This window comes from Martes martes (genome assembly GCF_963455335.1).
Source record: "Martes martes genome assembly, chromosome: 13".
NCBI lineage: Eukaryota > Metazoa > Chordata > Mammalia > Carnivora > Mustelidae > Martes > Martes martes.
Genome location: NC_137901.1, coordinates 70,838,487 through 70,960,382, shown reverse-complemented (window position 1 = coordinate 70,960,382; position 121,896 = coordinate 70,838,487). Strand labels below are relative to the sequence as shown.

The 121,896-nt window shown below is 47.5% G+C and overlaps 3 protein-coding genes and 1 pseudogene across 9 annotated transcripts in view; 3 read left to right on the top strand and 1 right to left on the bottom strand.

Annotated features, from left to right (window-relative positions):
• Positions 1 to 323: 323 nt before the first annotated feature.
• LOC308354293 (uncharacterized protein C22orf31) lies at positions 324 to 9,801 on the bottom strand (the record flags this gene model as incomplete). Its single annotated transcript, XM_080821623.1, has 3 exons — positions 324 to 758; positions 1,654 to 2,103; positions 9,646 to 9,801. The coding sequence occupies 3 exons, from the start codon at positions 9,799 to 9,801 to the stop codon at positions 324 to 326; spliced, it is 1,041 nt and encodes a 346-aa protein (XP_080677749.1).
• A 334-nt stretch (positions 9,802 to 10,135) lies between these two features.
• KREMEN1 (kringle containing transmembrane protein 1) lies at positions 10,136 to 77,314 on the top strand (the record flags this gene model as incomplete). The annotated part of the gene is made up of 11 exons (XM_080822078.1): positions 10,136 to 10,232; positions 29,802 to 29,964; positions 34,542 to 34,633; positions 52,631 to 52,755; positions 58,691 to 58,844; positions 68,892 to 69,224; positions 70,318 to 70,476; positions 71,498 to 71,582; positions 73,139 to 73,295; positions 75,087 to 75,129; positions 77,003 to 77,314. 11 exons carry the CDS (start codon positions 10,136 to 10,138, stop codon positions 77,188 to 77,190), a joined length of 1,596 nt encoding a protein of 531 aa, XP_080678204.1. The 3' UTR covers positions 77,191 to 77,314.
• On the top strand, positions 39,997 to 42,938 carry LOC308354325 (heterogeneous nuclear ribonucleoprotein A3-like; annotated as a pseudogene). Its single transcript has one exon. The product of its transcript is annotated as a heterogeneous nuclear ribonucleoprotein A3-like (transcript).
• A 41,613-nt stretch (positions 77,315 to 118,927) lies between the features above and the next one.
• The window catches only part of EMID1 (EMI domain containing 1), a gene marked incomplete at its 5' end in the record, with an annotated part of 43,955 nt that continues 40,986 nt past the window's right edge, over positions 118,928 to 121,896 (top strand). For all 6 annotated transcript variants that reach the window (XM_080820990.1, XM_080820991.1, XM_080820987.1 and 3 more), the window contains one exon: positions 118,928 to 119,028. In XM_080820990.1, coding sequence (XP_080677116.1) covers positions 118,928 to 119,028 — 101 coding nt within the window. The remainder of the gene's footprint in view (positions 119,029 to 121,896) is intronic.

The following is a 121,896-nucleotide window of genomic DNA, read 5'->3' as shown; positions in this document are numbered from 1 at the left end:
AGCCCTATGTGGAAGCAGTGAGGGAAATGATAGTCCACTTTCAAAACTAAGGAACATGGGCTGTGGACTTCATCTGCCTCGCCTTTTCCTACCTCGGAAGGCCAAGAGACCCCCAAGCACTGAGCCCTCGACATGACCTAGTTATGAGAGTGGAGAAGGGCCATTAGTATGAAATGAATCTTGTACCCATTTGTCTTACCTCCGAGGGCGGGAGTTACTAATTTGTAAAGCACTCTGAGATTATGTGGAAGGTGCAAAGTGGTGTTTATTTTTCAGACATCTAGCAGAGAATAGCAATATCCTAAGCCCGTGAGCTCCTGTTCCTATTTCTCTCTCTTGAATTTGGGCCACTTGGGCACAGGCTCCTTGTGGACCCCCAGCTGCTTCCGGCCAGGCAGCGGGCCCTGAGCCCCTGGAGGAGTGGCAGCCTGGCTGTACAGAGCCTCCCAGAGCTTTTGTTTGATGGCCTTGCCCAGCTCCAAGCTGTACCTCTTGGGGGTCCCGGAAGGATTCCACAGCATCGGCTCGACCACCGAGTGGTACAGAGCCCTGTAACCCTCTGCGGGGAGGCCATGGATGGTTAGCTTGTCCTCCGACAACTGCTGTCTCTCTCTGGTTTCGGGAAGCAACGCCTGGCCCTTCCAGGCGGCTGTCCCAGTGTCCCCGGGCTGTGCTTGGGTGACAGCCACATGTTCAGCATATCTGCTCTCAAGATCTTGGCGAGCGGTTACTTTTTTCTCCTTTGAACTTTCTTTACTCTAGCCAGGAAGAAAGCAGAGAAGTCAAAGCTAAAACTTGAGAAGGGAGCTCAGAATAATTATCTGGGATTTGTGTCCCCGAGTCTTGGTTCTAGCCACCACCAACATTTGTCTAGCGTGTTCTGGTTTCCCGAATTCCTTCATGTACGCCACTGCATGCATTGCCCATAACCCCATAAGGTCAGCAGGAGACCATTCTAAAGGCAAGGAAACTGAAATTGGTTCGCCGAAGCTGGCACGGTGAGAAGGTTCCTAACCACAGTGTCCTTTGCTGAATGCCACGCAGGATATTAGGCATTTACTCTGTGCCAGGCTCCTTTCAAAAAACTTTGTGCATTATTATATTAGCTCAATCCTCATGATTGAGGGAGGGGATGTTTTCTACATTTTGTAGGTGACAGAGACCAAAGAGGTTAAACCCACAGTTGTCCTCAATTACAGTTAGAGCCGGGATTTGAGTGGGGGACGGCCTCTCTCTGAGGTGCCCTCTGAGCTCTGCTGGTCCCGTGGAGTGATGGGCCTCTCTGGACACCAGGTTCCCCAGGTGGAAGTTCATGGCAAGATCTATTGCTCACCTCCAGTGTTTGGGTGTGTGTACCTAAGGGCACCACCCATCTCCGGGCCTTTCCCTCCCTTATTTTCCCTTCGTGTCAAGTGTTTACGAAAGCCACACCATCCTCCTGTAGAACTAGGCAGAGCCTAAAAGGCAGAAGCCCAGATCTGGTACTCTCTCCACTGTCCCGTGCCACTGCCCCCAGCCCCACCTCCACAGTCCTGTCTTCTAGGATATCCTTCCCCCGGGATAAATCATGTAAGCATTAAGCACTGCCTCACTTGCATTTCCCTGTTCCCAGGCCATCAGTTTCTGTCCACCCCCAGCCATCCTAACAGGTACCTTGTTGATGCCTCCTGCTGGCTTCCTGAGCCTTGAGGAGCCGGGACGCTGCCCTACTGGCCGCCTGCCCTTGGAACCGATGGAGTGTCTTATTCTGCCCCGCGGCGTGGCTCTTACTGCCGAATTGTCCTTGGACTTTAATCTCCTTGAAGGCTTTGCTTCTCCAAACCTACTTGGTCCTGAGCAACATGTATCCTTCAGTTGTCGCCTAAGCACCAACTTAATCAGGGAGAAGGAGCTGGCCACCAAGGGAGTCTTTACAACTTCCCAAGAGGAGGTGGTCCCGGCTGCTGGGGTATTGATGTTCTGCTTTGCACACATTCTGGCCGTCCAGATGTTGGTGAGGGCCGGTGAGTCCACATAGCAGTCCTGAAGCCTGGTGTTCAGTAGGATAGACTGACGGAGCCCATAGGCAGGGATCCCGGGGTCTCGTCTCACATAGATGGGATGCTAGAATCGTAAGGGGAGAGAAAGGAATAAGAAAAAGGACCAGTTTTCAAGCACAGACTAGCAGGCCTAATATGAACCGCATTTTACACATGGTTCCTTCTACACAGCTCTCAGAAATCTATCCATCGGGTCTCCTGCTCACCAGAGCCTTTTGTACCAAGTAGGGAAACCAGGCTCTCAAAGAACATGGCAATGCTTGGGCTGGAAGCAGAGGTTTGGGGAGCATTTACAAGGAATCAAAGACAATTCCTGTCTGCTACAAGGCTTAGGGAACGGTAGCAGGAAAGGAATGGGGATGGGATCACTTGAGATTCCTATAGGAGCTGCAGTCACCCCTCGACCAGGCTGCAAGACAGAAATGACACCACGTGAAAGTTCTGCCAAGCCCTGAACACACTTCCTAACCAGACCACCATGAGCCAAGAAAGGCTGCTCCACGGGGAAGTACTGGGATCCTTAAAGGCAAAAGTCCAACGTAAGTGATACGGACCTCCGATTCCTGGGAGCAGCAGAGAACAAGAGAACAATTTGGACAGAATTAGAATCACACCCTTAAAGAGACCTGGCCTTCTAAGAAATGTCATCTATAAAAAAAATAAAATTACCTTACCATATTTCAGTTGCCTTAAATTTTATTTTAGCTAGCTTAGTAGGGGGAAGAAATATGTATTTTCTTTTCCCTTTTTCTCTTTTGCTTTTTTTGGTTGTTGCTGTTGTTTTGCTTTTTTTTTTTTTTTTTTTAAATATTTCTAGTCACCTGTCTTTCTCTGCCTCAGTCATGTATGAGCAAATTGCAGTTTGTTTGGATTTTTGGCTCACAGGGAGGCAGTTTTGAACCATGGTCTCTAGTATTTGTGATGTCACTTTGGTTTGTGATGTGGGGGTGGGTGGGTGTTACATCATCAGATTTTATAGTTAAATTAGGCCGGAAGAAGTTCTATTTTGTGGTGCTTGCAGCCTCAGGAGCTGGTGAAGCGCTCATTCCCCCCCAGAAGGGCTTGGGTGAATTAGGAAGGTCCTAACGTTCTTAAGAAGCATTGCTTTGCACGCAAGGGGAGTCAAAGACCAAGACTGTATTTGTGGATACAGGTAGTGAGATAGATCCTTACATGTGCAAAAGTGGCCTTCTCCGTGCACATAAAGAAGGTACTGTTACATTCTCAGAAGAGCTGCCAAGGTTAGGGACCAGAAATGAAAGAACACGTTCCTGCCGCCCTGGGCACCTCTCTCTCCATGTCTCTCCCCGGGAGAACTACATGGTTTCTGGAATGCGGTTTTATTTTACATCCCATGGCAAATTCAGTAATTAGAGCTGTTAGCAGTGTCAAGGGCTTGAAACAGGAACAAAGACACTTCTTCCTGGTAACTCTTGGGCAATGCCTTGCTCCTTATCAGGGGCTTTGGTCCTGTTGGTGGTTTTGAGTTTTTAGACACAAAATGCCAAAGGAGGCTCCCTCCTGAGGGGGAGGAGAGGGAAGGGATGGAAAAACAGAGTATGAGTCTGGCAGGAGCTCCTGGAATCGTATGTGTTGCCTGTTTGATTTTTTTCTGAGTGTTGTCCCAGGAGTGAATCAAAGTCTGCAGGCCGACCGCACGGCAGGCCACGGTGGAACCACCTCCAGGCCAAAGGCATCTGGACCCACAGACGCTCGGGAGGACAATGGGGCCCATTCAGTGGGGGAGCCCGGGCCTCACCTCCTGAGAGGTGGGTCGATTTTAGAGCAGGGTGTTGGAAAAGGGTTTGTCTCTGGGAAGACTTTGTTAATGTCTGGAGACGGGGCAGGCAAGCATCCTTTCAAAGCTGGTGAATCCCGGAGAGGTGGCACCAGGCTCTTGGGCCACTGTCTGCCTTGGCTCTTCAGGCGCAGGGACAGAAGGGAACTGTCGGGCAAGAAAGGAATTCTGGGAGTAGCTCTTTGGTTTCTCTTCTCTCCTTCCCTGTCTCAAGGTTGGCCTTCCCACACCTCCTCTTTCCAGATACTCATTTGTTGTATTTACTTTCCTAGGCCTTTACTCAATGCCTGGCCAGGTGACCCTCAGACTCGGAGGAACGTGCTGCCTCTCCCTCTCCTGGCTACAGTTCACCCTCTAACTTCAATCAAAATCTGCCTCCTCTCCTTGCAGGGTAACTCACACCCAGTAGGTAACCCTCATGCTCCTTGGAACTAACCCAAGGATAACATGGCTTGTGCTATTATTCCTCGTACATTGGTAAAATTTGTATTTATCGGATGTTTGCCATAGGCTAGGCGCTGTCCCAGGCACTTCTCAAGCATCATCTCATGAAATGCCACCAACAGTCATGAGTTTGGGCACCGTTGCCAGCCCTACTTTATAGATGAAGAAACTGAGGCACAAGCTGCTCGAGAACCATGCCCCAGATCCCAAAGCCAGTAAACCAACAAAGGCCGGTCTCAACCAAGGTCTACACCACCACTCAGAGCTATCTGATGCTTTGCTTGTTATCAGGTCAGCCCATCCCCATACCATCCATGGGTCCAGTTCTAGTCCTACCCTTGACATGAGACCTTCTCTGGGTGCACAAGTTGATCAGCCCGAGGTGATATCCCAGATCCATCTCTCGACGGGCAAGTGAATTCACGTATCTGAACCTTACTCTCCTCATCTGTGAAATGGGGATAATAACCGTGACTTCCCCAGGATCTGTGAGGACAAAATAGGACAGAGCATGGGAGGCACTTGGTATGGCTCCTGGCACATAGGAAGCACTCAATAAATAATGTTCTTATTAATATTATTATTACTGTGGCCCATTCAATCATCTGACCCTTTCTTTTTTTTTTTTTTAAAGATTTATTTATTTACTTGACAGACAGAGATCACAAGTAGGCAGAGAGAGAGGAAGAAGCAGGCTCCCCGCTGAGCAGAGAGCTCGATGTGGGGCTCGATCCCAGGACACCAGGATCACGACCTGAGCCGAAGGCAGAGGCTTTAACCCACTGAGCCATCCAGGCGCCCCCATCTGACCCTTTCTTGAACCCTTATTGCCCACAGTCTGAGTGACGTAACTCAACATTTGGTATGAGCTTTGTCTCAGGTCTTTCATGAGGCCAAGCAAGGAGACTCTTGAAGCAGGGAATGATTCCGGTCTGACTTGGGGAGCATGACATTTCTTTTCCCAGGATCCACCTCCTCTAAACATATGTCAGGTTCCTCGATCTCACAGAACTGCTCTATTTACAGGAGCCAAATTTCCCCGTGGTCATGGGAGTTGCCCAGAATATCTCGCACTTTCTGAGATGGCAAGGAAAGAGGGTACCTGAGGGTAGACTAAGGAAAGTGACTGGTCTTGGACAGAGATTGTTCAGAATTATAAAGTCAAGATGGAAAGACTCCTTGGTCCAGGGTCCTGAAACTATGGCAAGAGTTCCCACCATTGGTGTGAACACCTGGTCCAGAGCACCTGGGGTTGATGCCGTAGAGCTTCTGTGTAGTGGAAAGTCCTATTCGTCCATTGGATTCTCCAATGAGCCTTTTTATTCTGCTGAGCTCAGTCTACATAGCCTTTATTTTCCACCGATCCTTTGGAGCCATACTTCCTGACATATCTAAACCACCACATCTGCCCTTCTTTGATGCTTGGCCAAGCTCTCCTCACCATATTTTTAGCTCCTATAATCTTTCTTCTTTCTTTCTTTCCTTGACTACTGCCTTTCTTCTCTTTGATTCCTCTTTGCTCCCATCCTCTTTCTGGAAGGTCCGTTGATAAAAAGGAAATTGAGTCAATTCATAATCATTCTCGTCTTCCCCCTTCATGCCCCGCCCCCAAATCTAGTGGCATATAGTTGTTTTTAATTTCCTCGGAAGATGTTTTTATTTTAACACCCAAGCAGCAAACTGCCACGCCCAGATAGGAACATATCTGAGGTTCGTGATGTAGAAGGTTTAGGAAAGAAGAGAAAAACTTTGGATGAGAGAATTTGAGAAGATTCCTGAACCATGATGCAAACTCAGAGGACCAGTGATTTAAACCACATGTGCTGGACGCGGACCTATCATGGGCCAAGTATGCAAAATAAGGGTGCCCTGCCCACACCGGAACCCCGTCCCCACCCCAGACTCAGTTCTCAGACGGGGCCACTTGGATGCCCCACAGACACCTCTAATACCTTACGTTCAAAGCCAGATTGCTTCGTTCCCCTTATCCCCATCAGAACAAGCCAAACCACTACTTCTCCTGAGTTTCCCGTCACTAGCTTTTGGACTCAGAAATCTGAACAGGATTGGTAACAGTACAGTGTTGAGCCGAGCCAGAGGCTGGAGATCCTCTTTTCATTTAAAATTTTGATATTTCGTGCAATGTGAATTTTGGGGGACATGCCTTTATCTTCTTAAAGCTATTACACTGAGGGGCACCTGGATGGCTCTGTTGTTTAAGCCTGTGCCTTCCACTCCGGTCATGATCCCAGGGTGCTGGGATTGAGCCCCTCATCCAGCTCCCTGCTCAGCAGGAAGCCTGCTTCTCCCTCTCCCTCTGCCCCTCCCCCTGCTTGTGTTCCCTCTCTCTCTGCCTCGCTCCCTGTCAAAAAAAGAAAAAAAAAAAGCTATTGCATTGAAATAATGTTTATGAAATATGTTTAATATATTTTTACAATGTATTTAAATAATATTTGTTTCTTTATCTTGATTACCGAGTTTTTTGGCCTAAAGTCGTGTGCCTGACATGAATGTCTCGCTTGCCTCACCCTAATTGTGCCCCTGGACCACTCGGTGAGTATTTGTTGCCAGAACCCCAGAAGGACAGGCAGGCAATTCACCTACCTAAGGTAGGTGTTTTCCACCTAAGGTGTAATTCCACCTAGGTAGGCGGAATTGCACCTAAGGTAGGAATCTAGTCCTGGAGTCCAACTGCCTGGGTTCAAAGCCCAGCTCTACCACTGGGCCACGTTTGGGCAAGCCATTCAACCTCTCTGTCTGAGGTGGGTAGTGAGGGTGCCTGTCTCACAGCGCTACTGGAAACATCGTGTGAAGTGTGATGGCAAACACCTGACCCTGCCTAGAGTTTAGGAAAGTCCTTGTAAATGTTTGCTTTCGTTGTTATTAGAATCGGGCTTCTTATCTAGGGCTCTCTCCACAACATGGTGCCTTCTGAGCACAAATTATTCCAACTGGAGTTTCAAAGGTACCAGGAGCCCCTCAACTCCACCCGCTGAGCTCTCCCAGCTTCTTGGCAATTAATTCCTGCTGTCCTCAGAGGAATTGAAGGGCTTGACTGCAGAGCATAAGCAGGCAAATAGGCAGACACCAACATTTTCCTGGAGGCCCAGGGACTGTAGTCAATGTCCTCACTCTTTCCATGAAATAAATCCGCTAAGCGACTGAGGCATGTGAAGCATTGAAATGTGTATCTTAGGCTTCTTCTTGCCAGGGGCTGGGACCACGTAACTGAGCAAAAGACCTTGAGCTGTTAAGTGCCCTGACCTAGACCCGCTGGGCTGTATTTTTAGCCTCTGTGCACTGTTTCCATCACCTGTGCTAGGCTTTAAGCTAAAAGAGAGGGGAGGGAGGCCTAGGGAAGGCTCTAGAGGGATGTTTCTCATAGCAGCCAGTGGGGGCGGGGGCTTGCACACTCTATCTGAGTTCTGTTGTACAAGCCAGCTTCATGGGGTGCGTCAATTGTGTAGTGTCCCCAAACTTAGAAGGGCCCCACACTTGGTTTAACGCTCTCTCATAGCCACCTTGACCAAGGGGCCCCACAGCTTCGCTTCTCACTGGGCCCTGCGAATTACATAGCCCATTCTGGTTGTACACAGGGCGGAGAGAACCAACCCAAGGAAGGGGCTGGCACCCACTCAGCAGGAGTGATTTCCTGCAGCGGAGCCCAGCAGGCTGAGGCTACTATCATGAGGCCCAAATCCCCAGACTTGGCCACATAAACCCTGTTTTGAACCTCTTGTCTGCGCCTTCTTATCTCCTCCTCAGAAACCAGGATGAGATGCCAAAGGACCTTGTAAACTGTAGAGATGTGTCCTGCTTTGCAAAAATGTTTCCCTGCACTCTATTTTAAAACAGTTCATAGACCATTCTCTGCGAACACCATTTCTCGTCTCTGTAGAACTTTTTGCTCTCTGAAATTCACATTATTTCTAGGAGGAAAGGACCAGCTTGTCTTGTTGGTGCTCTGGGAATATTCCTCACTGAATATTTGTTGAATGGAGGAAGTTTTGCCTTTATTGAGTACCTGCTTTGGGCTGATGGTTTCACCTGCTGTTCTCATGTCATTCTCCTTCAAGATGCTCCTGCTGCCTCCATCTTCAAGGACCCATGTTACAGGTGAGGAGTTCATGGGTCCTACTGGAAGAAGCTGGTTTTGGAGATGGGAAGGGTCCTGGATGGTGGAGAGGAAAGGATAAATTGGAGACACTGGGTGAGATGTGGAGGATTGGGGGGAGGGTGGGCACTGGGTGAGGGGTGTCCTCTTGAACCAATAAGGCGCCCAGAGGATCCCTGAACTCGGGAAAGACTGAAAACAATGAGAGAACAAGATTCTTCTTGCCGCGGCTCTGGGTCGTGTGGGTGGAGAGGGACCAAGATTGGGAGGCCTCGTGGGAGGTATCTGCACCTTTGGGGCCTGGCCCTGGAAACAGCTGGGGAGCAGGTTGTGCAGAGGCAGACCTTGGGAGTGGGCGAGGGGGCGCAAGGGCCGGCTTACCTAAGGCGGGCCCCGGAGCCTGCCATGGGGAGGAGGGACCGCCCCAGCCCCGCTCTGGGCGCGGCGAGTCTGCACACGAGGGCAGAAGCTCCCGCCGCCACGCAGGGCACAGGCCCACACTTGCAAGCCCGGGACCCGGGACTTGAAAGCGGCCGGCGCGCCGCCCAGACCTGCCCTGAGGGGCGTCACCGCGGCGCTTTAGGCGGGAGCAGAAGGAAAATCTCCTCCGCCTGGGGGAGTGCGGGGGAGGAAGGAGGCCCGGGACAGACCCAGAGTGCAGCCAGGGAAGATCTTGGGGGCGGGGGCAAAAGACCTGCCACGCGGGGGCCCGAGAGTTTCAGTCACGCGCGCTCTGAGCCTCGGTATCCCAGTCTGCAAGAAAGCATCATTGCCCGGTCCACCTCGGGCTCTATGTTGGGCGCTTTACTTTCTTCTATCTCATCTAATCGTGACGGCCTTGTATTAATTCCCATTTTGCAGATGACTGAGGCTCAGGCAGAGCAGGACACTTGCCCCAGTTGACAAAGGATGTGCGACAGGATTCGGAACCAGGGTTCAGTATGCTGCCTTTGTGGGTGCCAGAACTGGGATGGTGGAAGGAACTCAACATTTGCTAAGCTCCTACTGTGCCCGTGTAAAAGTTTTCATGCATTGCCTCATTTAGTACAACAGTTTTGGGAGTATGCTATCAACGCTCCCATTTAACAGATGAAGAAACTGAGGTAAGAGAGCTATTTTTTCTTAGACCTGCTCAAGGTCTTGCAGGTGACTGAACCCAGACATTCTGATTCCAGAGCGCCCTTTTTTAAAACTGCTACGTTGATCAAAGCAGGGAAAAGCGGTTTGCAAACTGCTGTTTTGATTATTACCGCTGCGTCTGAGCCCGCCTTGTGGGTCACGACCTGAGTGAAGGTGGAGCAAGAGTCATTGGGGCGCCCGGCGGGCTCCAACGTAGCCAAAGCACTGCGGGGGAACTCGGAGGCGGAGCCCCGGACCCCACCCATCACCTGCTGGCCCCGCCCCATCGCTCGGACCAATAACGTGCCCCGTGGGGGCGGGCCCAGGTGAGGAAGGGGATGTGGGCGGAGTCTAGAGCGTGAGTGGCAGACGCGGCGCGCGCACCAGGAGGGGAGGGCGTGCGCAGTCGGCTCCGCCCCTCGGGTCTAGTGGGCGGAGCCGGGCGGGCCCCGCACGGCCGGGGCGGTGGCAGCGCTGAGGAGGGCGGGCCGGGGCGGGGCGGCCGGGCGGCCGGGGCGGGGCCACGCCCGAGCCCCGCGTCCCGCTCCCATGGCCGCCCCCGGCTCCCCGCGCTGCCCCCTCTCCCCCGGGCCGCGCCCCGGGGCCCCGCACTGACGGCCCATGGCGCCGCCCGCCGCCCGCCTCGCCCTGCTCTCCGCCGCCGCGTTCACCCTGGCAGCCCGGCCCGCGCCCAGCCCCGGCCTCGGCCCGGGACCCGGTGAGTGAGCGAGCCCCCGCGCCCGCCCTGCGCCGAGCTTGCCCGAGGGGCAGCGCGGGCCGGCCCGCCTGGAGGGGGGCCCAACCCCCTAGCTCCTATTTCCCGGGACTCTCTCCCAGCCCCTCAGCGACACCCCCGGCCGGGGCAATCCCCCGCCTCAGAACCTGGGGCTTCCCCCCACCCCCGGCCCCCAGTGACGCCCCCCGGGCGCCCTCTTTGCCTCAGGACCTACTCCAGGGATCCCTTAGCCAAGCTTCTCAGCGATGCTTCCTGGGCTAGGACGTCTCCTCCGCCTCAGGACCCAGGACCCCGGACCCCCTGCTCAAGTTCCTCAGCGACTCTCCCTGGGCCGGGATGCCCCCTCTGCCCCAGCACCTCCCGGGATCCTGTCCTGTCTCTCAGCGACGCACCCCGTCTCGAGACGCTACACCCCCTCCCCAAGCCCCTCAGCGACTCTCCCCGGCCAGGATCCCCTCAGCAAGCCCCGCGGCGACGCCCCCGCGCCCTCCGGCTCAGGAGCGGGTGCGGAGGCGAGCGCAGCGGGCGCCCAGCCTCTCTGCCGGGTTCCCGGCTGCGCCTGCTTGCAATTTCTGCCTCGTGATGAGTCGAGTTGACTAGCCCGCCCTGCACGAGGCAGGTCCGGGTCGCGGGACGACCCTCTGTACCCAGCCGGGACTCCCCGTCTTTACCTCCGGGGCCGTTTTGAGCCTCCCAAAACTCAGGTGCGGGCCTAGCTTGGAGAGAGGAAGGAAGGGGTGATGGAAAACCTCCCCTACAGATCTTAGGGTGCTTATCCCGAAGGTGGAATGCAGAGCCCCATTTCCCAGGTAATCCCACCCTTTAAACAGGGTCACCCACTCCCCAGCTCCCTGGCCAAGGCCAGGTCTTCCCGAGGTGGAGCCCGGGACTAGGATGGAAGCTGGGATTTTGCTTAGCTTCCACACACACCCTTCTTTGCAGCAGAACTTTTTTCCAAGTTGAAGAGCAGGCACGAGGGCGTTGTCTGGCCCAGTTACATTTCTCTGCAGGTTGTTTGGGTGTTGAGAATTGGGCGTTCGTGAAAGGGACGGGAAGGGTTCATTACCGGTTTGCCAGAGTAGGAAAACTGGCTGAGGGTTCTCCACCCAAAGTCTCAGATGTGATGTTGGAAGGACAGGATTTTGTTGCCGAAAGAAAACTTTGTTGCTTTGTTTACTGACCAGCTTGGATGAGTGAAAAAGATAGGATTGGGTGTTGTCACTTACTGTGTGATTTTTGGACCATGACTCAGCTGTCTAAGCCTCAGTTTCCTCATCTGTAAAGGAGGGATAATGAGAACCCCCTTGGCCTGGTGTTGGTAAAGATAAAATGATATACTGCAGGTAACGCCCACATATAGAAGGCAGTCAATAAACATATTTTAATAATACTTTTTATAGTGCTTCACAGTTCACCAAGTGCTGGACACCTCATTTGCCCTGAGAATGCTATGAGCTTCCAGTCTGATTAAGCCCTATAAAAGGCAAAGCTTGGCTTTAGATCAGTAGAAGGGGGTCTCCAAGTCCTATAAACCTTAGACTCAGGAAGTGGTTTCTGAGAGATCAGCAGCTTTCAAGGGGACTTCTGCAAAAACTGCTACAGAAGTTTGATCACTTGTGCTATTTGCTGTATGTGAGGAATGAAGGAGAAACTTTCTGAGAGCCAGGATATGTCAACATAACTGTAACCTAGTAACCCCTCAGCTCCACTTTGCCATCTGTGTGGTCAGGATTTAATGTCCTCTACGGGGAGAGAGAGGTATGGGTGGAAATAAACTGGTTCCCCTTCTGGAAAGGGCAGAGTAGTAGTCAAGTGCGCCAGCTCTGCTTATGTTTGTTAGAAGGTGGCATCCTCTCCTCAGGCACCTTTGCTTTGCTAGGAGGGGTCAAATACAGCAGCTCTTAGGCAATTTGAACCTCAAACCTTGGTACACTTTTATTTAGGAGTCTGAGTTAGGGACAAATAAATAACCATTGTGAGGTGATTTGTGGTAAGTGGCCCAAGTTCCTGCCTCAGTAAGCCTCACCAGCAGTTTTTCCTACCATCCAGGTACACCAGGGCTTTCCTTGGCTTTTCCTTTTTAGTTCCAGAAGCAGTTTTAGGGAGATACCACATGGTCTGAAGCATCACATCCTGTCCCAAGACTGTCTACTAGTTTTTTAAATCCTTGAAGATATGCCAAACTTGCCGTTTTATATTTTTTGATACTGTAATTTTCTCTAAAATTTTGTGGATGGAAAAATTTATTTCAATACTTGTATTCTGCACAATTTTGTAATATTTAAATAACTGGTGGTTTGCATTTTTGAATGCTGACTTTATAAAAACAGTTAGCTCATTCCCCATCAATGCTAGTTCTAATTACACTGTATAACTGACCCCAAATGATCTCCCTTCTCCTCTCCATTCTTCCTTTGAGATTCTCTCTCTTCCTTCACAGCTGATAAGGAGGAAGACAGAGGTTGATGGTGGAATCTAGACTCCCTTTTCAAGGAGGAAGGCAGCCAGGGCCATAGGGCTGATGGGCTCCCATCTGGAATTTACTGACCTGGAGGGGAGAGCCTAGAGGTAGAAAGAGCAGGGAAGGTTGGGTAGAATTGTGCTATTTGAGTTTTGCTCCTGAGGCAAGCTCCCTGCTTGGGTGTTTCTCTACATTAGGGGGCTGTCAGGTGTGCATCTACAGAGCTTCTCGATTCAGGTTAGATTTGCTGTGAACACCTTTTTTGATACTCATTCTCCTCTAAACCCTCATCTAGTGTTCATCCTCTTAGCCAGTAGTATGTCTTGCCATGAAATCCATGAGTTCAGTGAACAGTGAGAGCTTCATACTGTATAGAGCACTGATCCTCTTAGAGATATCATTAACGGTTTACCTGAATGCAACACAGGGGCTGATAGGAGTAAAGTGGACGGACATGCTTCTGTACTTTTATGTGGACCCATTATTTTTATGCTCTGAGTATTTTAAGAAACACAAAACTTTCAAAACTGACCTGATAACCAGAGAACTCTGATGTTTTTAATGAAGATTTGTTTTGGTCTCTAGACAAATCTGTTTAAATGTTTGAGATATGCAATGAGAACTTTTATAAATCTGAAAGCAAAAAAGAAGTTCCAGGGACGCCTGGGTGGCTCAGTTGGTTAAGGCCTCTGTCTTCAACTCAAGTCATGATCCCAGGGTCCTGGGATCGAGCTCCGCATCGGGCTCTCTGCTCAGCGGGGAGCCTGCTCCCCCCCACCCCCCCACCTGCCTCTCTGCCTACTTGTGTCTACTCTCTCTGTCAAATAAATAAATAAAATCTTAAAAAAAAAAAAAAGTTCCATTTAGGCTCCCTCCTAATAAATAGCAAGTTGGCATACTTAATATAGATATTATTGATAATATCACTATTTAGCATAGTTAAAGCAGCAGCAATAAATGATGAAGATAAAATGTATTGCTTTAAATACCTTCACAATATGCAGATTAGGGATTTTTGGTGATGGGCACTATAACATCTTTAGTTTAGAATTTGGGGTCCTGGAGTGAGGCTCTAGGTCAGGTGTTGGCAGACATTTTTTGTAAAGGGCTAGACAGTAAATAATTTCGGCTTTGTAGGCTCTGTACTGTCTCTGTTGTAGTTATTCCACTCTGACTTTGTAGGGCAAAAGCAGCCAGAGACAAATATAAATGAATGGGCGTGGCTGTGTTCTAATAAAACTTTATGGACACTGAAATTTTAAAATTTCATAAAATTTTCCTAGGTCACAAAATATTATTCTTTTGATTGTTTTCAGTCATTTAAACTTTTAAAAACTAATGCTAGCTCAGGAGCTATACAAAATCAGGGAGTGGACCAGATTGGGCCCGAGGTGTACTTTGCCAAGTCATGCTTTAAGTTCCTGTGTATTGCTTTCTTTCTAGTGCTCAGTGGTCTGGAAAGGTGAAAAGGAGACTTGATTTTGGTGACTAAATGAACCCTTCACATTTTATTATTAACTATTTTTAAGAGACATATAGGAAAAATGGTTAAAATGGTGAATTTTGGGGCGCCTGGGTGGCTCAGTGGGTTAAGCCTCTGCCTTCGGCTCAGGTCACGATCTCAGGGTCCTGGGATTGAGTCCCATATCGGGCTCTCCGCTCAGCGGGGAGCCTGCTTCCTCCTCTCTCTCTCTGCCTGCCTCTCTGCCTACTTGTGATCTCTCTCTGTCAAATGAATAAATAAAATCTTTAAAAAAAAAAAATGGTGAATTTTATGTGTATTTTACCATAATTTTTTTTTAAAGATACATGAGGGGAAGTTCATGCACATATATTTGGATCTTTAATAATACTTTTAAAAATGCCTTTAAAAAAATTCAGTATGGTTCAGTTTGTACTACAAACAGAAAGTAGTGTCTGCCTTGGAACTGGCCCATGGTTTGTTCAACTATGCAGATGTTGCTTGGAGCAAACGGTTGAGAGATCTGTTTCTCAGAGGAAAGCCCAGGCAGCAGGTGGCACCAGCCTGAGACACAGAAAATCAGCCCGGTGGGGGGGGGGGGTGCGGAGAAGAAAACAAATTTCTATCATTTTACTAAACAGTTCAATTTTATTTCCATGGTACTGTCGTCATTTTTAAAGTGGCCTTTAAAAAACAACAATGTGCTTAGCACGGCTGATTATTTTGTTTTAATTAAAACATTTTTGAAAAAACAAAATGAAACATTCAAACATACCAAGTTGATTGTGTTTGTACTGTGGAACAGTTAATGCAAAACACTTGAGAGAGGCCGGAAGTTTGGATCTGTAGTCTTTGCCTGAGTTTTTGCCTCCTGAAGGACAGCAGAGGAAGATACGAATGTGTCCTTTAGAAAACTACCTGTGGAGTTTTTAAGATGAGGTCTCAAGCCCCCTGATGCCATTTGGCAGGTTGGTTTCTTACCGTCTCACTGTGCAGCCCCTCAATGGGGCAGAACAATGACTGACATTCCTTCCATATTCAGTTTGACCTGGAGAGTCTGGCTGGAACCCAAAAGTATTAGACCCATAGGAGCAGCCCTAGTTCACTCTGTTTTTCCCCCTCTCCCTGTTGTCTTCAGTGTCTTCCTCTCAAGATGGCAGTGGCTTCTTCCCCAGACCTCAACTCTGAGACATTATTCTGGGTTCAGACTGAACAGAGAAAGGAAAGAGGCCATTGTGGATAGGTCAAAAGGGTGCCCATACTTCCCCAAAATAACCACTCTACAGAAATTTGCCTTCTCCTGTAAGGAAATTCCCTGCTCCCTGAACTCTACCCACCCCACCCTACCCCCTTTTGGTCTTCTTTCTAGGGAAATACCTCCCTAGCCTGGACTTGCAACAGTTGCTTTTTCTTTCTTTTTTCTTTTTTAATTTTATTTTTTATGATTTTATTTTTAAGAAATCTCTACACCCAGTGTGGGGCTTGAACTTACACCTCCAAGATCAAGAGTTGCATGCTCCACCTACTGAGCCAGCCAGGCACCCCAGACTTGCAACAGTTTGAAGAGAAATGAAGTGAGGTGCTACGAAGCACCTGGCAGACAGAAGATTTTTGGCCACCTAACATGCAAGGTTGCCTTTATTCCTCCCCATTATAACAGGACCCTCTAGGGGCTGCCCCTCTGCTAGGCCCGGCTTCTAGTTTCTCTTGCCACTGATTTAATCCTTGGCAAGTCGCCAAAGCATTAAACTTTTATTGTTCAATTTACCACAAGGGCGGGCCCTGCTTCTAGTGGGCTGAGGAGGCTGCAGCCGCTTCCAAACCCGAGTGTCACACCACATTAGCAACTTTAGACTTTGAGGGCTGGATTTCTTTCAGTTTGGTTAGATTCTTGGTTAGAACCAGAACAGTATACTCAACACTCAAAGTTTGGAAGCTAGGAAAAAGTAAAAACAGCATAAGCAACTTTTAAAGATGATTCAAAATGGTTGCAGCATCAGCATGTAGGACTCATTCTACATGATTTCTTTGTGCCTTCCGAACAGATATGTTAAATGGCTGTCCATGTTCCTTGGTGGCCTAAAGTTGCCTGAAAACATGGCGACCAAGTGGTCCTCTTCCACAATGGTAGTGGTCATTAACCAGTGCCATCACAGTATGTAAATTGCTTGCTGCTGTTCAATCTATAAAAATTCATCTTCAAAGAAGATTATTGGGCTGGTGAAAATATTTTTAATAATGACCACAGAAGCCATATTTGTTTTTCTTTGATGTTCTTCCGAAGACTCTTCTGGTTTTAATCAGATTGTTCCCACATAAAATACAGTGGAAATCTACAATAATAAAATCCCTATTCCTATGTCTATGGGGAAATAAACAGGATGGGGACTGTCCTTTTAAGGGGCTTTCCCCTTCCCTTGCCCCAGACTCAAAGCCTCTATTACTGGTGGGTGTTTTGGCATCAGTTAAGGGCCTTCAATCCTTCCCTCCCTCCATGTTTTGCTCTTTCATTAAAGTGTTTCTGTTGTCTAATTATATCCTTTCAATCAAATTAGAGACTGCAGCATCTGGTGAGGGCCGTAACTGCCGCCATCTGCACCTCGTATATACAGGCCTTTTCAGCTGAGAATCACTCAACTTCCAAATGGCAGGAAGAGATTTGGAAAAAGTTTAGTTGGAAGGGAGGTTAACTTAAAAGCAACGTCTTCAAAGGCTGGATACGACGCCCTGCTTGCTGTGATGTGTGCGTAGCCATGCAGAGCTCCATTGGCTTGGCTCACCAAAGATTCTTCTCTAGCACTTGTGGCAGATGAAGGGTTTTTGATTGTCTTAGCTGAAATGACTAGGCCTCTCGTCCTTATTATGGGCTTAAGGGGGCCCAGGGAGAGCTGAGACTTTCTCCCTTGAGAAGAATCTTTTGTTATGTGACCACTGGTTAATAGATATGACACTTTCTGTTTATTTGACCATTTCATCTCTTTAGTGGTTTCAACTGGAGGAGATTTTGCCCCCAGGGGACATTTGGCAATATCTGGAAACTTCCCCCCCCCCTTTTTTTTAAAGAGAGAGAGAGCAAGGGAGAGCCAGAGGGAGACAGAATCTTGAGCAGGCTCCACACCCAGCATGGAGCCCGACTCGGAGCTCAGTCTCACGGCCCTGAGAACTTGACCTGAGCTGAAATCAAGAGTCAGATGCTTAACCAACCAAGCCACCCAAGCTCCCCTAAAGATTTATTTTACTTGAGAGAGAGAGTGCACATAAGAGAAATCATGAGTCGGGGGAGAGAGAGAATCCCAAGCAGACTCCCCACTGAGTGCAGAGCCTGAGGCAAAATCATGAGTGGGACACTTAACCAACTGAACCACCCAGGTGCCTCTTATTATCTGGAAACATTTTTGATAGTCACAACTCAGAGTGGGGTGGGGTGGGGTGGGGTGGGGTGGGGTGGGGTGGGGTGGGGTGGGGTGGGGTAGGGTAGGATATGCTCCTGGCATCTAGTGGGTAGAGGCCAGGAATGCTGCTAAACATCTTTCAGTATGCAGGACAGTCCCCCCACCAAGGACCTGTTTGACTCCAAACGTTAATAGTGCTAGGGTTGAGCAACCCCATTCCTAACTGTATTATTCTTTTGTCCCTCCTTTCACTGTGACCTAGGAAAAGGCATCTCTGATCAACATCTTGTTTCACTCTTAAGAAAGTAGATTCTTCATTATCCATATCTGAGTTCTCAAGTAAGCATTTCTGTGGATGGTGATTTGGAAACCTAAGTGGCTTAAGGACATTTGAGATTCAACGTGTTTCTGCTCTCCCTGGAGTATGATTGCCAGAGTAAATACCAGATAGTCGGTTAAATTCAAATGTCAGATAATGAGTAATTTTTGTGTGTGTGAGTCTGTCTTATATAGTATTTAGGAATACTTACCTTAAAAAAGTATTTGTCGTTTATCTGACATTCAAATTTAACTGACATCCTATATTTTCATTTGCTAAACCTGGCAACCTTGCTCTAGATCTGGGAAAGTTTATACCTTTGACTCTGAAATCAATCTGTTGGTCACCATCTACCCTTATTGCCCTGGCTGGCTAGACATGACAGCTTCTGCTTGTTTTTGTTTATAAGTTAGTACTACACTGAGTCTTTCCTTCCGCCCAAAACTGTCTCCCTGGCCAGAACTTCTGAAACTTGTCACTTGAATCATGTTTTTTATCTTGGGACCAAGTAACAAGTGCCTATCACATGCCTACTGTATGCCCAGCATCCCTGACTAGGACTCGTCCTTGTGCCAATTCATAAAAGACTACAACTTTGTTGCTTTAGGTTTTACCTTAAAGATGTGCTCTAGGGATATGCTGTTGACCTACTAGTCAGCTCCCATCTCAAGAATTCTTATTCTTGGGACGCCTGGGTGGCTCAGTTGGTTGAGCCGCTGCTTTCGGCTCAGGTCATGATCCCAGGGTCCTGGGATCGAGTCCCGCATCGGGCTCCTTGCTCGGCAGGGAGCCTGCTTCTCTCACTGCCTCTGCCTGCCTCTCTGCCTGCTTGTGTGTACTCTCTGTCTCTCTCTCTCTCTCTGGCAAATAAATAAAATCTTTAAAAAAAAAAAAGAATTCTTATTCTTATTCTTATTTGGCCATCCCATGTTGACCAAGGGAAGCTAAATAGCCCACAGCCCGGCTTCCATGGAGTGTTGGCTGCCCTCCAAGGCTCCATTGTATGGGAACTTTCTTGCTATCTGAAATTAACAACAGGGCACAGGCAATACTGATGAAACTTGTCCAGAAGCTGGATTATATAGAAGTTTGTTGTATCTCCTTTTATGCTGACTGAGAGCTTCAGACAGTGTGAAATAGGGTTGGTCAAGAAATGGTGAGGCAAAGTACAGATTTGTGCTTAAAGCAAACTCACAATAAGAAATGTATATTTTCATTATAAAGGAGGTTGATTATTCCCTATTACAAATGGCTTCACCATAAATTTCCTTTTAATAGCGGTTGCTCTGGTTTAAATAGCAAGCATTTGATTTTCAAGTATGTGATTTACCAATTTCTGGAACTTCTCATATTCTCATAGGTCATTCCTAGGTAAGTCATGATTGCTAGCCTAGAGGCATCAATTGGTGAGGAAACCAGGGCACTCTGAATATGTCTGTAGCACATTTTCACCTCAGTTCCCCCATATACCTACTTCCCTCGTCTGGCTAACATTTGCCAGTCACGTTCTGAGTGGCCTGTGCTTGGTGCAGATACGAAGATGAGAGAGATGCTCAAGAAACTCATGGGCTAGGGGCGCCTGGGTGGCTCAGTGGGGTAAAGCCTCTGCCTTCGGCTCAGGTCATGGTCCTAGGGTCCTGGGATCGAGGCCCACATCGGGCTCTCTGCTCAGCGGGGAGCCTGCTTCCTCCTCTCTCTCTCTCTTCCTGCCTCTCTGCCTACTTGTGATCTCTTTCTCTCACTGTCAAATAAATAAATAAACTCTTAAAAAAAAAAACAAATATTATATCAAGACAGGTACCATCACCAAAGTGTGATGGAATATGTTCTGGTGGCATTGGCAGTAAAATCCATGGTTAATTCACAAAACTAGAGTTCTTCTGAGCTGGTGACCTCTGTCTGAGTGTGTCCATTCTTTCACTGAAGATTGGCCTCGTCTCCCTGTATATGTTGTAGAGCTAGGTTCTTTCTCAGAAGCTATCTCTTGGTCTTCAATTTGATGATTGTATGTTTTTTTAATATCCTAAAGCACTACTGCATATTTGACTTAAATTCCTCAAGCACTACTGTGTATTCATGGTGACTGTTCTGGCAGAAACACATGTCCTCCACAGAGGCAACCATGGTGTGTTTTCCAGTGGGTCCTGCCTGGGGAGGAGTGGAGCATATTCAGGATGAGACCCAGATGGGAAAAGAGTGGTTGGGACCCAAGCAGCACTGCATTCTGGGTTGTTTTTATATAACAAATAATAAGGAATCCTCTCTGAAGTGTTTTCACGGGTCTTCTGAACTGAAACCTCTGGTCTTATGCTTACAGTAGGTTCCGTTTTCTTGGGATAGTGTTTTAAGTAATTAAAAATATTATCTATCAATAGAGACAAATTAAAAAAAATGGAGATTCAAACAGAAGACCTCAAGCTCCCTTCTAAAAGTATAAACTCTTTAGTTAAAATAACTTTGAGAGGTGCATCCTGTTCTTTCATTACTATTTTTAAGGATGCTGTTTCCTTGAATAAAAAGAAAGACCTAAAATATTTTTTTAAAAGATTTTATTTATTTATTTGAGAGACAGCATGAGAGGGGAGAAGGTCAGAGGGTGAAGCAGACTCCCCGTGGAGCTGGAGCCCGATGTGGGACTCGATCCCGGGACCCTGGGATCGTGACCCGAGCCGAAGGCAGTCGCTCAACCAACTGAGCCACCCAGGTGCCCCCTAAAAGATTTTTTTAATTAAAAAACTGAGATGGGCGCCTGGGTGGCTCAGTGGGTTGGGCCGCTGCCTTCGGCTCCGGTCATTATCTCAGGGTCCTGGGATCGAGTCCTGCGTTGGGCTCTCTGCTCAGCGGGGAGCCTGCTTCCCTCTCTCTCTCTCTCTGCCTGCCTCTCTGCCTACTTGTGATCTCTCTCTGTCAAATAAATAAATAAAATCTTTAAAAAAAAAACACCAAAAAACTGAGAATTAAAAAAAAAAACTTAGAGTGATTCTTTTTATGGTAATTCTACTTTGGGCAAAAATACAGCTTGTTCTATGGTCATTTCAACTGTTAATACCTAGCCCAAGAACATGATATGTGAATATCTATCTGGAATTTAGATGACAGAATTTGCAACTGATTGAGTTTGTTTATAGTTTTTGAAAAGAAACTTAGGTAAATTAATTATAAAACAACATGTTTTCAGGGTATCCTTTAACACATTTTTATTATGGGAAATTTAGAATACATGCAAAAATAGAAGAACGTAAGGAAGTCCCATGTATCCATCTCCCAGCTTCCATGATTATCAACCAAGGCCAATATTATTTCATTTGTAGCTGCTTCATCTCCCCAACTAGATTATTTTGTAACAGATCTCAGATAAATCATCTCATCTATAAGTATTTCAGTATCTCTCTCTAAATGTTAAGAACTCTTCTCAAATGCATAGTCACAGTATCATTACCATTAACACACTTAGCAAAACTAACAATAATTCCCTAATGTTATCAAATATCCAATCAGTAATCAGTGTTCAGATTCTCCATGTTGACTCATGGGTTCTTTCACAGTTTAATTCAGGATGTAAGCAAGGTACATTTAGAGGATGTGACAAGAGTCTCTATTAACCTATAGGAGCCCCCTTTTTTCTTTTTTCTTTGTAATTTATTTGTTGAAGATGTGGTTTCTTCTAAGGAAAAAGAGGGCTTAAGTACCTCTTTGATGGGTTCAGGGTCCACATCGGAGGTGAGGCTTTTGTTTTGTTTTGTTTTGTTTTAACCATAGAACTGTCACTTCCATTAGAGAGACATGTAGAATTAGAGAATTTTATTTTATTTTATTTTTATAAGATTTTATTTTTAAATGATCTCTACACTCATCATGGGGCTTGAACTCACAACCACAAAATCAAAAGTCACATGCTCCACCATCTGAGCCAGCCAGGTGCCCCAGAATTAGAGAATTTTAAGCTTGGAAGAGATTTTGAGCCATCAGTGCTCTCCAATCACATAGACTTTTGAACTTCAGTTCCATTATGATAGAATCTTGAAATTTGAGTTTAGAGTGAAGGGACATTGAGACCATCTGTCTCAAACCTCATTCATTGTTTCACAGGTGAAGAAGAGGGCCCCAAGTGTCCAGGTGATTTTCTCAAACCACACAGTGTCAGCTGGTTATCTGGTATCCTTTCCTCTTTATTCCAGTGATTTCCTATACTTACTGTGTATACTGAGGGCCCCTTTCCCCAAATTATCCACTCTCTAGTCTAGATCCGATAACCTCAGTCTAAATGATCGTGGGAATCACTCCTCTTACCTCAGCTGTGTTGGGCTAGGAAAACATTGGGAACCACTGCCTTCCCACGGTCATGTGTCTCTTTACTCTTTACTTCAGGGTTCCACATAACTGAAATGAGCATTCCTGTAGTGTGTTTGAGTGCCTGTGTCCAAAAGGCAGTTTTTCCCAGGAGCATGAGCTTTGAAGATGTACCCGCAAGTTCCCACTGGACACCAGTCTGTACCAGAAACCCAGCAGAGGAGTAGGTGTGTTGAGCAGACATTTAACAACACTATTGGGTCATCCTCTAAATGTTAAAAGGAACTTTTTTCACCTAAGCCTTGTATTTCTATAATTTACCCATTTACCAAATTTTAGAGACATCTTTAAAGGAACAGAAGATATTCCCATTGAAAAATGGTTTCTGCTGTCTTATTTTAAGATGCCATAATTGAGTTTAGTGTCTGTTGATTCATGTTGATTCCAAACTGGATCAAAACCAGGTAAATTCATCCAACATAGAATCACAAGAGATGCTGAGTGGTCCTACATGAGACATTTGACTTTGATAGATTAAAAACAGTGACTCTCACAGACATTGTGGATAGAGATCCAACTAGTAATTCCACCAGAAAACTAGGAATATTCTCGACTCGGTATGAGAAAATTTTTCTGTTTCTCAATAGTATGGTTTCAGACAAGTAGTGTAATTAGGAATGACCTAGTTATAGAGCCTCATTGAGAACATACTCTTCAACTTTATTAAATCTTGTCAAGGAATAGAATGTCTTTTCAATAAACTGCTGCTTTCCTACTGCTGTCTCATATATGTTAAGTTTTAATTATTTTAAGAGAATGTCTCATTAATAGTTTTAAACATGAACTTTAAAAATGCTGTGCATGTTTATTTTGAGAGAGAGTGCTTGCACATGTGAGCAGGGGAAGGAGTAGAGGGAGAGAGAATCTCCAGCAGACTCCACACTGAGCATGGAGCCCAACTGGGGGCTCGATCTCATGACCCTGAGATCATGACTTGAGCCAAAACCAGGATTGGACACCCAACTGACTTGGGGCTATCCAGGCGCCCCAAGTACAGATATGATTCATTAGAACATGTAAACTTTAAACACACTTAGAGTTGAAATTATGATTAAGAAAAAATCTATTTGCTCCATTATACCTTTTTTTCTTACCTTTTATTCATTAAATGCTTGGATTCAGCACAGGACTCACATCATATATATTTTCTATCCTGATGGTAGCCTGATAACTTTATTTTTTAAAAGATTTTATTTATCTATTTGACAGACAGACATCACAAGTAGGCAGAAAGGCAGGCAGAGAGAGAGAGAGGAAGAAGCAGGCTCCCCGTGGAACAGAGAGCCCGATGCGGGGCTCGATCCCAGGACCCTGGGATCATGACCTGACCCAAAGGCAGAGGCTTTAACCCACTGAGCCGCCCAGGCGCCCCTGGTAGCCTGATAACTTTATTGTTTTTGTTTGTTTTTAAGGATTTTACTTATTTATTTGACAGAGATCACAAGTAGGCAGAGAGAGAGGAAGGGAAGCAGGCTCCCTGCTGAGCAGAGAGCCCGATGCGGGGCTTGATCCCAGGACCCTGAGATCATGACCTGAGCTGAAGGCAGAGGCTTTAACCCACTGAGCCACCCAGGCACCCCAGCCTGATAACTTTAAACAGAATTATAAGGATGGCTGGGTGGCTCAGCCGGTTAAGCCTCTGCCTGCTGCTCAGGTCATGATCCCAGGATCCTGGGATAGAGTCCCATGTCATACTCCCTGCTCAGCGTAGAGTCTGCCTCTGCCTGCCATTCTCTCTATTTCTCTGACCAATAAATAAATAATCATAAAAAATATATATGATTAAAACAGGATGATATGCCTATCTACTCATGTTATATTGCCTTTCATAGATAACTGTTTTTATGGACCAGAATGAAATATATGATCATGATAATCTCAAATTTATAATAAATTTGATTATTTAAGAAACTTTATAATTATATAGTAATAGTTTATTGGGGACCTACTGTGTGCTAGGGCATTTTACTTGCACATCCTCCAATTCTTCCAGTTGCCCTGAGCTGTAGTTAACCTAACCCCCATTTTACAAGTGAGGAAACAGGCTCAAAGAGGTTAGCTGAGTGCCTATTGCTTGTAAACCACAGGCCAAGCCTGAGTCCAGCTCCTAACTGTATTTTCCATGCTCTACCACATTGCTGCTAGAAGCTTTTCAGGCAGAACAGTATTCAATTTAAACTATTTCATAACCCTTGAGATTAAATATTCACTCCTATACATTTCTCTGTGTGTGTGTGTGTGTGTGTGTGTATCTGTGTGTATTCTGTAGATATCACTCATTTAGGGGACCCTTAGGCTAAATGGATCTTGGGGCTGCAGAGAAGGGTTTAAGGGGTTCCATGAGCACTTCTGAAATTGTAACTGTTGTGTATGTGGTATTTGTCTGGGGAGCAGGTCCCTATTTTTCAAGTGATTCTCCAAGAAGTAGACTGACTTTGAGAATTGTAATGTGGGAAATATTTTTTGGAAGTATTTCTAGGTCCTCTACAGCTCATGCCTCTAAATTACTGAAATCTTCAAATACTTTTACATATAGCATGTGAATATGTGAGATCCTCCGGATTTGAAGGCATAAATATTGAAGTTTAGAATATAGCATCAGGGCTTTTCTTTATACCCAACCCTTCAAAATTCTAAGCATAACGAACAATCACAGCTTTATGAGAGAAAGCTCCAGCTAGCTTTTCTTAAGATGAAAGTACCGAGCTTTCACCCAAAGGCGGAGTCTACCTGCGTATCTTACTACCGCAGAAATGACTGCCAGGCCTTCATGGGGTACCGGTTTCCTACAGAAAATAGTTGGTGGGCACAAAACCATTTCCTCAAGATTCTCAACCAGGGATTTGATTTACCCTAATGTGATTCCACTTATCGGCAAAGGAATTTCAATAAAATTAGCATCTCCAATTTTGAAAATAAATGTCATATGCCATACTTTGGAGGATTTTGGTGGCAGGGGAAAAGATAAGGAATTATCAACTTAGAAGGGTGGAATTAGTGCTCTCGGTGCTTTGATGCCAGCTTCATTGAGTAAATTTTCTGCTGCATTACTAAATTTCTGTCAGGCTTATGTTTAACGCAAGGGCTGTTTTCATTAAGTCCCCACAACAAAACATTTGGAGTTTTCCGATGGAGAGATGGGTCAGACAGATGACTTCTATGAGGTAATTGGGATCGGGTCAGAGAAAATGAGGAAATGAAGTTTCCTTGGTGTTCACAGTTTATTATTCCTTCCTGCTCAGGACACCTTCTCCCTTGACTTCCAAGATGCACACACTTTCTTAGCTTTTCTCCCACCTCCCAGGGCACACTTTCTCACTCATCAGTGGTAGGCCCTCCTTGCCTGAAATGTTGCAGGGCCCCGGACTCAGGCCCAGATGTCTTCTTTCTCCACCCGCGGTAACCCTGTTCTCTCTACGCATCTGTGCCGTTCCTGCCACACTTCTAGCTCCAGCCTCACTCGGCCCCTTTCCTCAGCTCCAGGCTCATCAAGCCATCTGCTTCCTGTGTATCTCCACCCACTGTTCTGAAAGGTGTCTCAGACTTAACCGATCCACAGCCAAAGCCTGGTTCCACCCAACGTACTCTGCCCCTCTTGGGGCCTCCCCATTGTAGTAAATGGAGTCTCCCCTCAGGCCCATGTCCTTGGAGTGGGCCTCGACTCCTCTTCCTCTCAGCAAATACTTTTGGCTCTGCCTTCAAAGCATATCCAGAATGTGGCTACTTCTCACCACCTTTCGGCTGCCAGCCTGGTCCAGGGCATCTTTTCTAGCTCATCTTTCTGCTGTAACCACCTGACTGATGTCCCCGATGAGTTCCTGCCTCTCCAGAAATCTTTCTCCACCCAGCAGCTGGACAGTTGTTTTTGTTTTTGTTGTTTGTTTGGCTTTTTTTTTTATAGACAGTGGTTTTAAAAGATAAGTCAGATCATGTCATTTCTCTGCTCAGAACCCTCGACTGGCTTCCCCTTACACTCAGAACAAAAGCCAAAATCTGATTTATGTAATGCTCTAGACCCTGTGTGTCCTTGGCCTTGCCTCTCTCCTCGCCCTCCTCTTCGCTCCTCACCCACTCCTGCTTAGAGGAGCTGCCTTTTAGTTCCCCAGACCTGCCAAGCACACTGGGGCCCGCAGGGGTCTCCTCTTCACTGTATCCATTGCCAATACTGCTCTCCCCACGTGTTTAAGATGGTTTTGTTTCTTCCCTTTGACCATATCTCTGCTCAAATGCCCCCTCCCCTCTGGGCCTTTTCTGGCCCACCCCCTCTAAAAAAGAACCCCAACCATTCAGTCTCCATCCCCTTACTCCGTTTTTCCTTTCAGCACTCCTCACTACCTGACGTGAATTTGATTGGTTTGTTATGAGCGTGGCCCCCCGTTACTATGTAAGCTCCGTGACTGCCGAGGGTTCACCAGTGTAGCCCCAGTGCTGTGAACAGTGCCAGACACATAGTATGTACTGAATAAATATTTGTTGAATGGGTTAATTAAGAATATGCTAGACATGAGATCTATCACCTTTGCTCATTCCCTTTCACTGAATGCCTAAATATACAGCTGGCCATGTGATATTTTATTTCTTATTGGTTTAAGCCATTTCTTGTTTATCTAGCCAAAGCTTACATCAGTTTTTTAGCAGTAGACAATAAGGGAGAAGGGGTCCTCGTTACCCGCCGTGGTCTTCTGATGAAATCAAGATGCTCATGTCACTTTAATCCAGAATGTTCAAGTTTGTTTTTCTTGTTTTTGTCCATAATTGATATGCACTGGGCAAATCCATTAAAAAAAAATCATAAAATGTGGTACGCTGCCTCAGTTTCCCTAATGCAATGAGAATAAGATTTGGGTCTAGGAGAAACAGACTGAAGCAAAGAAGCCTGCATTTTGCCGTTCGCTCTCTCAGATGCCTCCTCATCCCCATTCACGAGGACTGACAGGTGTGGATGGCCACCACATTCTTTTGTGTTACAAATCAAGTCATCTGAGCCTCTGGGAACACTGACCCCACTGTCCTGCAAATTGCTGTTTATGGCTAAGGCTTCCATTGGTTGGCCGGCATTTCTGGCTCCTGGACCATTCCCCAACCACTTGTGGTAGGAGGAAAAGATGTATCAGCACACAGCAATTAAAATTCTAGCAATCGGCAAAAGGTTGGCTTGATGCTCTTAGAATCATCTAGTCTAGTGGTTCCCAAGACAGATTACTTAACAGAAGCACTGAGGCAGATTTTTAGAAATACAGTTTCCAGGTCCCATTCTAACCCTTGAGTCAGGATGGGGTTTGATAAACACACACACACACACACACACACACGCACGCGCACACAGAACCCTCTCTCTCTCCCTCCCTCTGTCTAGCAGATCATATATATTTCTAGTGATAATAAATGCTATGAAGCAAACAGACTAAAGGCAGAAAACTAGGAGTGGAGATGGTAGGGATAGGTTTTCTGAGGAGTGAACATTTAGTCTGCACTGGGAGGTATTAGAGGAAGAATATTTTGGGCAGGAAATAGCATGGTGTGTTTATGGAATTAGAAGCAGGCCAGTGTGGCAGGAGCACTGGTGAGTGACTATGAGAAGAGCTCAGGGTGCGGTGAGAGGGAAGGCCTGGGGCTTAGCAGGCAAGGATGAAGGGTTTGGGTTTTGTACCCAGCACTCATATTTTCCTGGGAACTTTGAGCACCGTGCAGAGAATGAGTTGCAAGAGGACGGAAGTGAGGCTGTGAATCCTGAACGAGGCTGAACTGTCCTCTGAATGTGAATGGGACTAAAGTGGGGGCAGCCAAGATGAAGAGGAGAGGGCAGTTTTGGGGTATATATTTTAAGAAAGTCAACAGGACTTGCTGATGAGGGTGAAGTGTGGTGAGGGAGGTGACAGGGAAAGCAAGGATGATCTGAAGAGGTCCTCCAGGGGCACTGAAAGGTGGTTGAGTGACCCAGTGGCCACATTTGTAAAATGGGATACTGAGGCCTCCGCTTCAGGTTGGTGGGGAGTTGATATTTGTGAAGCATTTAGAGCAGAGCTTGGCATAAGGTGAAATACTATGTCAGTGTTAGTGGTGCCGTGGGTGACGGTGACTCGTCCAAGGTCGCACAGCTGGCCCACAGCAGGTCCAGGATAAGAAACCAGAGCTTAGCCTCTCCGTTCAGTGTATTTTATGTTACGCTGAGCTGCCTCCTTGAATGACCTTTAACGTTTTGTATTTATGCACACTCTGGGCAGAGGGGTTGCTTCAGTACCTGATGAGTCATACTGGCTGTGGCATATGGATGTCACACCAAACATGATGAGTCACTGTGATGTTCTGTGCAGCCTGGAATTCCAGGTTATTTTGGCCGTCCATAAAACCATGCTCTTCCAGGCAAAGAAAAGCCCAGATAGTGGGAGGAAGGGGGTATAGGAAGCGAGATGGTCTGTGGGTAGATTTTAAATATTAGAAGAGGTAGCTCCTAGAATGTAGATGCGCTTATGTTCGCATGCATAGGCTGGAACAGGCACATGCCTTGCAACAGGAGACAGCGCTGAGAGTCCTTCATACCGGAAGTTAGAGGTCAGTGCGTGCCAGGGGCAGGGGAGCAAGCAGGCCGAGAATGTCAGCGTAACTCCCCCAGATCATCAGGTTCCAAGGGATACATCTTAAAGAAGTGTTTGAAGTACTTCTATCTGTCAGTTTCAACTAAGCTAATTTTTAAAAATTGCTCTTTGTACTGTGCCTTTCTCATGAACCTCTGTGAATTTAATGCATGCAATATGTGGGGGGAAATCCCATCAGCCTCGGTTCCCATCCCCCCAAAGTCTGAGAAGCAGATTTTAGAAGCACATTGTTGCACCTGCAAGGATTTTGTCATTTTATTAAGTGGACCTGAGACGACGTTCAGTATATCTTGTAGGGAGGAATTTCGGAAAGAAGTGAGACAAAATGCCAACTTGGCCCCCGCTCCCTCCTGTTGATTGTCTGTTCCATTGCATCTCTATCTCAAACAGCATGGGGAGGACTGTTCTTCATTACCAGGGAATGTGAGTCATTCCCAGACTTGTGTGATTGGGATTCCAAAGCGTTGCTGTATCCGATGGGCTTATTAAATCCAAGTGTCAGTGCAGCCTTTCAGACTGTAGGGGAGAACTCACGTACAGCTGGTGACCTGGTTCTAGTTACCACACAGAGACACTGGTGAGACCAGTGACCCCCTCCGAGCACCCAGAATTCCTTGTGATGGCTGTTACCGACCGTTCCCAGATTTGGGGGTTTCCCGGTTCACTTCATGGGCTTCAGTACATTTCAGCTCCCTGTTTATATCCGAGTTGGGATCTGTATACTCTAGGGGAAAAGTATCTGTAAAGTGTCTGTAGGCAAGCTAGTGCCAAGACTAGCCTTGCATTTGAAGGGGACTGCGTTTCAGATTTACTCAGCCCAAGCAATGTTAACTTCGCGGTGTCCAGGATCTAGCAAGACACTATCCATTTCCAGCTGGGTCCAAACAAAACAAATAAAACATCAACCAGAGAGGGAGGAGACTATCGATGTTGCCAGAAAATTAGTTTGCTCTGTCTTTTCTTTCTCCTAGAATGTTTCACGGCCAATGGTGCAGATTATAGGGGAACGCAGAACTGGACGGCACTACAAGGCGGGAAGCCATGCCTGTTCTGGAATGAGACTTTCCAGCATCCATACAACACTCTGAAATACCCCAATGGGGAGGGGGGCCTCGGCGAGCATAACTACTGCAGGTAAGATGGGGCCACACAGTGCTTAAAAAAAAAAAAAAAAAATCTCTGGCCTTCTTTTTCAGTCCCTTACAGCCTTGCTCACAACTATGGAAAGCTTCTTTGTCTCCTTTTAACCAACTCAGAAGGCCTTTCTTGTTACTATTTTAAAAATCTTCCTCCCACACCTTGCTTGTGTGTGTGGCGTGCGCGTGCACGCACGTACACGCACACACACGCGCGCGCGCACACACACACACACACACACACATTCTACCACTCCTTTTTCAACTCTGGTTGCTTTGATGCAGGTTTTCAGAGCTCTGCTTTCCTGTCTGATCACTTACACATCTCTTGGGAAGGGCTTCCTTAGTTGGCCCTGCCACCAGTGGACAATACACAGATGGCAAAGCTTTTTAAGCTCCTGTGAATGTGGTGGTCAAACAGAGCACTGCCTGTGGCCCAAGCCTCCCTCTGCTTCTGAGTAAAGGAAGCTATTCTACATTATCCCACCTCCCGCCAGCCCAGGAGAGCCTTGCCCCAGGAGCAGCTGCAACCATCAGATTTGTGCTGTTTCCTTCCTCTCTGTAGAATAAGGTGTTTCTTTGGTGTTTACCTCCTGTCTGACTCTGACAGGGGCTCTTCACCCGAGATCCAAGACGCTTCAGCTAGAGATTTTCCACAGAGATGATCCATAACTTTAATCAGAGTCGCAAAGTTATCAGTGATCCAAAGCAAGTTAAGACGCTGGTCTATAGGGACAAGAGCAAAGGAAGTTTCTAAGCACTTTTGGTGATAGCTACATTTAAGCTATTTATACTCAAGATCCTGATAATGTGACTCATGGTTCAGCACTGTGTCGAATTAATTAGTATTAAGGACAGGTGCAAAGGCAGCCTCTTGAGCCATCAGGACAGGGAGAAATGTTCACCAAGCTGCTCTTTGAGTCTCACGCTGTGTCCCTGGTTCTACCAGATGTTGGAATCTCAGCTGTGGCATTGTCAACCCTGCTGAGCCAACATATTCATACCTGCCTTGCATGGACCACACGGTTTACCTTCTGCTCTCCCTACATAACTTTCCTGACATTCCAGGACACTTTTGGGTGTCTTGAAGTCCCAGGCCTGTCGTCCAGGTTATCCCTGTGCCTACAGCTCTTTCCTTCACCTCTGCTCTAATTTGTTCCAACTGGCTATACCCCTGCAGTCACCGTTGCATTATTTTTTAGTTGTTATTATAAAAATGTTAAAAGCTTTTCCAAAATCTCAAAAACTACAGATAAACATTGCTTAAATAAGGTCATCTTTTGACATCTTTTCCCCTAAAATCCTCAGCAAGCCCCAGTTCCCAGAGGTAACAATTTGTGTTACTACACATTTTGCTATCTGTTGCATTTTATTGTTAAAGTTACAAATGCTCATGAAGTCATTCTTTTACATTTTGTTTTCAGAGGCTTCCATATTCATTAAGATCTTTTTTGCATGATTAAAGAAATTAACACCACTCCATTTCTGGTTTATTTCCTTCTTTTTTGCTACTCATAGAAAGAGTTGGGTTGGGAAGAATATTTAGGAAGAGAAACCAGGGTTTGGAGGTTTTTTTGTTTGTTTTTACAATAGTTACTTATAGTCTTGTTCCAAAGCACCTCTTGATAGAGGGCTACTAGTTTATGCTATTATTCTGTTGCTTTCTCTCAAGCATGGCTTCTCAGAAGAGCTCCTAGTTTAAGTCTGACTTTAAGGTAAATTTTAAATTTCCAAAGAGGTTTAATTTATATGAAAAAGAAAGTCTTTTCTCATACATGGATTAGCGCCCAGCCCTACACAGGCTCCCACAAGTGCACATGGTTCTTCACTGGGAGAGCAGCGGGGATTGGGGGGTGGGACACAACGTGACTGCCTTCCTCCTCAGCCCTGGCCAGAGGCAGCCTCTCCTTTGACTTGATGGAATGTACCAGACCTGAACTACCAGTTTTTACTTCAGAAAAAAGGGAGGCTGAAATGTTGATTATCATCACATCAGCGGGCTTAGGCCTTTTGTTTTAGCCTGGCAGCGAAATCCAAGATGAATTTGCTTATTCTTTATTAAGCTATATGGATGCTTTTCAGAATGGTTTTGACATTGATAATAAACAGTTGTTTTCTAACGTCTTCACCAAATACTACATCAAAGCTGGACAGTGAATAGAGGGAGGAAGATGACAGTGAAATTCTGTTTAAAGAAGGGCTTTGTACAAGTTCTCCTGCTTTGATTTCTCAGCTGACATCCGACACCATGTTTGTCTTGTGCTCGGGTGCCAGACCCATCGCAGTGGAGATGTCTGTGAGATGGCGAGTGATGGGAATGCACTTCTCTGGGCTCGACGGATCTGGATTAGAGGCAAAGGCAGACGGACAGGGAAGAGCAGAGTTGGCGCTGGCACCTGCCTTTGGGCACAGAAAATGAAAGGACCCTTTGTGCTTTGGGGCGGCTTATCTTCTGGGCCCCACAATAGGCTTATCCCTCTCGGGCCTGATAGGGGTGGCTCCAGAGCTCCCGCTGCAGGGTCTTTATGCCCATTTCCGGCCTAACCGGCGTGTCGGGTTTCCAGTGTTCTGAGTCGAAAGAAAGGGAGCTTGGAGGCAAGGCTTTTCTGTGTGTATGTGCATGTGTGGTAACCCTTGCCATTTGGGGTCTGTTACAGTAGGATGGTCCATTATTGTCATGGTGCCCTTGAGTTGAAAAGACCTTCAAGGGCATTTTAGAAATGTGAAATAAGTCTTTAAAAAATATTAGTGCTGCATCAGAAGTTGGTACCAGGATCACAGGATTGCATGTTCTGACTGAAACTCGGGCTTAGCTTTCCTCAGAAATTTCTGAGAAGTTAGCATTTTGAGGGAGGAATAGGACCCATTTCTGTCAAACATGTGCCAACTAGCCTGATGGTGAAAGCTTGTCAGTGGACTCTGTAGCACGTGAATTTTATTTTATTGTTTAAAAATTACACAGTGTTCATTGTAGAAGAAATAGAAAAATAAAGAGAATCAGAAAAGAAAAAAAGAATTTAATTACTGATAGTCCCATTCTCCAGAGATACTTTCAGGGGTTTGATGTGTATCCTTTCCTGAATACCTCTTTTCAAATGATGGGACTGTGTCACCCACCATGTTTTCAAACTACCTTTAAAAAAACCTAACAAGGGGCGCCTAGGTGGCTTAGTGGGTTAAAGCCTCTGCCTTCGGCTCAGGTCATGATCCCAGGGTCCTGGGATCGAGCCCCGCATCGGGCTCTCTGCTCAGCGGGAAGCCTGCTTCCCCCCTCTCTCTGCTTGCCTCTCTGCCTACTTGTGATCTCTGTCTGTCAAATAAATAAAATCTTAAAAAAAAACACAAAACAACCTAACAAGACATGTGGATGTCTTTTTATATTAATAAGTGTGTCTCTATACCGCATTTTTACTAGCTGCTCAGCATTCCCTTATATGGATATAACATTTAACCAATCCTTAAGTGTTGTTTCTAACTTGTTTGTATTATAAAACTGCTACGATGAACATCTTTGTAAGTAGAGATTTACTTAGAGTACTAAAGGAGAAATTGCCTGGTAAAGAGGCTTTGCATGTGTTTTGGGCCTTTGGCTTTAATTGCCAAATTGCCATCCTGATCATGGGTGTCCATTCGCATTCTTTTTTTTTTTTTTTAAGATTTTATTTATTTATTTGACAGACAGAGATCACAAGTAGTCAGAGAGGCAGGCAGAGAGAGAGGAAGAAGCAGGCTCCCCGCTGAGCAGAGAGCCCGATACGGGGCTCGATCCCAGGACCCTGAGGTCAGGGGATCACTACCTTAGCCAAAGTCGGACGCTTAACTGACTGAGCCATCCAGGCGCCCCTGGACTCACTTACATTCTTTTTTTTTTTTTTTTTAAGATTTTTATTTATTTATTTGACAGAGAGAAATCACAACTAGGCAGAGAGAGAGAGGAGGAAGCAGGCTCCCTGCTGAGCAGAGAGCCCAATGTGGGGCTCAATCCCAGGACCCTGAGATCATGACCTGAGCCAAAGGCAGAGGCTTTAACCCACTGAGCCACCCAGGCATCCCCACATTCTTATCCACAGTATTGAAAGCACCTGTGCACTCCGCCGTGGGCGTCACTGTGTGCACACTTAAGGTGCCAGTGCTGCTTGGCATGATTTGTTCTGTGGTCGGTTGCCCTGGTTACACTATCATGAATCTTTGTAAAATTATATAACCTTTGCTCACCACACACAGCCCCCACCCCCAAATTCTGAATTGTATGTCAAAGTGCATGAGTTTATTCTTGTAGCTTTACCATTCTTCTCTTCCTCTTTTTTTTTTTTTTTTTTTTAAATAATCTCTACACCCAATGTGGGGCTTGAACTCATGACCGTGAGATCCAGAGCCACATGCTCTTCAGTCTGAGCCAGCCAGGCACACCCCCTCACTGCATTTTTCTCTTTGTAAGAAACAGCACATACCAATATCAATACATACCAATTATTAGAAATAACACAGACGCTGATGCATTCCTTTTTGGTAAACCTGAAAAGCGAGTTGACTTAACATGACAGAAATGTTACTTGTGTGTCCTTTCCCCGACAGAAATCCAGATGGAGATGTGAGCCCCTGGTGCTATGTGGCAGAGCACGAGGACGGAGTCTACTGGAAGTACTGCGAGATTCCCGCTTGTCAGAGTAAGGCTCTAACGCGCCCGGTGAAGGTTTCAGGACACTAGCACTGAGGGTACAGAGTGGAATACCACTGCCAGAGGGCAGGTTGTTCAGGCAGGAGGATTTCATGAAACAGGTGAAAGGAGAAGCCATCCTGGGCTGGCGATTTTCCCTCTTATTGAGACTTTTCAGAAATAGAGGGCCTGGTTGCCTCAGGACCCCCATTCCCTTGATGGATAAGCCCACCCAGATGATATCTACTTGTACTTAATTTCCTTGTGCTGATTCGTTCATGGATAGAGAGATGGCAAGAGCTCAGTAGCAGGCCTGGGAAACAAAACTCCCTCACGGTTTTGGGAAAGAATTGTCTAGAGCGAATGATGAGTCCCTTTATAGACAGTGAAACTTAACTATGACATTACTTATTATTTGCATTTGATGCGCTGTCTCTCCTGAAAAATGGTATTCAGGAAACACCTCACTGATCCCCTCCAAAGCCAATGTGATTGTCCTTTTCCTCATATCAGCATAAAGATGTTCTGTTGTTTTTTGTAATAACTCATACCTTATCCTTCTCTACTACCGAAAAACCCGGTTTCTTCAGCCTTTTACTCCAAGGCCTGTTTTGTAGCTGTTTTCTCCATTCATTTCTATATTCATTCAGTGTTTATTATATGCAAGACACAGAGGCAGAAGGATACCCTGACCCTCAGGGAACATGCAGTGTGCTAGGGACTCTTAGGAAGACACTTGAAAACAAGGTAGAATATATTGTAGTTTTAAAGTACAGAAGCCCAGGGTCACTTGGGTGGCTCAGTGGGTTAAAGCCTCTGCCTTCAGCTCAGGTCATGATCCCAGTGTCCTGGGATCGAGCCCCCCATCGGGCTCTCTGCTCCTCGGGGAGCCTGCTTTCTCCCCTCTCTGCCTGCCTCTCTGACTACTTGTGATCTCTGTCTGTCAAATAAATAAATAAAATCTTAAAAAAAAAAAAATTTAAAGTACTGAAGCCCAAATGAGAATGGCCCTGGAAGACGGGTACTAATGTAGTGTTCGTCTGATCTTTTCTTCTTTCTTTTTTTGAGAGAGAAGGGTGGGAGGGGCAGAGGGAGAGAAACTTAAGCAGGCTCCCACCTGACGCAGGGCTCTATCTACCCACCCTGAGATCATGACCTGAGCCAAAATCAAGAATCAGACACTTAACCGACAGCTACCTAGGTGCCCCATAATATCTTTTTAAATATGCCAAGGGAGCAGGTTTTCTCAGTTATTAGAGCTGAGGAAAAGGACAGCTCATTCATAATAATTCTACCTGGGTTGTTTTTTACCATCCTCTTTCCCCTTACTCCTTACCCTGCCACCTTCCTCACACCTCAGCCCCGGAGGCTGTGTATATAGAGTGATATGGAGGTTTGTGGGGGACCTGGGACCTCTCACTCATGCCCACCACAGCAGTCTGAATTCTGCTGCCTCATGGGGAAGGGGTGCTGCAGGCCCCACCTCTCACCTTCCAAAAGTTACAAATTTCCAAATGAGACCATTGCCTGGCAGTGAGGCCCTGGCTTCACTCTCCTTCCAACCCGAGTATGCCTTGATTCAGTCCCAAAATTGAGAAGACAGTAAAGACCAGCAGAATGGGCTTTTGCTCAGTCTGCTTAATCAAATTTTTAAAATGAAAAACATCTCATTTGGCTCTAGTTATGTAAAGAAGAAAGGGGCAGGGGGAGAGGAAAGCAGATTTTCCTCGGTCCATTTGTTCTACACAAAGATAGTCTTTTAGTACTAGCCTGTGTCATTCTCTCAGGAATGGCGAGGAGGGGATTTCAATCTGGCCGCTTTTATTTGGAAAGATAATCCTCAACTTGCATTTGTAAAATATAATTTGGGCCAAAGGGAGCAGACTCATGTGGTCACTGAAACTAAGTTCCAGAAGAGAGAATTACCAAAAAATGATTCAACCCATGTAGTACCCCTCTCAGTCCTAATATTTGCAGGATGTGCCTCGCTCTTCCAAAAAAGGAAAATTAAATATCATTTCCTTTTTTTATGGCCCTTTAGTAGCCTTCTTGAAACTTCTAAAGTTGGCCTTGAAATGGTCCGGGCAGGGAGGCATACAAAGGTTGGGAATGAGAGCTGGGGAGTACCTGATTTAGGGGGGTGCTGGGGAGGGAACAGTATCTGGTTTTGGTTCTTTAGAAAACCCTTCCGTTCACCCTGTGGGCACCGGGGCTCCCCATCTAGCTGAGCCTCAGACTTTGAGAGTCTGGCAGAACATTGTGCTCCTTGAGTGTCTGATTAATGTAGTTGAGAAAAACTCCTGTGCTAGTTGAAGGAAGAGGCCTTGGTAATTGCCTAGTGGACTTGACGGAGATACAACCAGCCTATTTTAGGCCAGTTTTGCCCTATTTCTGGATGTGGAGTCATAATTTTCATGAATAATACTAACCCTCTGTGCGAAGCCCACTATTCATGATTAGCATTGAACTTGTCATACAGGAAAAGGCCTGTGACATGATCAGATTCCTGGAAAGTTCATATCTGAATATAACAGACCCAGCAGGAGCCGGGGGAGTGGATGTTTAGGGACAAAACAGAATGTGGTTGAATGGCAGGCCATTGTGTGGCGACCGGAATCTCTGCCTGGCGGCATGTTTCGGACAGAGCTAAGACAAGCAGGGAGGCAGTGATGAAGTCTGATTCACACAGGGGAAAAGAGAAACTTTAACTGTGCTCTTGACCTGTGGAGCATGGATCAGAACATAACCATTATTTTTTTTAATTTATTTTTTATTTTTTTAAGATTTTATTTTTATTTTTTCAGTGTTCAAAATTCATTGTTTATGCACCACACCCAGTGCTCCATGCAATACGTGCCCTCCTTAATACCCGCCACCAGACTCACCCCACCCCCGACCCAGAACATAACTGTTAAAAAGAGAACAATTCTGAGGTAATTGGATATGCTCTTCAAACCACATGGGCCAGTATATTTCTCAGAAACCCCAAGTTTCTATTGTGGGCAGAAGAAATACAGATCATTAAAAGCAAATTTCCTTAAAAAGTCCTCAAGGTTCCCATCCCTCTAGATCCCATCCTCTACAACTCAGTCCTGTTGGTTTGGCTACTGAGGCGGAAACCATTTGGCTTAGTATCTGTTCTTTACATATCTTTTTCTTGTTAAATAATCATCCTCTCCATTCTAATTCCCATTTATATCATTGCTTACTAAGGATGTGATGGGCCTCAGTGTGACTTTTGATTTGTTCTGTTTTACCTAGATTCTTTTTAAAAATTTGGGACAGTTTTGTGAAAGTTTAAGTAATCTAGTTGTGAGGTAGAGGGGAACCTGCAAATGGCATTTAAAGGCAAACATAATTTCCTCCACATAGCCGACTTGGGCCTGAAACCATGGGCATGAGAAATATACTTTATCATTGCTGAGAGCCATTCTTTGTTTGCTATAAAACATTCACCTGGGGGCGCCTGGGTGGCTCAGTGGGTTGAGCCGCTGCCTTCGGCTCAGGTCATGATCTCGGGGTCCTGGGATCGAGTCCCACATCGGGCTCTCTGCTCAGCAGGGAGCCTGCTTCCCTCTCTCTCTCTCTGCCTGCCTCTCTGTCTACTGTGATCTCTCTCTGTCAAATAAATAAATAAAATCTTTAAAAAAAAAAAAAAAAAAAAAAAAAAAAAAAAAAAAACATTCACCTGATTTCTACAAACTCAACTATACAAATTCATCTTTTTTTTTTTAAGATTTTATTTATTTATTTGACAGAGATCACAAGTAGGCAGAGAGGCAGGCAGAGAGAGAAGAAAAAGCAGGCTCCCCACTGAGCAGAGAGCCTGATGTGGGGCTTGATCCCAGGACCCTGGGATCACGACCTGAGTCGAAGGCAGAGGCTCTAACCCACTGAGCCACCCAGGCGCCCCCAAATTCATCTTTGAAATAGGGAAATTGGAACACAGACTATTAGATTATATTAAGAAACCACTGTTAATTTTATTCGGTACAATAATGGCATGGTGGAGATATAAAATAATTGTTTAAGTCATTTGAAATTATAGATACATACTGAAATATTTGTGGTTGAAATCGATAATATGTCTGGAATTTATTTTAAAATGACCTCATCTCCCAAAGAGTGAATGGGTCAGATGAGTGAAATAGATGAAACTAGAATGGTTTAAAAAAAAAGTAGATATTTTTTGATGCTGCATGACAATGGCCTCATTATTCCTTCCTGCTTTTTTGTATGTTTGAAAGTTTCCATTATAAAAAGTTAATTCTGTGATATCTTAAAATTGTATAATATTTTAAATATTTCAAAACAAATATATAAATACAACATTCAAAGTATCTGGGTTCAGATGTATAACATGATTAACCTAATTAACCTGAATTGAGATAATTTGCATATAGCTCACAAGTATCTAAGTTAGTTATTAAAGTTAGTGATAAGGGACACCTGGGTGGTTCAGTTACTTAAGTGTCCAAATCTTGATTTCAGCTCAGGTCATGATCTCAGGGTTGTGAGATTGAGCTTTGCGCTGGGCATGGAGCCCTCTTGGGATTCTCTCTCCCTTTCTCTCACCCCCTCCCTCTCTAAAAAAATAAATAAAAATAAAGTTAGTGGTTAAAATTTTAGTTATTAAACTTTATAAACTTCTAGTTATTTAAAGTTATTATTATTAAAGTTAAAGTTAGTTATAAAAGTTATTTAAAGTTGGTTATTAAAGTTGAGAATCACAAGGAGTTTATTACTAGCTGTGACAAGTGTCATTTTTTAAGCTCCAGTCATATGCCATACTTTGTACAGCACAGGGGACACAAGGATGGTGTGGTCTGTGGGGACCCCCTAGTCTAGAGCAAAAGACAGACAGACAGATAAGCATATACAAGATACTCTGTAATAAATGAGATGAGCAAAAGTTTAGGAGCACTGAAGGAGGGGCATCTTCCTGGCAGGGTGGGAGGCAGGGGCTACTGGTTATCAAGGAGGGCTTTTGGAAGAGGTGGGATCTTGGCAACAGGGCTTCTCCAACTTTAAGTTTCCTCATGAAAATATAGTAGTAATACAGTCATGGGGATTTTATTAAAATGCAGATTCTGATTCAGTAGGTCTAGGGCAGGCTAGAGACTCTGCAGTTCTAACCAGACCCTGGGATGTGGAGTTGTAGGATCACACTTGAAGCAGCCAGGTTCTAGATGTTAGGGTTGGGTGGAGTAGGGAGGGCAGCGGGGGTAGAAGGAATAGTGTGCATGCACTCACACACTAGTGAATTCCCAGGCAAAATCAATGTTGCTGAGATAGAAATATAAGAAGGAAAGGCACCTCTTCCTCTCGGTCCCATATTGAAGTTGAGTTGGAAGAGGTGAGTCCTGTCGTAAAATGGAGGTAAAACCGCTACCCAGTCACACCCAGCCCAACTCCAGCCACCGCCACTGGGGGGAGGAGGGCTGTGATCCAAAGGAACCAGAGCAGTTGAGAAAACTGTTCATTGGTGGTTTGAGCTTTGGAACTACAGATGATGGTTTAAGAGAACATTTTGAAAAATGGGGTGCACTTACAGATTGTGTGGAGATGAGAGACCCCCAAACAAAACATTCCAGGGGTTTTGGTTTTGTGACTTACTCTTGTGTTGAAGAGGTGGATGCAGCAATGTGTGCCCGATCGCACAAGGCTGATGGGCATGTAGTGGAACCAAAGAGAGCTGTTTCTAGAAAGGATTCTGTAAAGCCTGGTGCCCATCTAACAGTGAAGAGAATTTTTGTTGGTGATATTAAAGGAGATACAAAAGAATATAATTTGAGAGAGTACTTTGAAAAGTATGGCAAGATTGAAACCATAGAAGTTATGGAAGACAGACGGAGTGGAAAAAAGAGAAGATTTGCTTTTGTAACTTTTGATGATCATGATACAGTTATTAAAATTGTTGTTCAGAAATACCACACTATTAATGGGCATAATTGTCAAGTGAAAAAGGCCCTTTCTAAAGAAGAAATGCAGTCTGCTGGCTCACAAAGAGGTCGTGGAGGAAACTTTGAAGGTGGTGGAAACTTTGGTGGAGGTTGTGGTGGTGGAGGTGGCGGCAGCAGAGGTAGTTATGGAGGAGGTGATGGTGGATATAATGGATTTGGAGGTGATGGTGGCAACTATGGTGGTGGTCCTGGTTATAGGAGTAGAGGAGGCTATGGGGGTGGTGGACCAGGATATGAAAACCAAGGAGGTGGATATGGAGGTGGTGGTAGAGATATGGTGGTTACAATGAAGGAGGAAATTTTGGAGCTAACTATGGTGGTGGGAACTATAATGATTGTGGAAATTACAGTGGATGACAGCAATCCAATTATGGACCCATGAAGGGGGGCAGTTTTGGTGGAAGAAGCTCGGGCAGTCCCTATGGTGGTGGTTGTGGATCTGGTGGTGGAAGTGGTGGATATGGTAGCAGGAGGTTCTAAAAAATTTTCAGAAGAAAGGGGCTGCAGTTCTTAGCAGGAAAGAGAGCAAGGAGTTGTCAGGAAAGTTGCAGGTTACTTTGAGACAGTCCGAAATGCATTAGAGGAACGGTAAAAATCTGCCACAGAAGGAACAAGGATCCGTAGTCAGAAAAGTTACTGCAGCTTAAAGAGGAAAGCCTTCTTGCTCAGGACTGTCATAGCCACAGTTTACAACACAGTGCAGCTACTGGTTAATGCAATGTAGTGTCAATCGGATGTACATTCCTGCGGTCTTTTATCTGTTGTAGCTTTGTCTGTCTTTTTCTTTCATTACGTCAGGCATATTGCCCTGTAAATTGTGGTAGTACAGGAATAAAAAATTAAGGAATTTTTAACTTTAAAAAAAAAAAAAGAAGGCAGGGCAAGAGATGAGGTCTGAGAAGAATGAGGTGGGGCCGGATAATGGACGACTGTCTTGTGGGCATGGAGCTTGGAGCTTGGACTTGACCTGGGAAGATGGTGATGAGGCTGAAGAGTGTGGAGTGTCAGAAGATGTTTCTCCATAGCTTCTGTGTTAGGGATTTGGGGTGAAGTGTCCCCCTCTTAATTCGTGAGAAGTTCTCCAGAGATTGCATCATGCGCACAGAGGAGTCCTAAGGGGAGGCCAGCCATGGCATCTCTGCAAAATGGGGCCTTTGGTGACTTCACTGGCTCAAGTTCCTTTTAATTAAATGACACCCTGGCCTTGTTAAAACAGATTTGTTCTTCCTTACAAATATACTTCCAAGCATGACCCCTAGTAAGAGTTTTTAAAGCTATGTTCAGAGCTTGAATAAAAAGCCAAGGGCACGTTGGCAGGGGTGGTCAAGGCAGTCTCTGAATTACAGAAAATGTTTTGTCTCTGTTAGTACTTTTTGCATTTTAATGTCATCACTGATGTTTAGTATGTTTCAGCTTTTATTTCAACTATTATTGAGTACCGACTGTGTATAAAACACTTCTATTCATTCACATTACCTCGTTTAACCTTTCCCACAGCATTATGAAGCGGGTGTTGTGTCCACTCCCCACCCCCTATTGTTTAGATGAGACAATGAGCCTAGAGTAGTGAGGTGACCTGATGAGGATTATACCCTGAGCCAAATTGGATTTGAATCTAGGGCTCCTCGTGGCAAGACCAGTGCCCTTTCCCTCCAGTTCTTGAGAACAGCTCCATTTCCTTTATTTCCTTGAAAACAGGGGCCCTGGGATGGATCCAGGCTACTATTGAGGTCATTCTTGAGAATTTTCTTGGTGGATTGTTTGGGAATTAAGAGTTTGAAATTCTGATAGTATGCCGAATTATTAAGAGTGCCTTTTTGACATTGTGGAAACCAAAGGATTAAGTCAGTGGCGACAGAGGGTCTGCAGTTCAAGCTCTTAGCTCTAAGTCATTTTCTTGTCTTCTTTGAGTTTGGGAAATCCCAAGCCCCAGGAGGACAGCAGGCTGCGATGGTATCCAGGAAGCATTCGCCGCACAGCAGAATCGCTCTGTAGGATGTTGGGCCGTCTCCGCGGGTGTTCCCTGCCCAGCTGTTCTCAGCTGGGAAGGGGCTCCCCGGACTTGGACGCTTGGCATGAAACACTACATCAGCAGCCTTGTAAAGGCCTTGGAGGGGGGTGGTTCTCCCAACACCGAATCTTCACTGCATGGTTTGAACTTCACCTCAAAAAGGGCACATCTGGGGCACCTGGGTAGCTCAGCCGTTAAGTGTCTGTCCGCCTTCAGCTCAGTATCCTGGGATTGAGCCCCACATTGGGCTCCCTGCTCAGCAGGGAGCCTGCTTCTCCCTCTCCAGCTCCCCCATGCTGCGTTCCCTCTCGCACTCTCTCTCTCTGTCATAAATAAATAAAATCTTTAAAAAAAAAAAAAAAAAGACACATCTGGGAGCATCATTCGCACTTCACAGCTAAAAGGAAACCCGAAACTTTAGCTGACAGCCAAAACAATATTGAAATGAACAGTAATAATATAAATGATGCAGACTCGTTTTTTGCACCTCCTCCCTCTGGCCATTACAGTTACTTAACGTTTTTGTTTCATCGACCCCTTTTAGGTTAGCATTAAATTAGCATATGTCAGAATCCTGCTTCGTAGTGTTCATTCTTGCTTCATGGGAGCAGTTTTGTTTTCCCATTCAGACTAAGCCGTTCAAAGACAGGAGCAGGGGAAGCTCTGGAATTTCTGTGAAGGAGAGGCTTAAGGTGGAACGGGGGACTCCTCTGGAAGCTGCATTTGCCAAGCACATGCTCTCTTTTTACATGGGTGGTATGTTGATTTGTGGAGGGTGCTGATGGAATCTGGGGGGACTTCTCGTCCCCCCAAGCCATGTATTGTGACAGTCTCCCCCAACACCTAGCACAGGGCAGGCCATAACGGTGCTCATTAAATATTCCTGATAATGTGTTATCATGTCGCTTCCAGTAAGAAAGACAACACAAATTAGTGGAAAGAATGTAGATGTCAGAGTCACATGGCCTTAGGTTTGAATCTTAATCGTTTAGTAGCTTTCGGCAGAATGACTCTGCTCTGAGCCCTGGTCTCCTCATTTGTGCCTTCTAGGGTTCTTTTGAAGATCCAATGCATAAAGTACACACAACCCTAAGTCCAGGGCCCAGCACGTGGTGGGCATGGAAGTTCTAGCAGGTGCTATGGTGGCCTGTGCTTTCCCCAGGGAATGGACTGCTTGCTGTTGGCATGTTCCCGCCATACAATTCCTAAATAGGTTATTCCTAACCTATGTGTTATTTCTGCCCATTCCTTCTTTATCTGACTAGCCACGGGGCTCAGTGGCGTGCCTCAGCTGCTATGGGGGCCGCTCCCCTGGGGCCTGGAGTGGCGCTGCAGTCAGAGAACACAAGAGGCCCTGCGTTCGTTCTCACAGCGCAGTTTTATGGTCTCAGATCTGGCGGATACTCGATTGTTCTTAGTTTTTGGCAATAGGTATTATTTAATTTTCCATGAGGGAAAAAAAAGGACTTTCTGAACCAAATGGCTATTTTCCTCAATGACAGATATATTCTGTATTTCCAAAGTGTTCTGAAGCACAGTTGGGCAAGTCATACTACTAACTTAAAAATGGAAAATCATGGGGCACCTGGGTGGCTCAGTGGGTTAAAGCCTCTGCCTTCAGCTCAGGTCATGATCCCAGGGTTCTGGGATCGAGCCCCGCATCGGACTCTCTGCTCAGCAGGGAGTCTGCTTTGCCCCCGCTCTCTGCCTGCCTTTCTGCCTACTTGTGATCTCTGTCAAATAAATAAATAAAATCTTAAAAAAAAACAAACTGGAAAATCATTCAGGTCAACACAGTTGAGTTTACTGAACACCTTTACAGTAGCGCTTGCCTAGGAGGAATATACATAAACATAAGAGAGAGTCCCTACCGTCAATCTTAAAACGTAATTAGGAATCGGAGTTTTCAACATGGGAGGAAATTGGAGACCAGCCCACCAGGTACATAAATACGATTGAATTAGGAGGTGGAGAGCTGTGAGTTTTTGCAGATGAGAGGGCTCTCGGTACAGTTGTGCAGGTTGGAGTCATTACAGAGAGAGGCAGATGGGGCTGGATGGATCAGAGCATACCAGGTCAGGTAACAGCCCTACAGGGACTTGGAGGAAGGGCCTGGGGTTGTTGTGTGCGTGGGCTGGGGACCACATTGCCCAAGTAGAGGAGTGGACAAGGAAGGACCAGATGAGGCCTCGAAACCTCGAAAGCCAGAGTTAGCCAGATGGGGACTAACATACTGAAAGCCCTAGTTTAGGAAGATGAACCCAGGGCCCACTTACAGAATGGGTCCAAGGAAGGAAGTCCAGGGGGAGAGGATGGGTGCAGATTTCTAAATCCAGCGGATCAGGGTCTGAGCTGTGATGGCAGCAATGAGATAAGACAAGAAGGGTTAAATCCAAGATACGTTTAGGAAGAAGACAGAACTTGATGACAAGCAGAATATATAAGGGATGAAACAGCGGGAAGAGTCAAAGACGACTCTGTGGTTCCTTGCCTGGGATATTTGTGGTGTCCCTGAAAAACAAAAGTTCAAGTCAATAAACTGAGCTCTTCTTCCCAGAGACCCAGCTGTATCATTCCTCCTGAACTTGGACTGACCTTTTGTTGAGTAAGGTGTTTCAGTCCTCTGTTGCTGTATAACAAGCCACCCCAAACCCTTGTGGCCTAAGGCAACAACAGCTTACCGTTTCTCCTACTCCTGTGGGTTGGCTAAGGTTCAGCTCAGCGGTTCTTCTGCTGCTCTCATCAGGGCTCAGTCAGGTGGCTGCATTCCCCTGGGGGTTCTGCGGGGGCTAGGACATCCAACACGGCTTCAGGCCTCTACTTGGGTAACTGCTCTTTCTAACAGTGTACTCAGGCCACTCACATAGTGGCTGGCTGGCTTCCAAGAGAGAGGAAGCAGAAGCTGCCAGTCCTCTGAAGGCACGAACTCAGAAGTCCACCACGTTCTGTTGATCAAAGCAAGTCACAAGGCCAGCCCAGATTCAAGGGCAAAGGAAATTGATGCCAACTCTTAGAGTAGGTGGCGGTCCACATGTATGGGGAGGGGCAAGATTATTAGAGCCTCCTTTGGAGACTAACACATTAAATCACCAGAAATTAAGTTTCAGAGAAGGAACTCCCACCAAGAGAAAACTACCACTGTGATACATCAGGGCCGTACAGGGGTCAGGATCCTTAGGAACTCTTACTACCGTCCCCTAAAGGTAAAATTTCACAGGGGAAGAAAAGTCTGTGTTCACTTATTTATGTGGACGAGCTCATAGGGGATTCAGACATGAGTAGTGCTGCTTGTAGAATTAGTGTGACTGACAAAGGAAAGCCGATGTTTAGAAATAAAGTTAAAGAAGTATGGTGGGGCCATGTTGGGATAGGACTTGGACCAAGATGGCAGCTGCCAATCTGGAATGGAAGTTGTAGGTGGCTAGGACAGAGGGCAATGTGCTTGTGGTCACAGCTCGTGGCTGAGAGAATAGATGAGTCTACACTTAACCCATTGATTCTCTGAAGGACACATTTGAAATTATTGGTCTTCTGGTAGGACACCAGCGGCATCATCTCAGGTGAGCTCTGTTCTTGCTCCCATGGAGGGAAGAAATCAGCTACTGAGACACCAGCTTGAGGTCCCAGGGGCAGAAGATGGTCTCCACGCAAGGTTAAATGACTTAAAACAAGCAGAGTTACTGCATTTCATTTCTTCATGTCTGAAGAAGCAGATTTTACTTATAAGACAAAGTAAAAGGAGTCCTGCAGAGCCAGGGAAGTTTTCCAAAATGCAAGATAAGAACTTTGCTTCTTGTTTCTTAAACAGATATCCCAGATCTGGTCAGAGCACTGGAACAGAAAACATAGTAACAGTCAGGACTTCTTAAATAAATTGCCATCTGAAGATTTGTATTCAAATTGAGCTTTTGCCATAATGGTCATGCTTTCTATCTTTGTCAGGAGTTGTCTGATTGCCAGGAATGGAATTCACTCAAATTAACTTGAATGAAAAGAATTTATTGAAAGGGCATTAGGACTATATTGCAGAACATCCCGTTCCTATGTCCCAAGAACCTGGGAAGAAAGTACCTACTCTTGCCATCTCTCTCTGGGAACACATGGTCTCCCACCTCTGCCTCTGTCTCAGGATGGCATCCATTCTTCTTCCTCTTTGTGGAGCAGAAGAATCAGCTCACTTCTCAATTCAGGTGGCCCAAATATGGCTGGTTGCCTTAACCCCCACTTGACAAGACCCCTGTAAGTCCAGCAGTCACAATTCATTAACTGAAGTGCCAGTTCCAGCTTCCTGGGAGAGAGAATCTCATGGGCCTCACAGAAGTCAGTCAGAGGATGGAGTCCTTTGCCTGTTCCCAACCAGTAGTTGATGCTCTGAGAAGGTGGTGGCCCTTAGAAAAGGATTATTGGCCATGGGGGCTCCTATGGAGGTATACACAGCACCTTCACAGTAAACCACAGGTTTGTCCAAATGTAAAGGGTGGCTAGTCAGCTGCCTGGATGCTTCCCAGCTGTTCCTTGTGATGCAAAAGAACAGTAGTTCCCAGATTAATCTGAATAGAGGACCATCTCCCCTCAGCCACCTCTGAAACTTTTATCTCTGGCAAGACCTCTGAACATCTGAAGAATGTTGCTGATTAACTGTCACACATCTTAAAGCACCAACTATGATAAACAAGGGGTCTCCTTGTATTTTAAGAGGATTTTTAAAGATTTGAAAGTGATGAAGCCTCTTTGGTAAGAGGAAAAATGCATAACCAAGCCACAGGACTTTAAAGTGGTCTTGAAAGTAAAAAGGAATTTGAGAACAAATATCCTTTTTCAAATTGACTCTTCCTCCCCGCTTCTGGGAAGAGCGAAGGGTGGGACACGGTCTGGAAATGCACTCAGTTGGCCAGTAACGCTTTTGAAGACTGCATGACGTGTCTTCTCCGGCGAGACTTCGAGCCACACTTTCCAGCGGGAGTCAGAGGGCAGTGGCACCCCTCAGAGGCTGGCTACTGTCTCAGGGGCTGGCCTCGTGGCACACCGAGTGTGGACGGGCTGATGAGTTTGAGAAGTCAGTCTTTAATCTGACTTCCATTCAGTTCACCAGACCGGCCCCGTGAGCAAAAGGAACAAAACCACAGAGAGAGTCTCTACCATCCTAGAGCTTGCTCGTGCCCTCTGGTTCCATCTTCTCTGCCCGCACGGAAGGCCCACAACTTCACCAGTCCGTGATTTCTTCTCTGTCACATAGAATAACCCCGTCCATACCGCCTCCCTCAGAGGGCTTTGATTTCCACATGAGATGCTTATGGGAAAGTGTACTGTGTGCTCACCAGCTGTAAGAGATCTATGTTTTCATATCTGGAATGAAACCCAGTTTGTTGAGGTGGCTGCCTTTGATTTTGCCTTTTAACTCAATGCTATTTTAGTTTTCTGTTACTGAGCAAGTGGTTTCTGTTTGTGTGGTGAACGATGAAAGCCCTATTTATATATACACTTGGCCCTTCAACAACGCAGGGGTTAGGGGCACTGACCCCCTGCCCAGTCAGACATCCGCATGTAACTGTTGACTCTCCAAGAACTTAACTGCTAAGAGGCTGGTGTCGACCAGAAGCCTTACTGATCACATGAGCGTTCAGTTAACTCAGACTTTGTACGTTACGTGTATTATATACTGTATTCTTACAATAGAGTAAGCTGGAAAAAAGACAGTGTTATTACAAAAATCGTAAGGAAGAGGAAATACATGCACAGTCCTATCCTGTTAAAAAATCCACACATAGGGGCGCCTGGGTGGCTCAGTGGGTTAAAGCCTCTGCCTTCGGCTCAGGTCATGATCCCAGGGTCCTGGGATCGAGCCCCGCATCGGGCTCTCTGCTCAGCAGGGAGTCTGCTTCCTCCTCTCTCTCTGCCTGCTTCTCTGCCTCCTATGATCTCTGTCTGTCAAATAAATAAATAAAATCTTTAAAAAAAAAAAATCCACACATAAATAGGCACATGAGTTTCAAACCCACGTTGTTCAAGGGTCAACTGTAATGAGAATAAACACTGTTTATTCGGCACATGTTATCCTTCCAGGCCTCGTGGTCTTTACTTTATTTACATTATCTTATTTCAATTCTCCAAAGAATGCTTTGGGGCCCTGTCGCTCCTTGTTCCACTGTTGATGAAGCCAGGGCCAGAACTCACACTGCGGTCTGTCAGACTCGGGAGTGCACGTTCAGGGCTGCTGTAGGGCGCTCGCTGTTTCTGAACCGATGGCAGTAGTGCCCGCACCCGTCCGTGAAGCACCATGTCCTGGGATGGGAGCGTGCAAAACAACTCTTGAGCTGTGGCATGATTGGCGGAAAGTGGGGAGCCTAGATCTCCCCCTTTAGAAACTGCTTCTGTTTTTCACACAACTCTAATAAGCGTGGCAGTATTGTTGTAAGCCCAAGCAGCAGCAAATAAAGACGAGGGTACACACACAGACAGAAGCACAAAGTAGAGGTTCCCTGAGACTCCTTCCAGTTCCGATGTTCTGAGCGGTCAGCAGCCTTGGCGGTAACCAAGGAGACAGACTTGACTATTGAAGCCAGACACGAGCACGCAAAAAAAGCACACCAGCTTGGGTGAAGGACATTTGACAACCTCAAGCCACCAAGAGAAATGTAAAGTAGGTTAAACTGAGGGATGTGTGGGTGGCTCAGTCAGTTAAGTGTTGGCCTTCAGCTCAGGTCATGATCCCGGGTCCTGGGATCGAGCCCCATATCGGGCTGCCTGCTCAGCAGGGAGTCTGTTTCTCCCTCCCTCTCTCTCAAATAAATAAATGAAATCTTTTTTAAAAATTAAAAAATAAAGTAGGTTAAACTGAGTTAAGTTTTTTAAAAAAAAGAAATAGCTAATATGTTTTAGAAAGGTTCTGTCCTAAATGATGAGGATAAAACTTTAAGTTTTCAAGTTAACCTTTCTGGAAAACTCAGTTATCCTGAGTGGTGATTCGAAGAGTCAGAGAGGACAGTGTGCAGGCAGGAGTCAGACCCTGCGCTCGCTGGCGTTAAGTGGGTGTTGTCACGCAGGTCAGCTCTGCCTTTTACTTCCCCCCACCGGCTCTGTTCCTTCACTGCTGCTGAAGAATTACCTTCACCCACTCACTCCGTGATTCCAGCAGGTGGTGCAGAACAGGCCTGGGCATCTGGGATTCAGTTTTAAGGCACTGGCTCTGTGACTGGGACCGTACCAGGCCCTGGGAATACAACAGTGTGTGGAAGATACAGTCTTACCCTTAAGTCATACGTGGTTCATTGGGGAGAGAGACACATGAGCAGGTGTTTAGAATTGAGGCTGCTACAGGCCCACAACAGGGGCATATGACTTATTGGGGGGGGGGTGCTTCCCCAGGGGAATTAGTGCTTAAGCAACAATGTTAAGCAGAGAGAGTATTCCAAGCAAAGGAAAGAGTATGTGCAGAAGTCCGGAGAGCAACGTGCCATGGGGAAACTCGCAAATACACTATCACTTAATTTGGCTTTCACCTAGAACATGAGCTGAGCTATAGAGAGAGAGGTCATGCTGAAGGGGGAGGGGAAGTGGAGCGAGCAGCACAGATCAGGCAGGGCCCTGTGTACCATGTGAGAGAGTTGGGACTTCATCTTGAGGGACTTGGAAGGTTGCAAGCAGGGCCCCTGCCTACCCCTCCAGCTCCTATTACTTTCCCCTCTCTCTGTTATTGGTTATCCTCACTTCTTTTTGTTCCTTCAAAGGCCAACCTCATTTCAGCCTTGGGCCTTTTCCCTTGCCCTTCCCTCTGCCTGGAATATACAGTAAAGATTATTCTGGTTGCAGTATGCTAACTAGATTAGGATAGTGTGCACCTGGAACTAGGGAGATGGACTAGCAGACCAGGGCAGTAGTCTCAGTGGGAAGGGACATGGCAGTGTGGAGACAGAGACACGGACAAACATCTGCAGTATCTTGGGAGGTAGACTCGATGGTGTCTGGCAAGCAACTGACTCAGGCCAGACAGGCATGATACCTCAGGCCATTGATATCAGATGGATGGAGCTGCAACGTCAGAGGGGCTGACTTCCAGAGATCTGCCCCACTACCCCACTGGAACATGAGCTGCCTGGATTTGCTCACCAAATTGTGAATAACGCTTATAAGTTCCAGCTGCATTAGTACAACCCATAACCTTGTTGATATCTAATCTTAACATTTATGATTATGTGCCCTGGGCTCTCTGTAAACTAATCCACAATAACATGCTTACTTCTGATCACAATAGGATAAATGAGACAAAAATCAGAGTAAATGACCAGGGTGATGATGATCAAGTAGTTCTCATTAAGAACCATTGTTGTATGCATGGTTCGGGTTTCCATGCGAAAGGCCCCTTTAACAAACTCAGCTTGTGGGATGTGCCCTGACTAGAGATGCTTAACTCACTGCATTTGTTTAAACTCTAAAACCCAGCCATTCCCAAGCCAGGCTCCCACTGAACACCAGCCTCCTACTGCCTAGAGTTTTTCTGTTTACATTCGCCACTATAGAGATCTGGTTTGTTTCCAAAAGATGCATTTTAACATTTGTGTGGTGAGCCACATTTGTTATATTTGAACCATGTGTGACGCAAGGGAGAAGGGTAACCACTTGGCTGGAGGGGGAAGGGTGACTCTTTGGGTTAGCCGTGGTACTTCCTGCTGGTTTAACAGGAACTGGTTAGATGTTAGATGGTAGCAGCAATTACACACAGAGACACACATATATTTTTACCTGCCAACAGGCTAATGTGGATGTAAAGTTTGTTAAATTGGACCATGCTGTTTTCTAGTCTTCTTTTTTAAAATTTTATTTTTAAGTAATCACTATACCCAGTGTGGGGCTCGAACTCCCAACCCTGAGATCAAGAGTCACACATTCAACTGACCGAGCCAGCCAGGCACCCCTGTTTCCCAGGGTTTTTTTTTGTTGTTGTTGTTTTTTAAGATTTTATTCATTTATTTGAGACAGAGAGTGAGCAAATGAGAGAGAGAGACCACAAGCTGGGGGAGAGGCAGATGGAGAGAGAGAAGCAGGCTCCCCACTGAGCAGGGAGCCTAAAGCCGGTCTGAATCCCAGAACCCTGGGATCATGACCCAAGCTGAAGGCAGACGCTTAACCCAACTGAGCCACCTGGTGCCTCTCTGTTTTCTAGTCTTAAACACAAAGAAGAAATGCTTTCTGGGGGTCTGTATGGCTCACTTGGAATTGAATAACGTATAATTCTTAGCTGACCTAGAAGTGCTTCTAGGAAAAGACTCATTCATGTCTTATTAATAATATCTTCAGTTACATAAACTGTGAGGAGCCAAACAGATAAAGTAGGGGAAAGGGCTTCATCTGATAGTGAAGTAATTCATAAATGAATAACAGAGATGGAAAACTAAGGTCCAGAGAGGTTGATTTGTCCATGGCCTACAATCAGCTCATTCCTTCCTTCAACATGTATATAGTATGTATTATGTAGATGTAGTAATTCTCCATTACTGTACCGCAAATCTCCCTAGAACTTAGTTACTTAAAATGACACCCACTTACTATCTTATTACATATACGTCTCCCTCTCCCTTTGCCCCTCCCACCACTCACACACTCTCTCCCCCTCGTTTTCTCTAAAATAAATAAATAAATCTTAAAAACAATAACAACTAGTGGGGGGGCCCACAAGGCATGGGATGAAAGGCTTCCTAGGGCTTTTCCTGCCCTCCAGCAACTCTGAAACATAATTTACATATTGCAGCTTCTCTATTTTGAGGAAATTATTCCTAGTTCTCTTCAATGCTCAATTCTATCAATACTGAACAGATTAGTTAAAGGTGGACCTTGGGCCACACATACTCTTCAGAAGAAAACAAATATGGCATTTGCCAGAGGACTTCCATTTTTAAAGCTTGTTGCTTGTCATTGATGTGTACCTTAAGAGTAGAAATATTAGCTGAGATGAAAGTACCTGGCACAAATCACTGTTTCTTCTTGGTGTTTCACAGCCAGATGTTGTGAAATTCTTTTGTTTTTCTTTTTCCTTCAGTGCCTGGAAACCTTGGCTGCTACAAGGATCATGGAAACCCACCTCCTCTAACGGGCGCCAGTAAAACGTCTAACAAACTTACCATACAAACCTGCATCAGTTTTTGTCGGAGTCAGAGGTTCAAGGTAATGATTCTATGGCTCTGTCTATATCTATAGGAAAGCATGAAGATGTAAATGCAATCTGCCGAGATAACTTAGAAATATATATACTTTTTTTAAACCTGTCAAACCATGGAACTGTTTTTCTGCCAAGGAGGAACTGGAAGAAGAGCAGGGCTTGGCATTCAGGAGTTTGAGGCAGCGTTCTTATCTAAAGACGGGGAGAGAAAAGAGGAAAATCCCTCAATATCTGTATCCCTATTTGACCTCTGACAGAATTATGTATTTCCTTGTGCCCTTGAACGTTATGAGCAGGGACATGTCTGGCTTCCCAGGGGATCTGGGAGTAGGCCAAGGCAGTGGATATTTCCTTACTACATTAGGGGCCCTAGCCTGGACAAAATACTTTCTTTTCTTTCTGTCCTTTCCTCTATTTGCAATTTACTCCTTGGTTATTAAGGTTCAATAATCCTATTGTTTGCTCTATCCTTCCTTCCTTCCCTCCTTCCTTTTTCCTTCCTTTCTTTTGTCCTTCCTTAAAATTAAGTGAAAAAGCCATTAATCAGGCCCAAGAAAGGAGAGTAGCCTGCAAGGTCAGGGGCTTTGTGAGGCTGGTGGCCCAACCCGATGGACTGATTGGTTGCTTGCAGAGCATATAAGTAAATATACTGAGGATAATGGGAGCCAGATTTCTCACTGTTGGAGAAATGAAGCCTATAGTATCAGGCAGGGATTGAAGTTATTAGTATAGTATATGGTTTTGGTATATAGAGAGACAGATACGGAAATAAGTATAAACATGTTTGTAGGTCCGTGGGTGTGTTTGTATATAAATATATATTTCTTATCTCTGTCCACTGAGAGGACCTGGGAACAGTGACACAGTGGTTCCACAGAGCACACTTAGTGCTCAGATCTTGGTTTCTAGGTATTGTTCTTTTTTTACCTTTTTTGTTAAGATTGTATTTGTTTATTTGACAGAGAGAGACAGTGAGAGAGAGAACACAAGCAAGGGAAGGGGCAGAGGGAGAGGGAGAAGCAGGCTCCTTGCCCGGCGAGGGAGGGAACCTGACGCTGGACTCGATCCCAGGACCCTGGGATCATGACCTGAGCTGAAGGCAGACACCTAACTGACTGAGCCCCCCAGGTACCCCTAGATATTATTCTTCATTAAATAAGAATTAGGGCTCCGTCCTAAGAAAGTGCAAGAAGAGCCTGAAGCATGTTGTACAATAAAGTAAGGAATGGTGAGGGCTGTCAAAAGGACACAGGAACCAACTGGAAGGGTCTCCACTGTCCAACTCTAACATAATTTGAGCTTTAAAACAAAAAATGGTAGCAATAGGGGCACCTGGGTGGCTCAGATGGTTAAGTGTCCCCCTTTGGCTCAGGTCATGGTCCCAGAGTCCTGAGATGGAGCTCAAAAGGGAGCCTTCTTCTCCCTTCCCCTCTACCCCTCCCCACTGCTCATATACGCACCTGCGTGGGATTCCGTCTGTCTCCCTCTGTCCCTCTCCCCCTCTAAAACAAACAAAATAAATCTTTAAAAAGAAAGAGCAGCTATCAAAAAATCTAAAGCTAATGCCATATTCGATAGTGGAAAGTTCAGTTCTTTCTGCTTAAAATTAGGCACAAACAATGATGCCCAATCTCACCTCTTCTATTCAGCACTGTACTTGAGATCCTCGCTAATGAAATAAAGCAAGAAAAAGAAAGGCATGTAGGTTGGGAAGGAGGAAATTTTTTTCTTAATTTATGGACAACATGGTCAGGTATGTAGACAGTTCTACATAAAAGCTATTAAAAATAATAAGTAAATTTATCAGGGTTGCATGTTATAAGGTCATATACAAAATCAGTTGCATTTCTACGTACTAGCAGTGAACAATTGGAAAATAAAATTTTAAAATTCCATTTACAGCAGCATAAATAATCTCAGAATTAACAAAGGATATTAAAGACCTATATCCCAAATAGTGTATAACATTGCAAGAGAAAATTAAGATCTAAATAAATAGAAATACAGACATTGTGGGGTGCCTGGGTGGCTCAGTCAGTTAAGTGTCCAACTCTTGATTTCGGTTCAGGTCATGATCTCGGGGTCATCTGGCTCCTCACTCAGCAGGCAGTCTGCTGGAGATTTTCTCTCTCTCTCTCTCTCTCTGTCCCTCCTCACCACTCTCTCTCTCTCTCTTTCACTTTCAAATAAATAAATCTTTTTTTAAAATGCAGACATGGGGAACCTGGGTGGCTCAGTGGGTTAAAGCCTCTGCTTTCAGCTCAGGTCATGATCCCGGGGTCCTGGGATCGAGTCCCGCATCAGGCTCTCTGCTCAACAGGGAGCCTGCTTCCTCCTCTCTCTCTGCCTGCCTCTCTGCCTACTTGTGATCTCTGTCTGTCAAATAAATAAATAAAATCTTTAAAAAAAAAATGCAGACATGTTCATGGATTGGAAGACTTAATATTGTTAAAATGTCAGCTTTTCCCAGATTGATGTATGGATTCAATGCAATCCCAATCAAAAATGATAGTTTTTTTTTTTAATTGTTAAGCTGATCCTTAAATGTTACATGGAAAAGCAGAGAACCTAGAATAACCAAAATAATTCTGAAAAAGATCAACTTTGGAGGACTCATCCTGCCTGATCTCAAGACTTTCCATAAAGCTATAGTAATCAAGAGAGTGGTATTGGCATAAGAATAATTGCATATGTCAGGGTTAGCAAACAGTGGTACGTGGGCCAAAACTTACTACCCGTCAACCCAGTAAATAAATTTCCAACTTTTGTGTGTCAGGGACACTATGAAGAAAATGAAAAAAAAACCTCACAGAATAGGAGAAAATATTTATGAATCCTATATCTGAATAAGGATTTAATGTCCAGAATCTATAAAGTTCTCTTACAACTTGACAATAAAAGGACAACTGAATTAAAAAATAGGCAAATGGGTTGAATAGACATTTCTCTGTAGAAGACATACAAATGGCCAATAAGCACATGGAAATATGCTCATATTATTAGTCTTTTTTTTTTTTAAAGACTTTATTTATTTATTTGACAGATCACAAGTAGGCAGAGAGGCAGGCAGAGAGAGAGGGGGAAGCAGGCTCCTGGCTGAGCAGAGAGCCCGATGCAGGGCTCGATCCCAGGACCCCGGGATCACGACCTGAGCTGAAAGCAGAGGCTTTAACCCACTGAGCCACCCAGGCACCCCCATATTATTAGTCTTCAGGGAAATGCAAATCAAAACCATAATGAGATATTGCAACAATAAATAACCCATGGCTATAGGTTAAAAAAAAATTTTTTTAAAGATAAAACAAGCATCAGTGAAGATGTGGAGAAATTGGAATCCTCATACTTTGCTGGTGGAAATGTAAAATAGTGCTATGGAGCAGCTAAGTCAGCTGCCGTGGAAAACAGTTTGGCATTTCTCAAAAAGTTAAACATAACCTTTTAAACCAGCAATTCCACTCTTGCGTATATACCTAAGAGAGTTGAAAATGTATGTTCACACAAAAACGTATGTGTATGTGTTCATAGCAGCATTATTCAGAATAGTCCCAAACTGTAAATAACTCAGTGTCCATTAACTGATGAAAAAATAAATACATTGTGCTATAGCCGTGCTTTTTTTTTTTTTCTAAGATTTTATTTATTTATTTGACAGAGAGAGAGAGTGCAAGCACAAGCAGGGGTTGCTGGAGAGGGAGAAGCAGACTCCCGCTGAGCAGGGAGCCTGATGTGGGGCTCGAGCCCAGGACCCCAGGATCATGACCTGAGCTGAAGCCACCCAGGTGCCCCACATCCATACTTTTGAACACAACTCAGCAACAGAAAGAAGATACAGTAAAACGTACTGATACAACAACATGGATGAATGGCCAAAACATTATGCTAATTGGAAGAAATCAAACACAAAAGACTACACACACAACCCAAAATGGATCTTGGGTCTAACTAGAATGTAAAACTATAAAAGGGAGAAGGGAGAAAATCTTCGTGACCAAGGTTTACCTGGGTTTACATAGAAAGTACTTAGGTGTAAGTAATATCAAAAGCATGATCCGTAAAAGAAATAATTGGTAAATGAACTTCACCGAAATTTAAAACTTTTGCTCTGTGAAAGACATTTTTTAAAGAATGAAAAGACAGGCCATAGCCTAGAAGAGGATATTTGCAAATCGCATATGCAGCAAAGGACTTACATGCAGATTGCATACAAAAACTAAAAACTCAATAGTTAAAAAAAAATTTTTTTTCCTGGGTGGATCAGTTGGTTAAGTGACTGCCTTCAGCTCAGGTCATGATCCCAGAGTCCCCGATCAAGTCCGCATCAGGCTTCCAGCTCTGCAGGGAGTCTGTTTCTCCCCTCTCACGCTCTCTCTCACTCTCTCTCTAATAAACATATACTCTTTTAAAAAATACCCCTAAAATTTTAAGAAATGGGCAAATGACTTGATACTTCACCAAAGAGGTTATACAGATGACAAATAAGCACATGAGAAGACATTCGGTATCATTAACCACTAGGGTAATGCAAATGAAACCCATCATGAGATACCACTACATACCTCTTAGAATGGCTAAAATAAAATATACTGACAATAATGTGTGTTGACAAGGATATGGAACAACTGGGACTCATACGTTGTTTTGAATGTAAAATGGTACAGTCACTAGAAAACAGTTTGGTGGTTTCTTATAACCATAAACTTACCTTATAACCCAGCATCCCCATTCCCAGTTATTTACTCTGGAGAAATGAAAGCTTATGTACACACAAAACTATACACAGATGTTTATAACAACTCTTTCCATAATCATAAATAACTTTCAGAAACAACCCCATGGATTAACAAACAGTGGTATATCTGTGCAATGGACTTACTACTCAGCCATAAAAAGGAGTGAACTATTGATCTATGCACAACTTTGGATAAATCTCAAAGACATTGCGCTAAGTGGAAAGCCAGTCTCAAAAGCTTACATACTATATCATTCCATTTATATGATGCCTTCGTCCATTCTGCCTGCAGTAACAAAATTACCATAGATTGGGTCAATAAACGTTTATTTCTCACAGTTCTGGAGGCTAGAAGTATAAGATCAAGGTTGTTGGCAGATTGGGTGTTTAATGAGAGCATGTCTCCTAGTTCATAGATGGCCATCTTGCTGTGTCCTCACGTGACAGAAGGGCCCAGGGAGCTCCCTGGGGTCTCCTCTATAAGAGCTCTAATCCCACTCATGAGGGCTCTGTTCTCGTGCGCTAATTCACCAGAGGCTCCACATCCACATGCCCTCATACTGGGAGTTAAGATTTCAACATACGGCTTTTGAGGGAACATAAACATTCAGTCTCAGCATGTGATATTTTTGCAAAAACAAAACCATAGTAACAGCAAACCGATAGGTAGTTGCAAAGGTTTATTTATGGAGGGGGAACTGTAAAGCGGGTTCAGGATAGGAAGGTTATTGGGGCCATGTGCCTGTGCTGCATGCTGATCGTAGGGGTGGTTGTCAACATGGGTTGAAGTGCATAGAACTATATACCATATAAATAGTTCTACCGTATGGTAATAAATAAAATGAAAAGTTTTAACAGGGCCTGTAATGAGTTTGTGGTGGGGACTAGCCATAAAGCACCTACTGCCTGGAACACAGTAAACATTTAATAAAATGCGGAGCTGCTGTTATTAATGTTTCAAGTTAGTGGGTTTCCCCCCAGTGCCTGCCTTCAAACTCACTTAAACACAGTAGAGGTGCAGGCAGTAAAAGGGATGCTCGCCCGAAGGGGAAACATGGTTACTGATAGTGTGTAACGAGCGTCCAGGGAGGGGAGCAAGGGAGAGATCCCAGGAAGAGGGACCCAGCTGGGGACTGACCCTGCCAAGCTCCTTCAGGGCAGCTAACACCCCAGACTGACACTTACCCAGTGCTGTTTCTCTGCTATGACAGTTTGCTGGGATGGAGTCGGGCTATGCTTGCTTCTGTGGAAATAATCCTGATTACTGGAAGTACGGGGAGGCAGCCAGCACCGAGTGCAACAGCGTCTGCTTCGGGGATCACACCCAGCCCTGTGGTGGCGACGGCAGGATCATTCTCTTTGACAGTGAGTATGCCCTGTGCCCATTGCTGCCGAAGACCCAGGAACGCTTGTGCCAGAGAAACAACCGGACCAGCCTTCCTCTCTTCCATTCATTCATTCATGTAGCAATACTTATCAAGCACCTCCTGCAGGCCAGGCCCTGACCAGACCCTGGGGATGCAACACTGACCTAGCAGATTTGGCCCCTGTCCTGCAGAAGGAAGTACAGACGTTTAGTTGAAGAGATGAGGCCTATCACAGGATACTTAGGCAGCCTAGAAAAGACGGCCTTTGTAGCTTAACACAGACACTGGTATAGCTCTTCAGTATTAGCCTTAAGGTCCTCTTGTTTTAATTGCCTTCCAAGCCCTTTAATGTTTTCCTTGGCATTTGGTGTTGCAGCAGTTTTGCAGCTGAGAAGAGAGCATACACTTCCAGCCTCCTCTCTGACCCACCATATCTGTGAGATGCTGGCTAGGGGCAGGGTGCACTGCAGATGGGGTATGGATCTGGGGCCTTGACCTCTCCTGCACCGTGTTCTTATCACTGGCCTTCCTAATCCCTCCTCATAACTACCACCCCCTGCATCCCACTCAGTGACGGTAAGACTTTGGGAGAGCCATAGTACCAGTATAGCACCAGATTTTGGTAGAAAGGGTAGAAAGTAGATTGTCGCAAGTGAGACAGACAAAAAGAAAGACTTGAGGTTACTAAGTTATACTACAGAGTCCATAGGTCTTTGTTAGTCACTGGGATACAGTAGATATACTCTTGACATCTCAACCTGACCGAGTGGCCCAGTTTCAAGCAGAAGTGTCATATGCTCTGTTAGTTTCCTAGGGCTCTCATAACAAATGATCACAAGCCAGGAGCATTAAAGCAACAGAAATGTATTCTGTCGTAGTTTGGGAGGCTAGAAGTTCAAAATCAAGGTGTTGTCAGTGCTCCGTTGAAGCATCCATCCATGCTCCTTCTGAAGGCCCCAGGGAAGAATCCTTTGCTTCTTTCGAGCCTCTGGCCATTGCTGGCAGTCCTTGGCATTCCTTGGCTTGGAGTTTCATCACTGCTATCTCTGCCTCCTCCTTCACATGGCCATTGTCCCTCTGTCCATCAGTGCCTCTGTGTCTCTCTGTATCTTCTTGTAAGGACTCTAGTCATTAGATTTAGGGCCCACTCTCATCTAGTGTGGCCTCATTTAACTTGATCACATCTATAAAGACACTATTTCTAAATAAGGTCACATTTACAACTACCAGGCATGGAACATGTCTCCTTTGGAGGACACACTTCAGCTACTACACAGGGTGGCTGTAAAGCCTAAGCCTTTCGCAGGTTATGGCTTAGACATCGTCAGTAGTGTGTGTTTGGGCAGAGGACAGGGGAAGGATTGGCAAGCAGAACTCATGTGGTCAACTGTTGGTCTTTTTAGGTGAGTGTGCCCACTGGAGACTGCCAGTGGTTCCCTGTACATTCTGTTATGTCAAGACAAATGCTCAGTTGAGTACCTCTTTTAAAGCTAAAGACTGAGACTTGCCTGATTTTTAAGAAAGGTTGGCAGATAATACGCCCTGCACTTCTATTTAAGTTTTTGCTTCCAAAGTCTGTTATTGTTAGATCCTCTGCCTTGACACCCTAGCCCAGGAGAGTATATTTGTGGAGCTTGCAATTTGCCTGGTCTACTCCTAAGTGAAAAAAAGAAAGGAATAAAAACATTGAGTGTGTATTAAATGTATTAAGGCTTTATATAAATTATCAATTTATACAAATTAGGCCCTGTTGGTAGCTATCTGAGGAAGGCATTATTATCATCACTGTCATTGTACAGAAGAGAGTTCTAGGACATGAAGAGGATAGATATCTTGCCAGGGCTCACACGTCCAATAAGCCATGGGATTAGACAGTAAAGAAGAGAAAAGCAGGGTGTGTGGGTTCGCTACCTGTTTTTCTACTTTAAACAGAACATAGTGGTAATTTTTTTTACTGGAGAATAGATGTTGGGGAGCATATGGAGAAATTGGATCCCTCATACATTTGCTAGTGGAAATGTTAAATGGTACAGCTGCTCTGGAAAACAGTCTGGCAGTTTCTCAAACATGAAGCAGAATTACCTTATGACCAAGCAATTCCACTCCTAGATACAGACCCAAGAGGGTCGAAAACATATGTTCCCACAGAAACTTATACAGACCTTCACAGCAACACTGTTCGTAATAGCCCCCAAAGTGGCACCAACCCAAAAGTCCATCAGTGGAAGAAAGGATCAGCAAAATGTGTTATATCTGTACAATGGAATATTATTCAGCCACAAAAAGGAACGGAATAATGATGCACGCTACAACAAGGTTGAACCTTGAAAACATGACACTAAGTGACAGAAACCAGACACTCAGGCCACGTATTTTATGAGTCCATATATGGGAAATGTCCAGAATAGGCAAATCCGTACAGACAGAAAACTGATTAATGATCGTCAAGGGCTGAGGAGAAGGGAGGGAGGGGAAGTGATTGCTTAGTGGGTACGGGTTTTCTTGTTGGGGTGATAAACATAGGCCAGAACCAGATGTCCATGGTTATACCTCATGGAGCCTATAACACATACCACTGAACTATGCGTTTTTAAAATTGTTAAAATGTTGGATTTTATATGGTTAAAAAATAGAATACTTTTATATGGTAAGCACTCATTTAGCACATTTTTATGGAGTGTCTGCTGTGTTGCAGATAAAATGATGTTTTTTTTAGTGCATCGCCTATACCAGAGGTATCAGATGGAATTATTTGCTTTAAAGTAAGTCCCGTACCAAGCGTCATCTTTGGTACTGGAAATATATCTAGAAGATAGCACTGGGCCTCACACAAAGGTGCAGTACGATGAATTAATTATAATGAAAATAACTGCTGTCCGTTGAGTGCTTGCTGTGTGCTAGCCTGGAAGCTGGGTGCTTTTGTTTATTTTATGTTATTTGATACTCACAACAGCCCTGTTGATAAGAAAACTGTCTGTGGATCAAAAGAGAAAATAATTCGTCCAAGTGAATAAGAGCCAAATTGAGAACTCAAACCCAGGTTTGCCACAATTTTTACTTCTCTGTTTTCAGCAGCCAGAATCCCTTTCGTTAAGAATAATAGACAGGTCATGATAACAGGTCCCGTTTAATGCTCTAAAAGCATGTGAACAGGGTGGGCCCAGTGGCTCTGATTATCATGAAACTGGCCCTTTCTGCAGCCATCCAGAAGCTGCCTTCTCTTGCTCCCTTTCCTTTAGGAGGAATGAGGAGGTTGGCATTTGGAGAAGCTCCAGCCTCCAGAGGCCCTGGTCATGCTGACCGGCAGAGGCCCCTGACAGTATCCCGCTCCAGTGACCCCCCCACCCCCCAGCCCTGCAAAGGAAGGTACACTGCAGGCTTGCAGAGATCGTCCGTGCAGTTTCCTGGCCAGAGGGGAAGATCGTCTAAGTAGCACAAGTTCTGCCTCCTGGAAGTCTTTATGATCCATTGGACAAAGCGGAGCACTTTGCACATGGTGAACACAGACTGTCCCATAATTGGGGAGGACAAAGATGTCTCTTTGAGGAGACTGGAGAAGTTAGATGGTGAGAAAAGGGCCAGGTGATGGTTTCCCAGAATATCAGACTCTGCTGCCAGTGTGGCTGGACCCCAGGTCCCAGTCAGGATGTCAGTGAGTTCCTCCCAGTCTTTGCTCCTTGCAGAAGGGTGCTCCGGGCTCCTCAGCTCCAGTGGCTCTCAGGCTGCCTTTGCCCCTCAGCAGAGAGACTGAGGAGGCAGCCGTCTGCTCAGTCATTATTGTCACATTAAGTTATTTGTCATAGGCCGTGTGGCTGGTCTTCTAGCAAGCTTTCATGACCTCCAGGAGGATGTGAAGTGGGCCATGTGCTGTGCAGCACTGACAGAAGCTTCAGAGCACGTGCTGCCCCCAGAATTCAACGTATTGAATTAACAGAACCAAATAAATGATCAGAGAGGCTGGAATCAATAATAGATTACAGAGACTGCCCAGTGGGCCTCTTGGGCCCCTTTCAGCTTCTAGGCACGGAAAGGAGAAATGAGATGTGGGATTGGTCCTTCCTCTGCAACATCAGTTGAGCCCGTACATGTTTTCAGGGCATTGTGCTATCTACTTTCTGTGCGTTCCCTCCCTTCATTATGATACCGTGAAGCAGGTACTGTTTCCTTATTTGCCTGAGGAGACAACAGAGGCTCATAAAAGTTCAGTAGCTTGCCCAAGGTCCCACAGAAGGAAATTCTTCCCCCATGGAACTTATATTTTAGTGGAAAGAGAAGAGATTAATGGTAAAAAAATATATATATATATATTTTTTTTTTAATATATATATTTTTTATATATTTTATATATATTTATATATATATATATATTTATATATATATATACACACACACACATACATACACACACACTCGGAGGGCCTAGGGTCCAGTAGGACCTGACCGCTAGGATTGCCTTAGTAATTGTACCTCATAGACTCCCAGATGCCATCAGTCATGTGATGCAGCATCACTGTGCATATCACTGAGGAGAAAAATACTTCCAACTAAACAGTGACATGCACCGATGGACAGACACAGTCCAGTCTGAAAGTTTAAAATGTTCCCCTTAGAACTGATGAAATATGGTAATCTCTTCTGCTTTTCTGGGTGCCAGTCCAGTGCAATCTCATTCAAGGCTGGGACCCATTTGGTTCGGGTTTGTTTGCTGAGACATGCCAGGATCGTTCATGTCTGGAAGCAGAGCACTCAGCTGCATCCGGGGGAGGCTGGCTGTTCCCGCTGATGCCTGAAGTCTGTTCCTGAAGAAACTGACTGAGCTAATATTGAGATGGGATGGAGGTGCTAAATCAAAGAAGGCAGGAGGACACTGGCTTTCTGCCACCAGAGGTTTTGCCCAGGGCTATTTAGGGCCCCCGGCTGCCCAGGTTGTATGTGGCAAGCTACTCTCCCTTCAAAAATAAGATCTTGCATATATTCCTAAATTTCAGGTTTCCTGTCGAATTATCACTGAATTTTAATAATCTATCATAGGTGTCATGAGTTTGCTTTCAAAATTGCCGAACTGAATCTCCTGTCTGCATGGCACACATCTGGAAATCTGAAAGCTCTAAGTTGAAGGTCGGCCTTCGCTGGTGAAATACCAGTTTAACCTGAACACTTGATTCTTTACAAATAATAATAATAGTATAGCTAATACTTACTGAGCTTACACTATGTGCCAGATCCTATCTTACACACTTTACGTAGATCAACTCCTTTTAGTTCTTGTAAAACCCCTAAGGAAGAAATTTACTATTTTCATTTTATGGATGAGGAACCGAGGTGTACAGAAGTTATCTTGTTCAAATTCACACTTAGGATGTGGGAAAGTCAGGTTGATTATGTAGGGAATCTTTCTCTACAGCTTTTCTTTTTAAAAAATGTAGGTTTGGGGCTCCTGGGTGGCTCAGTTGATTGGGCAGCTGCCTTCGGCTTGGGTCATGATTCCAGGGTCCTGGGATCAAGCCCTACATCAGGCTCCCTGCTCAGAGGAGAGCCTGCTTCTCTCTCCCCCTCTGCCTGCCGCTCTGCTTGCTTGTGCTCTCTTTCTATCTCTCTGTCAAATAAATAAATAATCTTTAAAAAAAATTAAAATGTAGATTTTTCAAGGTCTAATTTAGATAAGGTAAAAATCACCCTTCTAGTTGACTATCGACAAGATTTGACGAATGCATATACGCTCAAGATACAGAACGTTTTCATCTCCTCAGAAATTTCTCTTGTCCCCTCTGTGGTCAGTCCTCTCTCTGCCCCCAGCCCTGAGCAACCATTGATCTGTCTTCCATCTGTATAGTTTTGTCTTTTGAAGGTCTATAAATGGAATCATAGAGTACTTAACCATTTGGTTCTGGCTCCTTTCACTTCAAGTAATGCTTTTGAGATTCACCCATGATTGTTTCCGCAGCTCCTTTTTAGTGCTAAGAAGCACGTCTTTGTACAGATATGTCACAATTTGTTCATTCATTTATCCGTTGATAAGCATTGATCTATCTGTGGTCAAGATGCTCCGAACCTGCCCTTAGCCTGTACGCACAGGCGTGTGTGTGAACACGTGCTTTCATTTCTCCTGAGATTTCAGGGTCATGTACTAAGTGCATATTTGTTATCATAGGACACTGCCAGCTGTTTTCCAAAGTGACTCCCCGATTTTCCATTCTGACAGACAATATGTGAGACTTCCGGCTGCCCTGCATCCTCTCCTGCCCTTTGTATAATCTGGTTTCTTTTAGCATTAGCCATTCTAGCAGGTGCATGGTGGTAACTCATTCTGGTTTTAATTTGCATGGCCATAATTACCAGTGATGTTGAACACCTTTTCATGTTCTTATTTGCCATCATCTTCTCTCAGCTTTTGTATGAGAAAGCCGTATTTCACCTTCATTGTAGAAAAACGTTTTTGCTGGATATTGAATCCTACGCTGAAAGTTTTTGTGTTTTTTTTTAAATTTCAGTATCTCAAAGCGCTCCTTTGACTTACAGCTTGTACAGTGTCTAGAGATGTCTGCTCTGTCTTTGTTCCCTGTATATCATCTTTCCCTTCAGCCTGCTTTCAGGATTTCATGTTTGTTTTTGGTTTTCAACATTTGACTCTGATGTGTCTGGGTGTGTTTTTTTGTTTGCTTTTTAATTTTTGTTTTTATTTTTTAATTTTTTAGATTTTATTTATTTGACCGAGAGAGAGAGGGAGAGAGATCACAAGTAGGCAGAGAGGCAGGCAGAGAGAGGAAGGGAAGCAGGCTCCCTGCTGAGCAGAGAACCCGATGTGGGGCTCGATCCCAGAACCCTGAGATCATGACCTGAGCCAAAGACAGAGGCTTAACCCACTGAACCACATAGGCACCCCTAATTTTTATTTTTAAACTTATTTGCTTACTATTTGCTGAGATTCTTAGACCACCTTTCATTAACTTGAGAGCATTCTTAGCCATTCATTATCTCTTCAAATATTTCTTCTGCCCCCTTCTCTTTTTCTTCTCTTTCTAGAACACCACTGGTTAGATCACTTGATATCGTCCCACAGCTACTGTATGCTCTGTTCTTAGCTTTTTTCTTTTTTTTTTTACCAGCTTCTTTTTTTTCTCTTTGTTTCATTTTGCATGATTTCTATTGACCTATTTTCAAAAATTTATTGATTCTTTCCTCAGCTGTGTGTAGTCCATTTATAAGCCCATCAGAGAAATTCTTCATCTCTGATAGTTTTATTTCTAGCATTTATATTTGACTCTTTTTAGTCTCCATCTCTCTGCTGGAATTTCTAATCTGTTCAGGCATGTTGTCCATCTTTTCCACTATGTCGTTATTGTAGTAACCGTGTGGCACCTGTCTACTAGCTCTAACATCTGCGTCGTTATTGAGTCTGATCCTACAGATTGTCTTATCACTTGACGATGAATCTTTTTTGCTGCTTTTTTTTCTTTTCTTTTTTTGCTGCTTCCTTGCTTGCTTATTCTTTGTGTGTGTTTCAATATTTTGTTGAATGCCATACATTGTGTATAGAAGAACAGTACAGACTGAGTAAATAGGATTTATACCTGGAAATGGGCAGGCCCTTTTACTGTGGGTACTGAGCCATTATATCAGATGAGCTGGGTTTGAGTATTATTGTTTCTGTCTTTACCCTTGGTGCAAACCAGCCTTCAAATTCTTCCAACAATAGGCTCCTGTTACCTTGTGCTTAGTGTGGAGCCTTTTTTTTTTTCTATTCCACTGTCAGCTTTGAGTAGCTCCTATGTGCCTTTGCCAAAGAGTGGATCTTTCTCTGCACTCTTTCCCCTCCCTCAGTGCTAGACGACTGTTGTTACTTGGTGCCATGCTCCTGGTGAGCTGAGGGGGCTCCTTGGGCCTCCTGCCTCATCCTCGGTGTTAGGACGTTACTGGGCCTCAGACGTGGGGCCCTTTCAGCATTCCCACAGACCCCCTCCTTCTCTTGCGGTCAAACACTGCCTTGTATCTCCAGAAAGAGAATTTCCCTGCCCCTCCCAGAGGGCGGCAGACCTCTGCTTTGCATTGGTACAGGACCTGGGGGCTCAGGGCAACCAGGGGCTGATGGCTTTTGCCTCTGCTTTTCCCTAAGAAGCAGTGGATCGGCCTGGTTACTCTGGCAGAAAGGAGAGAGTCTCCTGCTCCCTCCACAGAGGCAAACAGATTTTACTTCTACCCTCCAACGGCCCTGCGAATAAGAGGATTTGCTACTCCTCCCACAGCCACTTGAGGCCTTTGGCTCTTTTGAGAGGAAGGTCCAGAAGCAGGCGGTGTTTCACACTTGTTCCCCAACAGCCGTGTCCTATACAAGTGCCACCCAGGGGGTCTCTATGGTCTCCTTCCCTATCCCAGTCATTCCTTTTTTTTTTTTTTTTAAGATTTTATTTATTCATTAGAAAGAGAGAGAGAGGGCACAAGCAGTGGGAAGAGACAAAGGGAGAGGGAGAAGCAGACTCTCCGCTAAACTGGGAGCCTGACATGGGGCTCCATCCCAGGACCCTGGGATCACAACCTGAGCTGAAGGCAGACGCTTAACTGATGACGGAGCCCCCCAGGCGCCCCAGATCCCAGTCATTCCTGTGGGTGCTGGGTGGAGGTCCGCACAGAACTGCTTGCAAGTGGGTGTAGACTCCTGCTGTGTCTGGGGCCCCTGCTCATTCTAGACTTAGAGGCTGACCCACACTCAACCTCTTAGCTCCTTTCTTCTTCCTGCCTTTTTTGGTGGCCACCTCTTCCTCTCATGCTCTGTGAAAGATGAAACGCTTTGTGTGGCCTGACTCTCCTCTGAGGGGCTTCTTCACTTTTTAGAGTTCAATACACTTGGTTGTCTTGACATTTCAGCCTTCTGATGGGTTGAGGAAGAGTTTTGAGCTTTTTCCCATTGTTTGGATGGAAGCAGCATTCTCTTACTGCTTTCTACATACCAAAGGGAAGTGGAAGTCCGCCCAAAGCCTGCTTTTTATTTTTTTTTTAATTTTTATTTATTTTTGTTTTTAGATTTTATTTATTTATTTGACAGAGAGAGTGATCACAAGCAGGCAGAGAGACAGGCAGAGAGAGAGAGAGGGAAGCAGGCTCCCCGCTGAGCAGAGAGCCCGATGCGGGGCTCGATCCCAGGACCCTGAGACCATGACCCGAGCTGAAGGCAGAGGCTTAACCCACTGAGGAACCTGGCCACTCCCAAAACCTGCTTTTTAAACCCCAGTCCTGCACTCCCCGTCAAGGACTTTCATTTCCAGGATCTTGTTCACACTTCACTGACTAAGATACAGGGAAGGGGTTGTATCCCCATCCTAGAAACCCCCAATCCAAAAGAGGAGTCCACAGCAGCCAAATGTGCTTCATGCAGAGTGAGCAGAACCAAGCGTTTCCCCCAGGCAGAGAGTCACTTCTTGTGCCACAGTGTGTGTGGGGACCCTCACGTGAGCACTGCACCCCAGGTATCGGGGATGCCCGAGCAGCTGGAAAGCCCTTCTCTTTTTTATGACTTCACCTCATCAAGTGTCTCCCTGCAAAGAGGCCCCCGTGTTTACAGGTGCTTCATCTCATCTGTCCTCACGCGTCTGTGTGATACAGGAACAGGTGGCAGCCTCTCCATCCTCCCAAATGAGAGAGGCAAGAGTTCTGGAAGTGAGGTGCAGCCCCTGGGGTCACAGAGCCCAGCTGGTTCCGAACCCAGACTCTCTGACTCCAGCCCGGCCCCCACGTAGGGAGCCCCATGTCAGGCTCCCAGCTCGGCGGAGAGTCTGCCCCCACAGCACAGCCACTGTGCTATGTGCTAATTCTAAGGTCTCCTGGGCAAAAAAAAAAAAAAAAAAAAAAAGCCTCCACAGTCATTTGTTCAGGGTTTAAGCTATTCATTCTGTGATTTGATCCTGAAACATAAGACAGTCTGGTTTTGTAGATGAAAAACATACCAAACTGGATCATGTTCGTTAGGAAGAGTTTTGTTCATAGCAGGTTGGAAAGTGAGCCGTGAGGCTGTGCCCCAGGCTGAGGGCTGGTGTCCTTTTGTCTCCCACAGCTCTCGTTGGCGCCTGCGGAGGGAACTACTCGGCTACGACCTCCGTGGTGTATTCCCCTGACTTTCCCGACACCTATGCCACGGGCAGGGTCTGCTACTGGACCATCCGGGTGCCGGGAGCCTCTCACATCCGCTTCAGCTTCACCTTGTTTGACATCAGGGATTCTGCCGACATGGTGGAGCTGCTGGATGGCTACACCCACCGCGTCCTGGTCCGTTTCAATGGGAGGAACCGCCCACCTCTGTCCTTTAACGTCTCTCTGGATTTTGTCATTTTGTACTTCTTCTCTGATCGCATCAATCAGGCCCAGGGATTTGCTGTCTTATACCAAGGTAACCCTTCCCAGCCTCCTTGAGGGCCCTCCAGGCTGCACCCCGGGCTCCACTGGCACCCTGTGGTGACCCGCGGGTGCCAGGGCGGGTCTTGATGGGGCTGCGAGGCAGGGGCTACGGGCTCAGCTTACGGATCTTCCCACCTCCCATTTCAAGACTTGCATACATTCACAGAAAAGAGCAACACTTCTCAGTTTCGCTGTGTTGGTTGTTCTGAGGACAGTTTTCATGGCAGGGTTGAAAGAAGAACTGAAAGGAAGAGCTGAGACTGATAGAATTAGAAGGCTTTAAAAAGGTCATTTGGTCGATCCTTCTGCCTCTCGACATCCCAGCCAATCCCAAAAGACTAGTTCCCCATCTTTCTCCGGACCTTCCTCAGGGACACCTGGGTGGCTCATTTGGAACAGCATGAGGCTCTTCATATCGGGGCCATGAGTTAGAGCTGCATGTGAAGTGTACAGATTACTTTAAAAAAATAAATTTTAAAGAATAAAACAAACAACAAAAAAATCCCATATACCTTAAAAAAAAAAAACCAAAACAAAACCCACCCCTCATAAGGTAGAGGCCCGCTCTCTGCCCTCTCATGTGCTCACACACGTGCCCGGCACAGCTCTCTGCCAGCATATGAGAAACAGGGGCGTCTGAGACCTGGTCTTTGTTCCGGATGCTGAGGGCCTTGGGAAGAGCTCAGTCAGCCTGTGCTACAGGAAGTCAGAGGGAGGAGGCCTTCCGGCAGGTGGGAGGGACAGTCCTGAGAACAGGTAGGATTTAGGTCGGTAGATAGGAAGGAAGGAGGCATTCTGGGCAGAGGGCACTGTAACTGAAAAGGCACAAGGAAAACAAGAATGCAGGCTCAGGTGTCCTCGAAGAGACCAGTCAAATGGCTAGAAGTTGACAGGTCCTGCCTTCTGGGGCTTTCTGGGCCAGAGCCTGACAGGTCCTGCTTTGGGGCCAGTGGGGTCAGTGGAGAGAACTACACACAGAAACGAATCAGAAAAAATGCCTTCTCTTCCTAGCCAGTGCCGCCTCCTCTGAACTTCTCCGTTGTCGGCATCAGCTCTCCCCCATCTTAATTTCTTTGATCTTCCAGCTGTCAAGGAAGAGGCGCCACAGGAGAGGCCCACTGCCAACCAGACGCTGGCCGAGGTGATCACGGAGCAGGCCAACCTCAGCGTCAGCGCAGCCCGGTCCTCTAAAGTCCTCTACGTCATCACCACCAGCCCCAGCCACCCACCCCAGACCGTCCCAGGTAGCAGTTCCCAGACTCCAACAAAGGGGTTGGAAGCCACGGGGCTCGAGGGCAGTGCTCTTGGCAGTTAGAGAAGGAACTCTCTTCCCAGGCAGGTTGTGGGTACTGGCTCTGTGACTGTCCTGGCTGTTGAGGGACATTTTCTCACTAGCTTGATTCCTTAGTCCTTAGGAGAAGGTGCTCACGTCCAAAGATCCAACACGTGTGCCTTTTGTAAGTTGTGATTAATCAGCTAAGCCAGGGTTTTCCCACTCTGAGGATGTCTTTCTAGAGCAAGTTGCAGCTCTCTCAATTCACTGGCAGGTACAAAAATTCATTCATTCATTCATTCATTCATTCAGAAGACATGTGAGCACTTCAGTGGTGTCAGGTGCTATCGTAGGCACCGGACTGTAGAATGAACCAAACAAACAATACCCCTTCCCTCCCGTGGCTTGTAAGTGGGAGGAGACAGACAAGAAGCAAAACAACAGGTCAGACAATGACAAGAGCTAGAAGAAAAGTCATGCGGGAGAGGGATGAGATGTCTGTGGTTGAAGCTGGCTAACTTGGTGGGCTACATACTTCCGTATTCTCTTTCCTGCCTGGGAAGATCTAGCCAAGGGTTTTCCCCTGCAGGACCCACTTAGGTCAGGGAGGAGAGTCCCTCCAGTGCTTGCTCTGTGTTGCTTGTTTTTATATCCTGGTAGGATTTCACAGATAAGGAAGCTGAGGCCCAGAGAGTTTATGTAACTCATCTGTGATTGCACAGTGATTCCACTGGTAAAGACATAGTATATAGCTCCCCTCTCACCTCCCAAGTTGAATGCACTTTGGACCACACTGCCTGCTCCTCCAGGAGGGAGCTCTAGAGTAAGGCGAGGAGGTCAGAAGGCCTGGGCTCCTTGCCCATCCAGCCCCGACCTGCAGGGGGCTCTTTAGCCACACCTGCATTTCTGAGCTTCCAGTGGTCACTCGGGGCTTCCAACAGACCTCCTTCTGAGAATGGAGCTCAGACAGGTCCTGTCTTCTGTGCTTGCAGGATGGACAGTGTATGGCCTGGCAACTCTCCTCATCCTTACGGTCACAGCCGTCGTAGCAAAGATACTTCTGCATGTCACATTCAAGTGAGTATGAAAGCTGTCCGGTGCCACGAGGGGAAGGCTCAGAACTCCTCTATTACTGCACTTCCTTCGTCTGGGTACGACTGTAGTATCAGAACATGATGCCAAAGCCCTTAGTTCTGGGCAGCACAAGGCAGTACGCATTCCTCATTCTCCGTAGAGTGAAATGTACAACTGGACAAATCTCACCGAGGTCTGCGTTCGCTCCCGGCTCACAGGATATGATTTCAAGGAGGATTGAAACAGTCTGGGCATAAAAAGCAACAATTTCCATTTTTTGACTTGTGTTGTCCCCTTAAAAGGATCGTCATGTTAGAACAGATTTCTGAGACACTACCATGGCTATTTCCTAATGCCTTCTAGAAACTGGGAAACATTCTTAGGAATAGAATCCTAACATTTTATTAGCAATTGCTTAACAGTTATGCAAAAAAAATGAAGACGCTTCATCCTCCAATTCTGACTGATGTGGGAAAACAGATATTCCCCTTCCCTTGCTTTGCTGCTCAGGTGGAACAGTTCCGCCTTCCAGGAGCGGAAGCAGTCGTCTGTGCTCCTGGTGTTCGTGACCTTCCAGAGAAGAGCTGTGATTTTTTTCGCGACCCCTACTCTGTCTTTCCTATGGCTCCCGGTCCAGGCTCTCTCCACTCCTTTTGCCCCCCCCCCCCGCCCCGCCCAGTTTTACTGGGCTATAATTGATAGACAGGCTTTCTGTATTTCAAGGCCTTTCCTGAATGTTGCTGTCTTATAAATACACCTTTTTCCTGACCTTCTCACTTGCCCTCTGCCACAGAACTTTTCATATGTGAAATGCCTGCTCCTCCTTTGCTTTGTGAAGGCTGCCCTTGTAGGCCCTTCTACACTGCACTTTGCATTTCTCAGTGGAAACACGGTCTTTTTTAATGATTCCTGAGCTTATGCCTGAGCTTCATATGTATATCTGTCTATTGAAGTCACAAGTCACACCATCTGGGGAGCCTCTCAGATGCAGCAAAAGAGCAAGAGGCTGTCTGTGGGGCCCGGCGCCTCGCCGCCCACCAGGGCCCCACAGCACATGTCTGACACCCCTGTGACATCGGAGTCCCTCGGCAGCTTCCCTGCCAGGCAGCCCTGGGCGGGGGGGCGACATGGGGGAGCCGGGACATATGTTGGCAGGCCCTCCTTCAAGCAGAGAGACTTCGGCTCTATCTTGTTTTAATCAGGGGGACTTCCAGGTAAATGTCATTTGCAGAAAGTTCTTCTAGTTTAAAAAAGGGGGTGGGGGATTTGAAAACTCATCATCTCTAGGCCAGCCCCTTGAAGATTTGAATAACTCTTCCAGCAAGAAAGTTCTTTGTTATACTAAAGCTGGAATCTGTGCCGCGGCATTTCCCTCCCACAGACACATTTCATTCCCACGATAGCCCTTCAGACCTCCAGGGGCGTCTATTAAGCCTTTCTGGAGGCTTCGCTTCACTGAATGCCCCATGTCGTAGGAACAGGTATCTCAGGAGACGGAAGGTTGTTGGGAGATCTTTGTTGTACCCTACTTGAAATACTAAGTTGTTTTTGCTTGACAGATCGCATCGTGTTCCTGCCTCAGGGGACCTTAGGGATTGTCATCAACCAGGGACGTCGGGGGAAATCTGGAGCATTTTTTATAAACCCTCTACTTCGATTTCCATCTTTAAGAAGAAGCTCAAGGGTCAGAGTCAGCAAGATGACCGTAATCCTCTTGTGAGTGACTAAGAGCTGCCCACTCCGCGCCTAGGACACGAGGTCCCTCCGAGCTCAAGGCCACTGGGGACCCGTGGTTTCCTCAGACCAACTCTCCCTGCCTCTCCCTCAGCCTCTGGCGGCCTCTGCAAGTGCACTGCCCTACGGGCTGGGAAGGGATGTCCTGCTGCAGAGGCGGGCCTAGCCTGGACTCCCCCTGCTTCATCGCTGCACTTAGGAGAGAGAGACCCAAAGTCCCAGGGTCTGGGCCCTCCCTGTGCTGCTCTCTCTCTCTCTCTCATCTAGAATGGGGGTATCGGGACAGGGGCTGAGAACGCAGAGATGGTTGTGTCTGGCATTGGGCTCAGGTACCTTCTAGACGACTGTAGGGTGGTGGGTAGCTGTAGTATATGCTGAGTCTTGCTCGCTTGTTTTCTATTTTGTCCACACAGATCGCTTTCTCCTGGTCTTTATGGGAGGATTCTGAGGTTCTCTTGGGGGTTGGCCTGGTCCTAGATTCCTGGGCATTAGCACCCGAAAGCATAAAGAGGGCCCATGCTCTGTGCTGACTCTGGGGCTTTGCTCTCTGGGTGCTGGATGAGGGTGGGCCTCCTCTAACCTGGGAGAGCATGGGAATTGACCCCCCAACATATCAAGCCTGCACCCTGCCACACACGGGCTTCTTTCCAAAGCTTGGTGATCGCAGAGCAAGCCACACAACAGACTTTCCTGAAAGCTTCTATAGGCTCAGTGACGACTCATTATATGGGGTTGCCCGGCCTTGCCCCTGCGCAGCTCATGGTCCTATGGAACCTGAGCTGGGCCTGTCTCTCCGTGATTCTCCAACTCCCTGTTCAGAACAGGGAGTATAAAGGTTGTGGCTTAGCCGTGAGGCAGCATTAGGTGGGACACAGGTGTCAGCAGTCCCTCCTGCAGGCATCACTCATTTTAAAAGATGACAAACCACCCCACGGCCTGTGCTCTCTGCGGTCCCCTCCTCCCCTTTGTCATGGGGACCCAATGTGGTCTGGAATAGCTCAGTAGGGAGGGGGAGGGCCCTTTTCCCTAGCCCCACACTGCCCCGCCCTTCAGATGGGGAAGAGAGTCTTAGAGAGTGGCATGAGGGCAGAGAGGGAGGTTTTGGGAACTGGACACCCTCGAGTTTAGGCCTCCCAAGATGGAGAGGTGCAGCCGCAGTGGCTGCTGGTCGGGAGGAAGAGCTGTCCCCCATTTAGAAGTCCCCATCAGCCAAAGTAGGCTTTGTCAACTGTAGCTGAGAAGAGCCGCCGGGGCCTCTGAAGGCCAGCCCTGGGCCTTCGTCAGAGCACGACTCTCCCAGAGGCACCTGGGCACTTGGGCCTTGGAAACCACAGGTTTCCGCCTTGGAGCACTTTGCCTACCTCCCCCAGATCCCTCAGCTACTGCCTGCTGCGGCTTTCTCTGGGGTTCTGCCATTATGGCGACCTGTGTGTACCTGGCTGCTCCCAGAAACACAGAGGACCATGTGGGGCCAGCGGGGAGGGGTCTGCAGTGAGAGGTGACATGCGGCAACCAGGGGAGATGCTGGGAGCTGGCAGGCAGAGGGGCACAAGAGAAGGGAAATGGGACAGCGTGTCCATGGGAGGGCAGGGGCGCTGCGCAAGCCACCATGTGAGGCCTGCTGCGGGCTCAGAGCCGCTCGGTGCCGTCTTCACGCTTTGATCTGGAAAGGGTGATTACCCCAGAGCAGCTGTCCACGGGCCGCGGGTCTGCATACAGAGGCCTGTCCCACACAACTGGAAATACGCTGACATGTGCTGTCTCCCCTTCAAGCTATTCCCGGCTGTTGCGGAATCTCCTCTGAACCAAGTGTCAGGTGCGTGCAGTCACAAAGGGCCCTGTGCCCTGAATAGATCCATTCACAGCACAAAGGAAATATGGAATTTAGCCCCAGGAGGGGGTCGCCTGGCCCAGGAGCAGTTGTTCAGCTGCTCAGGGCTTCCTGTGGCCATTGGCCTTTGGGGCATCGCGTGGGCCCACCCACTCCTTCCCACCCCCCCATCCCCCCCACCCCCCCCCCCCCGCCCACCTCACACAGGCAGGGTGTTGTCTGAGTCTGCAGCTGGAGCAACCCATTCTGAGACCCGGAAGTGCTGGTGACGCCCCAGTGCCCTCCTTCCTGCTGGCCCTGGCACAGCCCACTGCCACCAGGATCAACTAACTGTCCAGGGAGCAGCCCCAGGAAACCAAACCGGCCTCAGGACAGACCTGGGGGAGAGGCCATAAATTGTCCCAGGCCCAACCCCCACAGACACCTTGGCCTCAGGGTTGCCCTGGCCCTGCTCAGAACCTGTCATCGACACCCCCCAGAGGGTGCCCTGTGGCTAAGTAAACATCTGAGGGATACATTGTCCCAGAGAAGGTGAGGTGTCCTCCCGGGAGCACCGTAGGAGGCCCACACTTGGTCTTTTAAGAAACTACTTTAGAGAGAAGTGAGGTTTGGAGAGGCTGGAAAGCCTGAAAGGACATCACGGATCACATAGATTAGGAAAGAAGAAGGGGAGGGAACTCTGGGGACAACTGTGGCCTGCCACTTTGAAAGCATCCTGCCCAAGGCCTTCCCCCTGAGGTGATGGAGGGAACCGATGCCTCTGGGCCTGGGTGCCCTCCTCACCCCTTCTCTGCAGAATCTAGGTCCTTGCCTTCTCAGCCTGTGCCGCCAGGGAAGGGAGGGCTGCGGGCAGCTGATGTTGTTGCCTCTATGGTAAATGCCTGCAGCCGGCTGGGACCATGGTCTTAGCTGCGTTTCACAGTGTCTTTGGGTCCTCTGGAAGGTGCATGGCACCCTGTGTTCTTCCCCGAGCACCCAGTCAGTTGCAGAACAGAGAAGGTGTAGCCATGAACCCCAGGGGTCCTGCACGTCTCCCTCCCTTGTCAGGACAGGGTCAAGGCCTCTCTATGGGTGTGAGCGAGGTGACCGGGCTGCTGTAACTTCTGAAGTGTGGGCTCTGGCTCAAGACTCCAATCAGCCAGAAACCCACAAAGATCAAAGCACTAGCGAGTACAGCTGTTCTGGCCCTCAGGCCAAGCCCATACGGCCCCACCCACTCGCCCCATTGCCAGCCCAAGGCAAGAGCTGGCTTGACCTTGCCTCCCGGCCATCCTGACACACCAGGGGGCACAGAGGCCATCACCAAGCCCTGGGCGTCCTGGGCACTTACCTTCACGAGCACTTAGCAGTGGATGGCCTCTGAGGTCCTGTCTCCCTTGTCTGATGAGGCCACCCCGGGTCTTAAACCGAGGCCGGCCAGCTGCCCACCCCATAGCCCAGGCAACTGCCACCCTCTTGGGTTTTGGATCTCCTGTTTAATGTTCGATGTCTGCTTTTGTTACTACCTTGGGAACTTTTAACCTTTTGATTGTTTCCTCTGGTGGCTTTGTTTACCTTCCTCACTGTTCTACCTCCTGGCCGGGTCTCTCAGCCTAGCAGCCCTGGCACGGGGTATTTCTCAAACCTTCCAGCTGCAGCTGCCTCCACCTCCGGTGGGACAGCTTAGGGGTGACGATGGGACCTCACCCCGTTACCTGAAGACCCCAGGGGAGCCCATATCACAGGCTTCTGTGGTGCCAAGTTGAATATACTCGACAAGGCAGAAGTGGGGTGTGGGGGAAGGTCCGAGGTAAATCTGCATCAGAAAGGATGTGTCTTCAGGAGCACATAGTGGGGGACCCTTTCTCTTCCTGCACAGCTGCCGTCTTGGGGTTCACGCAGTGTCAAGACCTGCCACATCCAGACTCACCTGCCCGCAGGGATCTTGATTTGGATGACAAGGCTTTATTTGTAAATATGCTCTTAATATGCAACTTTGAGAATAAAATAGAAACATCATGTATTTTAAAATATAAGATGAAGTGTGACGCACTGTATACAATTTAATATATATTTTTAGGATTTTGTTATTTAAGAAAATGGAATGTAATGGTACTTAACTTTTACAAAAGAGAGAAAATGTTATTTTTACTGTCTGGAGAAAATAAATATTCTCACTGTTGTAGAAACAGCGATCGGCCCTAGCATGTCGTTTTTGTAGGGGTGCTCCCAGGACCCCGCGACGAGGGGGGGGGTGTCGCGTGCTGGCCGACCGAGCGCTCTTCTGAAATCTTTGCGAAATGTCCAGGCCTCACTGTTTGTGCAGTTTTTCCTGTTAGTGTCCCCAGCTTTCCTCAGTTCTCCTCATAGCTTTGGCCCATGGTGGATCTTCAAGCAGGTCAGGTCGGAGGAGTTGAAATTCCAAGTGAACACCTCAGAACCAGGGGCCGGTCATGGCAAGAGGAAGGCACTTTGTGCTCAGAAAGACCCAGGTCTGAATTGACCTTGAGTGGGTCAGTCCACTTCTCGGCCTCAGCTTCCCCTCCTGTAAAACAGCATCGTGTCTGTGCCTCAAAAACGTTCTGAGGATTCGGTGAGGGATGTATGTAAATGCTTCTGTCAGATGATCCCACGTGGATTTCTTCCTGCCTCTCGGGGCATCCCTTTCCTCCCCACCCCTCCTCGTCAGCAGCACTGCTGGCAGCCCCACCTGGGAGCTGCAGGCTCCCGCCAGGTGCTGCACACACCCTAATGACCAACTGGGGGCTCCCGTCACCTCTGTCCTGCCGATGGGGAGATGGGCTCCGAGGGGAGCTGGGGCTTCCGCTGAGGGCACAGACCCGGAGTCGGCCCGCTGGGACTCAGCTCCCACCATTCATCCGCCGAGGCCCGGGAGTGTGAAACAGGCAGCCTTTGAAGGGTTTTGGCAGAGGAATGACATCAGATTCCCAGTTTAGAACGATTTCCTACTTGAGTTAGGAAAAACAGTTGGAGTGGGGTAAGGTCGAGCGGGGGAGGAGGCAAATCGGGAGCTGCACAGGTCCAGCGAGGGACGCCGAGGGCCTGGCTGTGGAGGGAGGCCAGGCCCCGGGTGAGAGCACAGCACTTACCACATGGCCTCGGGCGGGTCACCCAGCCCTGTGTGCCTCCTTCCTCATCTGTCAGCCGGGGACACTTGCAGTATGTACCTTGTAGAGCTGGGATGGGTTACCTGTAGTCTGTTGTCAGGAAAGGGCAGCTGTTCCTTGTTATTCCAGAATGGAGATTGGGGGAGTTTCTTACCTGGGGGCTCAGGGGAGGAGAGAAGGTTCAGTTTTCGAGGTAAAGATTGCACATGGCTCCAGGTGTGAGGGAAAACATGCTGAGTTTTGTCTGGACCAAGTCGAGTGAGGGCCCTGTGGGACACTGAGGCAGCATGAGACCCACGGAGGGTCAGGCCCAGGGAGCACAGTCCATGGAAACGTGGGCACAGAAGACATCCTGGGATGTGTCTGAGGCCATTCCAGAACACAGTGTCTCAGGACACAGGTGAGGAGGAGCCTGGGGAGGTCCTGGAGTGGGGGGCCGGGGGGTGGGCAGAAGAGGGGGCAGCCCCAGGTGCCAAGCTTCCAGCCCATCTGGTGCAGGCACACACACACTGCTGGTTCTGTGAACCCCAATTCCAAATTCTCAGGAGGTGATTCGCCAGGTAAGTTCCCTGCCCTAGCAGGGCTAAGAGAAAAGGAGGCACAGGCCAGTCCAACAAAAGAACATTACATGGGCGTGTCTCTCAAAACCTGCCAGGAACACTTGCCTCAGAATCCCTAATGTGCTTGTCCAAAATGCAGGTTCCTGGGCCCCCACCCCAACCCTGCTGAGTCAGAATCCCCGGGAAGCTTCCTGAACGATGCCTGCCAGTGCTCACTGAAGTTTGACAGCCATTTTAATCTGAGAAGTGGGGCCAGTGGTCACCTCCTCTTTTGGGAAGTGAACTGCCCACAGACAGCTGTGCAAGTTCCACTGGCTGCCTCCTTTGCCGTAGGGACGTACTGGTTATTCAGGTGCAAAGTCACTCAGGACAGAGAAGGGTAGAGGATACGAGGCACGGCACAGCAGGTATTCCAGATCCTTCTCCAGAAGGATGACATGGAGCCCGAGCCCTCCTTTCCCGCCACCCTCCCCCCTGGCTGGGGTGGGCCTGCACCGCCAACAGCCAGCGGGGACATGGCTACGGCTGTCACAGTCCGAGGGCTCCAGAAAGGCCAGCTTCACTTGAGTGTTTATGTTCTCTCTGTTCCTGGAAGCTCTTTCCTGAAGGAAAATATTGTTGATGGCTGGTGGCAAACAAATGGGGTGGCCTTGCTGGTGAATTTCTTAGAGACAGATCAGCCTGCACCGGAAAAATGGAGGCAGCTGGAGTGTGCCGCTGTCCTGCCTAAAGCAGGACCATCCGAGTGGGCTTTGGGCACAAACGACCGGGACCTCATCCCGTCGTTCTTCCAAACCTGAGAGACGCCGACGTTGGACAACACGTCCACCGGCGGCCTCTCCCTCCTCCTTTGTCAGACGATCAAAGGCTCTTCTTCCTGCAGAGACGCAAAGGGCTGGCCAAGAGTGACCTTGTCTCCTGGCTTGGAAGTCACATGATGGTCTCCTCTCCCCACTGAGCTGTGTGTGCCTGAAACTACAGACGGTCTCTGGGACTCAGAACTGGGAAGCTTTTGTTCCTCCATGGCGGGGTTGGGTCCCCACGGGGGATTGTTTGTGCTTGGCTGAAAGGGACACTTTGGGGATAGAATATTTCAACCTCAAGAAGCAGCAACATTTGCTTGTAGCTGGAAGTCTTCATTTCTGGTCTCCAGCTGTCGTCTGGAGCTACCAGGCCGCAGCAGAATGGAACTCTGCCTGGCAACCGGGGGCAGGCGGCACCGGGCTGGGCTGGCCGAGAACCAGCCCGTGTCCAGGACAGCCCGTCTCCAGGACAGCCCGGCAGGCAGCAAGGACACCGGCTGCCCTCCTCCCGGAGGCAGTCACTGGAATCAACCTGCTAGCGGCAGACACGTGGGCCAGGGAAGGGCTTCACAGAGAAGCATTTTAGGGCGAAAGCAGATCCAAGCTTCATGTCCAGAGTAACTCCTCAGGGGAAGATCAGAAAGGACTGAAACAGCCAAGCCTTTTGCAACTGAGAAACTTCAGATTTCATGAATTTCACTCTCAGGAATGTTTACCATTGTCCCCATTCAAATGAGGCCACCAAACTTTTAAAAACTTAATAAGGGGCCTGCTACCTTGCACACTGGTGGTGTGAATATGTCTAATGAACATGCCTTAGTTGCCAGCACCAAACATAAAGTCGGATCAAGAGCACTCAAGGGGCTTTCCAACCTCCTATTTGGCCCAATATGGGGCAACTCTTGGATAGGCCTGGGGTGAGATGAGGAAAGAGCTTTTCAGTGTGCAAGGATAAGAATAATGATGACAGTGATGATCATCATCATAATAGCCAGACACTGTGCCTAGCACTCGGCAGACAAGACGGAATTCATCTTTGGGACAACCCAGCCTGTGAACCAGAAGGGGCTTGGCGCAGTGGACGGCAGAGCCAGGACTCGGCCCGCGTCTGCTGGCTCCAAAGCCAGGCCACCTTACTCCCGGTGGCCCTGCACGCCTCTTCCACCCAGGCAGGGGCATGGGCTCTGAGGGAGGCCCCACAGCCCCGGAGGATCTCTCCATTGTGAGTGTCTCCCCCAGACAGCCCAGGGATGGCACAGATCAATTTGCCTGGAGAGGGGAAGGCATCAGACCTACACTTCCTTACCTGTCTGAGGACACAGACCCCCTTGAGAATCAGATAAATGTTATTAAGCCCCTCCGCCAAAGATTCACACCTACAAAAAAATCTGCATAGAAATTCTGGAGATTCCAGGGACCACCCCCCACCCGACCCCCTACCGCCTCCCCACAAAACGCTTCCGTAGACTTTAGGTTAACTTCTCCATGAAGCCATAAGCAAAGTTACCTAAAAACTAAAACTAGGGGGTGCCTGGGTGGCTCAGTGGGTTAAAGCTTCTGCCTTTGGCTCAGGTCATGATCTCAGGGTCCTGGGATCGAGCCCTGCATCGGGCTCTCTGCTCAGCAGGGAGCCTGCTTCCTCCTCTCTCTCTGCCTGCCTCTCTGCCTACTTGTGATCTCTCTCTCTGTCAAATAAATAAATAAAGCCTTAAAAAAACCCCAAACCTAAAAAAACTAAAATTAGGCCAAAAGAGGACAGACAACCAGAGTAGTAATAACAACCATGGATACACTTTCCTGATCTCTTACTAAGAATCCAGCAACTTTTTCTGCTAAGTAATCTACTAGTAGTAGTAGTAATCTCCTACTTTAGGCTTTGCAGGCCACAGCATCTCTGCTCTGTGACACAACTGCTCAACTCTGCGTGCACTGGTGGGGAGGCATCCGCTTGCCAGAAGCCCAGCCCATCCACTAGGATCCTTAAGGATCCCATCACGGCCCAGCCTGGAGCCGTCCACACAGTCCTGAGAGGGGTGGGGGATCGGTGGGAGAGTGGGGAAAGGTCACCAAGGCCCACCAGGAAGCAGCCTTGTGTTCTGATGAGACCTAATTTATGGACACAAAACTTGAATTGGTGACACTTTCACGTGTCACCAAATACTCTTTTAATTATCCCCCAAATTAAAAAATATAAAAGCCAGTCTTAGCTCGGGGGCCCTACAAAACAGGTGGCGAGGCCACAGGCGGTAGTTTGCTGCCCCCTGCGCTCTGCTGAGCCCTTTCCATGCATCTGATTTCATGCTCGAAACTGCACAGATTAGGCACTGTTATTACCCACCTTTGTCACATGAGGCCACTGAGGCTCAGGGAGGTCATACAGCTCCTTGAAGAAGCACAGGAGGCGGGCCTTGAACCCACCCCCAAACTACTCCCTTGCCTGAGATGGCTAAGTTTAAATTGTGGAGAAATGGAAGGGAAAGTGGCTGGTGGAGCAGAAAGGGGGGCCCTCGTGCATGGCAGCGCTCTGGGCCCTGGCAGTCTAAGGGAGGGCCCGAGAGGGGCTCTTCCTTCCCAGTCTCTGCTTGAATGCTCTGCACCGCAGGGGACAGCGGCTGGTTTCCTGAGCTGCTCCTCCAGGGAAGGAGGCCTCAGACCCAGGGCAGCTGGTGGCTCTCACGTTGTTTTGCGCCTCCCAGGTTCTCTTAATTATAACCAATTTGCCACCCTCAGCAATTCCTTGTTCTCCTTTGCTAATACCCGTGAGTTGGAACCATCAGCTGGACTCGCAGCCAAAAGCTTGGCTAAAATCACTTCCCCTTCCCATGCAGGGAGCCCTGGTCTCTTACAGGATTGCCTTTCTTCTCCATCCTGTGAGGCGGGCAAGGCCGGCCCTTCTGCCTGCCACCTTGCTTGGCTGGGATTTAACATCCAAATTTCTTAGCAAAGGGGGAGACAGAATTTGTTTAACTTTCTCCGTCTCCCTGCGTTCCCAGCTGACTGTCAGGCTCAGGGAGACTGACTGCCAAGGGCAGCCTTCCTTCCCTGGTCCTCGTCACCATTTCTCCACTCTAGCCTCAGTTATTTGCAACCTGGGCCCAAGGCTTTGGAACTCTCTGTTCCAGAAACACACGCTGGGGCGTGTGGGGTGACAGCCACCCGAGGCTGGGGCTGAGGAAGGTGGCAGCAACAGAGTGGGAAAAGGACATGAGCTTGATGCCACACCCTGTGTAGGTAACCTTGGCCAAGAGACCTGGCTTCACTTTGGAAACCTCGATTCCTCGCTGGAGGAACACTGAGACCATGAGCTCCAGACCCACTGGGTTCCATTTGGGCTCTGCGGTCACGAGTTCCCACACCTCATGTAAGTTACTTTACTTTTCTAACCTCAGTTTACTCATCTGTAAAATAGGTATGACTGGTTTTTTGTAGGGTTTTATGAAGCAGTCATAAGATAATAAAGGTAAAATATTCAGCTCTGCGACCGGCATTCTAATGATTACGGGTGATGGCCCTCCTACCCACAAAGGTCTGGCAAGGAGCTGACAGGTCAAGGGCCTGGCTTGTAGTCCTGATCCTGCAAATGGGAGCTAAATCATGTGGTTCTCATGGCTGATCTCAAGGAGACCACCAAGAGCACTTGGGATGCACCCTGCCTTAGGAGTTGAGAACCCCCTTTATCAAACTCCAAACACACAATGCCCCCCAAGTAAGCCAGTTTTCTCTTCAGAAAATAATTCCTGACTTGTTTTCTTTAAGGAGCTAGTTTTTCACCAATCCATTCAATAGGTGGCCCTGTTTTATAAAAGTATCTGACCTTCACCTTCTCAGGGACGTATCAGTGGGGGTGAAAATACTCTTCTCTGCTGGCTTCATGCCTGGAGTGGATTTCCTTATCTGTTGCTTCAGGTCAGGAACAAATACTGAATTTGGATGTACTCCTATTTCCCTCCTGGCCCCAGGTGGGCAAACAGTCAGGCTGAGCCCTGGGGCCCAGCTCGCCAGAGGGTGGCGGGAGGCGCCCGCCCTCGCTTTCCCTGAGGGAGCCTGCCCAGCGCAGCCTTGCTCGCCAGCGCCGCCCCGTGGTAAGACCAGAGAGCTGCCGAAGAAGGTCGGCCCTGAACCGCGGCTTTCACGCAACCTTCCTGGTCATCAGCCCGGGACTCTCACTCTTACCGTGACACCTAGAAGATCTGCGATTTGCTGACTGTGCCAGAAGGGGAGTCCTCTGGGCCTTGACCCCACAGAACCCACAACAGGAAGATATTTAGTTAAAAGCATCCTTTCTTTCCCCCCTGCTTATAAAAGGAACCAATTACATCAGGCGGGAGTGAAGCCCAGAGACACCTGCTGGGGCAGGGGGCCTCCCAAAGCCTCCCCCCCCACACCCCCTCCCGGTCAGCAGGACACTCGGCCCCCAAGCCAAAAGGTCCTTCTCTTTGTTAAGTACAAAATAAACACCCCCCAACCCCCCTGGGCTACTTGCAGTACCAATGTTTATGCCTTTGGAAAGAGAAAAAAGAAAGACTCTTGCAAGTTCTCCCTGAGCAGATGGGCGCCAAGGCAGTAATTAACCCTCAGCAATCGGGGTGTCTGATCTTCTGCCAATGGGTCTGCAGCAGTTTTGGGGGGGTGGCTGATGTGGGCTTCTACTATAACTTTGTGTTTGATGGGCCTTTGAGGCCTTGAAATGCTCTCTGGAAAGGACTGGCTACATCTTTAAAACTCTGAATTAGGCACTAGGAACCCACCCCCAGAAAGCCCCTAGCTCCAGCTCTAGGTGAAGGGTTGTGAGCAGCCACAGCGTTCCACAGGGCGAGACCCCTGGTGGTGAGTGTGCACACAGAGCCTGGAGGAGGGAGGGCCACCACCGGGTTAGCATTTGCTGAATTCACATCAGTGATGAGCATTTATTAAATTAAGCCTAAGGATCAGGCCCCCTGCTAAACTTTACACACAGCATATTGTTTCATGATTTCATGTGATCTTCCCAACAACCTCGTGGAGTGGGTATGGTTATATTCACATTTTACAGATGAGAAAATTAAGTCTCAGAGAAATAAAGTCTGTCACTGACATCATTTAATCCCAGCTGAATAGACTCTCTTCTTCGTAAAATGCGTCCTTTGCCCAAGGTCATCAAGCTTGTGAGCGGAGGCAAAGCTGGGACAGAAACCCCAGGCTTTATAACTTCAAAGTCACATCCACCCATCCTGTCCATTTGTGTCCACAAACACAAATGACAATGATCACTTTTCAGACTTCCAGAAGCAGTGCCCAGCTCAAAGGAGCTAACCTGTGATGGCTCGGTATAAAGATTATGGTCAGGGCTCCCTTCCAGTGTAGACAGAGAGAGTGAGGGGGCAGTTGTCAGACTCCCATCATGAGAGGCTAGGGAAACTGAGAGGATCGGCCCCCTCCACCTTTCCAACGAGGGAACTGTGGCCCACAGGGGAATTCATGCCCAAGATGACACTGTGACTTTGCCTCCACAGTCAGCATCCTTTCCATGACTTCATGGAGCTTCCTGGAAAAAATGGAGCCAGTGGCAAGAACTGGACTGGGAATATGGGTAGAAAGCTGATCTTCCCAAGTATGCTTCCTAGGCCCTCAGTCTGAAGGGAGGACAAGGGCACCTGGGTGGCTCAGTTGGTTAAGCTACTGCCTTTGGCTCGGGTCGTGATCCTGGAGCCCCAGGATCGGGTCCCACATCAGGCTCCCAGCTCCATGGGGAGTCTGCTCCTCCCTCTGACCTTCTCCCCTCTCATGTTCTCACTCTCTCTCTCAAATAAATAAATGAAATCTTTGGGGCGCCTGGGTGGCTCAGTGGGTTAAGCTTCTGCCTTTGGCTCAGGTCATGATCTCAGGGTCCTGGGATCGAGCCCCGCATCAGGCTCTCTGCTCAGCAGGGAGCCTGCTTCCTCCTCTCTCTCTGCCTGCCTCTCTGCCTACTTGTGATCTCTCTGTCAAATAAATAAATAAAATCTTAAAAAAAAATAAAATAAATGAAATCTTTAAAAAAAAAAATGAAGGGAGGACAAGGTACAGTTTGTTTCTTGCTTGTGCAAAGTTATTCATGGACTGCTTCCATCTTTAGTTCCACCATCTTGTGGATTCAAGTCACCCTTGATTCATGAACAGGCAGGGGAGGGAATGGAGCATGGGTAGAGGCTCTCCCAGAAATTTTAGGGGTGAGACCTAGGAGTGTACTCCTTCACTGTATTTCACTTCCTCCCACATCCCATTGGCCATATCCAGTCACATGGGCTCACCCAGATGCAAAGGCCTCTGGGAAATGTAGTCTTCCTGGGCGAAGAGGTATGGGAAATGATGTTAGTAGGTAAATTCATGGCACTGTCTCTGACACAGTTTTCAAACATTCATAACCATCAGGGGCCTGGTTGGCTCAGTCAGTAGAGCACACAACTCTTGATCTCAGGGTTGTGAGTTCAAACCTCAGAGTGGGCCTGGAGCCTACTTAAAAAAAAAAAGTTTGTAGTTATGTCAGGGCCTGAAATACCTCAAGATCAGAGGGAAGTCCAGTGTGTATGCTGCTCAGCACATGGAAGGAGCCACAGAAGGTGAGGCTGGAGATGCTGGCTGGCCCAGTGTGAGAAACACTAGTGAAAAGGTAGAAGGGAAGAGGGTACTGATTTGCAGTCAAGCCCCATGTGGCTCAAGTCCCTAATATCAGTCCAGTCATGGCAAGAGAAGGACAAGATGGTGCCAGAGCAAGACACAGGATCTTCCAGACCAGTGTGGAGGGAAACCCAATATCCCTGAAAACATTAATGGGAGGCCAAGCCAGGAGTCCTTACCAGCTCTTCAGAAAAGAAGAGGATGTAAACTGGGAAGCGCAAATAAAGAACAGGAGAGAAGCAAACAGGGGCACTGGGGCATTCTAAGGCACAGGGACAGGTGCCAGCAGGACCCCTTCACAGGGCCCTGCAATCACAGAGAGCCCTGTGTGCAGAAGGGGCCCATGCTTGGCTCTGCTGTCACCATCTTGAAATTCTTCTTTTTTTCTTTTCCAGAACAATCTCAAGTTATTTAAATTTTAATTCCAATACAGTACACATACAGTGCTACATTAGTTTCAGGCCTACAGTGTAGTGATTCTACAATTCTATACGTCACTCCGTGCTTGTCATGGTGAGCGTACTCTTAATCCCCATCACCTAGTTCACCCATTCCCCCCATTCCTCTCCCCTCTGGTAACCATCAGTTTGTTCTCTGTAGTTAAGAGTCTGGTTTCTGGTTTGTCTCTTTTTTCATTTTGTTTGTTTTGCTTCTTAAATTCCACATGTGAGTGAAATATGGTATTTGTCTTTCTCTGACTGACTTGTTTCACTTAGCATTATACTCTAGACCCAGCCATGTTGTTGCACATGGCAGACGGCAACATTTCATTCTTTTTTTATGGATGAATAATATGCCATTATATGTATCACATCTTTATTCATTCACCTACTGATGGACACTGGGGTTGCTTCTATATCTTGGCTATAGTAAATAATGCTGCACTAAACATGGGGGTGTGTATATCTTTTCAAATTAGTGTTTTCATATTCTCTGGGTAAATAGTAGTATTGCTGGATCATAGGGTCGTTCTGTTTTTAATTTTTTTTCCTGTTTTTAATTTTTTGAGGATCGTCCCTACTGTTTTCCACAGTGGCTGCACCAGTTTGCATTCCCACCAATAGTGCACAAGGGTTCCTTTTTCTCCACATCCTCGCCAACATTTATTGTTTCTTGTGGCGCAGATTTTAGCCATTGTGACAGGTGTGAGGTGATAGCTCATTGTAGTACCATCTTGAAATTCTTTTTTTTTTTAAGATTTTATTTATTTGACAGAGAGATAGAGAGCACAAGTAAACTGAGCAGCAGGCAGAGGGAGAGAGTGAAGCAGGCTCTCTGCTGAGCAGGAAGCCCGAAGCGGGGCTCGATCCCAGGACCCTGGAATCATGACCTGAGCCGAAGGCAGCCGCTTAACCAACTGAGCCACCCAGGGACCCCCCATCTTGAAATTCTTAATAATTTCCAAGGAAGGAGCCCCACACTTTCATTTTGAACTGGGCGCCATAAATTGCATAGGCGACCCTGTGTCCAGAGATAACAGCACTGGTTCTAGGTGACTCTGCCTCCAAGGCATGAGATAACTGCTGACAGGGACTGACTTCTAGCCTGATGGGACAGCAAGGCAACAGGAACCGGATCTGAGGTAAGATGGGGGGGGGGGGGCGCTGCTCCAGAGAGTCTTGCTCCTTAATGTTCCCTGTTATAAGCATTCAGAAGGGACTGGTTTCAGATTCTACTTGCTCAAGAGCCAGATTGGGAGGAAACCGGTACTTGCTGGTAACAGATTTGTCAAAACCAGAATGATGTGCTCTAAGGTGTCATGTTGAGAATGACAGATGAGTAGATGAGGTCCAGGAGCCCAAAAGGGAAAAATCAGATCAAAATGAGAGGGAGGAGGAGACATGAGGTTTCTCCAAATCTTAGGAGTCTTTACTTTCCTATATAGACATTCAAGGAGGCCTGTGCATTTTTTTAAGTAGTCCTGATGTTGGAGACATTACTAAAGCAGGAAATAAGATGGAAATGGCTATGGATGATGGCGGTGGGGAGCATCTTCAAGTCAAAGAAGGATTCAGACAGAGCTGGCAAGCTGATGGGAGCAGCCCTCCATTGCATTAGCTAGAATAGGCCACACCTAAGGGAAGAAAGAAATGGGCAGAGTGAGCTGAACCTCGTTACAAGGAAGAGGAGTGATTGGTAATAACACCTGCTATCATTTGTTCAGCACATACGGTGTTGGGCACTGTGCCGCACACATATGTGTTATCCCTGCGGCATAACAAATTGTCCCAAAATTTAACGGCTTAAAACAATGATAATTTATTATCTACCGTTTCTCTGGGTCAAGATTCAGGAACAGTTTAGCTAAGTGGTTCTGGCTTAGGGCCTCCCGTGAAGTTATAATCAAGATGTCAAGCAGGGAGGCACTTATCCGAAGGCTTGACCGGAGCAAGATGAACAATGTCCAAGTTGGCTCACTCCTGTGGCTGGCAAGTTGATGCTGACTGCTGAGGCCTCAGTTCCTCGCCACTTGAACTGCTCTGTGGGGCTCCTCAACACACGGTAGGTGGCTATCCCTGGACCAAGTGATGCAAGAGAGTGGAAGATGGAAGTTTCAATGTCTTTTCTGATGGAGCCTCAGAAATCACGCTCCATCATTTCCACCATATTCTATTGGCACACAGGTCAGCTCTATCTGGTGTGGGAGGCAACTACACGAGGGTATAAGTACCAGGGGGTGGCGATCATTGGTGGCCACGAGAGGAAGATCATGCCCGGCGCCACAGCAGGTTACTTGCATGATCTCATTTAATCATCACAACAGCATTCGTAATAGTATTTTCCCCTAGTCAGAGGGAAAAAGTTTATTGTATATCAAACAACTAATAAATAGGAAAGTTGGGATTTGAACCCAGTTGTCCCTTGGATATGTCTGAACTCTGTGGTGAGCAGCAGTGATGCAAGCAAGGATGGACAGAAATGTTAACAAAACCCAGTTAGACACTGGACCCCAAGTAGGAAGATGTGTTTCTCTCCTCTGGAGAGTCCCAAGGTATCTTCTTCCCAAATGCCTCACAGGTCATGAGGAGCTTTGGTCTTGGGATGACAAAAAGCAGGAGACAGAGAAAGGTGCTGCCTCGCTCCAGTCTGTCTTCATTTCTCTCCATGAGGAAGGACTGCTACTCCAAATGAGTCTGATTCTAGAACAGTTCAGTGACTGAGTTGAATTTACTAGTGGTCAGGGTCACTCTTAGATGATCTCTCATACACACACACACACACACACACACTATCACCACACACACACATACCACATACATGCATAAGCATGTGCACACACATACACTGTCATATGCACATGCATACCACACACATGCACATATGTGCACGCATGCACACACACACCACACACTCTCCTCTTAGGCTTTCTCCTCCTGAGTGACCAAATGATTCCTTTTTTTCCCATAAGTATTTAGTGAGCATCTACTGTGTGCCTGGCATGGTGCTGGGTGCAAGAGATACAGCGGCATTAAAAATAGACATGATCAGGGCAGCTGGGTGGCTCAGCGGGTTAAAGCCTCTGCCTTTGGCTCGGGTTGTGATCCCGGGGTCCTGGGATCGAGCCCCACATTGGACTCTCTGCTCTGTGGGGAGCCTGCTTCCTCCTCTCTCTCTGTCTGCCTCTCTGCCTACTTGTGACCTCTGTCAAATAAATAAATAAACTCTTAAAAAAAAATAGACATGATCTCTCCCAGCCAATGCAATAAGACAAGAAAAGGAAGTGTGTGCTTGGGTGGCTCAGTCAGTTAAGCATCTGCCTTTGGCTCAGGCCATGATCTCAGGGTCCTAGGATCAAGCCCTGCATCAGGCTCTCTGCTTCTCCCACTGTCCCTCCCCTCATTTATGCTCTCTCTCAAATTAGTAAATAATATCTCAAAAGAAAAAAAAAACAAGAAAAGGAAATAAAAAGTATTCGGAGTAGGAGGGAAGAAATAAAACTGTCTTTGTTTACTGATGACATGATTATCTATGAAAAAAAAAAAAAAAAAACCTCCCAGAAATAATAAGTGATTGTAAAAATTTGCAGGACAAGATTAATATACTAAAGTTAATCCTTTTCCTATATACCAGCAATAAACAAGTGGGATTTGAAATTTAAAAAATATATACCATTTATATTAATACCCCCTAAAATGAAATACTTAAATATAAATCTAAAAAAAAATATGTACAAGATCTGCATGAAGAAAACTACAAAAGTCAGATGAGTGAAATCAAAGAAAAACTAAATAAATGGAGAGCTATTCCATGTTCATGGACAGGAAGACTCAGTGTTGTCAATATGTTGATTCTTCCCAACTTGATCTATAGATCCAATGCAATCTCAACCAAAATCTTAGCAAGTTATTCTGTGGATATGGACAAACTGAGTCTTAAGTTTATACAGAGAGGCAAAGACCCAGAATAGCCAACACAATATTGAAAAAGAAGAATAAAGTGGAGGACTGACACTATCCAATCTCAAGATTTATTATAAAATTATAGTAATCAAGACAGTGTGGTATTGGTAAAAGAATAGACAAATAGATCAATGGAACAGAATAGAAGGCCCAGAAATAGACTCCCATAAATATAGCCAACTGATCTTTGACAAGGGAGTGAAGGCCCAATAGAACAAAGATAGTCTTTTCAACAAATGGTGTTGGAACAACTGGACATCCATATTGTTTAAAAATCTAGACCCAGATCTTACACCCTTCACAAAAATTAACTCAAAATGGATCACAGATCTAAATGTAAAATGAAAAAGTATACTAAGAAAAACCTATAAAACTCCTAAAAGGTAACTTAAGAGAAAACCTACCTGGCCTTGTGTATGGAGATGATTGTTTTTGATATACCAACAGCAAAGACAGAATGAAAGAAGTCGTTGATAGACTTATAGTTCATTAAAATTAAAAACTTCTGCTCTGCAAAGACAATGTCAAGGGAATGAGAAGACAAGCTACAGACTGGGAAAAAAAATATTTGCCAAAGATACATGGGATAAAGGGCTATTATCAAAACTATACAAAGAACTCTTAAAACAACAACAAGCTTAAAAAGTAGCCCAAAGAGCTTAACATACAACTCACCAAGAAGATATGCAAATTGAAAATAAGCATTTGAGAAAATGCTCCACATCCTATGTCCTCAGAGAAATGCAAATTAAAACAACCTTGAGATACCACTACACACCTATTAGAATGACCCAAACCCAGAACACTGACAACACCAAATGCCGGTGAGGATGTGGAACAATAGGAACTTTCATTCATTGCTGTTGGGAACGCAAAATGGTACAACCACTTTGGAGATAGTTCGGTGGTTTCTTACAAAATTAAACATACTCTTACTATATGATCCAGCAATCATTCTCCTTGGTATTTATCAAAAGGACATGAAAATGTACGACCACATAAACCCCTGAACATGGATTTTTATAGCAGCTTTACTCATAAATTGTCAAATTTTGGACACAACCAAGATATCCTTCAGTAAGTGAATGGATAGATAAACTGTGGTGTACCCAGACAGTGGACTATTATTCAGCACTAAAAAAGAAATAAGCTATCAAACCATGAAAAGATGTGGAGGTAACTTAAATGCATATTACTAAGTGAAAGAAGCTGATTTGAAAAGTCTACATACTGTATGATTCCAAGGATATGACATTCTGAAGAAGGCAAAACTATGGAGATGGCAAAAGTCAGTGGTTGGCAGGAGATTAGGGGGAAGGAGGAATGAATAGGCAAAGCAAAGAGGAAAGGAAAAATACTCTGTATGATACTATGATGGTGGATACTTGTCATTACACGTTTGCCCAAACCCACAGAATGTGCCACACCTAGAGTGAACCTTACTGTGAACCATGGACTTTGGGGAATAATGATGTGCCAATAGAGGCTCACTGATAGTAGCAAATGTCTCGCTCTGAAGGATGGCAGTGATGCGGAAGGCTATGCACGTTGGTGATGGGGCAGGGGATATATGGGAAATCTCTGTAGCTTCCTTTCAATTTTGCTGTGAACTTGAAACTGTACTTGAACTTCATCACGTGATCATGCACCTGAGCAGAGCGGCCTTCTGGGTGTCCCTGCTCTTCTGATCACATCCACTGCACTCACTCATCCCTTCCATTCAGCGCTGGGCACAGGCATGGGGGAGGCCCCCTAGACCTAGAGCCTGAGCCTTGCACTCTGCCCAGTTTGCCAGAGGTCCACGTTATGGAATTGATCATTAGCTTAGATAATGATAACATGTATTGTAGATCCTGCCAAAGTTACAGATGCCATCCCTTCTTGACTCTTTGAGTCACAGTGAGATGGAACTTTCCAGAAATCAAGAGACCAAGATCAAAGGTTTCTTACTCTTCTTTCCTTCTCTGCCCAAGACTGTGCTAAGCAGTTTATAGATACGGCTCGTTTCTGCTTCCTGCCTCCTGCTGGTGGTGGGATTTCTTTGCCCAGGCAATGCAGGACTCTGCAGTGGTGAAACTCAGCATGGCCTAGCTCTGTGGGCACAGCTCGTGGTGACTTCAAAGGAGAGAGTGGACGTTTTCATGGCCCCTCCTCACAGAAACAGGGGGCTCAGCAGAACCCTCTGACTCGCTTGAGGCAGGTCACCACTCTCTTAGCTCATCTGGGACCCCCGGAGGTGAGTCCCCCTTTGCTCTTTCATCAAAAGAGTTCACAGCAAGCCACAAATGCTGGGGCGGAAGGGGGGATTTCCCACAGGAATTCAGCCCTGGTTGCAATATGTTTTATCATCTGGAAGGCCACATAAAGCCTTGTGTGGCTTCCTCAGGATCAGTGGTCACAGTTCTTTAATCCTAAAGAAGGCTTGTCACCCGGTGACGTCAAAGGGCAATGCAGGCTTTTCTGAGAGTGTCCCAGAACCAAGTTGCATATTGATTTCCTTTTTGTCAGTATCTGTGCATTTCACTAACTGGGGACCTCCCTGGAAGCAGGATCTGAGCGTTTCTGGGGCTCCCAGCCAGACACTGGGTCTGAGAACTATAATCACATGATGACTTCAGCCACACGTCTATGGGCAGCAGGGGCACCCAGCAGAAGGCGAGGGTGGTGGACGATGCCAGGTGGAGTGTGTATTTGGTGGGTGGGCCCATAAGTGCATGTGAGAGAGTCTTGGAACCCTCAGCACGCTGGGAGCACCCCATCTATAGACCAGGCCTACCTAAGTTACCTCTGGTTCCAGATGTAAATATTGGGGCCAAGAAATTTAAAGCCCCAATCCAGAAAGTCTGCCCATCGGAGCTGGACCACAACCCTCTGTCCCAGTGCAGGCACCCCTGTAGCATCCTGGGCAAGTGGCCCTCTACCTCTTCTTGCATGTTCCTAGAGGAGAAAGCTCATACCTCTCCAGGCAGCTGGTCCTGCATTCAACAGGTAGGACTTGTGTCTGTCCGGCCCTTCGACTCCTGTTGGCCCAGAAATATGGGCCTTGTCCTCACCAGTCTCCCATTCCCATCTATTACCCCTTATCCCTCTGCCACCACTGAGGTCAAGACGTAATCATCCCTTGCTTCGTGGCCATAAGAGCATCCTCAGTGGTTTTCCTCCTCCTACCCATGCTCCTCCCTCCCCCACAGGGGGGGTCCTTCTTAAACCTAGGGCTGACCAGCCCTCTCCTGCCTAAAGCTTTCCATGGCTCCCCAGTGCTCCCAGGATAAGAGGGCTTCCGGGGCTTTCATGAAGTTGCCTCAACTGATCTCTCCAACCTCAGTGATACTACTACTACTAATAATAATGGTAATAATAAGATGATGATGATGATGATTGTCAACATGTACACAGCACCTATCAAGCTCTAGGCACTGTTAAATGCCCTGAAGGCATCAACTCACTTCATCTTCTCTATAGCTGGAAGGATGGGGTCTCCCGCATCCCTAGCTTATGCCTAGCTTCAATCCTGTACAGCCCACACTCTCTCCTCTGTCTCTCAGATACTCTTCCCTCAGCCCTGAACACACCTCCACCGCCTCTTTGCCAGGCTAAGACCATCCCTTCCTCAGTCCCCCATAAGGCCGTCCCTGGGCATCCATCTATCCCTATTGAAGCCCCGGGACCAGCTACATAATCTGCAAGGCTCAGTATGAAATGAAAATAAGGGGCCCTTATTCAAAAATCATGAAGAATTTCAAAACAGTGACAGCAGAGCATTAAACCAAGTGCAAGGCCCTTCTGAGCTCAGGGTCTTATGTGACTATGCAGGTCACACACCCATGACATCTGTCCATGGGTCCCTGCCACACTTTGATAATAGCTATGCATTATATCCTGTGCCGTTGGCCCTTCTAAGAGTCTGGCCCTGACTGATAGCAGTGTCCTTTTTATGCTACCAAGGTCTCCTGGCTGAGCCACTAGATGGAGAGCGTTATTGGCTTGTCTCTCCAGGAGAGCAGTGGATTCCCATGCCTGTCCCAGTGCTAGCTACACATTAGAGGCCCCTGGTACTGGCTGGGGCATGAAGGAGTCCACACAGAGACCTCAGGAATCATGAGCAGGTCCACTCTGGGTCCTTGCACTCGGCATGGTGTGCAATGCCTGTGGCAGAGGCCAGCTCTCCTAAGACGCCCCACTACGCTGCACCCTGGGCTCCTCAAGCCAACAGGGGAGACTGGCTGAGCTGAGTGGGGAGACTAGGTTTTATGGCAAGTATGGAAGGGAACAGGCCAGAAGAAGAGGCCCTTCCCAGAGGAGCGGTAGTGAGGGGTGAGGGAAAAAGAGTGGGCATAGGGGTGTGCCGAAATCTCAGAGGCCCAGGCAGTGGGAGATTTAGAAACACACATGTATGTGACAGGCACATCCAATTATCCAAGGAGAACCTTCTGAGGATACCCAGGACCCCAGGGAGTATTTTGCTAAGTCCGGAAGGAAGGACATGAGATTGACTACAAGAACCCACCCCAACCCTGCAGATGTGTCCCTAGATATGACATCCTCGGGGTTGTGTCCCCTTGGCTGTATTCCTGTGGCCATGTCATACAGCTGTGACTCTGTGACAGACAGCCTTCTAGAAACAGAGAATCCAGGACACAAACATACAGTGTCTGTACCCCTCCTAAGTGGGCACAGAATCCAGTGTGACTCTGTGGCCAGAGGTTCATTAGTGGCCCAGTCACCATCTCAAAGTTCAGAGCCCTCGGGAGGGTGGAAACTGACATTTGGGCACCAGCTCGGCCCAGTAGAGAGGACCTGTGATGAGAGCAATCAGGGAGGCAGCCACTGGCACCAAAATGTAGACAGGCCCAGGGCCAAGGTGACATTAAACCTGCACCTGCCTCTTGGACCTCTCCTTGCCATAGCCAGGTGTTTGCTTACAGGCCCTGAACAGGCCATCCCTGCACAGCCTGAGCTTTCACCACGGCTGAGAAATGCTCCTGAAATCTCTAACAACCCCTGACCTTCTCTTCATTGCTTGGACTGGCTCAGGGTTTCTCCACATTCAACCTAATTCGCACTTATATAGCTCCCTACCCAACAGCAACAAAATGCACATCTTTGCAAGTGCATGTGGAACATTCACCAAGATAAGACCATATGCTGGGCCATAAAACTAATCTCAATGAATTTTTTAAAAAATGAAGAGAACTTCCACCTTAAGAAACTAGAGGAAGAAGGAAGAGGAGGAGGAAGAGGAGGAGGAGATTAGTGAGACCCAAAGTCGAAAAAAGGCCTAAAATTCAAAGTGAAAATCAAATAAAGGGAAAACAGAAAAACAGTAGAGAAAATCACCAAACCAAATCTGATTCTTGGAGAATAACAATAAATTGATTAACCTCTAGCCAGACTGACCAGTAAAAAAAAAAGACACCCTACAAAAGTGATATCGCTATAGATTCTATGCATATTTAAAAAACAAAAAGGGAATACTTTGAACAACTTTATGCCAGTTAAATTGGCAATTTAGGTGAAATGGACGAGTTTCCAGAAAGACATGATTTACCAAAGTAGATTCAAGAACCGAGAGAAACCAGAATACCTATCTATTAAAGACTTGGAATTTGTAGCCGAAAATCTTTCTACAAACAAAACTGTAAGTCTAAGTGGCTTCTGGGCCCGGGATTCTACCAAATATTTAAGGAAGAAATACTACCTATTCTATACAAACTTCCAGAAAATTGAATAGGAGGACATGTTTCCCAATTCATTCCATGAGGCCATTATTTCCCTGATACCAAACTGGACAAGAGTATTATAAGAATAGAAAAAGTATAGTCCAATATCACTCACGAGCAGCAAAACAAAAACTCTTAACACAGTTTTAGCAAGTTGAATCCACTATATATAGCAAATTCTCTCCATTCTTATTTTTCTGGGACAGTCTTTATTCTACCTTCAGTTTTAAAAGATAGCTTTTGCTGGATATAAGATTCTTGGCTGACTTATTTTTCCTTCATTGCTTCATCTTCCAGTGTTGTTTCTTTTTTTTTAAAGATTTATTTATTTATTTGAGGGGCGCCTGGGTGGCTCAGTGGGTTAAAGCCTCTGCCTTCGGCTCAGGTCATGATCTCAGGGTCCTGGGATCGAGCCCGCATCGGGCTCTCTGCTCAAGCGGGGAGCCTGCTTCCTCCTCTATCTCCCTGCCTGCCTCTCTGCCTACTTGTGATCTCTGTCAAATAAATAAATAAAAATCTTTAAAGATTCTTGGCTGACTTATTTTTTCCTTCATTGCTTCATCTTCCAGCGTTGTTTCTTTTTTAAAATGATTTATTTATTTATTTGAGAGAGGGGGAGAGAGAGAGGGGGAGGAACAGAGGGAGAGGGAGAGAGAAAATCCCAAGCGGACTCCCCACCAAGAGCAGAACCCTATGCTGGGCTCAATCCCAGGACCCCAGGATCATGAGCCGAGCTGAAATCAAGAGTCAGACACTTAACTAACTGAGCCACTCAGGCGCCCCTCTAACATTGTTTCTGATAAGAAGTCAGTCTTACTGAGGCTGTCTTGTTGATGATGACTCATTTTTCTTTCTGCTGTCAAGAATTTGTCTTTGAACATTTTTACTCTAATGTGCTTGGGTGTGGATCTAGTCACATTTTTCCTACTTGGAGCCCATTAAGCTTTTTGGGTATGTAAGTTAATGTTTTCATCAAATTTGGGGACATTTTCAGCCATTATTTCTCTAAATAGTTGTTCTTCTCCTTTCCCCATCTCCTCTCCTCTGGGGCTCTCATTATGCATGTGTTGGTATGTTTAATGGTGTTTCACATTTCTCTAAGGCTCTGTTCATTTTTCTGCATTCTTTTCTCTGTGTGCATCAGATTGCACAATCTCCATCAGTCTCTCCAAAAGTTTGCTGATTCTTTCTGAGTTGAGGTGGGGAGGGGAGGGAGAATGGGCCAGGGCTCAAATGCTACAGACTCTTGCTCTTCTGAGATTTAGTAGATTTTCTTGAATAAACGTTTCTTTGTTTGCTATATGCCCTTATGGGCATTTTTCAGAGATTTTAAATGGTTGGTTTTTTCAAATAGATTTTTACCAATTATGATTGTTTCTCTGGGGAGATGGGGCCACAGAGTTCCAGAAGCCATCTCTGAACATATAATCAATGTGTATAATGTATAAAAAGAGTAATACATCAGAACGCCTGGGTGGCTCAGTCAGTTAAACGTCCGCCTTTGGCTCAGGTCATGATCCCAGGGTCCTGGGATGGAGTCCTGCATCAGGCTCCCTGCTCAGCAAGGAGTTTGCTTCTCCCTCTTCCTGCTGCTCCCCCTGCTTGTGCTCTCTCTGTCTCTGGCAAATCAATAAATAAAATCTTCAAAAAATATTTTTGTTTTTTATTTATTTTAAGATTTTTAAAATTTATTTGACAGAGACACAGCTAGAGAGAGAACACAAGCAGGGGGAGTGGGAGAGGGAGAAGCAGGCTTCCCATGGAGCAGGAAGCCCGGGGCATGGCTTGATCCCGGGACCCCAGGATCATGACCTAAGCCGAAGGCAGATGCTTAACAACTGAGTCACCCAGGCACTCCTAAAAAATATTTTTAAATACTATTTACAATAGCATAAAATATGAAATATTTAGGGATAAAAACAATACAAAATGTTAAACATTGTACAGAACATTCTTGTGAGAAATTTTAGAAGTCTAAATAAGTGGAGAGGTATACCACGTCCATGGGTTGGAAGACTCACTATTGTCAAGATGTCAACTCCCCCTAAATCGTTCTATAGCTTTCAACATAAACTTAGTCAAAATCCCAGCAGGCTTTTTGTGGAAATCAATGAGCTGATTCTAGAATTTATATGGAAATGCAAAGGACTTAGAATAGCCAAAATAACCTTTTTTTTTTTTTTTTTTTTAAAGAACAGGGATGCCTGGGTGGCTCAGTCAGTTGGGCATCTGCCTTCAGCCCGGGTTATAATCCTGGGGTCCTGGGATTGAATCCTGCATTGGACTCCCTGCTCAGCAGGGAACCTGCTTCTCCCTCTGCCTGCCACTCCCCCTGCTTGTGCTCTCTCTCTCTCTCTCTCTCTTTCTGACAAATAGATAAAATCTTCTTTAAAAAATTAAAATTAAAAAATAAAAAAGAACAAAGTTGGAGGACTTAAATCCCTGGTCTCAAGACTTAATTTAAAGCTATAGCAATTAAGACAGTGTAGTATTGGTATAAAAATAGACAAGTAGCTTACTGGAACAGAGCAAAGGGTCCAGAAAAAGACCCATATATGCCTATGGTCCATTGATTTTTTAAAAGGTACAGAGGCATTTTTGTAGAGAAAGGGTAGTATTTTCAACAAACAGGTGCTGAAACAATTATAGTGTGCTGAATGGTACTCCTTTTCAGAAGATATGTCCACATCTTAATTCCTGGAACCTGTGGATATTAACTTACCTGGGAAAAAAAACAATAAGTTAATATGCAGATGTAATTAAATTAAGGGTCTTGAAATGAGAAGATTTTCCTGGATTGTATGTGTGGGCCCTACATCTAACAACAAGTATTTTTATAAGAGGTAGACAAAGGGAAGATGGTGTGAACTCAGAGGCACAGTTGGAAGTGATGTGGCCACAAGCCAACGAATGCTGAGCAGCCACCAGTAGCTAGAAGACATGACCAACGGATCTTCCTACAGAGTTCCCAGAAGGAGCATGACCCTGACAACACCTTGATTGCAGACTTCTAGCCTCCAGAACTGTTATACAGTAAGTTTCTACTGCTTTAAGCCACAAAGTATGTGGTCTTGGCATCCTCAAGAGATGAATACAGACATCCATATGCAATTCTTTATTTTTATTTATTTTTAAGGGTTTTATTTATTTGACAGAGAGACTCACAGCAAGAGAGGGAACAGAAGCAGGGGGAGCGGGAGAGGGAGAAGCAGGCTTCCCGCCTAGCAGGGAGCCCAATGTGGGGCTTGATCCCAGGACCTGGAGATGGTGACCTGAGCTGAAAGCAGATGCTTAATGACTGACCCACCCAGGCCCCTCTTCATATGCAATTTTTTAAAAAAAGAGTTTTGGGGGGGCACCTGGGTGCTCAGTGGGTTAAGCCTCTGCCTTCAGCTCAGGTCATGATCTCAGGGTCCTGGGATGGAGCCCCACATCGGGCTCTCTGCTCAGCAGGAAGCCTGCTTCCCTCTCTCTCTCTGCCTGCCTCTCTGCCTACTTGTGATCTCTCTCTCTCTCTCTGTCAAATAAATAAGTAAAATCTTTTAAAAAATAAATAAAAATAAAAAGGAGTTTTGATCCACACCATGCACTATTATGAAAATTAACTCAACATAGATCATAAACCTAGATGTAAAACCTAAAACTGTAAAACTTCTAAAGAAAACATCAGGGGGGAAATGTTTGCAACCCTGGGTTAGGCAAAGATTTTTGAGATATGACACCAAAAACAAATCCACAAATCAAGTATCAATAAACTGAACTTCACCAAAATTTAGAACATCTGCTTCTTGAAAGGCAATGTCGAGAGAATGAAAAGACAAGTCACAGAATAAAAGAAAATATTTGAAAATCACAGATCTTATAAAAGACTTGTATCCAGAATATATAAAAATCTCTCAAAATACGACAATATGAAAATAAACAACTCAGTTAAAAAATGTGGGGGAGGGGGCAAACAATGTGAACAAACATTTTACAAAAAAAAAATCCATTTATGAATGGCAAATATGAAAAGGACCTCAATATCATCAGTCATTAGGAAAATGCAAATTAAAACCACATGAGGCCACTACACACATATTAGAATAGGCTAAAAAAAATTTTTTAACTTTTATTTGAAGATTTTTATCTTTTTAAAAGATTTTATTTATTTATTAGAGTGAGAGAGAGCACAAAGGAGGGGGCAAGAGAAGGGCAGAGGGAGAAACAGGCTCCCCACTGAGCAGGGAGCCTGATGCAGGTCTCGATCCCAAGACCCTGAGATCATGACCTGAGCAGAAAGCAGATGCTCAACCGACTGAGCCACCCAGATGCCCCTAATGATTTTTTATTTTTATATTTAGAAAATCTCTACACCCAACATGGGGCTCAAACCCACAACCTCAAGATCAAGAGTCACATGCTCCACCAACTGAGCCAGCCGGGTGCCCCTAGAATGGCTGAAATTAACAAATGACTGTACCAGCAGTTGGTGAGAATGAGGGGCAACTGTCGTTCCTGTACAGACTGTTTTATAACCGCTCTTGGAAACCAGTTTGGCAGTTTCTCTACAAGTTCACATACTCCTCTATGACCCATCAATTCCACTCCCAGGTCTCTCTGCCCAAGAGAAATGAAAATTCGTGTCCACATAAACACTTGTATGCAAATGCTCTGAGCAGCTTTATTCATGAGAGCCCCAGTCTGGAAATCCCCATCTGGATCATCAACAGGTGAACAGATAAAAAAGCTGTGAAATAGCTTTAGCAGTGAGAGGGAATGAACTATGGATGTACATTTCTTTTTTTTTTTTCTATAGTAGATATTTAATAATAGATTTTTAAAAATTAACATATAATGTATAATTTGCCCCAGGGGTACAGGTCTGTGAATCATCAGGCTTACACATTTCACGGCACTCACCATGGCACATACCCTCCCCCATGTCCATCACCCATTGATGTACATTTCAATGGAGGAACCTTATAATAATTATGTAGAGTGAAAGACGTCGGGAAAAAAAAATAGTAGATAATGCCAAGTAATCTATAGTGACAGAAAGCAGATCAGTGGTTGCCTGGGGATCAGGGAAGGGTGGGGGAAGGAAGGGAATACAGAGAGCCCTAGGTAGCTTTGGGGGGTCCTGGGGGACAAGTGGGGGGATGGTTAGGTTCATTATCTTGATTGTGGGGAAGGTTTTCCAGATTTAGACATATGTCACATCTAATCAAATTGTACACTTTAAGTGTGTACAGTTTATTGTAGTCAATTTTACCCTCATTAACACTGCTTAAAATAATGTCATATGATATATGACATAATATAATATAATTTTTTGAATAAAGAGGCTTCTGTGCTGAGGGTTGGAGGCCTCCTCTTCTCTCTTCAAAGGGCCATCAGGAGGCAAAGTCAGGTCCTCTGACCCAAAGCTTGTGCCCTTAACTGTCTCCTGCCTCTGGCTATTCACCAAGGATGGTCCTTTTGGGCGCCAAAATGGAATCCAGATTCCCCAGAATAGCACAGCACCCAGAGCACATAAGCCCACATGAAGCTTTCATATGTCACTTTCATCTGTGATAATAATGATGGTGACGATCATGACTTTGCTTTTCTTGTCCCATGTTCCTCAGTCCCCATAAGCCCCTTGAAAATAGCTCCTAGTTCCCAGAACAGTATATTCCTACCTCAGAGCCTTTGCATGGGTGTCTCCTCACCCAGTGGAACCAGTCTCTTCCCTCTCCACCAGTTAATTCTCCTCATCCTTCAGCTGTCAACTTACAAAGATTTTCTCTGACCTGCACCCGCACCCCCAAGCCCTGCCATCTAAACTAGGTCCTCATTACTCGCTACACATACCTTGCCTCACTCCCTGCCATTCTCTCCTTAATCGCCATGTAGACTTATCTGACTGTGGGTTCGCCTCTGGTCTATTTTCTGGGCTGGTCGCGCCAGTTTCTGCGTGTTTCTATACTAGCTGAGCTCAGGCTCCGAGTGGGCGCTCAGCAAACGTGTGTGGGGCGAGTGAGGACATTCCCCACACAATGCCCGGTAGGCCCGGGCCACAGAGCCCGCATTGACTCTCCCGGGGATTCAGTCTGCCACGTTCCACCCAGCAGGCAAATTTCAGAGCTGACATTAATTCAGACCCCACATACATGATTCTTACTGAGTAAGACATCAAGACAATCTCGCCCTTTGTCAGAATTGTGGGAGTTGCTCGTACGCGCAGAGAGAAGCCAGTCTAAAATCAGTCGCTTTTTGAAACCATCAGCTCAAGAAATTAAGGATTCCGTCAGCGTGCCCTGAATTTCTGGGCGCAGCAATTAATTCCTCCGAGATTAAAGGATTGTTGTGTTGCTGATACATTATTATGCGTAGTGGGCTTGCTGTGAATTTTAAAACTTTAACCAGAATCCTCATTAACTGGGACCTTTTATCTGTGTGCAACTTCTAGAAGAGGCCAGTGGCCAGAAAGTGAGCTGACACAACCAAAAAAAAAAAAAAAAAAAAGCAAAACCCACCATTCCAGGGGGGGTGTCCCCATGCACATTCAGTGTGGGCAGCTGTCGTCCCTCCTCCTGATGGTAACATTTATTCGTAACACTCCGGGCCCAGGCCGTACACCACCCCACTGAATCCTCACCCACCCTATCGGGAGGCCAGGTTATTACAATCTCCAGTTTACAGATGAGGAGGCTACAGCTGATGAAGGCAGTGGGATGCCCCACTCAGGCCTGTGAGGGGCCCAGGCCTGTTTGACCTCCAGGCCCCATGCTCGGCCCCATCTTCCACCGCACCCACTTCTCCCTGGACGCTGAAGATCATGATACAGAAGGATGACTCCAAGGCCTTTTGAGTATACCTTCCTTCCAAGAAGCACTTCATCTCACTTGTGTGCTGGGAGGAAGGCTCTGCTGACCGCTGGGACCCGGGAGGCTGGAGGGAGCAGTGGAAGCCTGGCCGTGTGTGAGACTGAGGGTGACGCAGGGACCAGGAGCTCTATCCTATGTCTGGAAATTTGGGGCTTCTCTCAGGCAGGGTCCAGCCTGCCTGCACTTACGGCAGAACTTGAATTCAGAGGCATTGCTGGAAGGGAGATTTCTAGGACCTCAGTCAGATGCTGGCTGAGACACTCCAAGTTAAACTGGGTCCCCCAGCATTCTAGCCACTCCCTCTTTTTAGTTCGCACAAATTTATACACATAGCCTTCAAGCGCACACAGACACGTCCTCACCACCCCCCATGCCAAGGCAGACTAGGAACCAGGGCCCCATCCCCGCTCCAGCCCCATGTGGCTTCCCAGAGCCCTAGGACCTCCCTTTAGAAACTCTATTTTTTTTTAAAGATTTTATTTATTTATTTGACAGAGATCACAAGCAGGCAGAGAAGCAGGCAAAGAGAGAGAGAGGGAAGCAGGCTCCCCGCTGAGCAGAGAGCCCGATGCGGGACTCGATCCCAGGACCCTGAGATCATGACCTGAGCCGAAGGCAGAGGCTTTAACCCACTGAGTCACCCAGGTGCCCCTCCCTTTAGAAACTCTAGAAACTCAAAAGGAAACAGGTAAGGAGCTCTGGCATCCCCTAGAATATGTCCCCTTCCAGCTCCCCAAATGAGACTTATGGAGACTGGCGGCCCGGAGAGCAGACACCGTCCCAGGAAGCAAGCTTCTTCCAGAACCAGAGCACCCGCTTGTCCCTCAGCCACGTAAGCGGAGGCGCTGCCCAGCGCCTCCGCAGAGCACAAAGCACTGATATTTTTCTCATTAAAAAAGGAAAAAAAAAGGAAATTCTAACACACACTACAACATGGGTGAACCTTGAGGACATTCTAAGTGAAGTTAGTCACAAAAGGATTGTATGTTTACTGTAGGCTCTATGATCCCCCTGATGCCTAAAATAGTCAAATCCACAGACAGAAGAATGACAGGTGCCAGGGGCTGGGGGGCGAGGGGGAATGGGGCGTTACCCTTTAATGGCAACACAGTTTCAATCTTGCAAGACGAAAAGCGAATGGTAGAAGATTAGTAAATGCCACCAAACCACTCACAAATGGTTAAAATGGTAAATTTTATATTATGTATATTTACCCCATGTTTTTTTTAAAGAATAAAAAAAAAAAATCTCAAATTTCCCCTCCTCAAGCCTCTTACTGTTGGTGTTACCCATTGAATCCTGGTGGCAACATCTGGAGGTAAGTTCTACTATTGTCCTTATTTTACAGGCGAGAAAACCAAGCCTGGGGAGGTGCCGTGAGTGACCCGAGGTCACCCAGCAAGTAAGTGGCAGCCCGGGTTAATGCCCAGGGTCTGATTGCAAGGCCTGCTGTCTCCCCACCCGGGGCCCTGGCCACAGAGGGAGCCACCCCCTCCCTGACCACGTTCCACAGTTCTGCTCAGATTCCCCTGCCAGGGGACAGCAAACAGGATCCAGATGGCAGATCCCCCGCTGACCGGGATGGGGCCGAACTTGAAACCCCTCTGCCAGGGTTTCCAAATGCATCCCAGACTTCTGTCCTGGAAGCGTTTGGTGCCCTCCTGCTGGGGTGGCGGGGAGCAGAGAGGCAGCCAAGCCTGGCCACAGGCCTTGTCAGTGACTGTTGGGGGACAAGGGGCTGGCACTGGCCCCTAGGTATTTCCATAGGCCCTGGAATGCCCAGATCCCCCCTGACAGTGAGACTCATCTTAGTCTCACCGGCATTTGTGCCCTGGGCGGCCATGACAAAGTACCACAGATTGGGTGCTTAAACAACATAATTCATTGTCTCACGTGTCTGGGGCCCGAAGACTGAAACTGAGGTGTCAGCAGGGTTGGTTTCTTCTGAGGGCTGTGAGGCAGAATCGGCTCCAGGCCCTCTCCCGGCTTCGGGTGGCCTCAGACTTTCCCCGGCCCCAAGATGGCCTCCCTGTGTCTTCACGTCATCTTCCCGCCATGCACACCTGTCTGTTTCTGAATTCCCCCTTTGATAAGGACATGGTCATTATCATGGTGGTTTAGGGTCACCCTAGTGACCTCATCTTTGGTCTTCTGCAAAGACTATTTCGACATCAGGTCCCATCCATTGGTTCCATGGAATTGGACTAAAATATCTTTTAATGGAGACACAATTCAACCCATAACTCCCTCCCCTGACGCCATTACTCCACTCGGTGCCCAGGAGGCCAGAAGGGAAGGTTCTGAGGCTCGGGGAAAACTGGCAAACCCAAATACCATTTCACATACTCCCTAAGGTTTCAGGACTTTATAACCATCGTGGTCACGAACTGAATGCTTGTGGTGTGGCAGACACTAGGCCTACGCACTCCTGGGTCCTCAGCTATCTCACTTTGCAGGTGAGTGACGTAGCTCTCAGTTGGAGGAATGAGGCTCAAATCATGGCCTCCCTGGAGTAAAAGGCTATCCCGGGAGGTTCAGGAGAGGAGGTATGTGAAAGGCGGTCATTTCAACCCCTTAAAAATATTTCTAGATTCTGGTGACTTCTCTCTACCCCCCATTGTGACCTCCTGTATCAGGGTCCAGAGGCTGCTGTAACAAATTACCTCAAAGTGGGTGACTTGAGACATCAGAAATGTATTCCCTCACAGTTCTGGAGGCCAGAAGTCTGAAGTCAAGATGTCGGCAGCGCCTCCCTCCCTCCCCAGGCTCTGGGTGGGGTCGGGGCTGGGCCGTTGGGGGCGGGTACCTCCTTGCCTCTTGCAGCTTCTGGTGGCTCCAGGCATTCATTACCCTCTGTCTTCCCGAGGCCTCCTCTTCTCTGTTTCCCCTCTGGGTGTCTCTAATTAGGATATTTGTCATTGGATTTAGGATGAGCTGATCTCACAATCCTTAATTTAATTATATCTGCAAAAACACTTTGTCCCCAAAAGATCACATTCAGAGGTTCTAGGATCTGGATGGGGGGGTCACCCTTCAACCCCCATGTGTAGCTCCGGACACCACCATCCAAGCTGGGCTTACAAGGTCTTACAAGCAAGGGTCTTACAAAAGCAGAGGCCAGACCCATATCCCTCCCAACTTAAGTCTCACAGCGGCTCCCAGGGCCTCGGCAAGCAGCCCGGACCCAGTGCTTGGTCCCGCTGACCTCTCAGACATCCGTCTGCTCCCCGCCCCCAACCCCATTCCCACCATACTGCCCTGCCATCTCTTGCCATCTGAGCCATCTCTTGCCTTCGGGCCCCCTCCATGCTTCCACCACTGCTCCCACAACCTGGGACTCTACCCTGGGTTCCACCTGGTTGACTCGCTCATCACCATCAACCAAGTCTCAGTTCCGATGCCCCTCCCTTGGCAACCTGGGCTGAGTCAGGGGCCTTCTCTGAGCTCCCACAGCCCCTGGGCTACTGCCGTTGTGAGCTATGGTGACGGTTTAGAGCATGGGCTCAGCCCTGCTCCGGGAGCTCGGCCGGAGAAGGCCCACATCGCCCACGCCCACCTCACTCCCTGCAGATGGTCACCGTCCACCATCCAGCTGGTGTCCTGCTGTGTCCCTGGGGGGCATGAATGTCACCCGCGGCTGAACATTTCCCTCCACCTCCCACCCCTGCTGGTCTTCCTTCCTCAGAGTCTTGAAGAAACACTTCTTTCTTGCCTTTAAAACCTTAAGTTCCGTTTGAATGTGTGTGTTTTATATAGAATAGCTTTATTGCAATACAATTTACATACACAATTCGGCTATTTAAAGTGTACAAGTTCATGGTCTTTAGTATTTTCAGAGTTGCGCCACCATCCTTGCGATCAAATTCAGAATATTTTTATTGTCCCCAAAAGAAATCTTATACATATTAGCAGTCACTCCTCATTTCCTTCCAACTGCTCCCCCTCCCCAGCCCTTGGCAACCACTCACCTGCTTTCTGTCTCTATAGATTTCCCTATTCTGGACATTCCATGGCAATGGAATCTTACAATCTGTGGCCTTTTGTGACTGGTTTCTTTCACTTGGCCTCATTTCTTTGTAGCATGTGTCGGGACCTCATTCTTTTTGATTGTCTGACTAATATTCCATTGCAGGGATAAACCACTGTTAACCCAGACACCAGTGATGGGCACTGGGTTGGTTCCACTTTTTGATTATGAAAAGGGCTGCATCCAAGCTTTTGTGTGGTTGCTATGTTTTCACTTCTCCTGAGTATATACCTAGGAGTGGTGAATGTGGGTTTTTTTCCTTTTTTCTTTTTCAAGTAGGCTACACAACCAACGCAGGGCTTGAACTCACAACCTTGAGACCAAGAGTTGGTTGCTTTACCAACTGAGCCAGGCATATGCCCCTGGTTGTGTTTTTTTGTTTGTTTGTTTTTTAAATTAAAAATAATTTTTAAAAGATTGTATTTATTTATTTATTTATTTGACAGAGAAACAGAGAGAGAGAGCACAAGCAGGAGGACAGACAGGCAGAGGGGAGAGGGAGAAGCAGGCTCCTTGCCAAGCAGGGAGCCCAACATGGGGCTCAATCCCAGGACCCCGAGATCATGACCTGAGCTGAAGGCAGCCTCTTAACCCACTGAGCCACCCAGGCGTCCCTAAAAATAACTTCTATTTTAGATTGCAAACACAATACATTAGGGATCACCCAAATGACCAATTAGAAATGAGAAAATATACGGGGCGCCTGGGTGGCTCAGTGGGTTAAGCCGCTGCCTTCGGCTCAGGTCATGATCTCAGGGTCCTGGGATCGAGCCCCGCATCGGGCTCTCTGCTCAGCGGGGAGCCTGCTTCCCTTCCTCTTTCTCTGCCTGCCTCTCTGCCTACTTGTGATCTCTCTCTGTCAAATAAATAAATAAAATCTTTAAAAAAAAAAAAGAAATGAGAAAATATAGACACAGCCTATAATTCCCACAAACAAAGATATCTGGTGTCCAGCCCTGCAGACACCGTCTTTGCTCGCATTCACTCACATGGTGCCTGAACAGGCCACCGTGTGTGTGGAAACCAACAACTCCCGGCCCGTGCAGAAGACAGCCTCTGTCTGTCTCTGCCTGATCCTTCCTGTGACTCTCCGTAAAGAGCCATTCAGTACAGATGAGAAATGAAACCAGATTTGACTTCAAAGGACAAACAGCTAGGAGAATGGAGGATTTTCAGCTGTCTAAAGACAGCTTTTCAGGGGGCTAAAACCTCTCTTTGGGGAAAAAGAAAAAAGGCCCTAAAAACAAAGGAGGCCAAATCCCAACAAAAACCTGGAGAATCATTTTATCAAGGTGGATGGATTACAAGCGATTTATTTTCTTTTAAGAAATGTTAATGATACTAGATTGTCATTATAATGTTTTACCACTAAAAAAGATTCTAAGAGCCTTTGAGGATTTACTGATGAAAAAGAATGATTTTATAAAACTCAGCAATTCTTAAGAAGGGTGCAGCCAAAAAGGCTTTCTTGATCCTTTATAGTTTCTTCCAAGAACTGGCTCACAGAGACAGGGGCCGAGCTAGCAGACAGCCACAGACCTGTGGGAAGCTGTAAAGATCTCAGCTCCAAAACAGAGCTCCTTACGAGCACGGAGGAAAAAGCAGGTTAAGAAGAGGCATTAAAACTTTCTCCCTTTAAAACTACCGTGGGGAAAAATTTGGAAATTCTTAGCCGTTCATGACAAGTAAGAAGGGCTGTACCTACATATTTGTTGTTTTTTTTTTAAGAATACCTTGCTGTGTAAGTGTCCATTCCCAAACTGTATGTTCTTCACTATAAAAATATTTATGAGCATCCCTTCTTAAACCCTGATGAGCAATTGTAATATTTACACCCAAGTGTTTGAAAAAGAGTCCCACTTGGGTGTCAGGTGCCTCAGTGGGTTAAGCATCTGATTCTTAATTTCAACTCAGGTCACGATCTCCCAGTTGTGGGATCGAGCCCCACGTTGGGCTCATGCACGGGTGTGGAGCCTGCTTAAGATTCTCTCTCTTCCTCTCCCTCTGCCCCTCTAAGTATATAAATTTATATATGTATATCTAAACATACATGTATGTATATGAATATATATATAAAATGAGTCCCACTTATTCTAAAAACCACCATTAAATAGAAAAACATGCTTATTTATTCAATTGCACAATGTAGAGGTGGCAGGATGCCTGGCAGAGAAGCTACTACCTTCCCCACCGTCACCGAGGACACACATTGTTAAGTGATGACAGCACTCTTTCCCACAAATCTGGAGAAAGTCTCCCTAGCCCTGTCCAATCTTCTCAAAAGGCGGCTTCTAGGAGTGGATGGGTGTGGGTGTAAACTCAGGACGCCACCTACTGGCAACGCTTCCTAATTGCAGGCAGAGTACTCAGCCACGGCAGGTTCTGAGCCAGCAAAGCCAGGCAAAATGACAGGACATGAATTCTTCAGCCTACTCCTGCATCAATAGGATAGCCCTCCTAGAGAAGAGCTTTGAATTTCAACACGAAGTTTCCTTGCTTTAGGAAATCAAGAGATTGGCCAAGAGAAGCATTTCAAGCAACAATGAGTAGTAACAAAGAGCCTTTAGGAAACCCTAGATTTTTCCCTGAGGTTCTCTTTTCCAAAGGCTCACCCTTCTGTCTGTCCCAGGCATCAGGTCCCCAGGCTGCCCAGATGTTTCATTCTGCAAACTATATGTGTCACATGCTTCAGATTCAACATGAGTACTTCTTCCTGAGCAGGGGTGCCAGCCACCAGGCAAGGAGCCCACTTAAAGACTCCTCGTAGTAAGCTACCCAGAGAGGTAGCTGCTGCTATCCCCATCTTCCAAGCAAGAGCACTGAGGCTCAGGGAGGGGAAGCAACAGTGGCCAAGGTCACACGGTGAGGAAGACAGAGGCAGGACTGAAAACACCCTCCTGGTCAACGGGGGCAACAGACCTTACAACGTTAGCCCCATATTGGGCCCCTTCCTGATAACAGGCTGCCCTTCTTGCTGGAGGACTCCAAGACAGGTAGCTGTGCCCTTGGGAATGTCCCACTGGAACAGGGCACAAGCAGCCCAGAGGGGCCAGTGGGCCCCTCTCAGGAGGAAGATGGCCACAGGGTAGTGTCCAGGGCTGATTCTGGACCTGGACAGCCCTTACCGTGTGCTGCAAGCGTCTGCAGCCAGACATTGGGTCCCACTCTGCTACTGCTAGCTATGCAGTTGATCACCCTCCCTGGCCTCACTTGCTTGGGCAGAGCACCTCCGCATGGGCAGCTGTGATAATTCGTGCGGGGTGCAGTCACACAGATAATAGCCTGGGGTTGACCCAGGAGGAAGCAGGTCAATGCTGACTCTATTTCCCCACTCTCCATCACCCTGTCCTCCTTCCCACTCTCTGTTCTTTTCTCTCCCTGTCTCTGCCAGTGTGACTCTATGCTGATCTGCACTGTCTCCGTGCCAGGCTCAGGTTCCTCTATGGGGACATGCTGGCTCAGTCTCTCTCCATCTCTGACCCTCCTCTTCTTTGTTTCCCTCTTCTCTCCCCCTCTCTCCCTCTTCCTCCCTCCCTGGGACCAGTGGGACAACACAGCCAATTTCAGGGCCTGCAGACATGGGGGCAACCCTGGCTGTCTGACAACCCAATTCCAGGGACGGGCCTTTCCCTCTGGCCCTTCCCACTTCTTTGTTACCTCCCTGAACAACCTCCATTCGAGTGTGACCTGAGCAACCGGAAGTCCCGGGCCAGGCCTGCTAAGGACAGGAGCTTGGGGTCCTCCCAGGGAAAGCAGGATGGGGCCACGTCCCCGCTCAGAGGTACAATTCCTGATGCAGCCTTGATACTAGTAGACCTCTGCCTGCCCAGAGGTACGAATGTGCGGAGAAACCTCACACCAGCACCCAGGGGCCCTCCCAGGCTGCAGGCAATAGCCACCAGGGCTGGAATCTGAAAAGCCGCCATTTTACATGGCGCGCATGCGCGCGCGCACACGTATTTCATTCTTCGGGCAGAGAAGGACTATGGCATGTATACTTTGGGGTATTAATTTTTTTTTTCAAACCATGTAAAAGGATTCACAATGAAAACAAACACCCTCAACCCACAGTTCACTTCCCAAAGACAGATGGTTACCGGTTTCTCGTGAATCCTTCTTGAGAGGTGAGTGCGAAATCCAAGTGTTTATGGGCATATATTCCTGTAATTTCCCCCCCATATGGCAGCAGCCTTTACACACAGCTGTACTTACATTTTTCACTTCACAACTGGTCTTGGAAAGTGTTCCCTAATCTACCTCATCTCTATATATGTATTTCACATATCACAAAATTCATCTTTTAACATGTCCAATTCAGTGGTTTCTAGTGTATTCAGAATTGTGGGGCCACTATTTCTATCTAATTCTAGAACATTTCCATCACCTAAAGAACCCCACTGGCCAGGAGCAGACCTTCCCCATCCCCTGTCCCTCTCCCCCCCTGCTTTCTGTCTCTATGGACTTGCCTATTTTGGGCATTACGTATGAATACAGTATGTGGTCTTTTGCCTCTTGCTTCTTTAACCCAGCCTAATGTGTTGTTTTTTTTTAAGATCTTATTTATTTATTTGACAGACAGAGATCACAAGTAGACAGAGAGGCAAGCAGAGAAGTTGGGGGGGGGGGAGGAGCAGGCTCCCCGCTGAGCAGAGAGCCCGATGTGGGGCCTGATCCCAGGACCCTGGGATCATGACCTGAGCCAAAGGCAGAGACTTTAACCCACTGAGCCATCCAGGTGCCCTCCAGCCTAATGTTTTCAAGGTTTATTCATTATCCCAGCTGTGGCACATGTCAGGACTCTGTTTCTTTAATGCCTGACTAATATTCCACCGTAAGAGTGTACCACAGTTTGTTTCTGTCCTCATTCTGTTTAGTGGCAATGCAGCATTCTCCTGGTGGAGGTGCCGTAACCAGTCTCCCGCAATGGAGGTTTAGATTGTTTTCAGTCTTTTACTACTACAAATAGCGCTGTGGTCAATTCCTTGGGTTCTTTGCAAATATATGTGTAAGAGGCCTTCTCGGTGTGGAACTGCTAGGTCAAAGGAGTATACATTTTACCTTTTCTTAAATATTACCAACTGCTCTAAAGAAGGCATTGTGAAGTGACATTTTTCCCACACCCTTGCCAACCCATCTTATCAAAAATGATTTAAGTCTGTAGCATTAGTTTTGGAGGGTGCTACCTTATTGTAGTTTTCATTTGCATTGCTTTTCTTTTGAGTGAAGGTGAATGTCTTTTCACTCCAAGTTGTCTGTTCATACCTTTTGCTCATTACTGGGTCATTGATGTTATTGATTTGTAAGAGCTCTTTATATGTGGAGGAAATTAACCTTTTTTGTCTGACTGACATGTTGCAAATTTTCCCACAGTTAATCACATTACTTTTTTCTATGAAGAAATTTTATTTTTATTTTTTTTTAGATTATTTATTTATTTGATAGAGATTACAAGTAGGCAGAGAGGCAGGCAGAGAGAGAGGAGGAAGCAGGCTTCCCACTGAGCAGAGAGCCCGATGCAGGGCTTGATCCCAGGACCCTGGGATCATGACCAGAGCTGAAGGCAGAGGTTTAACCCACTGAGCCACCCAGGCGCCCCTCTATGAAGAAATTTTAAAGTACCTGAATGTATCTTTGATGGGGTCTGGGGTATGTATCTTTCCTAGAACTCTTGGAAAAATTACAAAAAGGGCCCAGCATCTATGCCTATTTATGGATCTATCAAGGGAACCAGACAAATGAACAGATGGCTCCAGCACAGAATGCTGTGAGTGGGAAAGCCCAGTGGACACATGACCCAGTCTTGACGGGTATAGGACATCTTCCTAGAGGCAAAGGGTGTGATAGCTGAGCTGAGACTGAAGGGTGAGTGGGCATTGGCGGGCCAAGGGGACGGGATAGGAAAGTCATGTGGTTGGCTGGAGAACACAGGGTGGTTGGGACACCTGTGACACATTTAGTGTCCCAGGGTCTGGGGCAGAGGGAGGATGAGCAGGCCAGACCATGTTCAGTTCTCCACCTGAGGGCAGCAAGGAGGTTAAAGGTTTCCCCACATGGTGAACTGGCTTCATTTGCCCTTGGGAAGATCCTGAAGTACTAGAAGGTTCAGAGAGGAGGTAAGGCCACCAAGGAGACTGAGGTCACATCCCACAAAGGGGGAAGGCTGGATGGGACAAAGCCAAGGGGTGAGCAGATGGACAAGGGATCCAGGCTTAGTGCCATAGGGCTGGACCAGAGGACGGGGCAGGAAGAGCCTGGAGTTCAAGTGCCCAAGGAACATACATCCCCCATGTGGCCGTCCATCCCCTAAAGACTCTGCAGGCCAAGCAGGAGGCTAGGGAATCCATTTATCTTGGGCCCAAGGGCTCTTTTACACAGCTGATACCAGCCCAGGTCAACCAGGGCCAGGCATGAGGTAGGGGAGACTGGCTCCCACCCTTGGGGGGCAGAGGGGCAGGGTGCTGAGGGAGACCAGAGTCTGTGGGGTGCAGAGAAATGGATGAAGCTCCGGAATGGTGCTGGGCTGGCACACTGGTCCTGCCCCCTTCTGCCCAATTCCTGCGAACCTGGGGGCCTCTTCCCAAAGCACCCTTTCCTCTGTGCCTTTCTGTCTCTTTTTCTGTTTCTCTGTCCTGTTCTACTTGCTACATCTCCCTGGCTCACCTGTCTTCTTCTATCACTGGCTGGCCGGCTCCCTCTCCCTCTCTCTCTGAGTACCTCTCTCTATCCCTCTGTCTCCCTCAGGCTCTTTCTCTCTCCCATCCCTCTCATTTTCGTCTCCCCCCCTTTGCAGTACTTCCACTGATGGAAACCATTCATGTCAGGGGTATCATGTGCTCATGGCCCAGCAGGTGCCACCTAGGACTGGCAGGGTCCTGGGGCCTCTGCTCTGAGTGGCTCCTCTTGCCTGCCCTTGACATCTGCCACACCCATCTAACCACAGAGACTTATGGCCACCCCTCCACACCTATCCAGCCGTGGGAGGCTGGGGGCTTCACTTCACTGGGGCTGGCAGAGAGACACCTTCCCACTCAGAAGGCCCTCTCACTTGGCAGACCTCAGACCATTGGTCACCAAACATCTCCCTTATTAGTCTAGAAGTTCCACTACCATGATTTAGGACTTAAGCAAGGAAGAATCTCTGTTTACTGCCCTCCAACATATAAAAACATTCAACATATTAGTCATTGACACTCTAGTGTGAAGGAGCTCACAGGTCCCACCTCTACCCGCCCCTCCCTCCCCCAGCTGGGTGGATGCTGCCTAAGGACACTTCTTTAACCCATTGTTGTAGGAGGACAGGTGTGAAAAGAGAAACAGAGTAAGGGACTCCATAGGAGGCAGATGGGACAGAGGTGGAAGGCAGAAAGGTGAAAGGAGGAAGGATTTGGGGGGAGGTACCAGAGGATGGGAAATGGGACAAATGTTAAGCAGAAGGCCTCTCATTTGTCCATCCCTTCGCAGTCAACAGAGCACAGTCACAGGAGAGTCCCCAAGTCTTGTATCACCCCCACTTTCCGGATGGGAGGCCTGAGGCCCAGAGAGAAGGGACCAGTTCTAGATCACGCAGAACATCCAGGTCTCCGGACTCCAGATCCAGGTACCCAGTCCTGTCATGGCTTGTGCCCCATCCCGCCACTCTGTTATCTTCCCCCCACTCCCAAAGGTGCAGGCCTCTCCTCCCCAGGATTCCTGAGGACAGCAGAAGGCCCTCCTGCAGCCCTAATTTATGACTTTCTGACAGCTTCCTTCCTACCGTTCCCTTCTAGCCTCAGACCCCGCTCTGTGAGGAAGGAGTGAGCTGGGTGGGAACAGCAGCTCCACGGAGCACAAATAACTTGGCCAGGCAGCTGCAGGCTCTTGGGGGATGGAGGGGGTGGGGGCAGCGCCCCCCACTCTGGACTCATGGGATGTCCTAGGCTCTGGGACAGAGGGGCAAGAGGGCCAGGCCTCCAGATCAAAGGCACAGAAAGCGGGCATTGTTCCCCAACCTGGAAACTCTTGGGGAAGGCCTAGCCCTCTGGGCCTGCCCTTTGTCTGGGCAGAAGCTTTGAAGGCCACTGACATTTACCCAGGCCCCTTCCCTTTCATGACACCCCAGGCAGTGCCGGGGCTGGAGGCCCCGGCCTCTCGGGGGCTGCTACACAGCTCTGTGGGCACCCCTTAGCCCACAGCCTACTGGAGCTCCTTCCTCACCTCCAGAATTTGGACAAGGTGGGTACAGATCAGGTGGGGTTCCTGGTCTCAGCCCAGCTGGTATGCAAACGGAGCTGATAATCATGCCCCACCCCCCACCGACCCCGGAGCCAGGGAGGCTGTCATCTGGGACACCAGCACAGGAAAGGGGTCCTCAGCACAGGCTCAAGTGGGGGTTCACAGGGAGCCTGTGGTCCAGGTTTATTTGCTATGAGAATAGAATTTCCTGTTTGGACCAGGCCGAGTGGACATGTCAGTGAATCCACACCAGAAGGGCTGCGTTTCCCGGACCCCATGGCCTGCTCCAAGAGGGGGTGTGTGTGTGTCCCCGCGTCCCTGTGTGGTCCACATGTGTGTGCCCACGTGTTTTCTCTTACCTCACCAGCTCCCAGACAGGCATCAAATCTGGGCCAAGTCCTCTTTTTCCCTAAAGCCCCGCTGTGGGGCTCGACTGGCATGCGCGCATGACCCAGCACCCCTCGCTCCCTGGCCCTCCTCAGGTGAGCCGCACACCTGGGGATACCAAGGCGGCCTCCCTGGGGACCGAAAGGAGGGCAGGAAACAATGCAATCAAAATGCTTAGCACAGCACCTGGCACACAGTCAGCACTCGGTAATGGAAGCCGTGCTCTTACTGGCGGTCGTGGTCTGGTCTTGGCAGCAGATAGGACCGGGCCCTGAGGGAGGAGGCCCCGCCCACAGGGACAGGCCCCGAGACCTCGAGCCAGCAGGCCCTTCTCCTCTCTGCCTCAGCAAACACTGAAACCTCAAATGACCAAGCCTCAGGTCCCCGCAGCATTTCCTGCCCTCCCTGCGCAGGGAGGAAAGAGGACCAGAAAACAGGATGACATTTCCCAGGAAAGTGTGTGCTTAAAGCAGGGGCTTTCAGAAGGCCATGCCCCCAGGACCTCCACACGGAGACCCAGATCTTTCACACTTGCCCAGAAGCTAACTCCTGAGCCAGAGGGATCTCGAAAAGCTCCAACAGCTTGTTCTTTCAGGCCGGGAAGTGAGATTCAGAGAGGGGAGGTGACTTATCCCAGGTCACACAGCTCCCAGTGGTTGCTCTGGAATTGGGGAGGGGTTGACACTAGGCAGGAACCCCCACACAGCACCACCAGGAGCTTATAGGAGACCCCAGAGATCCCAGCCTCAGCCAGGACAGGATCAAATGTGGATAACACCTTTTCCTGGGAGGATCCCTTGTTCAAAGTTCCCTTTTTAGAGAGGGTTCTCTTGCTGGAGAAGTCCTGTGGTGGCCTGCAGCTCCCATGAGCTTTGTGGCAGTGATCGAGGACGTGTATGCCAGTAATCACCGGACCAAATCTCTGGCAGTCTCCTGTGGCACCCAGTGGGGGTCCCAGCCATCTCACACACCCTCCCAGGCACTCTGTCGAACAGAAGCCAGTGGCCATCCCTTCTCCTTCCTTCAGAGCTGCCCTCCAAAGTGCCCTTTGGGGAGATGGTTTTTCATCCTCCCCACTTACCCAGGGCTTGGTGGGGCTGCGATCCTCTCAGGAGGTGGCCCCTTGGGAGTGACCAGTCTTCCGGGGGATGAAGTCACTGATCTCATGGCAAAACCAAGGGCTAACCGGGGAGGCACCAAGCTGTGTTTTGGGAGGTCAGACAGCCAGCATAAAGTAGGTGTCCCAAAATTGCACACAGAAGGGAGGGAGGCAGCTCCCCAAGGGAGCAAAGTTGATGCTGTGATGATGTCTTTGGAGGAAGTGGGGCATGCTTGGGGGGCCATGTGAAGCAGGGGACAGTGGATGCCCCGGCATGGCCATGATATCAAATGGCCCACCACATGAGGAAGGTGCAGCTGTCCTTACAAAGAGAAACTGAGGCTGGAGAGGGGCAGGACTTGCCCAAGCTAACTGGGGCAAAGACAGCAGAGCAGGGTTTGAACCTAGTTCTCACTACCTGTCCCCTTGGGTAGGGGGGGCAGCTCCCTCTATATTGGCACCACCCTGCTTACGCACAGAATCTGGTGCTGCCCAGCCCTGGTGAGTCCCGGGGGGCCGTCCCAGTGAGGCAGGGGCTGGCAGATCCTTCCTGCTGGAGTATTTCTAGTAGAGATCCTGGGTCTGGGTCTGGACAAGCCACGGCAGGATCCTGAAGGGCAGGCCCCTGGTCTGCTGCCAAGCTGGGCAGGGGGTTCCCCAGCCCAGGGCTGCCTGCTGCATGTCAATCCAGGCAGAAGAGAAGGTTAGAGACTGTCCTGAGATTTTGGAGAGGTCACCTCTAATGACAGCTGTGGTTCCTCCCCAGAAGCACACACACCTACCACAGACATCCATCGCACACCTGCACACAGGCATCACACACATACCACAAACACCCATCAAACTAGCACATGCACACATCACACATATACACACTCCTCCATCACACATGCACACATCGTGCACACACACACACTTGCATACACCTTTGAGGGATTCACACCTGTCTCCCCAGAAGCTCATCCATGTACCCCAGATAAAGAAACTCCACTCTAAGCCAGTCCTTATCTTGTTACAGATGGGGAACTGAGGCCCAGACGGACAAGCTACCTGCCCTCTTCCCTAATTGTGGTTAAGAGCTGACCCTGCTTTGGCACACCTGGCTGGCTCAGGTCATGATCTCAGGTTGATAAGATCAAGTCCAGCTACGGGATCTGAGCAGAGTGTGGAGCCTGCTTAAGATTGTCTCTCTCTCTCCCTCTGCTCCCCCATCCTCCCTCGCTCCGGTCCAAAAAAGAGCTGACCTCTCTGAAGTCAGAAGGTATGAGTTCAAACCTTGGCTCTTCCAACCACTGGCAGACTGCGCCTCTCTGTGCCTCAGTTTCTCCATTTGTAAAATGGCAATACGAGTGGAGACACAGCAGGGGCTTCTCCTGGCAGGGGCAGCCACGAGTGCCTGGGCCTCAGTTTACTTCTCTGTGTAATGGGAATGATTGTGCCCACCGCGCCTAGAGTGGTTTGAAGATTAAACGGAGACAGGATGTGAAGCGGAGGCGAGGTGCCCTGCACACAGTGGCGCTCACTGCTCAGGAAGTCTTTGTTGCATGCACGGCTAGGGGATGAGGGCCCTGGCATCATTAGTCCAGGCGTGGCGGCTTTGGGTCCGGGCTCAGCTCCCCGGCCTGCAGCACGTGAGAGGGCACCTCGGAACTGGTCCCCTGGCCCCCATACGGTCATGCGGCGAAGGGCGCCGGGCTCAGGTGGGCACCTGGCAGGCCTCCCGGCGGGGGCGCCCGGCCCCCCGGGGCTCCTTCCGGGTTGGCAGCGGCCGTGCAGGGGGCGGGGGGCCGCGCCGCGGGGCCGGGCGAGGCCGGGAACGCGCGCCCCCGCCCCGCGCCCGCCTCCCGCCCGCCTTCCCGTCGCCGCGCTGGGAACCGGGCTCCGCGTGTCGGGGGAGGCTGGCGGCGCGGGCGGGCGGGCGGAGACGGCGGGCTGGGGGCGGCGACGGCGAGGGGCCGCGCGCGGAGGGCGCCGGGCGCAGCATGGGCGGCCCGCGGGCCTGGGCGCTGCTCTGCCTCGGGCTCCTGCTCCCGGGAGGCAGCGCCGCGTGGAGCGTCGGGGGAGCCCCGTTCTCCGGACGCAGGTAAGGGTCGCCTCCCACCACCTCTGTGCCCTGCCAGCCCCGGGGCTGGGACTCCACGCACCCCTCCCCACCCCCCGCAAACCTCCCTTCAACCTCCGTGCAAGCCAGGGATTGGTAAGGGTACCTGGTGCCAGCCGAATGGGAGTAGGGACCTGGGCCAGCCCCGCTATCTGGAGGAGGCTCCCGGCAGTGCGGGGGTCCCCGACTCCATGTGTCTGAGCCGGCATTCCCCTCCAGACTCCTCCACCCCCCCCAACTTCACTTCCAGAGCCCCAGAGGTGGGGGAAGGGGAACAGTGAGGGAGAAGTCCGCCTCCTGGGACTTCCATCGCCCTAGCTTAAGGGTCCCCTTGCCTGCACGCAGGAAGAGCCCAGCACATCCCCCAGCTGACCCTTGGGGACCCCCCTCCCTTTTCCCTTCTCTCGGCTTTTTTTAGTACCCCGGCTATTTATTTCCCTCGGAGGAAGAAGACTGGGGAGGAATTTCACAGATCTGTGGGTCAGTGGCCATCCCCAGGGACCTGGCATTTTAATCAGAGACTGGAGAGAGCATTCTGTATTCCTGCTGTTGTTTCTGGAGCTGGGAACATTCTCTCTGTTGGTGTTTGTGGAGCATCTCCCCAGGGAGGAGCCCCTTATTTGCAGCGTGGTCATGAATCCTTCAAGGATTGAGTAAGGTAGGAAGCACTGTCCCCATTTAGCAGATGAGCAAACTGAGACCCCAGAGAATTAACATAATCGTCTGTGTTCATGGGCCATTAATGGAAGTGTTGGGATTCGAATCTGTGTCTTTCTGGCCATGATAACAGCGTTTGAACCTGTTCCCTGTCCGCGCCTGCAGCCCCTACCCCTACTGGGGTCCCCTCTCGAAAGCCAGCCATTTGTTTGAGGCAGACAATGCGGAGTAGCCAGACCGCTTCAGGCCTTTTCATCCCATTCAAAGGCCTTCCTGGGGCCCCCACCCCCTAGGGCCTCAATTCTTTAATTCTTTTCAGAAATTCCCTTTCCCAGTGGTCAGGGGCCAGCATGCCCTTGCTGGGCTAGCAAGAGCAGGTGACATGGCTAGGGCTGGAGGGCAGAGGTGGCCACGGCATCAGAGACCAGAATAGCAGGCATCCCAGACAGGAGCAGGCAGGTGGTCCATATCACAGCCACTCCCACCTACTGCATGCTGACCACAGCTGACCTGGGCTGGGCATAATTACCTGCACCCACCACCTCCAGAATCTTCCCAGCTGCCATGAGAGGCATGCATTTTGACGATCTCCCTTTCACGGAAGAGGAAGCTGAGGCTCAGAAGGAGGATATGACCTGCCCAGGGCATGAATGTGAACCCCCAGGATCCTAGGTGCTAAGATAACCAAGACCCTAAATTTGAATTCCCAGCGTCAGGCTCAGGATGATGGTGGAGAGGGTTTAAGGTCCAGACTGCCCTCCAACCAGTCCAGGGCAGGGTTTCCCAGCCTGGGCTTCTCACCCACCAGGGCTTCCTGGGTGGGAGCAAGATGGTGGCCCTGGGCAGGTAGCTGGTGGTCACTGGGAACTGTCACCGCATCTGTACACAGAAGGCTCACAGTGGCCTAGCATCACCAAAGCCCTACGGGCAATGCCGTTGTTCCCATTTTACAGATCAGAATGGGACCCAGAGAGAGAAAGCGGCACCTCAATCCAGGCCAGGCAGTTTCCCAGTCCCGTGTCCTTGGCACCCTAGGAGAAGGTGTCAGCTTGTGGGTCTGGGAAAGGTTTGCAGCTCGTGGTTAGGAGTCCTGGCTCTGGTCCTCACTCAGTGTGTGACCTCAGACAGGTCACTTCCCTGTCCCGGTTCTCCGTTTCCTCAGTGTTCCCCTCTTCCCTCCCCTTCTCCCCGGCCCACTGCCTGTTCTGAGGGGGGATGGTCCCCCACAGGAGGGATGAATAGTGGTTCCTGCTATCACGGACATGCGATGGAGGAAGGGACCCCTAGCTGGAGGAATCCGTGGTCCTCAGCTGCCGGGACCTCCCCTTGTGGCCATGTCCCAGCATTGTTGGAGATAGCATGGGGACGTCACACGCCATCAGACCTCCCTCCACCCCCAGCCCAGCACCCCAGGCGCCCCTTGGCAGCCAAGGGATCAGAGGCAGAAAAGAGGCTTTGTGCCTGGGGAGGGGGATGCCCGGGAAGGCATCCAAGGGGCTACCCCAGCCCCAGGAATGTGGCAAGACTTTGAGACCCCCAGAACCAGGGTGCCTGGGGGCTGTGCAGAGCTGCTTTGGCTTACCCCTGCCCCTCTGTATGTCCCCCAGTCCCTGCTGGGGCTGCTTCCTGACACCCTCCCCGCCAGGTCCCTTCCCTCCTGAATCCCTGTTTCCTTTAACGACCCCATCTCAGCACTGTGGTTCTCTAATAGAAACCATCACCAGTGTCCCAGGCCACTTCCTCCTGCAGGGTGGGCTTCCTTGGGGCAAGTCCTAGAATCAAGGAGAGGGGAGAATTCTCTTCCCCAGCCCCTCTCCTGGGAGCTCAAATCCCAGCTCTGCGCCCACATGGGTGACCCGGCCATGTGACTTCTCTTGGAGCCTCAGGGTGCCCCCCTATTAAATGCAGAGCCTGGCAGTCTCTATCCCAAAGTCAAGGCAAGGACCTTGGATGGAAGGTGCTGTGCTGAGGTCTCTTGGGGAAGCCGCTGGACCCCAGCTGTGGGCTGTGGGGTCCGAGCCCCAGTCCAAGAACCACAGCTCTTAGCGCCCGGCTATGTGGTGTGTGTGAAATCTCTTTTGCCAGAGGAGATCCTGCTGTCCCCATCTGCAGATGGGCAAAGTGAGGCACTGAGAGAGAGTCAGGGCCTTGTCCAAGGTCGCCGAGTTAGGAAGTAGCAGGACCAGGACTAGA